Source organism: Neopelma chrysocephalum, unplaced genomic scaffold, assembly GCF_003984885.1.
Source record: "Neopelma chrysocephalum unplaced genomic scaffold, ASM398488v2 Primary Assembly neopelma1_61b, whole genome shotgun sequence".
NCBI lineage: Eukaryota > Metazoa > Chordata > Aves > Passeriformes > Pipridae > Neopelma > Neopelma chrysocephalum.
Genome location: NW_020897717.1, coordinates 4,322,146 through 4,466,324, shown reverse-complemented (window position 1 = coordinate 4,466,324; position 144,179 = coordinate 4,322,146). Strand labels below are relative to the sequence as shown.

At 40.4% G+C, this 144,179-nt stretch overlaps 1 protein-coding gene and 2 long non-coding RNA genes across 5 annotated transcripts in view; 2 read left to right on the top strand and 1 right to left on the bottom strand.

The window, feature by feature from the left end:
• Positions 1 to 48,687, top strand: part of EPAS1 (endothelial PAS domain protein 1) — a 78,480-nt gene extending 29,793 nt beyond the window's left edge. Inside the window, exons 1-16 of one of the 2 annotated variants that reach the window (XM_027682018.1) lie at positions 7,527 to 7,616; positions 12,391 to 12,581; positions 22,924 to 23,075; positions 23,678 to 23,762; positions 24,263 to 24,381; positions 24,477 to 24,679; positions 33,248 to 33,354; positions 38,731 to 38,878; positions 39,640 to 39,848; positions 40,173 to 40,360; positions 41,235 to 41,345; positions 43,085 to 43,572; positions 44,667 to 44,790; positions 44,880 to 44,997; positions 45,488 to 45,667; positions 46,351 to 48,687. In XM_027682018.1, coding sequence (XP_027537819.1) covers positions 7,558 to 7,616; positions 12,391 to 12,581; positions 22,924 to 23,075; positions 23,678 to 23,762; positions 24,263 to 24,381; positions 24,477 to 24,679; positions 33,248 to 33,354; positions 38,731 to 38,878; positions 39,640 to 39,848; positions 40,173 to 40,360; positions 41,235 to 41,345; positions 43,085 to 43,572; positions 44,667 to 44,790; positions 44,880 to 44,997; positions 45,488 to 45,667; positions 46,351 to 46,502 — 2,634 coding nt within the window. In that variant the 5' untranslated portion in view covers positions 7,527 to 7,557 and the 3' untranslated portion in view covers positions 46,503 to 48,687. Of the gene's footprint in view, positions 1 to 7,526; positions 7,617 to 12,390; positions 12,582 to 22,923; positions 23,076 to 23,677; positions 23,763 to 24,262; positions 24,382 to 24,476; positions 24,680 to 33,247; positions 33,355 to 38,730; positions 38,879 to 39,639; positions 39,849 to 40,172; positions 40,361 to 41,234; positions 41,346 to 43,084; positions 43,573 to 44,666; positions 44,791 to 44,879; positions 44,998 to 45,487; positions 45,668 to 46,350 lie in introns of those variants that run through there. The other variant, XM_027682019.1, reaches the window with a different exon arrangement.
• A 39,918-nt stretch (positions 48,688 to 88,605) lies between these two features.
• Positions 88,606 to 130,616, bottom strand: LOC113966884. 2 transcript variants are annotated; one of them, XR_003533996.1, is made up of 4 exons: positions 130,248 to 130,616; positions 91,241 to 91,493; positions 90,413 to 90,734; positions 88,606 to 89,024 (listed from the first exon to the last, which is right to left on the bottom strand). It is a non-coding gene; the product is annotated as an uncharacterized LOC113966884 (long non-coding RNA). The 2 variants fall into 2 exon arrangements; XR_003533995.1 differs by having other exon boundaries at positions 91,241 to 91,474; positions 130,248 to 130,615.
• Positions 118,418 to 143,315, top strand: LOC113966883. The gene is made up of 4 exons (XR_003533994.1): positions 118,418 to 118,935; positions 137,061 to 137,149; positions 139,282 to 139,386; positions 140,408 to 143,315. It is a non-coding gene; the product is annotated as an uncharacterized LOC113966883 (long non-coding RNA).
• Positions 143,316 to 144,179: the final 864 nt, after the last annotated feature.

Below are 144,179 nucleotides of genomic sequence, written 5' to 3'. Positions count from 1 at the left end.
AGTATGTAAGTGAAGTGTATTCCTCTAAGGCTTGTTATTTTTTAAATGTACCATTGACTAAAAGCAAATTTAAATCAAGTTAAGTCATATTTGTACAATTTAGATTGACTCCATTAGGTGTATTATGCCTTGCTCTTTAATCATGACTTGTTTTCCTTGTGCCTTGTATTATACAGGTTTCTTATTCCTAAATGTATTTTACAGTACCATAAGTCTATTCCAGTAGAAGTTAAATATTTATTCATGGTCTGTATTCTGTATGAAAGGAGTTAGGGTTTTTTTCTTGTCTATGAAGGGGTAAAAATATTTTTATAACTACTCTTGGCCACAGCAGCATGTTCTGTACAGACATACCTAGCTATACTGGCATACAAATACAGTTCAAAAGAATAAATTAGTGCAAGAAGTGGTGTTACCTTTTGGATTCAGCTTGTATCAACATGTGTACGTGGTGCTCTCTCTGCGCCTGCCTCATCCCTCCTCTGCGATACTGTTTGGGGTAGAGTTGTGGTATGATTGTTTCTCAGTGTACCTCAGCTTTGACCTCTGTACCATCCCAGTTGTGTTTTCTAATAACAAGATTGTCAGTTTTGGCAGTGAGTGCAGCTTCTTTTCTATTTTCCCTTTATTTCTTTTCCTTTTCTTTCTTTTTTTTTTTTTTACCTTTTCTGACAAAGCAGTTAGTTTATGGAAAAAAGTGCAGTTCAGTTGATTAAGTTATATAATCTAGGGAAAGGACAAGAGGAATAAAACCTGTGTTTTCCAAGAGCTGCTGTAAGAAGGCACAAGGTATGTTTACTAAACAGCATTGGTAGTTATTGAGATGAGAGCACCTTCACCCCTGCCTTGGGAAGTACTGTTTGTTTTGTATAACTTGTGACCACTTACATGTGTACTGGTACAGTTGCATGCATTTTAGCATGTGCATCTTTGGCTTTCTTGTCAGAAGTTTGGTTGCTATATAGTTAGAATCAAAGCAGTGAATATTGAGGTACCACACCCTTGACAGATGCATAGTTCTGAGAGATCTCCAAGGCCTGCCTGGTTGTAATGTGTTTCTTGTTAAGTAAGCTGACATCTGTGGATTGTATCAAATGAAACAAAAAAAGTCTAGTTTCTTTTCTGGAATAATTGATTTTTACCTACCTACCTTTTTCATAGACAGAATTTTTTAAAGTTGACTCCCACCTCCTGACTTCATGGGGTGATGAGACCAAGATGGAGATGAGAATCAGGCCCAATATATGCATATATGCCTTGTTTGCTTACCATTAAGATTAAAAGCTCTAGCAGGAATAATCGCAAGATACTTACCTGTTAATTCATAGTTCTGAAGTAAAAACCAGAAGATATGAAGAAATGTGACCACGTGAATTTACCTTTGTATACATACAGACTTACTTCCTAACTTTGCTGCTTACCATTTTCTTTTTTTTTTTCTTTTTTTTTGCCTAGAGTAACCATCCTTTGATTGTAGTTATTTACTTTGTGTTACAACACAGACTGCCTTTATAGCAGTTGCCTTTGAAAGTTTGTGTTTAGCAAGTAATTATTCAGGGTGATGTGTCAGAAGAACTAGTGCTGTTTCCCGACAGAACCAAGCCTTAAAATTTTTAAAATATTTGAAATACTGCAGTTGAGTGTGGGGAGGCCACAATTGTTTCTTCCTCAAGTACCAGAGTTTCAGTGTCCCTCTGGCTTCTGCCACAGCAGTGGGTGCCAAGAAGCAGGTTAACAGTAAGAAGGCTCCTCAGGTCTTTGCCATGAACTGAAGGTGTGTGTTTTGGGGGTACTGCTTGCCCCTAGATAACATCACTCCAGGCTCTGATTTTAGCTGTAAAGTTAGAGGAATTGCCTCACTTTGCCGAAATGACCGCTGGTTTTCTGGCCAGGTATCTGAAGTAGCCTGACCCCTTGGTACAATCCTTTTCCCTTGCAGTAAGTGAAGAATACAATTTACCCCAGCTCAAGCTACTGAAGTTCAAGTTTTATCGATCTTAAACTAGTGGCAGACTTGAATACTAATGAGAACTTGAAATCACAGCATGCAGAGTTATCACTGTTCCAGTTTACTCAATGACTTAGTTAAGAGGAAACAGACAATTAAAAATCAAATGTATAAAATAACAACCCTCTGAAAAAAAAGCAAGGGTTAAGAATGAGTTGTGTCCCAGGATGTTTGTACAGGCAAAACCCACACCTCAGAGAGCAGAAAATGTAGCCTGGCTCTCAGAATCTGCACTTGATCATTGCTGCAGGAAGTGGAGGAAACTGTGTTACATGGAATAATCAAAATTGAGAGCATTTGTATTGTTATTTTCAAGAATTATTATTCCCTGCTTGCCAGAGAAATGGCTGTTTAATTTTTCTTTCTGGATACCCATCATCATACTGTGGGTGGCTACAAGTCACCAAGAGATAGTGAAGGAGAAACTGTTAACTTCCATCAAAACCAAGGGCATGTTAAAATAATTAAGATCGAAAAAGTAAAGGAGGCTCAATAAATAAAGATTTTATTGCAAGACTTATTTTCTTTATTATTAGAAGATTTGACGCTTTGGAAGGACAAGGTATGACTTATTAATAGGCAACGCTGGAAAGTAATTTTAACAATCATTTTGAATGTTCTCTAAAGGAGACAGAACATTTTAAATTAGAGTTGGTGTGTGCCACCACTGCAGTCTTTAGAGCATCCAGTACAGAGACCTTGTGCTTGAAACAAAGTGATACCAAGTGGCCGAATATCCTTTGTCAATGCTCCACTGTTTTTATATACTGAACCTTCTGAGGGTGCTATCAAGGGCATTGTCAGAGAGAGCCTGAAGCCTTAGAAGAAGGAGCTCTTTTTGTGTCCCCAAGGCTGGGGATTTCACCTGCTCAGTCTTTGCTCTGTTGGTAACCTTGCTGACTGTGATGGAGACAAGCCTCTGTGAGAGCATGGCCTCCATACCTTCAAAGACTGGCCTCCAGTTTTCAACTCTGCTGATTTCAGAGACCCATTTCATTATGGATTGACTTTATTGCCTCTTTTCTGTCTTGCTGTTCTTTTATCTGAAGTATTTTATTAGTTCTAGCTGAAATTGGCAGAAAAAAAAAATCACAGCCGAAATGCATTGTGGTGGACTGTTCTCTTTTATAGCAATTTTTTATATTGAGCCAATATATTTACTTTATGATCCCTCTAAATGCTTGCTATCATTTATTTACTAGTCAATACACTTTTAAATTTTGATTACTCTGAAAATTAAGATGTCTAGCTGAGTCAGCTTATATAGAGATTCTGGAGATGCATGAGAGAAGAAAGGTGGTGCAGGGAGGTTTTGGTGGATGCTCGCAGACCTCTTAAATGGCTGTTTGGTGAAGATGTCTGTGTTTATGGCTTACTGATTTCTTTTCAGGGGTTGGAGAACCTACAAAATATTGAAAGGTGGGCTGTTTATTTTCCCTGTGTTGTTTTTATGTACTGAAATATTGTAGTGAAAATAGCTGGGTGGGGTGTGATGAATGTTTTCAAAGACCGTCCTTTGAAAGAGTTTTTTTCCAGCCCTTGGTGGTCACCACCCATTTTCCTGAGCTGTGCACGCCTCTCTCATTGTTCCTACCCACAAAGGCCCCTTGTGTGTCAGCAAATGTGCCAGCACGGAGAGCTGAAATGTCGTGGCATATTGGTCCAAACCTGCAGAAGCACCAGGGTTTTCACCCACAAATGTTAGTGGGTGTTGCCCAAGGCATAACACAGCATTAGAACGTAAAACTTGAGATTTGTCTACAGTGTTCAGCGTGACCTTCTCAACTGGTTACGTTTGAGTGGGTTTGAAGCTGAAGCATAGGTACACATACCTCTGATAGTAAAGTTGTGCGATGGCAGTGTTTGTCGCTTAGGCTTGAAATAAAGCTTAATTGAAAAATTGTCCTTGTTTACCTGCAGTTGCACCATCTCGAAAAATAACGCTGGGTTGTGGTGTGGTATGGGCTGGGATGTGGTCAGTGCTCCATCTGAAAAATGAGGCTGGTTTTGAATTTAACTTCTGGACACCTCCACTCCCCCCAGCCTGCAAGTTGCACTTCACTCACCTTTAGCTTTAACCCGCTGGTGAAGAGATAAAGCACATCCTTTGGTATGTGTTTTTTAGAGTAGGTAAATAGTTGAGTTATCTGAAAACAGATCTTAGCAATACCTCCTGAGCCTTTGAGCAACAATATGTATGGACCTCTAGATTAGCTGTCAAAACTGACTGATTACTACAAGTAATTCGAGACAAGATAAGGATCTGTGATCTCTCAAACACAAATCATTGATAGACATCTCAGGTTGTGCATTGTCATAACCTTATCCTGGCTGCTGCAGCGCAATTCCAGCGATAGCTGTGTTGCAGGGACCTGTGTTGCAGGGACTCGAGAATGTGTAAGTGGAAACTTCGGAGAAAAGCAGAGTGGTACATTTATCACCCAAACAAAAATGTGGCTGGTTTAAAAGCAAGTTCAGTTTTGGCCAATGTTGAAACAGTCATGTCTGTTGTATTATTTAGTGAGTTTGGTGGTGGGCTTTTTTGAGTCTGCAGGTTATTTCTGAAGCCTACCTTATCTTGGCTGGTATTAGAGCTAATAGCCATAGGGAAAGAATCCATGATCCAGTATCTTGATGGAGCAGAGTACTGCAAAACCCGCTCTGGGGAGGGAAGACTGAGTTGAGATGATTTGCTACTCCTCTGAGATTTGACCATGCACTGGGCTGCTTGTTTCTCCCCAAATTTCCTTAATATTTGAGAAGATGGAGGACATGTTTCACTGATCTGTTCTAAGTGTGGGCTGCAGCAGCTTTTCAAGGGTGATCCAGAGTTATTCTGACTCTTTGTGACCAGCACTGGGGGTTGCTGAGCATGCAGTGACTTGGAGCAGGATACTGCTCTTCCTGAAAACTAAGCCACAAGAAAAGTCATCTGGCCCTAATGCAGGGAATGGATTGAAAAGGCAAAAAAGCAGTGCCTCTGCCTGCTCTAACAGCTGATCAAACAGCAGTCTGGAGGCATCTCTGCATGCCTTGGGCCTTTTGAGGCTGTGCCTTACCCCAGCTGCAATGTGCTTGGCACATCCTTTGAGGTACCAGGATTGTGCTGGCGTGGCAACTGCGGGACAGGCTGCAGTCACAGCATCGTAAAATAATCCAGGAACAGATGAATGGCTGCCGAAATCCTAATACTTATCTCTCAAGTTCAAGGTACTCATAAACTAGAGAAAAAATGGAAGAACATAAATCCTGTAGATGTTGTTTTGCTTACTATGATTAAATTTATCAGACTCTGTTGACATTGTGAACCTAAATGCTTTAAAGAAATGTAAGTGCACCTGCAGCCTCAGTGCGGTTTGCAACATTGAACTCCCCAAGTACTACTTAGTTGCTGTGACAACTTCAGTATTCACAATGATACTTGAAATTGCAGGTGCAAAGTGTTTTTCTTTTAGTAGCTGCATTAAATGTAGCTAGTGGTATAAAAAAAAGATGCTAGTGCTATAAACATTTTAAGACTGTATAAAATGCTTTTTGTCTCAGAACCACGGTTTTGTTTTCTGTTTATTTTTTTCTTTTCAGAAAAAAGTGCCAGAAATGTTAATGAAAATAAATAAAATACAAATCCAGTACAGCTTAATTATTACTACTAAAGGTACCATCAGAACTTCAGACACTGGAGAAGTTATAGTCTTATGTGTAGCTTTAAAGTACATATAGAATTTATCCTGTCTAAACAGCTGATATGTTCCCTGTTCAGGAAACCTATTCCTGGCTGTGTTACTGTCAGCTCTGATGGTCCTAGGGTGATATGGAATTAGTGAATAATAAATATGTTTGAAGACGCCAAAAGTTTGATATTCATTTAGACCTCATCTAGTCTTTGGTTTTAAACTTAGATGAAGGAATTGCATCACATATGGCAGTAGATTTCAAGCTTTGCTGAACTAGCAGTGATTTGTTATTTAATGTACAAAAACACAAGAAATCCCTCAATCAAGCCAGGGAGTTGGTGAGTTACTGTAAGTTAAGGCAGCTTTAAAGGAAGGGTGGAAGATACTTCATTTCCTTATTTTTGTAATAACCCTTTCTGTTAGTAGCCTTTCTAATTACCTTCGAACTCTCATTTCCTTTATTAACGAATTCTCCAATTTGGCATTGTTTATATTTGTTCTGTCTGTGTACTGGGCACCATATCCCAGTGGGCAGCAACACTGCTTTAGCACTTGCCCTCCATGAGCCCTCCACATATTTCAAATTGGTGGGGTGTTTTTTTTTCTCTGTCCAAAAATAACTCTATGTCCTTCCCCTTCCTTTTGCTTTTGCTGTTGTGCTGAACCTGGGCATCTGGTGTCTTCTCAGACTTTAGAAGTAATTATTTTCACTGGAGAGAGGTATAAGGGGGGATCTGCATGGCACTCTATATGGGTTTCCTTCACAGCTTTCATAGTTTGGCCCAAGTTCCTGTTGAGTGAGTAAATTGCTGTTTCTAGCACTTTTTATTTACCAATGGTTACTTTTATTACTTTAACGGAGGGAGCTTTCAAAAGCACAGCATGTCATCCAGAATAAACTGCTTGTCAGGTAGAATGGTTACAAATACTTTTAAAAGGAATTTTAAGGCTAAGTAAGCATGACTGCTGGTTGCTTGGTGTCTGCAAGCTCATCTCTGGGGCAGTCAAGTGATGTGGTTCTGAGATAGCTATGGAGTGCCTCACAGTCAGCAAAACTCATTTTTAGAAATTATCCTGGTTCAAATAATGTAGGGATTTGCCAAGCAGGAGATAATGCAAAATATAAACACAGCAAAAAATGCATTTGCTGGTTTGAAATAAATCTTCATTGTTATCTAAGGTGGTACTGCCTGTTAAAATATTTTATTGAGTTTTTACAGGTTTTAATTGGAAAATATTTTTTATGCTAAGCATCTGATCTTTTTTCATTTATTTGTACTGTATTTTCTTATCTTTGCATCCATAGAATGTATTTTTCTTGTTCTGCAAGTTAGCATTTGAAACTTTACCTTTAAACCATTTGAAATGAGCATTTACTAGAGAAATTTCATGTGACAACTTAATTCTGTGGATTCTTGACCTTTAAAGTGCTGAAGCTAGAAACATTTAATAACCAGCCATTGGATATAAAGTAATATGTGTGTTGTTTTACTAGCTTGCATACATGGCAGTTTGAAGCAAAGTCCAAGGGTCACCAAAATCATGAAGTAAGCTCAAGCGAGTCAATGTGCACTGCGTAATTCAAAGAGCTGTCCGAACGTGTCACGCAGTGTGTATGTACGAGTGAAGGCTACCGGGTTACGTGTAAGGTATTTTTCTGTGAGGTGTGGATTACAATTTCTCTGAAAAACTTCTGTGATCTGGAACCTACAAGGTGGGAGTGTAATTCAGTGCATTGGTGCACTGCTGAATCTTAAGCAAGTGTGTGTGTACACAACCTGAGTATTGACCCATACGGACTTGTGAAGAGCAGTGAAACCCCAAGAAGATTGCTGTCTTGGCAAGTCCCCTTCGTCGGCTTAGAGGAGGCCACCAATGTCCTTGACAGAAGGGAAGATCACTGAAGCTGACGACCTGGCATCGCCATCAGCTGAGTGGGTACCAAGGGCTTTGAGCAGGTAACAGGGAGATGTATGGGTGGAGGTGGTGGGCAGGGGTTACTGGTGGAGGTGAAGTACTGGTAGGATTGAAACTGCAGAGAGCGAGTACAGTCACAGTCAGTGGAAAGAGGACTGAAACCTCGGGTCAGTCCCTGTCTGCTGAGCCAAGGAGGGTTGTGTGGGTGCCTAACCTGACTGCGGATCCTTGAGTGACACTGTATGCCTTTGCCTAAGCTCCCAATGCAGGGGGTGGTCTGTTTGCCCCAATGCTTGTGGGGCTGATCCCTCCTGTCTCTGGGTTGCTGGTGCCTTTTGGAGATGCTGCAGGAGGGCAGTGGCAGCAGCACAGCCCCCAGCCCGGGCTGACTGCCTCAGCATTTTTCCTGGCTGCTGGAGTCTGGAGCTGCCACAGCAGTGGGCAGATTATGATCTTCACCTCAGATGTGCAAGACCTTTGTCTGCAAGCACTTCCACCTATTTCAGTGAAGCTGTGTTGCAAGGACCTGCTGGAGATGAGCAAGGGGATAGGAATCTGGCTCCTGGGATCCATGCAGGGCATTCCTACATCGCTTTGGATGCTTTTAACCTTTGGATTCATGCTCGGTTCCTGTGCATGGGTGTAGCCTTGGGACTGGTTCAGTGTTTGGGTTCTTGGGAGAAGCATGGAGAAGTGCTTCTGAAAATTTGAAAGCTTCACCTGGGAGGGCAAATACTTGCCAGTTGTTTGTCCTCTCTTCTCATACGTGTTGGCCTGTAAATTCTTTTTTCAGAGTGCAGACTAAGAATGCCAGAAGGGAGTGGGAAATCATGTAAACTACTGTCCTGAGGGTACAGTGCCATACTTGTGTTCTGTGGCAGGGAACTGCCTGTGCTGCCTTAACTCTTCCATTCTCTGTGACTTGCATACCTGTAAGCACTGTGGCACCAGAGCATTATCCAGCAGCCCTGAGAGAGTCCTTGCTGGGAAGCAGCACCTCCCCATTTCTTCTCATCGAGTCTCCTGACCACCTTCTACATAGCCGAATCCTGGATAGAGTCCCCAGGCCCATTCCTCAGCTCAGTCTCCCTATTTCCAAAAGAAATTTGAGCTTTTCCATTCCTTTCTTGTTTTTTTATCGGAAACAGTAATGCTGAAGGAGCGAGGGTCGGGGTGCTCCAAGGAGTCTTCCCCTACAGTACCCTTGGGTCCTGGACCAGTGTACGGGTGGCTTGATTCGTGGTGGCTTTCTTCTCTCTCCCCTCTGCACTTCTAAAATTTGTCAAAGGTTTGGGTGAGTGAGGTTTCTGCTTGCGTTGCTTTCTTCAAGCAGTGACGCAGGCATGTGCTCTTTTTCTGCCACGTAAGTGGGTGGTTTATGTGCTAGGAGGGAATGATTCATAAATTAGCTAGAGCTTGGACCTTTTCTCTATTGCCTGAATGATGTGTGAAGAGGGTTTGGTGTCGGCCTTTCCTCCTGGCATTCAGTCGGACAGGTTGTTAGGCAGTCACATTGTCACTCTCCAGCTATAGGTAGTCCGGCCTCACCTAGGATGAATTGCATAACATGGGAATAACTGCAGAGAGAGTTGCCTCTGGTCTGCAAGTGAAAACCATGAAAATACTACTTATTGCAGAATTCTGTTACTGAACTGCAATTTTGGGAGGCACTTGCAACCAGGATGAGTAAGCACAAAAGGACTGCCTCTGAGATAGGCATCCCTGGGAGGGACAGCAAGCAAAATGGATGTCTTGGGGGGAAGTGGGATGGGAATGTTTTGAGTCTCGGTGTGCTTTATCCTGGGTTGTCTACAATAACAAGGAGACTTGCGGGTGTGCTGAGTGAGGGAAGATGTGGGGGAAATTGAGGTGTAGGAAGCCACAGGGGGAAATGCTTAACAAGCAAGTTGTTTGTTTATTTAAAATGACAATGGGCGAGCAAAAAGTCTTTTGAAAGCACAGGCTGATTCCTCCACTTGTTTTCTGATGTGAGAAAGCTCCTGTGACCTGTGTAATGAACTATGATGTCTCTCTGTAGGGAACCTGAGCAAGACAGTCAGAAGCAGTGTTGAGGGAAAGCATCTGGAGCAGAGAGAAAGAAAATCTTCCTCTGCTTGTAGCATAAGTTATTAGAAACCTCGAGCAACCCATGGTTAATGAAACCAGCTTGTTTCATTAGCCACACTTCAAAATTATATTTACAGAGGTTAGCAAAATCAAATATTTTTCTTTGTGGCCAGAGTGATGTCATGAGAGACCGTGTCTTATATAACCTGTTTTTACTGCATAAATTGTGACCTGGCTTTGTCCTTGGTTCCCAAAATTTTGTATTTAAATGAGGAGGGACTGGATTTTGTTTTGACCAAGTTGGTTCTAATGTGAAAATTTTGGCATCTAGATTTAGATGATTCAAGTTAAATTTTTCAAGCGGCAGAATATTCAAAAATATTACCACAAAATTTTTGTTCTGTTTGGTTTTGGTTTGTTTCTACTCTTTTATTTTGGTAGTATAATTAGAAACTGAGATTTGTTCCCAGTCTAGCATCTTTATAGGCATAGTGTAGGCACATTTTTCTTTAGAGAGCATATTTCTGAAAGTAGCATTGGTATAAGTATTTTACATCTCTCCCTTGTACCCAGCACCTGCCCCAGGAGAACATGGGGCATTTTCTATTGTGTCTTTTCGGACAGTTGTATGAAGGGACTTTTTTATTTACATGGATGTAGTATGACTCTTACTTGGCAAGGAGAAAAGTAGTGAATTAGTGTCACTTTGTGAATATCTGATCCTTTAGATTCAAACTCATGTGGGTCAGCGTTCACTTCAGGGATGCCTGTGAAGTAATTATCAAAGTTGGATCCTGCCATTGTGTACTGAAATCTGTACAGACCTTCTCCAGCACATGCCTCCTGTAACAGAGACCACGTTATAAAACAGTCATCTTGGGCAAAACAATTGTGAAAGGTTTGCCGAGGGCTGATTGTGGATCTTGAGAAGGTACTTTAAGAATTTATGAGGCCCCTTGCCCTATTAGCACACCCACTGATGAGCACCTATCTGATTGCACACGTGCCCAGCACGTGTTTTGCAGCACGAGGGCTCTACTGATCTGTTTTGAGCCCACTCCTGCTTTGGATGATGATATCTAGTGCCCAGCCTTGTTGGGCCCCAGCAAGCATGCTATTGTAACTTTACTCTTGGCATTTAGTGTACATCCTGGCTATTTTTCCTTCTTTCTAATTTATGAAACCTCCAGTGGTTTCAGTGCTAGAAGCTGCTGCAGGATCTCTAGGTCTTCAAAAAAGTCATCTTCTTTAGAATACATTACTATGGATTAATACCATTTTTCTACTCTATGCAGTTTTGCATGACTCCGGTCATGATTGGAACAGTTTCTAGGATTAAGTAATGCGATTAATATTTGTTTTCCTCATAATCTTAATGCAACAGAATATATTTATTGAAACTCCTTGTTTTGATAGGGTGGGGTTTTTTGGTTGATCCATTTTTGGTTTATAGGCTCATTATTTTATATTGATGTTGGAAAAAGCAGGTTGTAGGCTGCTTCATTTTTAGGAGTCTTGCAAATGGTGAGATGCTGCTGGTAATTCTAGAAATGAATGTGCAGCCACAACAGCAAAAACAGAGCAACTGATCTACTCCACACCTTGTTCTGTCTGTTTTGTGCTATTCAGTGCTATTTGCTGTTCAGTGCTATTTGCACTGGTGGACTACTGCAAGAGTCTGTTGTAAAGAAATTTATTCCTCAACTTGTGCAAGTGTAGGAACTTGTAGTATAAGCAGAACTACATGGGGCTGAAATAACTGATGGTTTTGAATGGATGCAGGTGCTTCATGTTCTACAATAAGAATTGTACTTTATAAAAGAGCCTTGGAGTCACTGGAATTCCCTCTTAAACTGCCCTATTCCAGAATCCCGATAAATGTATTCCTGTGTTTCTCACATGTTAAATTTAACTTTGTCCCTCGGTGGCTTAATTTTGCATACTTGCTTCATAAAATGTCTTCCCCTTTGTTATTTCCTGCTCTTCTGTTCTCTGTGGACTTTTAAGGCGATTAACTCTATTGGTCTTGTTATTTTACTCAAGAAAGAATCTGTTTTCACAGAAAATGGAGACATGGTGATTTAATTAGAATAGCTTCTAGAAAGGAGGGCTATCTTGCAAGCAACAGTATTTTCTTCCCCATTTTGTATCCTTTATGGTCAAGGAAAGGTGTTTTTCCAGAATAGTGTTGGATTAAGAGCTGAGACAGTTCTACAGACCAACACAGTTTGATATTCTGTTACTACTTTTATTTTAATGTGGTGTATAGCCATTGAAACTCTACAACATTGTAATATCTATGACACAGTCCTATACACTGTTATTGTTCTAGCTTTAAAATGGATTGCCACCTATCCCAGAGTAAGTAAATTTAGATTGAACAAGCAAAAAAAATTATTTTTAATGTTTCTTGAATCTCAGGAGTAATAGTTTGCCATTTCATTTTGAGTCTCTTGCCTAAGGCAGATCTCAGTCCTCACACTCAGCGGGAATTCAGGGCATTCAAAGGCTGTTTGTGTAGAACCAGAGCCCTTTCCAGCTCTGACAGTCCTCTCCTAATTGCCATTTTAAAAGGAGCAAATAGATACTAAATTCTGACCAATTGATTTAAACCACTTGGTTTAAATGGATTCATTGCTGAGAAGATAAACTCTCATAAATGCCTCTCAAGTTGTGAATTGCATTTCAAGGAATGCTTTTTCCTTTCTCTTCTTTACCTATCAGGAGCAGTTCCGAACGGAGGAAGGAGAAATCAAGAGATGCAGCAAGATGCAGAAGAAGCAAAGAGACCGAAGTTTTCTATGAACTGGCACATGAGCTGCCCCTGCCCCACAACATCAGCTCCCACCTGGACAAGGCATCCATAATGCGCCTGGCAATCAGTTTCCTACGGACTCATAAGCTTCTGTCTTCAGGTAACACCTGGCTAAAAGAAGTTAATTTTTAGTGCTAGTTGATGGCACCTTGGTAAGATTGTGCATGCTCTTCTTTAAACACAGGGTTACCAAAACAACAACCAGTGCAGGGTTTTTGCCTCTCTAAAAAACCTCTCAGAACTCCTGAATGTGATTTATTAAGCTCAGTTACAAGAGTTTAAGCTTTTAAGAGTTTAATCAGAATTCAAACATGCACCTTAAGCTTCCATGCTGAAAGAAATAAATTTTGATTTGGCATGGCAAGCATCTTTGTGCCACCACATTCAAAGAGCAGCTGGGAAGTTCTGGGGGTCCAATACTTTGTTTGAAAGGACTAATTGTGCTATCCACTGGCAATAAATAGTACGTAGATTGCTTATGACAAAGTAGACTAAGATAGCTAGAACAACTTTTAAATACTTGATGTGAATGGATTCTATGTAATCAGAGTCTAGCTCATGTTAGACTAGTAGGAAAGGTAAATGAGCATAATTTTTATAGCCTGTGAAAACTGATCAAATTAGCAGCATTCTTATTTTGCCCCTATAATTGAATCATCATTTGATGAAAATCTGTGGCTTGAGTAGCCTGTAACACCAATGAAAACAACTGATGTTCCGGAAGAACTTTCACACAGTGACCTATAAGTGTTAAGAATGCAAAACAACGCCTGCATTGTTTGTGAAAGGTAAACCCAAAATTTTCATCTTTTACTTCATTAATGGCAAAACTCCCAATAAGGTCATGATTGCACTTCCTCTTTTCAGAAAAGTTGAGTCATGCCATAACAATTATTTTAATAAATGTTATTAGGAAGTATCCCATTTTGTAGACGAGTATGCTGTTGGTTTGTTGTTGGTTAGTCTGAAATATATGGCAAATTCAGTTCTACTTCTGTGTGCTCTCTAATTTTTTGTGGCGCTTTTGGCTTCTGCTAAAGACTATTGTATAAAATGTAGGTATTTTCATCTTTGCTTATAGAATGTGGTTTTAACATGTACTTCTGTGAAAAGTAAAGTTTATTTGCTGAACAGTATTTGGAAATCATCTCTGATTTCGTCATGTAACTAATACTTGAAGAAGTTGCGTAGGTAGGTAAATGTTCTTAACTTACCATACGCCAAGCCAATTTGTTAGCAACTTTCTCATAAAAACAAAGCTGCAGTTCTTCAGATATTTATGTGGCATGAACTAGAGACTGACCCAGCACAGGAGAAGCAAACTTTTGAAAGGCTGTAACAGATAAAATAAATAATTTGTATGCTTGTGAAAATTGACGTGAAATAGTTGGATGTTGTCATCATCAGAAAAATATATTTGCTCAACTGTGAAGATTAAAGTGAACTTTTCAAATACGTTTACATTTCTCAGTGAGGAAAAAATCTACAGATGAAACATTTATTTTGATGCTTCTGTAGTCTAAAGGCTTAGACTCATATTATTTGATAGTGATGACAACTCAATATATGTATATAATATTCATACATACATATAAATATAGGATATTTCTGTGACAGTATTTGAAACACAATGTGATTCATGTAGCTTTTCTTGAAGTACCACTAGTACTCAGCAGTTAGAAAAGAATCTGGAAATAAAATGTTACAGTAGCAACAGGCTGTGCTTTAATATTTCATGCTTTCTCTATGCTAGTTATTTGCTTAGCCTGAAGCCTGATGCACTCACTTCTCCAATATTGACTTAAAGTCCTCTCATTAAAATTTGTGTTGTTAGTCAAGTGCAGATTTGCCCATGGCTGCATCTTTAAATAGCAGAGGTGTAGATAACAGTTTCAAAGTCTTTGAAGCTTCTATTCTGAGGAATTGAAATTAAGGTACTTTAAGGGGACTGATTTTCAGGAAATTTTGGGTATTATTTTCTGATAATGAAAATACATCTAAATGAAAGAACTCAAGCCAGAAAACCATGTCTGCTTCTTATCTACTACTAATTTAAGTATAGCTAATACTTAAATTACATTTTATATTTTTGATTGTGGAACTCTGAAAAATGTCAGTCTTTATAAGGACATTGGCTTTCACTAGAAGGCCGTCCAATTTAATTCAGAGTGGTAGGTTTTTAATGCAGCTGTAGGCTCACAGATGAAGAGGTTTGCTGCTTATCATGCTTTGACAAGCATGAAACAAGATGGAAACTGGGCTTGTGTGATGTTTGTGCTTGTTAATTCTTGCTTTTGCTCTAGACACTTTCTGAGCCCCAAGCAAAGCTGCTGCAAAGGTTTCATGTGCATATTTAGCACCCTGGAACTTAGCCACAAATTCATTGTTGCATTTGAGAAGTCTGATTTGACTGATGGGGAGCATGGAGGATACTGTGTCATCTATGACAGGTGAACTGGGAAGTGGGGACATGAAGGTACATGAGAAGCAAATGCCCATCTCAACCTGCAAACCCCCTTTTGTCTTGAAAGTGTTTTTGTTATTTGGGCTAGACACTTAGTGTAAACTGAAGTTAAGTGAGAGTACTTGTTCTGTCATTAATTAGGACATTGAAATACCATTTACTGCGTTTTTAAATGCATACAGTGTCACTAAAAGAAGCTTGCAGTGCAGCTTGAAAAATGCTTCCAACTATGGTAGAGAAAAAAGCTACTGCTTTATTAGCATTTCTCTTATTTATTCTATAAAAACCTTCCAGAACACCAGATTTTATTTTGTATTACTGTTTGTGGGCTTGATTCTCAAACACATCTCTTCATTTCAAGGCACTTTTGCCTGAAGCAGAGAAAGGAAGGCCCTTCCCAGGACTGCAGCCTCATTTTTCTGCAAGCTGATGCTCCAGATGGGATTTCAGAGATGGCCACAGGCAACTTGCCAGCCTCAGTCCACTGGCATTGAGTGTCTCATACCCCTTCCTATTATTCCCTGACTCGGAATAGGGCTTTTCACTTGTGTAACTTGGGCTGTTTTACTAGCTGTGTCTGCATAATGATTATTTATCTGTCGGGAAGCCAAGACCTAGGGAAATCTATGCCCACATTCTTCCAGCAGGTGAATGGCAGAGCCCCTGAATCTGAGCCCTCATTGAGAGCTCTCCTGCTACGTGCCTCCAAAAATCCTGACTTCTGAATTGCAGGGTGCACATCTCCTGCAGGCGTTGCAGGGCCCAAGCTTGGCCCTTGTATCCTATCATAATAGGAAATAGCTGGTTGTATATCTCAGAGTTCAAAAGGGTAAAAAATACCAGGTTTTGCTTTATAAAAGTTGCTGCTTTACTTAGTAACACGTTTCCCTTTGATTTTCACAGTAGGCAATTCTGTGTGGGAATGTTGGAGAGGAAGCCTTTAACATTTAGAAATGCAGGCTGTTCGTCTGACGGCCTGATTGAGATTAGTATCACAGGAAGCAAACTGAAACAATGGCTTTATAATACTGTTTCCATGTTGTGCGCAGAACAGTACACGGCATAATTGGAATGCTAAGTAGAAATATTTAATTATGATAATCTTAAATATTTTTCAAGATGTCTTCTAATTCTCTTGGCATAATACATTTTTGCCATCGTCACATTCAAATGGTTGGGATAAATTTAGAACTAATCTTTGTTCATTTCAAGTAAAGGTTTTGATCCCATAAAGTTGCCGCTGAAAATAGGCATTCTGATGCTTATCCGTAGTGGCGCTTTTAGATTTCAGATCTTGAGTTCTTCAGTTCAGTCAGAAAAACTGTTAGCAGTACCTTTCCCTTATTATTTTTAGTACAACTAGTAAGTTAGGCTAATGCTTTTTAGGGGGGTTAATAGATGACAAAAGAGGAATAAGTGGCTTTTGCTAAAGAATGGCTATCTTGGTTAACAGCTAACATCATGACAGTTGCTAAGGCTGACTCAGATATTCTCTTTTTGTCTGAATATGAAGAAGAGAATCCATTTCAGGAAACCTGTATATGCAGTGCCAATAATTTTAAGTGTTTATTTGAACCATGCTGATGCTAAAGGCATTACAGGAACCAGAACTCTTTGGTACCTGTGAGTTTCTGTGTGGCAGGACTATGGACTTTTTAATCAGGCTGATCAGGCAAACACAATTTTATCAGCTTGCTTTAATCCCATCCCAATTGTGTGGTCACCCAAATGTCTCTTCTGTGCAGAAATCCAGCAAAGGAAACTGGCTGGGAATTGCTCCTGTGCAGGCAGACAGCAGCAGAAATGGGGAGGGAACAGGGAAGCAGACAGGAAGTTGTTTGGGAGAAGGGAGGCCACAAGGAAGCCAGTGTGAAGTCGTTTCAAGGGAGGGAGACAACAGAGCCGGAAAGCCAGCAGGGAGCAGAAGGGGAAAAAATAGCTTTTCTCTAGGCTTTTAAGCAAGAGGACAAACTGTAGGGAGAATTGGTGTGGGCATTGTTTTTGAATGTCTGGACAAGCTGCATCTAATGTCAGAACATTGTGGCATAAAACAGTGCTTTAAAAATAGCATGTCTACTTCGTTGCTTTTATTAAATTGGAAAAATAGTTTTATAGTGATGCTAAGAATGAGAGTGGAGCCAGGTGCTGAGTGCTTCAGCTGCTCGAAGGGGTGTCCTTTTTCAGGGAAAGTGCACCAGAAGGTCCTGGTCCCATGGGGCTCAAAACCTGGTCTGATGGGGTGCTGTATCCTGCCATTCAACACTGATGGCTGTAGGACTTGAAGCAACTTCCTAGGAGCAGCATCTGAATATTTGGCTAGATATAAACTCTGCAATCAAAATGACACTAACATAAGTGTTCTCTTTATCCAAGTTGCTTGTGCACTAGGAGATAAGAGCCCTTCAGGAAGCTTCAAGTTAAAGAGTAGCTTTTTCTTGGTATACCTAAATTGAAAGCTTTTATTGAACACGTTGAGAATATCCCCTTGAACAGGATGTACTGCCCTGTCAAGACAGAAAAAAAGGGGAAAAAAATCAGTCACTTTCCTTTGACGGAAAACAAGAAACCAGGAAGAGACAAGACTGTCTCAAAGCTGCTCTCTCTGATGCAGGATGAAGCTGCTGTTAGATCTTCCCTAACTTTTGGCTGCTGGCGTCAGGCAGTTTTTACAACCCTCTGGAGTGACAGCTATAGCCTGGTATCTGTTATGCACAATATCTAAGTGGCTTTCTGGTACTTATAGGAACCAGAATGAGAGACAAATCCAGGAAAATTCTGTGCGGGTGACTGTGTGATCTCCAGTAGAAACACATGTTATCACTATCTACCTCTGAACTAACCAAAAAGGCCCATTTGAGTCAGATCAAAGGTGTTAAGATGAATATAGGCTGTTTGCTAGGAGGTTGTTTATACCTGGGCAGTTGTTTCTTGTGAGGAGAGCCTGATTTTTGAGCCTTCAGACTCGTTCCAAGAGGTTGGACTGAAGGAAATGAGCAAGCATCTACGGAAAAAGTGTTCTTAAACTTGGGAACAGTGCACATCCTGACAGTGGGAATTAATCAAAGCTTGTTTACAAGTGCTATTTTTAGCATAAAAGGTTATCATAAACATTGCAATAAGCATTTGCTATCACAGTTCAAAGTTTCTTTTCAATAAATAGATACTACTTTGGTCGTTAGAAAATTTATCAAAATAAATACTTATCAAAATTTAATACAGATTGAGACATGGACTGAAAAATACTGTATCAAAATTTGCTGCAGTAATAAATGCTGCCTTAGGGCAATATGAACAGTGGATGACCCTTCAAATTCTGGGACATGAGACATGGTTGATCTCTTTTGGGTTCTCCTGTAGCTCTAACAGTCATCCCAGGGAGGCCACTGCACTTTTCTGAGGCTTTCTGACATGTTTCAGCATCTTCCAATGTCACCTAGACAGGGATTCTCCTCCTGTGTAAGCTTCACAGCGTAACATGAACACAGTCTTGGCCAGTCTCCATCAATGTAGCTATGATATGAACAATATATTACAGCACTTCATTCTGCTAAATGTGCTGTTAATTAATATTTAAAATGACCTACTAGCAATCCAGTCTCCCTGCTATACTGTCATGGTGGCCTACCTGAGGTACTCCCCTTCGTAGAGGGGAGATGAAAAAAGTTGTAGGAAAAAAAAAACAAAAATGTATCCTTATTTCAAAATTCAGTTACCAACTATTTTGAAAAGCAATGCTAAAAAAAAAAAAAAAGGAAAAAAAAAGTCAGTATAAACTGAGTCCCACTGTTACCTTTCTTGAAGACCTGGAAAATCTGGCAAGTCTACGTGAGGTGCTACTATCTCGATAAAGTGACCTCAGACCTACTGGAAACCAAAGGCTGAAGTTCTGCCCTCAACTTCTCATGCTTACTTCCCACTTCCCTTTGGTCCCAGCTTTCTCAAATATTTTCCATCTGAAGCTGAATTTTCTTATGCTAATGCTCCAGTCCAGCCCCAGGGTAAATTAATGAAGAAAATTTAAAGCAAAGTGAAAGACAATAGGGATCCTTCCTGAGGAGGAGCTTGCAGTAGCCATGCCTTTATTTGTTTTTCATCTTCAAAACAGAGTCTTTCTAAAGCCAACCAGGTTTTTGCTAGTGGCAGTGACTGAATTGCTTCTGATGTGTCAGTTCCTAAAGTGTGTATACCCTCTGTGTATTACTAGCTAGTAGTTTTCACAGGAGAAAGGGAGCACGCTATAATGCTGAGACTGCAGACATAGGAGGGACTACTATTTATTATTTATATTACTCTAATTATACCAAGTTACCTGATACAGGGCATGCTAGGGCCACCACAGTGATGCCCAGCATATATCTTTGCTGCAGACTAAGAATCCTCAGGTAGCTGATATGCTTCAGGGGGTTAGTACAGATGACACCTTCTGGGACTCCGTTTGCAACCACCATAAAGAACGTGGAAACAGCAGAAGGCATGAGCACCTTTGGTGTGTCCCCCAGTGCTGGAGCTGCACAGGGTAGGCTGCTGGGGGCTGCTCATGGAGGACAGGCAAGGAATAGATGGGCAGCAGTAGCACAGTGGCTCCTGGAGGTACTTACCTGATAGTGCCTACAGTTTTCCTTGCTACAGCTGCTCTGTCTTTGAAATGTGAGCATCCCCTATTAAGTACTGCAAGAAACCTGTATCTGCCAGCTCCCCTTTTCCTGCCCTGGCCAGGGCTGCTAAGAAAAAAGGATGGGGTGCAGTGGGGTTTATTGAGTTACCAGGGAAGCTGGAAGGTGTCTGCAGAACACTTAGTCGTGCTTTGTGGTTATGTTAGACGGGGTGCACAGCAGCACAAACATCCCTACCTCCTCCCAGTCCACATTGCAGATGACTCCAGCTGGACAAAGATAATTTTAATAAAAACAGTTGAACTCTGATCCCACAAACCCCTTTAACCACGTGCTTTAAAGCTGACTGTATCTTTTAAGTGCTGTGCTCAGCTCTGACATTAAGGGTTTGAACCTGCAGCCCTAATGTGAGTGATCCTATGTCCTCTGTGTGTGTTTGTATAAGTAATATAATTTATATACATGGAAAAGCAAACTTAATCATCTGATAATACAAGTAAAGTGTTTGTCTTTCACTGTTGGAGGCATTTAAGAATACAAATGCTTTGAATAGCCTTCCTGCCTTTGAATGGTCATGTTTTGTTAATGCAAACTTAATGAGCTGGGAAAAAAAAATGGAAAGGAGGGTCTGGGGTTAGAGCTGAAAAGTCATTTTTTCTCTGAACCCACACTTGGCTGATTGTCTTGGGCTATAGCCATGATCCCTGCTGAATAAACCATTTGTTTGCTTCCGGAAAAGTAAAAAAAGACCCTTGACATTCTTTACGCAGCAGAAACAAGCTTGGGAGCAGATGGTCACTTACCTCTTTTTTTTTTTACCCACTTTTTTTTTTCCTTCCCTAAATGTCATTATGGTCAAAGTGCATACTATTCAAATAATATTATTGTGTATTTTCTGTATTTTAAATGCTAGTTCTGATGTAATTTCCTGAAGTCATTTGCTTTGTACTGAGGAGGAACTGGCCCCTGTGTGTGTAGCTAGAATTGCAGAGCAGGGACATGAAATGATAAATCCTCAGCCTGTGCTGGCCATCCCCAGAGAGCATCCTCTTTTCCCTGCTACCCAATAGTCGTTTTGAGAAGCAAAGGGTGATAAAGTGCTCCCCATGGCTCCAGGGCTGAGTCCATTTCTTCCCTTGTTTGCATGATGGGTGATGGGCTGCTGCCAGGGAGGAATGTTGAGGAACAGGAGGATGCAGCAGCAGCAGCAGCCAGCATTGTTTTTGTCACCACTCATCTGTTCCAACAGGGCTTGGTGGGCTCTGCATTGCAAGTGTTCATCCCTCTGCATTTGCTTGCAGTCCATCCTTAGGCACTAGCAGATGCAGTTGCAGGAGCTATATAGATCAAACTTAGCCTTTAATTATAACTCATTAATACTTCAGAGTAAAAACTGCACTAGTTTGGCTCAGCCTCTTCCTTATCCAAAAAAAATCAAACCCAAACCACTTCTAATAATGTTTTACAAAGTAATACTCCATTCCTGCTTCTAGACTTCTCCCCAAAATGAGTATTTCAATAAGAAATAGAAGGGAAATTATCAATGTGCAGTTTCCTGAAAGAAAATAACAAGAATTAAAGACTTTTCTCAAGTGTTAACAGTAGATTTGCTACAGAACAAAAAACTTTATGCTGAAATTGCAACATTAAACCAACAAAGAAGAGCAACTTCTCCAAGAAACTTGTTTAAGAGTGCCACTGTTCTTGCGAGTAAGGCTGATGCAATTACAACTGGAACCTCTGGGCAGCAAAATTGGTGGTGGGACCAGCCTGGAGCACTCTTGTGCCACCAGGAAGGGACACAGAACCGGATTGATGCAGCTCTTCTTATGTCATCCTTACTGCCAAGGGCTATGGAGCACCTTTGATCTAGACAGTACTTAAACCCTTGTTGTCTCACAAGGCCATGTTTTTGTTTTCTTTTTTCCCTTTGTTTGCTGGCTTTCCCCCCCCAAATTCAGAGCTTTACAATGATATATATTTGCAATGACTGATAACAAATGTGCAGGCTAACTGACAAAACTATAAAGATAAGCTCACCATAGCATGTCTGAGGTGCAGAGACCAGATGCAATATCTGTAAATAGTTTTGTAAAAAACTAGTTCCAGAAGTTTCACATAAAACATATAAAGAAATTAATGGGCCAGCTCCTAAACTGGAATTTTTCTATACTAGTCATCTGCAAATCATCCCCTGAAAGCTTCTTATTCATGCAGCTGAAACATGTTTAAAAGCATAGAAGGGAAATGGATGCTTGGGTGACTGGTATTAGGAGAAGCAGTGCCTTCCCTTTTCCTCCCTGCTTGCAGTTTTGCCTACATCTTGCCTCCCATCACAGGAGATGGGCCATGTGAAGCACAGCCGAGGGCATCGCAGTGCCATCAATTGTTGTGACAGTGCAGCCAAAAAGTACCAGGAAAGCTTATAACAAACAAACAAAACAAAAACAACGACAACAAAAACAAAAAAGCACTGTAATAAATATTCTAGCATGGCATTAGATTTCAGCTCAATGGTGGCATGTCTTTCCCAAAAAAAAGTGTAAGATGAGAGTCTGCCTAGGCAAACATCTGAGACATAACCAGAATCTGAGGCTCTCCTCCTTGTGGGACAGGAGAAGTAGAGGGGGGTGATGAAGCTTGTCGGAGTTTGGTGGAGTGGAGCACAGGGACTCCTGATGTCTGCACATGAAAAAGCAGGTATCAGTGGGATGGATCTGTGGTTTTCCGAGGAATACGGAGATTTATGGAATGAAAGATGGATTCACCCAGAACGAGACTTCAAAGGAGAGGTTTTCTAATTTCAAAGGAGAGGTTTTCTAATTTTTCTTCTAGAAGTAGTTAACAGATTATTGAGTGGAGAAGTCTATTTAGACATACTCTGTAGGAACCATATTTTAACTTCTTGGAAAACCTGACCTGATGGAAAAAGTCTTTTGTCAGATGTTTGGAATGCACAAATTTAGATACCTTCTGTAAGACTTGCCCTATACTTTGTGCCTGTTAGGAGGTACAAATGTTGCGTGTGGCCAAGAGAACGTGCACAAAGAAGATGCACTTCAGTGCCTGTGTATGTAGGTGTTATTGACTGAAAACACATCTTGCAGAAACATACTAAAGGTGAACAGAGGGTCTATTGTATTTGCTAGAACGTTTAGAAAAGTATCTCTTGCCCTTCTGCTAATAAGGGCATCATGCCTTTCACATGCTGTTTAGGAGGCCCCACCAGAAGGAATTTGTGGAAATGAAATTTTAACAGCAGAAAAATATTTTGTCACCTTGTAACTGAATGTGCTTGCATTGAAAAAGGCTGGGTAGGGTGCTGAAGGCTTTAAATACTATTTTTTTCTTTTTTTTTTTCTCAGTATGTGCTGACAATGAGAATGAAGTAGAGGCAGACCAGCAGATGGACAACTTGTACCTGAAAGCTTTGGAGGGATTTATTGCCGTGGTGACACAGGATGGAGACATGATCTTTTTGTCAGAGAATGTCAACAAATACATGGGTCTTACCCAGGTAACTTGTTCTCTCATGCTTCCCTCTCTTTGTAACACAGTTCCTAGAAACAAGTCCTATGCCTAAATGCAAAAAACCCAGCTGTGTGTCACTGCAAAAAAAATTGGAAATAAAATGTCTTATTTCTCAGGCAGGTACCCTGCACAGCAGACAGTAGGGGTGGGGAGTTCCCTTTCCCTTCCTATCAAAGTTGTAGTGTCTTTGGTGACTGCAAATTTACCTTCATAGATATTTTCATGGAGAGGAGAAGGCATTTATTTAACTTGTGCCTTAGACTATGGGACAGAAGGGATAGAGCTGCTCTTTTGAGTCCCCCCTTTTCTGCTTTGTGGATTCGGTTTTTTCCTTCTGTGTTGAAAATATCCAGTGGTGTTTACTGTTAACTGCACTGTGCAAATCCAAAGATAAGAGAATTGTTCTGGGGAGAAAATAAGTTATGGATAGGATAAACAAAGGGAGGGTCACAGGATTCATGTTTGTGAGCATCCTGTTGATGCACTTAGTTCTAGTGACCAGTTTCATTAGAATAAATGGTATTTGAAAACAGATAAATACTGTCAGTTGCTTTTACTTGGCTAAGTGTAGCTCTTCCTTCTGCACAGGTGGAACTAACTGGACACAGCATTTTTGACTTCACTCATCCATGTGACCACGAAGAAATTCGAGAGAATCTGAGTCTGAAAAATGGTAAAAATGAAAATAAAAAAGTCACTGTTTGCTTTTAAATAACCAAATGAAGTAATTGGCTAGCAGTAGAGATCTGTTAGTCATGGTAAAGAGAATTCTCATTCCTAGTATAACGGCTAACTGTTATTCAATGCTTTGCAGATTTGTTTTGTTTTGCCAAATATTGCTTAAATATGATAGCACTAAGGACTGCTTATTTAGTGTTTTCCTTTTATCGAGTTAATACGGGCATAATGTTTTCAGTTATAACGCTTTGGAAAGATTTGCGTGCTGCAAGCTAAAATACAGGTTTAAATGCACAGAGTCCTATTTAAATTCCACTTAAAGTTTTAGGTCTGAGCTCTACAGACTGCTCTGCAATGGTCCATGCATCTTTGATGGTCTCTGCAGGTGAATTATCTGAGAATTAGTTTCTTATTTCTGTTGAATCCTTCATGCTTAAAAGTAGAAGAAATGAAGAAGGAAAATGGGAAAGCTCATTTCCCATTTTCCTTATACAGGTCCAGGCTTTGGAAAGAAAAGCAAAGAGATGTCAACTGAGCGTGACTTCTTTATGAGAATGAAATGCACCGTTACCAACAGAGGCAGAACTGTTAACCTCAAGTCTGCAACATGGAAGGTACCATATTTGATCCATAATAAGTGGTTTTGATTTTAAAAAACAATTTGGCATGTAGAGAAAGTGCATTCTAAGTTTGTTTCTCGTTATTTCAGGTTTTGCACTGCACTGGACAAGTTAAAGTGTATAACACTTGCCCTCCTCACAGTCTATGTGGATATAAGGAGCCTCTGCTCACCTGCCTTATAATAATGTGTGAGCCTATTCAGCACCCTTCAAACATTGATATCCCCCTGGACAGCAAGACCTTCCTGAGTCGCCATAGCATGGACATGAAATTTACCTACTGCGATGACAGGTAAGCTCCACTGATTTTTCCTTTCCATAAGTGTTTCTAAGTTCTTGAACAAAACAAGAAGTTCTTCCAAATGCCCTCCTGTGTGGACCTGGTAAGCAAGAACTAGAAGAAAGTACAGTCCATTACCAAAACAGCTATTTAGTGGCTCACTTAAACCACCTCAAATCTCAATTTAGGCAAAGTGGTACTCCTGGTGTATTTCCTCCTCCTGCCAAGTGAGGAATTCAATTTTACTGGCAGATGATGAAGCAACTTGGAGCCACGAGCATTAGCTTCTTGGGGATTAACTGATAAAACTGGAGAGTATGCAGCATCTCTGTTGTCGTGTTTTCGAGAACTCTCAAATGGTGCCGTATGGACCTTAGTCAAGGACTGTTTTACGGTTGTTTTGGCCCAGGATGCAATTATCCGTTAGCTAGCAAGTACTTTATGATCTAAATTAACTAAGAATTGCTAAGGCACCCAGAGTACCTGCAGCTCTGAAATGAGGTTGCAGCCTCTTGCTCAATGAAAAGCAAACAACCTTTGCTGGTTATCTATCTGCTCCTTTTAGTGACGAAATGAAGGGGAAGGGATAATCTTGGGTCAGGCAAGGGGCTGTGTCCTCTGCTCCCCACACTTCCTCTTAAATGGAAAAAATTGAGATCCCCCTACTCTTCACTTGCTTGATTTCTACTGGGATCTCAAAGGCATTTCGTGCCATCTACCTCTTCTCCCTCTCTACATATTGTGATAACCATTTTCAGTGCGTGTGAGTGAGCCAGAGATCCTTTCCCATGAAGTGTCTTTCTGTTCCCCATTTACCCAGAAAGTTCTGTCTTTACTGCTGTGAGTTTGGTGTTTGTTTTGGGGTTTTTGAAGTTTATGAAGTCATTCCTGAATTTAAGATGAACTTTTCTGCCAAAAGAAACTGGTCTCCTGAAATTCAGATGTGCTAGCAACCTCTGAGGCCTGCAGGGTTATCAGTGGGATTATACATATGCTCACATTTTACACAAAAACTCACAGGATTGACATCTTATTTTTTTCAACCTTCAAAGGTTTTTTTAAACTTTGCTAAGTAAGACTGTTGTTTTAAACCATGTAATGAAGCAGCGGTATAAACTAGCAGTGTTAGCAGCTGTGGATGAAAGCAAGATTGCAAGCATGAAACTTGTGACCAACCTTCTGACCTCTCTGAGAACTGAGCAGCAAGTGTAACTAGAAATGGCCTCTCATGTAATCACAATCAGACTTTTTTTTTCTTTGTTAATACTTTCACAATAAAAATATTGAGATATCAATAAGATTTTGCTGCTGCAGGGGAAAGCAACAATTTGGTAATGGTTTCTTATTAAAAATGGTGTACCTCTAAATTACTGGTGCCATTCAGTGGCAGGCTGGAGGAGAGTAGCAGAGGATTTTGCTTTACTGCAGCATTCATGTGTCTCTGCAAGACTTAATGCATAAGCCATTATAAATGAGAATTAGAGGGACTGATGCTATCCCATTAAAGATACACATGCTTATTTTAAAAATAATAACATATTATACCCCATCTTAAATAGTGGGTGTTTGATTTACAGAGAAAATATTTCACATGGCAGTGAAATACAACAGCTTCCTCTGGAGGATTTGACTTGTAGGGATTTTAGTGATTCTTTTTCTTTAGAATCAGACAACAATAAAGTAGCACATCTTATACTACATAGTTTTGGTTGGATGTTTCATTCATGTTTTACTGAGACTTTGATAAAGCTGTAAAAAGCCAGTCAGGCCAGAGAAGGAAGAGACCTCACAAACCTTTCAGGTTCTTCATAGCAGATCTGCCTGGCTCTTGCTTCCCTCCCAGAAGAGATGTTGATTTCTCTCCAACAGGCAACACATCACTAGACACATAAAAATGCAAAACACTCAGCTGTTCTTATCAAATTCGGTGCTGCTAGACAAACTGCATTGAAGGAGCAGCTTATGCCAAGTATGTAAATCCCGGCTGGGGAGTGGGGGAGGGAAGGCAGCATGTGCCAGTCAGATGCCTTTTACACGTACTCTGTCCTTTCTGCAGCATTCCAGCTCATTTCTCCATAAGAGACTATGTCTTTCCAGTTCAGGGCTGATGATATTGAGGGCAGTGTGCCTCCTCTACAAGGCTTCTGCAGCGGTCCTAATATGTTCTGCAGTTCATCTGGTGTGGACAGGTCTGCTTCCAGGGAGCGAAAAGTTTTTATTTTCAAAGCATTCAGTTAAAGAAATGCTAGGATTTCTGAGGATAATCTCATATGAGGAAAGCTTACAGCCTTTGTCTGTCACAAAGCAACATGCAAAATAAAGGCTGGCTACCTCACAACACCTAGTAACAAAGACAAGTTGGCTGACATGAAGTGCCTTGATTCTTTTGGCTTTTCCTTAGGAGGGTACAGAGTAGGTGCAATGTGAAGCAGGCAAGACTGGCCATCCCTCATTTAAAATGTGTGAGACAGTAGCCCATATAATTTGCCCTCCAAAAATAATTATGTATGTGGGCCTATGCCTTGCCAGTAATTAGGTGGAAAATGTTTGTAGTCTTAAAACAGTTTTTGCAAGGTGATGATCCTGCAAAGAAAGGTTTGTGAGATATGAATAATAAATATGGTTGTTCTGTTAAATGCCTGCTTCAGCCATTCCTGGAGAGTAATTTAAAAATGTTCCCTTGCTCCACTTATCTTGGCTAAGTGGTTTACAGGAAGGATTATTTTAGCTGTAATACAGAAATGCTGACCAATGGTGCAATTTAATAATCCAAGTGAGGATTTATTTCAGCTGCACAACGCTTTTGTGTCAGGGAAGATCACCAGTGAGGGTGTTTTAGTCAGAAAAAAAGGTATGTCTTGTACAAAGACAATTTTGTTACTTTGGTGTCAAAGCTAATGCTCAGCATATCTTCCTGTGCAAGGCCACGGGACCAATCAGTAGGTAGAAATAGTGGCAGTATGTTTCTGTGGTGGAGAAATCCACAAAACGAAAGTGAAAACTGTATCTGAATTTGATAGAAAACCCCAAAACTGCTTCAGGTGCCCCAGCACATGCAGTCTGAGCCTTTATGCTTTACGCACAACAAAGGAAAACCATACACTGCAGATTGGAGGAGAATGGGTTTCTGAAAGCATTTGCCTTTCACCTTCATTCTTGTGACTTCTCAGTTGCTGGGGAGGGGAGAGGAAAGCACTCTTTGCCTATAATTGCTGTGGGTAGCATCTGTGAGGGGAGAGAAGGATAGATAAGGAAACAAATCTGTTTTGCACAGGATGAGATGTGCAGGTGGCAACTCTGGAGGCTTCGTCACCAAGAGGTTCCCTGGCACTGGCACACTGAAAAGTGTATGTGCTTTGTTACTTTGAAGCTGTGGCTTGCCATTGGATGTTATGTGTTCCTGATTATAAGAAATACGATTAGTTATACTCTAATGGAAGTCATACTCTAATGGAAGAGTTGAAGAAGAAAAAAGGAGTGATGGAGGATGTATGGTGATTCAGAATAGGATGGTGCAGGAAGAAGCAATGCCATAGTGTTGGTCCCAGCTAGGTTTCTCATGTGCGTAAACATGTGGAATTCAGGCTGTGCCTGACTGAGGAAACTCAGTTGTACTGTGCTTCCAATTATGTCCCAGTAAAACAGCAATATGCAAGCATAGGACCTTGGATGAGGATTTAAGTCAGTTCGCCATTTGACCTGTATTTGGGGAATATTTTTAAATTAGGTGAGAATGCAAATAAGCATTTGAATGGACCTCCTGTCACTCCATCCCTTCTCAGGGGAAAATGCAGTATGGAGATCGCAGTGAAATGATGATATCTGAAGCCAAAGATCCGCAACTGACAAAACTGAATTTTTGTTATATGTCATATTTAAGAATTAAGTGTGACTAACTTCTTTTGCTAATAATGAGACTTTGATTTAGATGGACCCAGTGAGTAGGAGTGACAGAGTCCTGCTGAAGATTTTCAGGTACCTATCTAGTTTTTTTGCCTAGTAGGACAGATACACCTGACCAGGCCAGCCATCCCTCTCAGGAGTGGCCAAGAGTCCCAGGATTTTGCATTTTATTTTTGTTATTGGCCTGGGTTAGAGTAAAAGGAGCCATGAATATTTTTGAGAGGAAATGTGGTTAGTTGGCAAGACTACCCTGCCGCCTGCTGTAGCAGGCTGACAGAGTGCTTTACTCCAGGCAGTGTCTGTGTTGGGCTTTATTATTTTTTGTCTTTTTTTTTTTTTAACTCATTTCGCTTTAAGTATAACTTTTGTTTTGTTTGTTCCCCTTAAGACCAATTTAACTTCAATAATTTGGTAACAGTTTGAATATAAAAAGACTTTGTTAAGAGATCCACACCCTCACACACACAGTCCATACACAGCCCCAAAAATATACACCCAGCTATTTTTTGGGGCAGTAAACATTAGAGCAGTCTTTCACAAGAGTCCGACTTCTCAGTCCTGATGGTTCTTACAATACTATTTTAACTCAAGAAATGGTATACAATAAAAACCTTTGTGCTCCTTTAAAGGGACAGAAAAGCACAATTTTAAGAAAAACCAAAATACTTGAACTAGCTCATCTTGCAGGAGAAGCAGCCTTTAAAGAAGTGAAGTTTGTTGCTTTGCTGTGTCTCAAAGAGATAAAGTAGGGCAAGGTTGTACAGTTCTAGAAATAAAGTTCAGATCATTTCTTTCCTAATTGTGCATCCTAAGCGCAAAACTGTGCCTTTACTCCATGTTCCAAAAATTATATATTAAGGTACTTAAATATATCGTATATTAAGGGAAACTGAAGTAGAACTCAAAAAGCATTTAAGTGGTGGTAGCTGGGACAGATCCCCTAATGCAGATGGCTACTGCACACCTCTTTACTGTGTTTTCTGAGATTTTTACCTCAGTAAATCATGATGACAAGTTTAGCTGAGAAAACTGAAGTGCCAGTCTGGAAAAATTAAGATTCCCCCAAAGGTATTTGTGTTCTCAGAAATGAATGGTTAACAGGAAAATAAACAGTCTCGCAGTCCACCTGTCATTTTCAACAAAAAATTATCATCATCTTCCTAATTAGCATTCCACAGATGCAAAGGAAACACAAAGCCTACCATGGCAGGAATGCCATCCAAAACCACCATACAGTTTGCTTTCTAATTTTGTCATTCCACAGCTTGCACAAAGAGCAATTTTCTGTCTGGTGTCTAAGCAAAAGTAGAAGTCTTGTGTCCTGGACTCAGTTTTGTAAACGACCCTTTGGTCCCATGGGGTATAGACATTTCCCTGAATTTCTTAGTTATGTACTCCTCCTTCTCATAGCTCCATGGAATGCCTTTTCCTTTGCACTTAGTCTTCCGTGTGTTCACTTGGCATTTCATGTTGCTAAGAGGTTCCTGTAGAAAGCATGCAGAGCTTGGAGGGTGCACGTCCCTGGCAAACCTCAAAGTGATGCTCAGGTGAGGTCAGTGCAAAGTCCTGTGCCAAAGTACTCGCTGCCTCCTGGCCCAGGTGCTGTTGGGCTCTTGGCTACGGCCAGTCTTCTTCCATGAATGTCTTGGGAGAGTCAAAGGATGGGTGTGATGGAGATAGCTGTCCACCTAGATCCTAGTGCATTATGTGGCATGAAGTTGTCTAATCTGATTTCCAGCCCTGCATGGCCTGAAGCCTACAAGATCTTTTTTTAAACTTTTCAGGGTCAACAGCACCAGAGAAGGAATAAAGGAGGGTGTGAATTGCCAATTCATGCACGCAAAACTAATCCAGATAACAATTATCGGAGAGAGGGTGTTTGTTTTAAAATAGTGGCATTTAAAAATGTATCTAGGAAACACTTTTCAGCCAGTTTTAGGATTTTTTTGGGGAGTGGGAGAAAGGAACACTATAATTTTTTTAAAAGTCATTTTGATCCCAGGAGTCTTTAAGGAGAAGTGTGATGAGTCTGAATAGTATTAACAGATCAACAGATTGGTCAAGAAGGGCATAGAGGCTGTTTAGCCATTTATTATGATTTTTAAACTAACTATTTTAAAACAATTATTCTTTATTAGTATTTCACTGTTACCGGGCATGGGTTTAGAATTTAGCCAATGTTGTGGGGTAATTCTTTGATCTCTTATCTTTTTGTGTAATATGTAGTTGGTTGTAATAAAAAGATGCTACCTTGCTGAAGTTAACCACTTGCTAACTTTCATCCAAGATTATATTAGATCTAATTAAATTTGACATTGTCACAACAGGATCACACCACAAGTCATTCTGTGCCGTGAAATGACAAGAAGAGAAATTTTATAGTGAGGGTGCTCATTATGAACAGTGAGGAGCAGTTTGAAAGGGGGAATTACAGGATTGTAACTCACAATTTTGCATAGAGATTGCAATTCCTATATGATAAGAGTTAAGAGTCCCTCAGCCTGCTGTAATGTATATTTTTTGCTTGCTATCTCAGTTCCACTGTTGACACCCATGAAGGCTGTAATTTGGTTTTGGATTTGCACTGATGCTGCTGGGTACATGATGCTTCCCCCCCCCCCATTATCTTTATTTCCTTTTCCTTCTCACTGCTCAACCCCCACTTGGCTCTCAGCTCCCAATGGCTGGATTAAGAGTAAATCCTCAACTTCCTGAATTTTAAAATCCTTCTGTGATGAGCTCCAAACTAACTGGGATGTTTTATGATACTGGGCCATGGTTTCTGTTTTTAAAGACCATGTATTTACACTGGTCCTGGCAAAAGCCTCTGGTCACTTATATCAGTGTGTCCCAGCTGGCTGTGTAAAGGCAAGCAGCAACTTTATTTTGTGAACCTTGCTTTTATTAGGGCTTCTTCAGTATTTGTTGTTTTCTCCTGATGGTTCAGCTCTGATGACCAATTCATTATGAGAACTACTTTTCAATAAGAAAGAAAAAGCAGTTGTGGTTTTAGAGAAAAGTTACAGATTTGACTGGGATGCAATTTTAAAGCTCAGAAGCTTGTCAGTGAAGAGAGTAAAAAAACCAACTCTGAAAATTGGTCTCAAGAATTTGCCCTTTCTTGGTCTAACTGTAAATATAAATAAAACTGTAAACATAAAAAGGAGAGTAAGTTTTTGAGGGGAACCCAATACAAGCTATAGCTTTTGCTCAACTAAAGCATTATAAACCCAGGTTTGTTCTATGGAAATCAGGCAGAGTAGTTTTCAGAGTGACAAAACCAAGGTGTCCTGGGGCTATGAGCTATACAGTTCTGTGGAGGCAGGGAAAAGCTGACTCAATGCCTTAGTGTTCAAACCATACACAAAATAGTCCCATCTTATTTGTCTTCCCTTGCTGGAGGGAGATCCAGAAGAGGAATGCCATGCTGTTGCTCAGTTTGTTTTACAGTATTTACATGTCTGTCTTGTAAAGACATGCTTGTGTCTGGAGGGCTGGGCCAAGGCTATCCTTCAGGGAGTACACAAACCTGAAGATGTCTCCCTTAAAAGTAGCAACACCACAAATCAAATGTGGTGATGGCAGATAAAACTTTTCCAAGAGAGTTTAGTAACAAGGCATAAAACCTGGACACTGCCATTGGCAGCAGTCATGTGCTGCAAGATGTGACTATTCCTTGCAAACCTCCCAGCTTTTAAAAGTTTATGACAGCTTTAGTCATTTTGTAGTCCTTTCTGCTACTGCTCTCTGCTATGTTATTAGAGTTTAGAAGCTAAGAAAAGGCAACCAAGAGTGTCACTGTTTTGTAAAACAGAATATAGTATAATCTTTGCTTTTGAATTATTCTTTTACTTACTGTGTTTCCTGTAAGTTGCATGTGATGGCATTTCAAATTGAATTTAGGGAAATAGAACGTTTTTCCTCCACCCCCTCATTAGAGAAAATCATCTGCATAGTTTGATGACCTATTTTCTTTTATTCAGGAACTTGTGAGAAATTCTGCCTTGCCTGAGTACTCAGAAAGACTCTGAAAAAAAGTCTAGTTTTTGAGATCATAGCTTTCTTTGTGTAAAGTCCTACTTAGTTTGTGGATTAGTCACCCAAGTAACCTAATCCATATGCTAAAGTTCTCATATAATTGAGGAAATACTAAGTAGATGAGCTGATATTTTTTAACTGCCCTTAGTTTCTCACCTTGCATTTTTATTAAATGCAGTACCCAAAGTAGTGATTTAACCCTTTTGCATGTGTTTTTTAAATGCCCACATAATTTTAAACCTGTTGGTGCTAACCACTACGCCCCTCACATATGTCTGATTTTGAGTGGTGGTCGTTGGGAGTTTCTGCATGTAGTGGACTGCTTGAGAACTTCGTTATTAATAGAAGTTTAAACCTTCTATTAGTGTGCAATAGGCCTGGGAAAATTTGCAACACACATAATGACATCACTAGGAATTTTTATTCTAATACAAAGCAGTTTATTCTGAACACGGAGATATTTCAGAATGTGATCAGAAGTCCTCTGCAGCTCCTGATTTGTGTTTAGAAGTTCAGAATTTCTCATATTGCTTTTTTAATTCTGTTAATCTAAGGACTAGAGCTGATAGCTGCCTTCCACATGTAAGCATAAGGCTACAGTGACCTGAATTTTAAATATTTGCTTTTTTTTTAACCAAGAATAACGGAGTTGATTGGATACCATCCAGAGGAGTTGCTGGGTCGTTCAGCTTACGAGTTCTACCATGCCTTGGACTCAGAGAGTATGACCAAGAGTCATCAGAACTGTAAGTCGCATTCTTATTTTTCTTCATAGTTTGCATGTAAAGCATAATTTGTGGGTACCTCAATAAGTAGCTGAAAATAAAAATCCTCTTTGTGTGCAGATATTGTCCCCGAACAGTATTTATACTTTGCTAGAAAGCTTACAGGTTACTGTGCTTGCCTACCTGAAATCTTCTGCTGATCTTTCCAGAGGCTCTATTTTTTGGCATAATTAAAACTAAACTTGGATGTTAGAGAGGAGAACCACTGTCTCTCTAAGGTATAATGCAAGGTTCAGCTGAAAATTTGAAAAGCTGAGTTAGGCAGTACTAGCCTGGTGAGAAGTGCATTTACCGATGGCTAGGAGAATGGGGATTGTTCAGCCTGGAAAAGAGAAGGCTTTGGGGTAACCTAATTGTGGCCTTCCAGTACCTAAAGGGAGCCTACAAGATAGAGAGGGAATTTTTGCAAGAGCATATAGTGAGACAGGACAAGGGGGAATGGCTTCAGATTGAAAGAGAGTAGGTTTAGATTAGATCTTAGGAAGAAATTCTTTACTGGGAGGGTGATGAGGCACTGGAACAGGTTTTCCAGAGAAGTTGTGACTGCCCCATCCCTAGAATTGTTCGAGGCCAGGTTGGATGGAGCTCTGAGCAACCTTGTCTAATGGAAAACCCCCATGTCAGGGGACTGGAACTAGTTGATCTTTAAGGCCCTTTCCAACCCAAGCTTTTCTGTGATTATCCTTTTGATGTGCCATTGGACTCAGCAGAAAGAGCAGCTATAAAGGGAAATAGGAAGAGCTTACTGCAGTGTATTTTTGAATGTCTGTCTTTTGCTACCAAATAATAACTGTCTTTCCCATCCAAACCAGATGTGCAAGAAGCCTTTCCAAAAGTGATATTCATTATACAAATAATATCTACAGCTGGGAACAACATCTTCTTGTTATTCTTATGCCTATATGAACTGCCAGTTTTAGCTGTTCTTAATGTAAAGTACCTGATTTACTCTGGGAGCAGAGATCAGATCCAAGATCTGCTTCCTCTCTTCAGCAGGCCATATAGTTATACTTCCCCTCTCTATCACATAAGGTGTCTTAATAATGGATTTAAACCTTCAGTCTCTGTCCAGTTGGTGCTTTGGCTTGAGACAGTGTGGTGCACTAATGTACAAATGACATTTCCTTGGCTGTTACGGCCCTGACCCAGTGTATTGGAGAGTTCTCAGCAACACATCACTAAAACCTCTGCTGCTGCTCTTTTTATAGACACAAAGCAAAGCTGCTAGACTGCAATCTACAAACTCAAACCCAACCCCCCACACACACCTTGTAGTTGCTATGATAAAGGTCTCTGTCCTCAGGAAAAAGCCCATGACTTAGGTCATGTCTGTAGGGAATTGCCCACCAAATAGATCTACAGAAATTATTTCTGTACTTCCCAGAGAAAAGGATCAGCAAAGAATAGCTGTCTGACCATAAGGAGAAAAGGGAATATGTGTTAACTCCAATGGCAAAGATTCAGGACAGTTTTAAGTTGAAATGTTTCTTGAAAGAATGTTTGGCAGTGATAAAAGTTATGTGCTGTAAAACAGTGTTGATACGAATCATCCTGTTTCCAGAGCTGCTTAAAAGAAAAAAATAAATCAACCCATACTTAGTGAAAGTTATCTGGGAATATATTTTTAATTGTTTCTTATGTAATATTTTACTGTTAACAGTGAAAAGGAATTAGTGATAATTATAGATAGGATGTTCATATCCTATGCGGAGCTATCGACAGTCATCCTGTGAAATTAGGGGGTGTGCTGCACTGGTGCTTTTGAATTGTTGAGTTGCATTTCTAAGAATGGACAACTCCACACAGGGAATAAAATGGGAACTGGCAATCCCACTGGCAACAGGAAAGAGGGGGAAAGTGAGCCCTTGTTGGTTATCTCTAGCTAGTCAATGAAATGGGAGCACTGAGTTGGGACTTGTCCATGTAAGGATCTCTGGAGAGTTTCTAGTACCCCCTGTGACCAGGCATTGATTGAGGTTGCTCCTCATGCTGGCAATTCAATTAAAGTCATGTAGTGCAGTGTATGTCTAGATAACATTTGTGCCTACTGAAAAGGGCCATGTCCTACAAACTTTTGCTGTAGGGCATGAGGACTGATCAAGAAGCAGAATGAAGGCAAGAGTAAGTCTTAGAAGGGTGTTAAGTCAGCAGAAGTGCTCAAGGCACTGTGTACTGCACAAGTTACAAATGTTTTAAGGTCAAACTGTTCCATAGTGTTTATGATAGCATAGGATCAGCATGGATTATCTTTTTACTGTTAGAAGCACAGGACCAAAGTCTGTGCTGTGATAAATATTGTTGCTCACAACATAACCATCAGTTTACATCACCAGCAAATTTGGCCCTTTTAGTTTTTCCAACATAAATACTTCCCATGTCTGCTGGGACCATCAGGCTTCTTACCAACTTGGAGAACAATCAAAAAGACTAAGTGACAGCAGACTGTGACTTCAGAAAACACACATAAGCCCTCCAAATAGGAAATGCCTAGGTTTCATTATGTGTGCCGTTGAGATGTTGTCTAACACACAGGGTTACCAAGCAGGTATACAGCTTATACAGACCTTACTTGTTCCTCCTCCAAGCATGTAGCTATGCAGAACTTATTAATTTTCCCTGGCCATATCCTTTTATACATGGAAATATCCACCTCAAAATTCATGTTCAACACACTTGCTTCTATTAAAAAGTAATTTTTATTAGAAGTATGCTATTGTAGATTATATGTATTCATGCAATAAAGCAGTCATCAATTCTGACAGTGCCAGCCAGCTAGTGTTGTAAAGACGCACAGGAAATAGAGGAAGGAGACTGAAGTTTGAAAAGAAAAACCTCAAGTGAGTCTTGCATAGAAGCAGAACTCCTTCCCTTTCCTTCCATCTAATTTAGTGATAAATCATGCTTGTTGCAGCTTTAGGTTAGTTTTTTTCTTGAGGTGAAATAACAACCTCATGTTCAAGCAAGCCACAATAGTGTTTGTGTTCATGGCTGGAAGTATAGTTGCATATACAGTACGAAAGTCTTAATTAGTCACTCTGGAATGGAAGACTAGAGTGCATTTGGCACCATTTAGCATACCCAGTTTTTCATGTTACACAAGCAAGATGAAAATTTCTGTCTTGTTACATAAATCTACACAACAGATTGACTGTAGAACTGTATTTTCCAATTCAGCAATTAATAATCTATAATTGTTTACACTAAGAGCTGGTCTTGTTGCCATTAAAGCCAGTGGGAATTTTGCTGCTGACTTCAGTGTGGAGCTAAGTGTCACCACCTGGGATCTGCGACTTGGTAGTACATAGCAGAAGTTCAACAAGCCTTCCAAATGAATCATGTTTTTGTGTTCTATTAAATTCATCCCTACCTTCCCCCTCTCTCCACACAAAGATAAGGAATATAATTGGAGATGTTGATTCAAATGTTACTAGTTCTGAAAAGATACAGGTAATGTATACTTCATAAAAAAATAAAGAAGTGAGAAGTTCACTCTGAAGGCAGATCCTTAAATGTAGCATTGATAACAAAGTCAGCAGTTACAAGTGTATTAGTAATTTATGAGATTACCCCATGGAGGGATTCTGCTGTACTTTATTATATCAGAACATGACATGCTTTGAATAATAATAATAAAAAAGATTAAAGCAGTAAAAAGCTTCTTTGTAATGTAACAGGCGCCTACACTGTGACTCTTATTGATGAGCTGATGATTAGGAAGCAGTGTAATTATGTTTCACAAGCAGAGCAGAACAGTCCAGTCACTAAAACACTTTGAAATGAAAGCCTTTTGATTTTGTTCCACCAGAAGTATTTAATCAATAAAAGTAATGTTCTACTTTGTCTAAATAAATTAAATGAAGGATGATTAAATACTCCTAGGAAGAAAACAAACAAACCTCAGAAATAGAAGGATAAACACAGCAACAATTATCTGCAAAACAGTTGTTGCATTTCATAGGCCTGAATTTGTACATTTGTATGGTGGTGATGTAGGAGAGACTGACAATAAATAGCTTCTGTTAATGGCCATATTCACAAGGAATTTTTCTGTCCAAAGACTGCGGAATCAACCTGTCCTACTGAGTCAAATTGCATTATTTTTTGGGCATTAGTTTGATGGCATACTGATTTGGGGCATAAAAGCTGTTTAGAAGGAAAGGTTGCCAATGTGTGGTCAAAGGTTTGGTTCAGCCAGTTCCCACTTCTGCTGCTACTCAGCGTGACTATGTCTGCTTACAAGTACAAGCTCTTATTAGTATGAATATTGCTTGTGTATTCCAGCCCTAATTTTATTGCCATTGATTGTCAGTATTTTTCCTGAACTGACTACTTTGAATTACAACAGGCAGGACATCATAAAACTTTACATCTCAGAAGTCCAAAGCTCCATGCTGAAAACTCATTCTCTGCAAGTACTGCAAAATATTGGGAGGCGAGGGCAGCAGGACTGCAGATTTTACCCTTCAAACCTTTAAACAAAGCTTTAAACCTGAGTTGTACTATCATCAAAAAACATGTTGAGTTATATGAACATTATTTGATTTGGTCACATGGGTCTTGGTTCCTTCCAGGCTACTAATTCCAGGCTATTGCAGAGGAACAGCACAGTTCAAGCAGAAGAAGAAATACAGTAGTTTGATGGTTTTTTTCTAGACAAAACAGTCCCATTTAGTATTCTCAGTTTTGATACTTTTTTATGACTGATATTGCTACTTGAGCCTCTTAAGACCAATGCTGTGCTAATGACACCCTAATTTTATTTGTGGATTTGATATCTCCAGCTTCAAACTCTAAGGAATATAAAGAGAAACCATGAGATTTTTTATTTTTGGAGGGGTTTTGCCTTCTTTTTTTTTTTTAGTGAATACAGCTTTTAAATCATCTGACTCTTGTATTTCTCAAACACCTAAATAAGGAAACTATAAATAGTTTATCCTAAATAAATTCACTTTTCTACAGACAAAGTTGGGAGCCCAAACCAAGGCATTTCTAGAACAGGGACTCTCAAGAAACATTGTTAGCAGGCATTATTTTGGGGGAAATTGGGATATTATATTAAATTTTTAAAATCCCATGTTCTGATCTGAAGACTCAGACCATCTCAAGAAGCCAAACGCCAGAACTCAAATTTTCAATCTTCAGTGGAAACCTCAAATGAACGTCCTCTTTTATATTTAAAATGGCTGAGTTTTCCCAAAGTTAAGCAGCCTTGGTTACAAATGTCTCAGTGCAGTTCTGCATAACAAAAACACAGAAGTGGGTTTATTTAAAACAAACGTTACATGTTGTGTGTTCCTGTCCTGCTGCATTATTTATATCTCTGCCCCCTTTTCTCAGTATGTACAAAAGGTCAAGTAGTGACAGGCCAGTACCGTATGCTTGCCAAGCACGGTGGATACGTATGGCTGGAGACACAAGGAACCGTGATTTACAACACGCGGAACCTACAGCCCCAGTGCATCGTCTGCGTCAACTATGTGCTGAGGTAAGTTGTACAGGACAGAAAAAGACACATGTGGATTCATGTGCTGGAAGAAATGCAATATTTGGAGGAACTTTTGAAGGGTCTATTTATTCAGTGTTGTTATTCTGAATCAGTTTAGTCCTGTTTGTTCAGTCTTGTTTACTGATGTTAGACATCGATGAAAAATGTGGCATGCCTGTTCCCATACACACTGTTGAAATACACCACAGTCTTTCTCTTCTGCAGAGTGGCTGCTGTGCTCATACAAAGGAGTATAAAGTCTGCACTGAAGATTTTATTGTGTAACACAACTGCTAGATTGTTTTGTTTTTCTAATGCTGTGATCAAGAGATAAAATTAAGTAGCAGTTGTATCGTATGTTGCTAAGAGATGCTGTTTACTACCCCAAAAATCAGGACCAATCAAGAATTTTGCCTTCATTTGGCAAAACTCAAGTTTTTTTGGTCCCAGTTGTGGCCAAAATAGGAAATACTTATTTGAGTGATAGTCTGGGTCATTATAGCCTCGACTACATCCCTTTAAAAAGCAGAGCAACAAAGCCCTGAGTATTCCCACAGAAGTCCTGACCACACTCTCTGCGTCATCTGAGATGGCAGTGCTCGGCAACGCTGGAACCGTGCCTCGCCTGTCGAGAGCCTGGCATACATCTGAGAGGCCAAAATGGCTTGTAGAGCCCCAGCTTTAGAGAGTCTGTACTGCCTACGGTACCCGTATCTTTTATTTGTAGAGTACAAAGTGCCTAAAACCTATTTTCTTGTTAGTGAAATTGAGAAGAACGATGTTGTGTTCTCCATGGACCAAACAGAATCGCTCTTCAAGCCTCACCTGCTGACGATGAGCACTGCCTACGACAGCGGCATCCCTGGAACAGAGAAGAGTGACTTCTTGTTTACTAAGTTAAAAGAAGAACCAGAGGAACTTGCTCAGCTGGCACCAACACCTGGCGATGCCATTATTTCCCTGGATTTTGGTTAGTATTTGTATAAATTATTTTCGTACAACAAAGAACCACGTGTGAACCTACATTTAGAAACTTAATAGACAAGGTCTGTTTGCTGTTTGTACAAATTGGGAGTAATGGCTAAAAGAGCCCACGTGCTCACACCAGTGGAAAATTTCTGTGAATGAGAGCAGAATCAGGCTTTCTTGCTGACTAAACGACGTGCATTAAGTCTATGCCAAGTTATTGTCATGGCAACTAGGAGCAGTGTTTACTTTTAATGAATAGCTGCAGTTATATCATAACACTGCACAAGCTAAAAGCATTCATTAATATTATTAAAACTCCATCCAGGGACACAGAAGTTTGAGGAAGCCCCTGCCTTCACCAATGCTGTTTTGACACCAAACAAAGCATGGCCAGTGGAAGTGAAAAGCCACCCTGCTCAAGGTGAAACACTGACGATACCGTCCTTTACAATGCCTCAGATTGCACCTGGCAGCAGTACTCCTAGTGCAAGCAGCAACAGTAGCTGTTCCACGGTAAGAAGAGCTTTTAAAAAAAAAAAAGAAAGCATGTTATGTTTTGTATGCAAGTCCCATCTGTATACGCAGACAACATTTTCATGTTAGCAGTCCTGTCTCATTGCTTATTAACAAGGCCCAATGTATCTGTATCCTTCCTGTACTGCATATACCTTAAGGATCAATGACAAAACAATCAAACAGGAATTATATCCTGCCTTTACATTGCAGTCCTCATTGTCTCCCAACTGTCCCTCAGTAATTACTGCTACCTATAAAACAACTAATAGAAGAATATGCTACAACCTCTCAGGAAGTTAACCTTAAATAAGAAGCCAATGTAAAATTGTGTGGTCATGAGGAACATTGCTCCACACCATCCTCTTTCTGTTCGTTAACTAGAAAGTGTGATCTTTAGGGAGCTTACCCAACCCAGGCTTTTGAAAGCAGCTCCATGGAGTTCCCCACTGAAAGAATGAATTATTTCATGGCACTGCCCCCAAGAGCTGGAGCCACTCTTAGATGGCCTTTACAAGAGGGTGTCCAATCTTAAGAAAAGCATGGAGATACTGCTGAGCATCTCTCTCCTTGACAAAAATATTTAATATTGTACATTTCTTGTTCCTGGTCCGAGATGCCAAAAAACATTTAAACTAAGATGACAACTAGGTTCCTGTATTTGGCGCCTCTGTTTTGTACTGACAATCTTGTGTTGGAGAAAAGCATATGATAGAAGTGGACAGTTTGGGGTTTTGAGGATGCTAAACGCATATTCAGCCATTTGCTTTTGATAGGAAAGATCTGTTACTGAATAGTGTGGTATAAATGACGTGATGCTAAACCAATACCGTGGTTGTCTTGCTGCTTAAAACAAATTGTTATTTTCGTGCAGCCCAGCAGCCCAGAAGATTATTACAGTTCCGTGGATGAAGATCTTAAGATTGAGGTGATTGAAAAACTGTTTGCCATGGACACGGAATCAAAAAGTCAGTGCACCTCCCAGGTAAGGAACTATCTCTTCCAAAAGCCACAAAAATCAGTCCCCTGCTAGCAGACAGTACAGGTGCATATTGTATGTGCAGATATTGTGATACAATATGCAAACTGCATTTATACATACACACCAAATCTTTCTTGCACAACACTAACAAAACAATGCACTTTCAAAAACTGGAGTGTCAATTTCTGTCCCTAACTCTCTGAAGCACTAGGTTTGGAGTGTCACTGGTGGCACTGGTAAGAAGACAGGAGCACCAGAGAGCTTTCAGAATTTGGAGGCTTCTGTAGATTGGATGTGTGACATAAGAAGCAGCAATTTTTTTTTTTTAGTCTGTAGATTGGATGTGTGACATAAGAAGCAGCAATTTTTTTTTTAGTCCTGACTAATGACTAATGAGCAAACATCTTTTCTAGAACAAAAAATAAATAAACTAATTCTTGCAAAACAACTAAATGAGAGAGGAATGCCCCTTATAGCACACATCTCCTTTAACTACAAAACAGAAACTAATTTGAGATATATTCCTGTTTTACATCTTGGAGGTTTTCGGAGAGATTTGACAATTACTTGCACATAAAATAACATGGTTTCTATCTCCTGCATCCTAATCAGGGTGTAAGTGTAGAAATTCTCTCTATAAATAAATAAATCCACTATTATAACATTACATCAAGTGAGATAGTGAATAAAAGGTGTGGGCCTGATTCAGCTTATGTAACTTTAATTGAAATGCCTTTGTTAAGAGCTTATGCTTCTTTATAGTCAAGAGAAAGGAACAGGCACTACTAACTGGTAGCACAGACCTTGCACTTGTCTCCATCTATTAATCCTACAGAAGGTTCGAGGTGACTAGAGCCCAAATGGGGTTGTTGCTTCGATTTGCCAACACAATTTGCAGACTTAAATAGGCTGTAGTTCATGTTCTGAAGAAATTTCATCTAAGTCTGGACATAGAAACAGAAATTAAAGAAGAGAAAGAGTGGACAGATAGGAGGCAAGTGTGGATCAGGATCAAACTCAGTGCAAGACTTGACATGTGCAAACTTCAGTATTGTCAGATTCAGCATCTGTTTGCTCAGGTGTGTCCGACCACATCAGCAGCTTTGGTGGGGAAAATGAGTGTTAGAAAAGTGCCACAGGGGTCTTATGAGCTGACTGGTGGGCCAACATTGATTATCCTCTCTGTTCAACTTTGGTCAAATGCCAAGAGAAATGGATCTGGGTATGAGTAGTCCTCCAAAAGAAAAAAGAATACAGATTTAAGTGTGATAGTGTCCTTCCAGCTAAATTTTTTCCACTTTTGCATTTTTAGACACCTTTTTTCATGTGGCTGGATTATGAGAAAGCTGTGTTTTCTATTGTAGCATAAAAAAGCCTGAGGTTGAACTACATGCCACATGTTGTAGAGTCTTGGCAGACAAGTTATTCAAAGCTTAGTGTGATCTACTTCAGATCACACTGATGTTGCAGGCTGTATGCAAGCTGCTTTACTAAATACTGCTCCTCTGGGAGGGTTTTTTCCTTCAGTTTGTTGTCTTAATTTTGCTGAAGATGATATGACGAACATGTACACTAGCATAGAAATAAGACATCTTTAAACAGGAGTTGGCCAGTTTCATGTAGGTAAATTTTGCATATGGTGATTTTTCAGCTTAACATCTATTAGTATTTCATATCACACTAAGTGCCACAACTATTGTTAACTTAGAGTTTCTTTATGAACTTACTTTATCTTTGCACAGACTGACTTCAATGAACTGGACCTTGAAACCTTGGCTCCTTACATTCCTATGGATGGAGAAGATTTCCAGCTCAGTCCAATCTGCCAAGAGGAACGTCCTCTCTCTGAAAGTGCACAAAATACCCAGCAGAGTTTAAGTAGCATGAGTACCATCTTCCAACCCGTTGCACCTACTTCACAGAATCAGTTCCTCCCAGAGAAATATTGCCCACAGATATCAAATGAAAAAATTAACCCTGGTGGTCATGGGTCCCTGTCATCGGTGTTCTTCAACAATATGAGTAGGTCATCACTGCCACCATATCATGACCAAGCCAGCACTCCTCTGTCTTCGATGGGAGGAAGACCGAACACCCAGTGGCCGCCTGATCCCCCATTAGAATATGTTCCTGCTAAATGGAGACTCATGGATAAATACTCAGGACCCCTATCAAATTCCCCCTCAGGGCCACCACTACACTCTCCAAGGGTGCCCATATATAAAAAAAGGTAAGTGCTTTTGTAGTATAACTATGTATTTTACTCAGAAAATATTTTGGGCGATGAAAAGGGTTGTAATCTTGAAAAACTCTTTTTCTCAATTCAGCTGGAACAATTTTGTTGTGATAGGCATCAGACTATATCTCTGGGGAAATTAATGTGGTGCTCTCCTAGTGGCAGTGAGTCTGGTAGAAGCTGAAGTGGGCAAATTTTTCATTGCCTGTAAGGATATGTGAATGGATTTCCTGCTGATCAGTTTAAAATTACACTATTAATTTTGCAAAGCACACTTGACATACTCAAAAGACTTACTGGTGCAGCAATAAGCAGGGACCTGTGCATATTTTCTCACCTTGCATATATTTTCTTCACAACAAAAAATGGGGAAGAGGGAGGGATGAGAGCACATTATTGTTGACATATGTAAATACTACAGCTAAGATTTAAAATTACAGGCTCTTTTTCTACAACGCTTCATCACCTTGTTTGCTTTATTACACATGTAAACAGTATGTGCTGAGATGTAGATCAGAGGCTACAGTCCTAGAAGTTGCCTTTCATAGCTAAACATTTCTCTGTAGCTCTTGGGTCTTCAGTGTTGGTCACACTGAAATGTTCAGAAAGTACATAAAATAGTAATGGTCATTTTAAAATCTGAAGCTGTGCAGTTTGCTTTTTGGGATTTCTTGTGGGCAGAAATACCAGTGTCTGAATATGCATCTGGAAAGAGAGGGTTTGTCCCTAGTTAGCAACTTGTGTGTTCATACTTAGTATGCAAAGCAAGGGGACAGACATGGGTCTCAAATCCTTTTCTTAAAAATCACATGACTTTCTTTTCCACAGCATTTCTGTGTCTGCTTGGAGATCCCTAGAGGCTGTTTATCCTAAACTTTCATTAGTCTTTGATCCGAAGCGTCGAAAGTCTCCAAAGATTGTGGGGTGACTAATAAAAGGAAATAAAAAACATTTTACGTTTGAGATCTGTCTACTGGCAAGTCTCAGACACACCTTAAATGTCTTTAAATGAAAGAAGAATCTGTATAAATGAACCAGATGATTGAGATTTGCTTCCCTGTGCACTCATGGATATCTCCTCTCCACAGGCCCCTGGATGCTTTTGTACAACGAGGTATAGATATAAACCCAGCAAGAATTGCTCTGTCTAACAGTTTGAAACTGAAACGACAACTGGATTATGAAGAACAAGCATTGCAACAGCTGAGTGGGGTAATCATAAGAAATGCACCCCCTTCACAACTTAGGACTCCCCATGGTTATCAGTGTAATTGTTTGGTTTGCTTTCCTTCACATTCTAGGGAGATCCATCTGTCATTAACCCATCTCACCTAATGTGGAAGAGAATGAAATTTCTCAAAGGGGAAAACTGTTCCTTGGTTACAGAAAAGAAATCTCTCAGCACAAGTGTTCTTACTGGTAAGACAAAGTGGTTTTGCAACATTATGTATTGAAGCACAATTTTAAGACAGGTTGAATAGATACAAAAGCTCTTTCAAAAGGAAATGTAAATAAGCTCTGTAAATATTACAGTAAACTAAAATTAAAGATCAGGTTGTATCACTAAGAGCTGAACAATTTAAGGTACGTTTGATAAATACCAGGTAGTTGGTTTCATGTATGTTCACACTCTTGCTTTGGAGATAATGGAAATCAGCGTAATGGAGCTGGGTTTACCTCCTGCTGATACTGTTTTTCTACAACGTTGTGTTTCCTTACACATGCATATCTTGTGTGCAATACTACTGCTAGAGCTAGTGCTCTTTCTGGACTTCCTTTTTGACAAGATGCAGATTTGCTTACGCTGTGACACCATCACTCTGAAGATCATTTTGCTTTGGATTAGTATTGTCTACTGTAATTATTACAATGGCTTCATTTAATTTTTTTACTATTATTTAAATACCAGATGAATTTGTCTGTAACTCAAGAGGTCTGAGCCAACCAATGAATCAACTGCAACTGCAGCAGCGGCATCAACCCACCTGTGGCAGTCCGGGTGAGAATCTGAAAGCAGGAGCATATCCCCCTCTGTTTTACAGTTCCCATTGTCCGGACTACAGTGTCCAGCCAGCTCATAAAGCATCAGGTAAGAGCTGTCAAATACAGAAATTGGAAAGTGTTGGTATTTAGTTCCAATACTGATTCCATGAAAAGAAAACATATTAAAAAATATAGAGGAGGATGATAAACTAAGATCCAAATATGTACTGCTTCATAACATGAAAAATTAGTTCTGTGGTTTAGAGTGATACTTTAATGTTAACATTTGTAATACATAAGGAAAAGTATTTTCACCCTTCCTTTCAATTAAACTTAATACCTTGGAGGTCCTGTCATCCTCCATCCATACTCTTGTCTTGTGATGGAATTGTTTACATCATACTAAACAACTTCACTACAGCATTAACATGGAAGGTTTATAGGTTAGAATCTTAACATGTGCCTTCTAAAAGTTGAAATAAGTAATTAAAGGGGACGTGTATACATTCCTTTTAATACATAAAGTGAGTGGATGTCAATTTAGAAACAGTGTTGTTTTCTACAGCTTTCCTCATGTACACTAATATAATTTTTCTTGGAACAATCTAAATTTGGGGGTAGAGATGTGACACACAGCAGTTTAAGTCAGAATGGTGCATAGGTTTACTCTGACATATTGACATAAAATTGACCAAAATAAAATCATTACTGATATAAACAGAAGGGGAGGAAGGAACAAGTGCTCTTTCTGGTCTCAGCACCATGACTTACTTCACTGATCTGTTCCAGGTATGACCAGTCGTCTGCTGGGGCCCTCCTTTGAACCCTACTTGCTGCCTGAGTTGACAAGATATGACTGTGAGGTGAATGTCCCTGTTTTGGGTAGCTCTACGCTTCTGCAGGGCAGTGAACTGCTCAGAGCACTGGACCAGGCAACCTGAGCGGCCTGCAATATTCTGTGGCCTATACTGTTCAAAACAGCTTCAGTTTTTAAATATATTTTTGCAAGTAGACAATTTCTAATACCAATACACTTTTACAGGATTTTACTTAGATATTGAATCTGTCCACATTACCAAATAGTGGCCTTTTGAAGTTACTCACTTTATTATTCATATTAAAGAAATACATCTACTGTATTTTCTCTATTGCAATTAAAGTTGTGTTTAGAGAATTTGATTACCCTCCCCTTATCTCATTACCTGTAATTTATATTCTGAAATTTTTTTTCAAATTTCATGCTAATAAAAAGCTGTGGTATAAATGCTTCATCATGTGATACTTTGGCTGCAGTACTGCAAAGATTTACTTTTATTGCCAAAGATGAATGAAACAAATTTGATCTCCAACCACAGTTTTTTGTTGATCTGCCAAATTAAAATCCTTTGAGTCTTTTTGTTTTCCAGCATTTATTTTATTGTAACTTTAATAACTTTTGAAAAAGCATACTAAGGAAAAATCCCAGCCTTCTGCTTCCCACCCCTTCCCTTCATTTTTATACACTTTGTTGGAAGAAATGTGAATGGTGAAATGCAATGTTTGTGGGTATCTGTGAAAGTTGCACGTTGTAAGCTTTTTTTCCTCAGAAGCAAACCACATTCTCAGCTGCCTTAACCTGGCTTAGCTCTATAGCCAAGGGAGTCCTACAGCTTTGCCCCAGTGGAGGATTTAGACCTGTGTTTTCATTTGTGTTGAAGTTTCTGGTTTTGTTCTCTGTTTTTGCCTTTATTTTTTACACAAAACAGATTTTTTGTTTAATTATTATTTCTCTCTGGGTCAGTTGTTAATCATCTCTTGGTACTTTTGCTATATCTATGATACAACAACTTTAAGAGCTGTTTCTGCTAGAAACTAGTAGTATTTGTTATGATGTTGCTGATATTTCAGGAATCGGAGCAGCGGCCAGTACTAACACCTCTGATTAATGTTACCCTTTTTCACTTTATAAGCTAGCTAGCAATATAATTGCAATATCAAATCATTAAAACTAAAAGTAGTATTTCCCAGTGTATTAGGCTAACTCAGTTATAAGTAGACAAGAAGAATTAAGGATTTTGTAGTGAGATGAATGGCCAGCAGCGAGGTCTCTTATTTTTACTTGCCTTAGATTAATCAGTAGCTAAAAAGTCATTAAAAGGCAGCCAGACATTTTCAGAGCTCCTTTCCAACTATCATTAATTGTCATGCACATATTTGAAAAATAAGGCTTTGAATGTTTTCAAAGACAAAGGGGTTTGAAAATTGAAATTACAACATATCTAACCGGCAAATTACAGTAAAAGGCAGGTGAGCAGTTCTGACTTTAAAATACATAGACCTAGATCTGTGTTGGTATATATCATCTTCTTTCCTCCACTGGTATGAATCACTGTAGCTTAATTGAAGAAAATGAACAGTGGCAATGTACTATAACTAAAAATCTGGCCCAGAAACTTAGAACAAAAATATATTTTTTGAGATTTCTGATTCTGCTGAAGCTTGGTGTATAAAATTGCTTTATATCATGCACTGACACTTGCAGAGAGAGAGAGCCTTGGGTTCATAGAGCACTTCAGAGTTTGCTGTGTTAAGCGAGTCTTAACCACACACACTTAGAAAAGCTGAAGACCTTTTGTTATTGGTACATAATGTAAAAAAAATATAGTCCCTATTATAGGCAATCTTTCAAGAGTTTATTACCAAAAACAGTCTACTCTTAAAGTGAAGTTATTACTGTGTGGAAAAAACATATTGTAAACTTCAACATCTGATGAAAATCGGCAAGCCAGATTTGACAAATTTGCAGTGGCACCGACTTAAGTCTTCAAGGATTAAAGACACTTGAATACTGCTCTTCTGTTTCTTATTTGTGTAGTTTCAGCATTAAAAATGTTATACCCTAACAGTTTACTAAAACACTCTGAAAAAAATATTCCATGTCTTAATATTAATCATACTTTTTATCATAATTATTTCATAATCTATATTGCTGAATTCTTATTGACAATATTGTAACTGTATGGGAACTTTAACTTGATAAGGAAATGTATTTTGACACTGATACCTTATTAAAGTATACTGATCCTAAATTCTTTGTGACTCATTTGCTATGAATTTGTTATTTGTTGTATCATTGTAAAACAAAAGTATTTATTAAATTATTTATAGAAAATAAAGGTTTGCATTGATCTTTGAAGAATGAAAGAACAATCAAATGTTACCCATATTTGAGAGCTGGGAAGTAGCCTGCTAAAGGTCCATACTGTCAACTGCTTTGTAGCGTTTACCCATCTTTCCTCAAATGAAGAATTAATGCCCTCAGACCACTGCCCTTCTGAAACATGACCTGTGGTTCAGACTGCTGCTTCCATTTAAAAACTGTGTGTTTCTGTTTGAGGAGCTGAGGGTGCCTGTTGTAGTGCTACCCTTAAAAAACAAGTAAGCCAACCAAATGACAGTTTAGAGGCAGAATTGCCCCAGTTCCCCACTTCAGTTTTGGTGGAGTAACAGAAGCCATCATATTCTAGCAGTCCTGACAAGCCCATGAATTTGCTTTCCTCAGCAAAGCCTTCCAAGCCTCTGCTTTACCCACATAGTCCTTTATCCCAGTGCTGCGGTTAAACAGATCACTCCTTTTCCATGTAGGAAATGCCAGTTTTGCCTGTGTAATTACACTGATCCCACTGAAGGAGGACAGACACATTGAGAAATTAATTTCCAAACATGCACTTAAACTTCAGACTGGGTGAGCTGTGTGGAAGCTGATATTGCTTAACCCTTCTGATAACTGCCTTTGAAAGATGCAGTGCCCATACAGGCACCTGTGAGCTTCCCAAATAGCAGCAAATCTTCTAAGAACCTGCGGAAGTGGGCTATCATCAAGTCCTTTTCTAGACTGGACACTCAGCAAGAGTAGAAAGTAAATCGTTGCTTCTAAATCTGTTGTAATTAGCAGTAACCATACAACATCCAGCAGTGAAGAGGGACTGGTGGTGTGACTGCAGCCTTCCCATTTTAAGTATCCCCTGGATCTCGGGGCACTTGGACAAAGACTAACTCAGCATGTCAGATCATAATCCAACTGAGGATTAAAAAAAAAAAAAACAACACCACAACAAACAATCTCTTAAATAGAGATGAATCTATCAGATCCATTTATTTGCAGTCACTAACTGCTAATATAAAATAGTGTTGTCAGGTATTATTATTTGGGTGTCCAAACATAGCTGATTTTTAGCACTCTCAATCTGGAGAAGTTCTGGAATTTACCATTTCCATGTTCAAAGATGCTGAAGGAACATAGTAGTTAAACATTTCTCATGTTAGTGAGTTTTAGTGATTTTTTTTTCCCTTACATATATGAACATCCCAGACAGCTAAGCTCTGACATTACAATTTACATACCCCAAAGAACCCAACCCTGGCCATAAACACAATGGAAACTATGTATTAATATTTCAGTTTTGTTCTGCTGAACAGGGATTTATTACAGCTTTTAGATTTTTTTTTCCTTCCCAGTAGGCCAGCAGAAGTGCTTAAAATTCAGCCGTACGTCATCTTTCATATCCTAGAAGCTCCACTTCTTGACGTCAGATCTTGTATCTCTAACAGCATAGCACTGCTCCCAGTGATGTTGTTCAGCACTCATTACATTCTGCTGAAAAATCAGCCTGTTCCGCCAAGCTGTCATGTCTTGGGCTGGTCTCCATCTCTGGCTGATTATCAATTCTATCATCATCTTAAAATGATCAAGCAAACATTTTTTTTTAGAACATAGATTTCACTCAGATCCATGATGTTTATTGAACAAATATAACAAAATACAATAGGAAATTCTCAATATGTGATTACTAATAAAAAATACAAAAAAGGCCAGAGAACTTGGATAACTGTCTTTTCAGTCAAGACACAAAGTCCTAAACCATATTGAGATCTGTGGACACCAGGTGATTCATCACACTCGCAGCAGTAGGCAAAGCCCAGGAAAACTAACAACTGCTCTGGTACTAGATGGTGAAGGTTTCATCTGTTACTTCTCCCTAAGCTATTCACAGACAGGCCACACACACACACACACACATACACATTTATATTATTTCTTTTGAAGAGCTACAGTGGAGAACTGGAAATATTCATCTACATCTAATAAAACAGCATTTTTTTTTCTTTCCCCCTCCAACTCCTAATTATAGACTTTTCAAGAAAGGAAGCAATAACTTCTAAGATTAAAGCAGGTCCTTAACAATATTTTCTTAGGACAACAAGGTCTATCACGCATCCCTGTCCTGCTCCCTTAGTACAAGCCAACAGCTGCGTCTGAGCCCACCCTTGGCTGCAGAGGATTCAGGAGTGGATTCCAGGCTCAGATCACTGATGCTTTCTTTAGTTAACTGATGCAACAAAAGCACCATCAGAAGGCTCCAATAATCTGCACATATCCCAGTTTTGGGCGTTCATATTAAAAATGCCTTCAAATAAAAATAAAAAAAAAAAAGTGAGAAAAACCTTAGCTACTTGGACATTTTTTTTTTGGTCTGATCAGCCTGCAGTTTTGGCAGCTTGTGCTGTGTCGCAGGTCTCGCATGGAACATTTTCCTTGAAGAAGGCCTAAATTACTGTAACCAAGGAGTTACTTAATTCTCTTCAGTCACACGTCCCAGTTAGTAATGTGGCTAAGATGTCTCATTAGGGATCAGCAGCACATACGTGAGCTTGGCTTGCAAAGACTACCTGCAAGACAACCAGCACCGGCCTTTGACACTGGACAGTAAAAGGCAGCTGGAGGCAGCAGCTGCTGCGTCACCTCTTGTCCACCATCTGCTGTGGAAATTGCTGCATCTTAAACACACTTGGGTTGTGTCTCAAAAAACCCAAACCACTTTAGCTTCATTAAAAAAGAAAAAAAATAAACTGTCCCCCAAACTCCTCACTTGAAAAGTCTGTGTTTACCTCTTGGAACTACAGACAAAGCTGGCAAGCTAGATACTCAAAGGCACCAGCATCAGAAAGACTTCCCCCCACTAGGCATACTTTTAATATTATATATTTTTTAAGCTAATGACTTAGAGTCTAGCTGTTGATCTTTGAAAGACTGCCACTGGCTCTGGTGACTGAAGCTCTGTCTCCCCACAGCACTGGCAAAGGCAAAACAACAGGGAAGTCTTTTATGGCAGAAGAGAACTACCCCAAACACTGTCTCCTCCAGGCATATTGATGTCATCCTCCAGTGCGTAGTTCTAGAAGGACCAAAGTTCCACGATAAACCGCACCAACACAGGAGCAGCATCTTGACGGCTTGTTCATCCATCAAATGTTGAATGTCCTCTAGTCTCTCAACAGCTGAACATGTTTCTTGGCTGCAGCAAGCAATCTTTATTGTTTAGTCTTGATTCCTATTCTTTCCTCTAATCCCAGTGCCATTTGTCCCACTAGCCCTTAGTCTTTACCTAGATCTACGGTTTCATCATTCTGATTTCTACCTCATGCTGCCTTCCTCTTCTGCAGCTCACCTTCCCCTCCTGACAAGCCTGCTTCAGTCTGCCCCAATTCTACACGCACCTCCATGCAGGCAGCAGTTTTTAGCATGAATTTGGGGACTTCCAGTATAGGTTTTTTCTTGTCATGTGTTTGCCTTGGCTGCCTCTTTGATACAACTATCAGGCAGACTCTCAGCCCTTTTTGGCCAAACACTCAGCTTCTCTGATTATTGAATTGAGCTCATGTTGAAAATGTCCAAACCCCATTCCCGCTCTAGCTGCTGGGCATCACAAGCCACAGTCTTTGCCCTGACATGAAAGCAGATTTAATGCTCTGACTCATAAGAAGCTAGTGCAACCCCCTCAAGAGCTGCAACACCACCCCCAAGTCATGTCAGATGTTTTCCTCAGCTCTTAGATGCCTGTTTCCATTTGTTATTCAAGCAAGCAATGGTGGGGTATGAATGAAAAAGATTCTGCTGGCTCACAGATAACATAGTCTCTTTCATCAGCCCCTTGACACTGTGCGTCAAGAAAAATACCAACAAATTTCAGATGTGCATATAATTTATCCTGCAGTTCTGGAAATGAGAGCAGAGTTGAGCAATTCCCCAGATGGCTGAACTCTGGTCTGTAAAGCCAGAACAATTTCTCAGCCATAAGAGGAGCAGGATGGGTTTGCTCTTTTAGTCCTATCACCATAGAGCTAACAATAGTGGGAAGAGAATCCATATTTTTGGTCCCCCAAACCATCTTCCCATACAAATAGTTGCTTGTTCAGGACAAGAATTAAGCCTGAGACACAGAGAGACATGTACACTTGTTACAGTGCTTCCAGATTCTGCTATGTGCTATGTGCTTGACTGACATCAACAAGCTCACTTGGGTATGATTTCCAGCTTATCCCTCAGTGTTTTCAACTCCGGGCAATCACTCCAGAGTTTGGCTGTCCAGAACTTGGGGAACCCTGGGGTGCCACAGAGAACAGTGATCCATGGATCACTCCTCTGTCCAGTCGGAAAAATCAAAGGTTAACATTCCCACAGGCAAACTAAAATCTACTCATATGTCCACTGGAGAGAGTGACAATAAAGTCATTACTATGGCAATTCAACAGAATTTTCCAGAATAAAGCTCTTTCTAAAGACATTGGCAGGAATGCATTTTTCCAGTTACAACTGTTTATGCAACTGAATTTTATTTCATATTCTCTAGTGGGGGGGGGAGACACCAAACAAACCCAGCAGCTTGAAAGTCTTGCTTTCTCTTTCTCAAGATGTTGATAAACACCAAATTTGAGATAGAAAGGGAAAGTACAAATACAAAAAACCCACAGCTGCCAAAAACCCAGACCAAAGCACACAGTTCTCTGGCGTTGTTTTGTAGCAGAAGTTGCACAAACTTCTAAGTGGCAAACTGCAAAAACTGACTCATATAATGAGCCTCGTGATCAATACAAATATATATTAATTTAGTTCAGCCCCTCCTCCACACAGCAGCACCACAACAGTATTACACTGGATCAAATGAAGCATAAAATGGGTGTCGTCACCACCCATTTTTAGATACGTCGCATGACATCTATTGGCTTTTTTCCTGGAAGAGCAGGCAGTACTAATTGTGTCCATCGCTTTACTGCTAACATAGATAGGGCCATCCTTAACTGCAGCCCCCAAAACACACTGGAGTTCACAGAAATCAAACCAATGGAAGTTTACTGGGAAAATAGGTTGCTCTTCATTATTTTAACTTCAGTTGCAAACATCACAATGAGTTTTCCCATGCCTTGCACAACTACAGAGATGCTATTTTTAAACGTATTTATACCTTCTAACACAGTTTGTACACAAGTTCAGTTTTAATCTTTTGTCGGTTTTTGGAGTACATACTGTGGTCTCTTTTGGGGCCATTCTGATCACCACAGAAATCTTAAAGGAGATGCCAACACTGAATAATCTGATCAACTTCCTTCTCTCCTCTCAAAACCTCTCTTCTGTAGAAGAGATTCTGTTTAATGACAGACAACACCTTGAACAACTACGTCCTGTGTTTGCTCTTCTCTGGCACCCCTTTTTGCCTTCCCAAGATCCACGGCAAACAGCCACCCAAGCACTGAGAAGCGGACCTAAACCTGGCTTTTGTAACCATCATCTGTATCTTACTATACCAAATAAACACTAACTTGTGCTTTGATTTTTAGAGGGACTTCTCCAACCCTGGCCACCACCCTCCTTTGCATGTTCTCTCTCGCCTCTTGCAAAACAAAGAAGAAAGCATCTTTAAAAAAAAAAAAAAAGAAAGTCACTAAAATACTTGTCTGGGTAACTAACAGAGGAACCAGGAATCAATGAAATATCCGGAACTCACTGGAAAGATAGGGAACATTCAAGTTAATGGTATTCTTCCTTCTGCAACACAGTCCCTGCTGGGCAGAGTTTCTTTTCACTGAGTTTTTGTATTAGAAACACACACACTTAGCTAAATTACACAAATTCTGCAAACCTACGTTGAAAATAATAAACAGGGTTAAAAGTGCCCATGCTCAGTGCTTAAGAGCCAAAACAGGTGCCTCTGGATGGCAGACTGCCACAGTGGCCATACTCAAAACACTTCTCCTGAAACCTGCTCAAAAAAGTGATCCTCCCCTTCCCTTTTCCCCATATACTGCCTTCTTTCCATGGAAATGTCTCAAAGAATATTTTGATTCTTATAGACAAAATCATGTCCTGACTCATACCTAGGAAATAAATCCCATGTCTCTATAAAATGCACACTACAAAGGAGTTGCTAAGGGGTGAGCATTCAAAAGACCCTGAAAAATGAGTCTTCTGGAGAGCTCATGCTCTCCACAGGCACTCCCAACCCCGGCATGGGAGCACCCAGTGTGTTATATGACAGGCCGTGGCCGTGCCCAGCAGACATTGCAGCTCCTCGAGTCATGGGCCACAAGTGCAGTGGCTGAACAAGCTGCACCTTTCATGTGCTGTCCCCAACACAGGTCACCTCTACAAAATCCATGTACTTAGATTTAGCACAAGTGACACACAGTTCACTTATACAGGGAGCAAGAGAGTAAATAAGCCTGGCAATGCATTTCCATGGTTCATGGAAATACTTTGTGGCTGTGCATCACAGAGCAATATCACGCATGGCAAAAGTTGCTTAACAGGAAATTGCCCCAGGAAGCTTTCCAAACCCCATACATTCCACTTTCACACTAGACCCCCAAGCTTGACTGCCCAAAGAGCAATAGCTTAGCATACCCACTACACCAGTGTACCCACTCTTCCCCAGTGAGCCAAATGGTAATGGCAGCAAGTTGCTAGGGCCAAAAACAGTACTGCACGGTCCCTCAAGCACACTCTTGCTCAGGACTATCACAAACCTCTTCAATTTTCTGGAATCCTCTAGCCATACCTCCCTTTTCTCACTACCAAGATGCCAAATTCTTCTCTTGAGTTGTATTTTCGCAATGTCCAACAGTATTCAGAAATCCTTTTCCAGATGCTCTTATTGGATGCAGACTACACAGTTACAAAAGGAGTTCTGGGGATCTTATCTGTACCAACATGACTAATCTTTAAAAATAGTATTTCAAAATACTACTTTGAAATACAATGAAACATGCATTCAAATTATTTGTTTGGGTTTGGGGTTTTTTTAGAGTGAGTTACAGAAGAAAAAGGAAATGCAGTCACATGCATTAGCACACACACTGCAGTTGGACAGGCCTAGTTTTGACAGTACGAGACATATGTAGAACTACATCATTTTATAGCCAAAGACATATGTGTTTGTGGGACTAAGCTCTGTCAAAAAACTAGGCACTCAAAATCAAATTTTAAAGATAATGTGTTGTAGCTGTACAGCTTATACTAGAAACAGGAGACTGCTGCATCTACACCACACGGTGCCGGTAACCAAACTAATGCTGAAAGAGTAAATTCATCCTCCCTTCAGCATCTCCCATCAAGATCCAACCAAACAGGTATTTTTGCAACAGCCAAGGAAACAGGACAGAGTGTATTTGAAGGCAGAAGTCAGTAGGATACAAAGAGGCCTTTCTGAAAATAATGCCAAGTATTCTCTCAAATTTTAAAATGGAAACAAGTAGCCTGTCATCCATTTCTACCCAATCATAACATGTTCCTGCCCAACATTCTAATTTATTACATCTTCAGTTTTTTCTGCCCTATTTAAAAATAAATAAATAACTAAAAAAATCACCTGACAGACTCATTTCAGCTTCTCGGTGTTTCCCATTAGCAGCTACCGAAATGTAATTTACAGGCTCTAAAAAAATGAGCTACTTTGAAAACGTAACTTTTTAAACAGCTCAGAGAAGATGGCTGTCATCCTCTCATTTCCAAGCAGTAGTTTGTGTAGATTTTAGTACAATCAATTCATGTCTATGTCATGTTTCATTTTCATGCTTCGTTTTACAAGCCCACTAATCAGACTAATGAGTGTGAATGTGAAGAAATCCCTTTGTTTCAAGCTGAACAGCCTCTGAAACCACAGTTATAATGGGCTTTTTTTGCTTATTCATTTCCTGTTTGCAAGTAAGAGCAAAAAAAAAAAAAAGGCATTACAGAATTTTTCTGCTAAACCCTAAAGGCAAAAAGCCATCTTAGTACAGCATCCCCTGTAATTTACAGGAGCTCAGGATGTATATTCATGTAAGGGAGTCACAGTGCTTTCCGCTTTGTGAACATGCTTAAATGAAAGTAAAATCTTATTAACTGCTTTGGTAGGGTCAAAAATATGCTCTATATGTTCCAAAGCGGTGGCTTAAGACGGTCCAGTGAGCAAATGTCTGTCTGCAGGCAGCAGAGAATTTGTGCTGGGCTGACCACACTCCCACATGGAGCTGTCGATTCCCTGTGTGACTGTGTACAACGTGTCTAGGACCTCCACAGAGACTGGAATCTTCCTGGTTCCTTAACCTGCCTAAACCATGAACCACAGGTATAAAGGCAGTCCGTGGCACAAGACAGAAGATAGAGGCAAAAATGGAAATTCTCACTTGGGGATTTGTTACAGAGCTATCCCAGGCTGCAATACAAACCTGCCAGTGCTCCTCAGAGCTTTTTGTCACACGTCAATAGGATACTGAGAGACTCACCAAGAGATTCACCAGGGTATACACTCAATTATGGGACAGTGCCACAAAAGGTGATACTGTCATCCCCCCCCAGCTCTGATAAATTTGAAATCGTAATCTCAAAACTGTCTTGACTTGAATTTGCTCATTCTGTGGTTGGGGGTTTTTTTTGGTTTAACATCACACACAAATCTCCATCCCAATCCTTGCTTTGGAAAGCGAAGCAGTAGTCGCAGCATGTAATAGTAACCGCAGAACACTTGGTTTCTGATCCTCTAAATGCTTAAGGACCTGCCCAGACCACCTGTGGAACAAGTGACAAGTACATTGCAGAGTTAGGAGGTCACAGAGCATTCCATGTTTACCACCAAGGTTACTGTGACTGTCACTAGACCTGCTCAATATGAATATATAAGGTTCAACCATGGTTCAGAGTTCTCCGACTGATTCTGGATATATCTGTAAAAGAGCATGGAGACAGGGAGGGGGCAAGTTTATCTCTTTAGTCTGTAACATGGTGACAGCACAAGCAGCATAGTGCCATGGTTTACACCTAAGGATGGCTCCCATTCAAAGCAGGGTATATCTACAGACAAAATCCAGACAACCCATTTCCTCCTAAAGCTAAAAGCCAAACACAAAAACACACTCCTGCTACAATACATCCTAGGCTATGACAGAAGTTTTAAGTCCTTCACACATCATCTAAAACATTCTGAACTGAGAGTCAGCGGGGCTTTAGGGAATTAGTGGTAGCAATTACTGACCCTCCTGTTCCCAACCAGTCCATAGGGAAGGGAAGAAGATGCCAGATGACAGATTTATCATTGCACAGAACGGGCCAACACTACCTCCGTATAGGCTCTGCCTGGTTAACCTTCAGCACTTCCCTCAGGGAAAGGAGTACCACTGGTGAGAAGACAGAAAAAGGCTTTTCATATCCTGTCCTTTCCCACTCCTGGAACAAAGACAGGAGTCTTTGTTGATATGTGATACCCATCACGTATCAGCACCCTCTGTATTAGGTGGAGCCTGGTTGTGGAAAGAGATGTGGAAGGACTGAGGCAGAGCCCATGGTGGGTTACGATACCAGTCTGATGGCTGCTACCATCACAACATATGTGTGTGACTATTACCTAGAGCCTACATCCACCCAGAGAAACGAGACATTTGAAAGTGGTTTTGTTTTCCTCCTTCACAGGAGACCAACTTGAGCCACTCATCCGCAGTACCTTGGCAGGTAAATAACAGAGATGATAGTTGAAAGCTAAAATGCTTTTTCTACACAGAATTCTTCAGATCTATCTCAAATGATCCTCTGATGTTTAATTAGGAATAATTAAAGAGTAAAAAAAAAAGCCTGAATCCTTTCATGAACACTTCATAGGTATATGCTAGTTATTTCAAACAGGAGCTCAGTTCTAGGGTGGCAGACTCCCTTTGCACAGGAGTCGAAGAAAAACAAACTAATCTGTTAGAGAAAAAGGTGCCAGATTTCTTCCAAAACAATGATTTTTTTTTTGTCAGCAAACTGGTTAATAAGCTGAAACAAGATGACTGACTAATGACAGACAGTGATCCCCCACAACAAGCCTCGAGACACAGGTGTTATTAAAAATCAACATGTAACTTTACATGTGAAATCTTTAAACGCTGTACTGCCTCCCAGACATGGGAAAAGAATAAAACTGCCTGAGCAGCTTGGGTTTGGCATAGAAAAAGAGGGTTAATTAAGGAGTTGGGTTATTCTCAAACTATGCCGTTTAAGAAGCCCCATTATACCTGCTGCACAATAGGTGGGATCCATTTTCTTTCAGCAGTGCTTAGATCAGATGTTAATTCAAGACATTATCACATTTAATAAATACTCCCCTAAGACAAACTACCTTCTGCTGAAAAGAGGTGAGTTATGTCACTGGGAGTACTGCAAGGGAAAGCTCACTGAAAAGGAGACATGACAACCTATTCTCAAGCAGCTTTGAAGATGGAAGATAGAATACTGTTTAGAGCCATCAGGGATACAGGAAGAGCAATGGAAAAGGATGATGGTACTACTCAAAGCAAGGGAGTGCAGCCTTTACCACCCTTCTACACCTCCCAACTTCTCTCTGGTTTTTGGCACAATCCATGTTTTGCCGACCTGAAGAATGTCCCCTCTGTGCTGCTGGATGAAGCTCCCATGCTCAGCAGAGCAGGGGATAGTCACCACCTCGTGAGTGTTGCCCAGGCACGCTCATCCTCCTGCGGGGGGCTTGGGGGGAGGACAGGACAGAGTCCCGTGGCTCCCACGCAGCTGTAAGGGCAGCAAGCCACACGCCATGGGTAAACCGGCAGACACGTCGCCGCTCTGGCAGATGTGGAAACAGCCTGTGGAGACCTTCCTGTGTGAGGGCTCAGCTGGCACGGGAGCTGCCCTCCCATCCTGCCCCCACCACACCAGCTGCACAGCCCAGCTGGGCACTGCTCCGGCCAGGGGGGACTGGCACGCACTGGCACGGGAAGGAGGGCGGGCACAACGGAGAGGGCCAAAAAGCAGCATGGAGATAGTGGAGAAGTGAACAACAGCACCCCCACCACAACATTGCACCTCTTCTTAGAAAGCCGGTGCCCCAGAAAGCCACAGGGCCTCACATTCCCCCTCCATGGCCACAAGAGCCTGCTGGGTACACCAAAAGGCACCGGAGCAAGTGGCAGGAACATCAGTTTTAGCAGGAGGACTGAGAAATGGAGACCAGGCCAGCCAATCCTCTACAGCAGCATTTGCTTCATTTTAGCACCAGGTCTGCAGACCTTCTGAGGGTGCTGAGGAAGGTCCTGAAGGTTAGTCTTGAGGCTACACTTGGAAATTGAGAGGGTATGCTGCATGGGGGACAACAGGTTCCAGAATGCTGACTGGGGGAGGAAAGAAGGCTCTGCAGCCACACAGGAAGGAACCAAAGGTGTGGAAGGAAGATAGGGATAGCAACCCCTTTCTTCATTACCTCACTAGTCCATTCAGATTTGAAGCTCTCTGGTTGCAGGGATTTTTCTATCTGTGCTAATGTTCAAAGAACCTCCAAGAATGGAACCTTGAAGGCATTTGTGGTTCTACAGAAATTTCCTTAGATATAAATAATACTAAACACAACAGAGAAATTTCAGTCATGGGATGACAACATAGAGGAGGTATTTAAATCAGCCTCTGCCTCTAAACACTTACCATTTACCAGTAACACTTTCACCTTACTGGTGTGCACTTCTTTTTGGCTTAATGTTAACGGCATTACATACAAATCTCCTGGGCAATTTTTGGTTACCTCCTCATGCCCAGCCCATCTTTTCTTGCATCAACAAAACTAGAATTTAACACAAAATAATCCACAGGCCAGCTGACTGGAGCACTTCCTAGCTAGAGAGAAAGCATCACAGGTTCATCCTTTTCCCTTGCATTCCCAAGGGCGTAGCACGCTCCCTGTTTGATGGACAACCTTTCTGTCTTCAGCACATATGTCATTATAGCTAAGCAATTATAGCTAACAGCTAAGCTCCCAAATCCTAATCATAGATAGTGGCAGGGGTGACGCTGTGAGCCTCAGTTGGTGTCATCATGGCTGGGCTTCACGAATGAAAATTTGGGAAAGGTCTCTACCCACGTTTGTCACAAGCACGCTGGTGGCTAAAAAGGTCAATATGAGACAGGCATGTCCGGTTGCAAACCTCAGTTAATACATATTAATTTAAACCACACAAATCACAGTCTGATGCACTGACCACCCTGGACACAATGAGGCCCAGGGCAGTCAGCAGACCCCCCCACACACTGCCTCATGCACCCTAACAGACCTGCCCCTGTGAAGTTAAAATGCTGAATTTCATATAGAGTTCCAGTCTTGGAGATGTTCCTACACAATCTCCTGGCCCAGCTGCTGTTCTTGCAGTTTTTTAATACTCTGGAGGAACCACCATATCTTTCTGAAGGAAGTTCAGCTGCACAAAGTTAGCAAAGACAAACAAAACTAAGTAACAGTGTCTCGATTCCATGTCAAAACTAACAACCATACATTGCTTCGACAAGCAAAACCATTTGCAGAACAAATGATAGTCTACAGTCCACCAGCAGAAAAGGCCACATTGTTATGGTTATTTTTCATGCTTAACCCTTACCATCTCATTTGCTTTTTCCTTCCATATCCTCAGACATTGTAGTCTCATCTCAGTGTGGAAACTCCTAAAATTCAGCAGAAACATGTGAAAGAATGGGAGCCTATTTCACTGATTTAAACATAGGACATCAACCTTAAAACTGTCCTGAACTGTTAACCGCCTTAGGAAAGCAAGAAACAATAGATATTGTACTACCAAAAGATTTTCAGTTACAGCTCTTCAATAAATTTTAAAGTTTATTCCACATTTTTTTTCAATATTTTCTGCAGAGAAATTGTCAAGAAATGTTACAGAGTATCACGAAGAGCAGGAACTTGGAAACAAAGGAAAAATAAATACTGAAACTCCCGAATTACCATCTCTCCCCTAAATTGGTTTAGATGTAAAAGAACAGCTTTAAAGGTAGAACGCATATGCAGCAGGAAATACATAGAGTAATACACTTTAATGATTAACTGTGTGTGGGAGGGAAGAGACAGGTTCCTTCTTCCCCCTCATATATATTCAGGCAAGACCTGAAGAAGAATTTACACAGTCCAAAATTAGTTACTTTTCAGGGAACAGAACAACACAAATATGTTATGAAACAGACCAATATAGTTTAACAACAATAACAATAAAGGAACATCATAACATTATGTCATTTATTCTTGGAGCTTTTTGTTACATGTTCTCACCCACCCACCCTTCATACTTATTCCAGGGAACACACAGCAATAACGTGTGTATATTTTACTCTGCAATCTTTCCTCACTATAGAAACATTTTTCTTGAAGTGTTCTTATTCATTCCTCAAGGAAACGTTAGCAGCAGCAGATCTGATAATGAAAAATGGTTAGACAGTGTTTATACTCACAATAAAAAAAACCTCCTAACAGACTAAGCCCTCTGGGATGAGTAAGCAGAAATGAAAATCTAGACCTGTGCAACTATGCCATATCTTTCTTCGTTAAAACAACTGTGCAACACTGAGTTCAAAACACAAACTTTATGCCTCTCCAGTAAGCTGTGGGGAAAATGATCTTATTTTTTTCTACACAGCTTGCCCTTTAGCAATATTCGTTTGAAGGGCAGAAAACCACGGACAAACGAACTCAATCATCCCCCAAGGATTCCTGAAACAGTTTAACCCTGATAAAAAGTTCTTAATGGACTCTTCCCAGAAGCACGCATATTTTTTCATAAGCGTTTACCTAAGAAAAGTGAAGCAATGAAGCACACAAATGCCTGTTTATGTAAGCCCATTCATGTGCAAACATGTGCATAAATACCCAAGGCTGAGACTTGGGATCTCATTCTAAGGTACTTTGAGTGCAAATGTCTCGACTTAGTGCAACAAGATCTTAACACCTGCGGTTCTGGGTACGGGAACTTCCACGGTGAGAAATCGGTCTTGGTCAGGATGACATGCAGCCATAGTCAATATTTGGTTTCTGAAGGCATCAAGTGCTTTGCATATATAAACGCTGACAATTTAGTTAAGTAAATCTCAGACATACATACAGCTAAATTACATTGAATTTAGTTATGGATACACCGCACAATAAGTAAAGCTTGCCCACTTTCGGTTTAATATTTGCAAAAACACTTTAACACTATTTTCCTCTTCTTTGTGCTACTCGGTTTTCCTAGACCACATAGAAAAGATGCATTTCACTGACAGAGTGAATTGTTTACCCTTCTCAGGGGTGACAAAACACAAACGGACTCTGGTCTGGAGACTGAATTATCTATGCAAATGTACGATTAAGACAATATGGCCTTTTGAGCATACATACAGATGCAAACCATCCTATTCAGAACATTTCCAGTCGTGGTATGACATGCAAAGAAAACAAAACCTCATTAATTTTGCTATCCATAAAGGCAAGTTTTTAAAACTGGCTTCTGAATCCATTAGAGTGAGCAGAGGACTAAAGCTCCTTCAAAACCTTTCCCTGCATGGTCTGCTTATCTACGGGAAACTCATAAAGTCCTTATTGTGATAACAAGTGATCATCATTGCAATGGCTCCCACAATCACCGAGATGCCTTCTGGGCTGTTCATGAAGGAGAATCAGAGGAATTACACAAGTACATACGAGTTGAAGAAATTATGCTAGACCCAAGATTATTATACATTTCCTCTTCACTGTGCTGTGACCTTCCACTGTAACCTTGTATTTCCTTTCCTCACAAAACTTGCTAGCAAAGAAACCTCAAGTCTCTGAATTTTGAGTACCTGTGATGGAAGAAAAGCCTCTAGGTCATATTCCCACAATCCAGAGCTAGACTATTTGAATCTGATCCAGATGCCACTCCTAATAGTGATTTTGATGAGCAAAAATCACTGACTAATGATGCCCAGGAGGTATTTTTCCATCCTCTGCAGAGTTATTAGCATCATTCTCCAGATTCTCCATTACTCACTACTGATGTACATTTCTATCACCATGGCATATTGTTGTGACTTATACTCAGTCTAACTTCCTCTCAGTTTTATGCCCTGGCCCCATAGAAGGATGCCAAGAATCACTCCAACATACCATGAAGCAACTAACTTTGCCAACAGGTCGACAGCAGCTGCTCCTGAACATCTGGCTTAACCCGTTGCCAGGAGCATAATTATCACTTAAAATGCTCAACTGCCTGAGATGTTGGCAAGAATCACGATTTCTGGTATGCTCCTTTTTCACCCATATATTGGACAGCAACTACCCGAGACAAACTAGAGTCTAGAAAAATCCTTCCCTTCTAGACCTAAGTGGCAAAAATTGTCATCTCGAGATATGACTTAGCACATATTTTGGGCACAGTATTAAAAAAAAAACAAAAAACAAACCACCAAACATTACTTGCTGAATACTAATCTTTCTCCTGGTTCATTCTATTGGCAATGACAAGAGGTAGGTTATTACACTGGGCTACTGAGAGTCACCTCTGAACTGCCCTGAGAAAGGGTCTGCCTTTAATCTTGGTGGTATGTACAAAGGCCTGATAAAACACACAGTCATAATTAAAAAAGATGAAATATCCTTGGACTAGCTATTTTATTGTTAATATTGCCTATTTGTTTTCACACTCTCATCCTTTGCATACCAGATAAAATCTCTCTGGTGTCTCAAATTTTTCATGCTCCACACAGGATTGACTTTAATCGTCCCATGGGTTTTGAGGGCATACTAGGACCAATATTACCCCCGAAACCAGAATCGGGGTTTCTTCTATCTGGAACACGAGAGTGTGAATTGCTTCCAGTGTAACATTTGATATAGTTTAGATAATTTCCTCAGTTGAAAGCAAATTTGTGATGGAGAAAGAAGACAAGAAGGGAAAGGAGCAAATGAACTTCTAATATTGCTAAGAAACTGCTGGACAGGCAATAATCTTGTGTTACACAGTTTAACATTTATTTGGCAAATAAGCAAGCTAGAAATTATTCCCCTCTTTCGCATGGTTTCCTGTCCATTAGGCAAGTTTCTGTCTGGGATATTGACATCTTTTCTGAACATGAGCTCTTCTTTGCTGAAAGTGATCCTATTACCCAGACTCAAACATCAATCACAGTTCCTGGCCAAAGGCATGCCTGTCTTGAATTCACTGGTACCTTGTCTCCATAAACTGTCTTTGTTTTTATTCATTAGGTCACCTACATAACCTTGTTACTGGGGACAAAAGGATGTAAAACCATTGCCAGAGCTATTCTTCTAGGTCTTTCCCACCTCCCCAGATCAACTCTCTTCTATGTATCCTGTGTAAAGCAACCTCTAGTGCAGAGTTGAGTGCTACTAGCCCAATTTGAAAACTGTATTCTTTCTTATCAAGTATGACCATTAACTTCCTTTCTTAAATTTAGGGGTTTTTGCAAAGTTGAAGTATTCACCTCCTGTGTTTTTCATTATGTTCAAGGTTTTTCAAGCTTGAGTTCACAGACTATAACCATGGCTTGCTAGGAATGGGAAGTTAGCATGGCCAAAAGCAACCTCCTTCATTCCTATACCCACTGGGGATTCTCGTATCTTACAAGGTGTTTCAACACTATAAACTACTTAAATTAGTCTAGCTATTCTTTTGTTTACTGATCCTACAATGTCTTCATGTGCAATGTCTTTTGAAAGTATAAGTGTTGCCAAACCATTGTGGAGACTTTGTTAGTGATCCTGTCTGCTTGGCATAAATGGAAAAATTGAACAAAGAGTTATTCAGTTCTGATCAAAGTAGCATTCAAGCAATTTTTTATTTTATTTAATACACAGCTAAAATATAAGCTAAAATATAAAATGTAGTAATGCAGACTTCTACTTGTGAAAATAAAATTTATCCCTTACACCAGCAAGTAGCTCAGAGAAGAAATTACACCAGCTATTTTTGCTTTAGTTTTTCAGGGAGTAAAGTGAAAATAAGCATTTTTTGTTATTGAATAAGATAAAGTATTTAGAGACAAAAGTGCTCTATGTAATATTCTTCCACCTTCAATATTGACAACAAGCATTTAAAGGCTACGAACTCGAAGAGCACATCGTTAAACTCTTCTCTCAAATGTAGCTGTCAGTGTGGAATAAGAGAAATACTTCTCAAGCTGGTTTTATTGTGCATATCTTCAGGACATAAGTGAATACCTATGTGACCTGCTATTGATTTAAACCTGAAATAAGTGTGGATGTGAGAACCACACTCAGATTTCAGTTTAGAGTCAACTAGTGTAACCTCTTTCTAAGTCAGGTATTTCAGTGTTCTGTCTCTGTTTTTCTCTACTGTTTTTCTAATTATTTCCAAACATAGAGCCCATCTCATGGAAGTTCAGTATTTTAGACAAGAAATAATTTTTTTTCCCCTAGAAGATAAATATTTTACTGGGCCAATCCCAATAAAAGAGCAGCTCAACAGGACCAAGAACATCAGATACTGATCTTGTAAATGTATGGCTTTCAATTCTGCCTCTACTTACGGAATAGCGTGGATTCAGTAGAGCACAAAGGTATTTTCTTGTGTCAACAGGATCATAGCAATGTTCTAGTACTTTTGTACTCTGGCTTTAGTATCTTATGATATATCTGTTGCTTTTAGTAGTCATGTCTCAGTCCTGATTCACCTTCAGTGAACCAGGTGAACTTGATTCACGTCTATTCAGACAGCCACATTCAGGCTCATTGGCAAATCTCACACACGTAAAAGATCACCTGTCCCAGGCCTCTTGGCTCACAAACATTGCTTAACCAAGCTGTATTGTCCACTGTGTAACAAAATATCTTCCCTTTTCCAGGAGGCCAAATACATTATCTACCCTTCACCATTTATATTGACTTCTCTATATTAGCACAGTTCCTTTGTTAGCAAGGAATAACATGGACCTCAGCTCCAGGCCATTCAGACTTCCTACACTGTGTTCAGGCAGGCAAGAGCACAATAGGGTGCTGGTTTTTAACCTCTGATCTATCTCCAGGGTGCTACAGTCACTGCAGGCTGAGAGCTGTACAAATACCCACACACTCTTTCTTTGCATTGCAGGGACAGAACCACAGCTGCATCTGTCTCTTCTCCAAACCTTCAAGGGCTTCCTCTTCTCAAGAACAAAGACTAATTCCGCTGTTGGGACAATCCAAGCTGGGAATAAAAGGAGAAGTATGGAAGCTTTATCTTCAGAAAATGCTGTTCAACGCTTAGTTTCTTGGTGGGAAGAGCAGGAGTGACAAGTTGAGTGATACTAGAGGAGGAGAGAATGAAAAAAGAGAACACAGCAGGTGGAAAGGGTCACTGAGGTCTGCTACATCACTGGGGTGAGCTCCAATCCCACATGAAAAGTGCAATCTTTTTTCCATCACAGTTGAGTCCTGGATTTCTATTATGCTTGCCAGCAACCTGCACGCAAACTTCAGAAGTTTATACTAAGTACTGCATTTGATGGAAATCTGTGATGGAGGGATGGGAATAGACAGGTAAAGGCCTCGACAGGCTATGCAAGTACTTCCAGGAAAACACAGCACAAATACTGACTCAGCAATAACAGCTCTGCACAGGCTTCCTGTGAATCCTCATAAGATGAACATGTATTTAGAAACTAAAGGCTCTAGCTCAGCCCTCTGTGACTGATATAAACATGCTCTTTAATTTCTGTATTTCACATCAACAGGTCTTCTGGTAAAGCTGCCTTGAGATAGGTGCAGCATGATTGCCACAGATAAGTGTTTTTTGGTATGGTCAACCTCAAAGCCTCCTTCAAGCTAGTGACAAGAAATTTGTATCTCTGGGATGTAAGGTTTCCTTGTTTATGCACAGAATAGATGAAGCTACGTAAGATGAGCAACAGGAGAATATGTTTTAAAGCTGACATAGGAACAAAAGACAATGTTGAAATGCAGGCAAAATGAAGTCTTTTTGTTCCATCCAAGATTTGTCATTAACTAAAAAAAGGCTTCCTCCTTTCTCAGGAACAGATTTGATGTCGCTGCATCTGTTGTGGCTTTATTCAATACTAAGCCGAGCAGCAGAGAACTGTGCACCTTTCGTAATGCAAATACCTTTTTTCCCCCCTCTCATCTGCCTGGATCAGCCCTATTTTCAGCTCATGATATAATGTTCCAATAACTTTGTTTCTACTCTTACTTTCTGCTAACAAAAAAAAAAAAATCTACTATTATTGATGTAAATATAACTCAAAATACTGTTTATGTTTCCCTTTTCTAAAATGCAGAGCCTTTCATAATACTATATCCAATCATGCATGGCAATGGATTTGTGACAAGAGAGACCCCCAACAGAATAAGCTGAAATGGTATTAAGTCACCACTTTGCCCCCTTCTCCACAATTTCTCCTACAGCTAAATACACAATTAAAATATATATATAATCAGGAGTGGGCAGATCTGGGTGGGTGCTTTGCAGCTTCAAGCAAAGACACACAAAGTATGGAGAATCCAGAGAAGTAAACATGTTACTCTGATCTCCAAGGAACATTCAGAAGATACTCTACCTTGGACATGTTTTCCATCTTAGATAAGTAACACAAGTATCAGATTGAAAAAGTGCTTAAATATACTAAAATCTTAAAAATAATCAGGTAAGCAAATCAGGTTTATACAAATCAGAATGTTTAAGCAACATAGGGAAGGAATAGTTAAGAGAATAAAACTGATTGCTTACTGAAACAGTAATACAAGAATTTATTCTTGTGAAAGCAGTTGTATAATAAAGGGTTGGGTTATTCAACACACAGGTGAGTTCCTGAAATGTCAGTGGGTGACAAACCAGGTAGGAAGAACAACAGACTTCTTGACTACAAGGAAGGAGTTTCTCATATCATCATCTTTTAAGATATCTTGCCAGACAAGGAGGATGTGCTCTGAAGTCAGTCTAAGCAACATGTTGAAGGCTGAGAAGAAATTTGTAACAGAACAGACTGAACTCAATCCCTTAATCATTGGATCATCACTGCTTACCAACACTTGCAATTTAAAGATCCTTTTATGACAGTTTAAAGAGGAAGATTATTTAGTGGATGAACTCAGGTTAGTTTTATCCTGCAGCATTACCGTGTGGGGAGTTTTACACCAAGGGGAATGATTTATAATGAAAGATTGCAAGAGCTTTGTTGCATTACAGAATGTTACAGAAATGGGATTCACATGCTCCCACCTTGCAAATAAGAAGCATCAAGTAGAAGCACGAAAATCTACAGATTTGTCCCTTAAGTCTAGCTTTCATGTTTTCTAACTAATTTCACCTCACCATTAACTTTCCACCATAAAACTGAAAGAAGTAGGATGGTTACAATCCTGAGGGAAACACCCACCAGCAACTTCTATTTGCTGTAGAGTTTCAAAGGTGTGAACAGCAGCACCAGTTGACTAAGAAAGCAAGACCTTTGAACTGCAAATGCAGATTTTGGTAGGGAGATAGAGGGTACATTGCAGGCCAGTGTAGTCAGTAGCAGGCAGAGGCCAGACAGGAATGAATTTGCCTCACCATGTCATAAGGCATCTTGGAAAATAAAAATCTTGCTTTTCATGTCACCTTGCTCTGCTGGCGATGAGGGCAGATGAGCACAATAAGAAGCCTTCTAATCAGATGAATCACATATTTTTTTCCATTTGTAGGACAGAATCCCCTACACATTATTTGCTGCTGAAAGACTTCCCCTGACACGCAGGCATAGTGCACTTAACCTCTGAGAAGCGCTGCCTTTGCTGTAGACAGGCAGATGTGCTTCTTCCTGCACTGGAAAGGATAGGTGCTGGAGAACTCTGCTTGGGATTTTTCCCTAAACACCCTTAGGAAGTTGATTTCAAACAGAAATGTCGCTATGCTAAGTACCACATGTAGCTACATGGTCCACAGACAGGTTTTGATGATTCAAAATTAGGTATAGCAGTAAGATGGCACCAACTAACTTGAAGGTAATTTATATCATCTAGAAGCCACGATCAGAGGGGAAAAAGTAAGAGTCAGATTGTAATCTGCACATCAAACCAGCAAGGACAACAATATCGAGAGTGCAAAATGCTTTGGATCACAACTAAGGATGAATCGACAGGGTTACCCTGCCTAAAGAAATCTGTGATGCAGAAAGCTAACAGATTTTTCCTCAGCTGCTAGAGAGCTTTGAGATGGGCTATATATACACTTACATGCACAGACTATAGACCTGATAGAACAGGTAGTATAGAAGAGAGCCCCTCCCTACTAAAGTTGAAATCTACTCCAAAGATTATTTTGTGTGTATGTGCTCTCTCCTTACAGTGAGGAAGAGAAGTTCTAGCCGTAGCAACAAAATCCAAATGGTGCCTTATATAAGACCTGTAGAGTCAAAAGCAATCTAAGCAATAATTTAGACAATAGTTTCGTATTTTTCACAATATATTTTCAAGAGCTTTATTTTAGAAATATGCAGAAATTATTTGAAAGCTGTGACCTGAAAGAGCACAGAAGTTCATAATGAATGCTGACATTTGCTTAACCTCACACCTCTATTTCTGTTCCTACTACAGGTATGACTATCACTGACTTTAATCAGTGTCACAACCTTTCATGTTAAATCTAGAACACAGAAACATAGAATATGGGGAGAGGAAAAAAATACAGAAAAAAGTTTACTTTCTGTATTTAATCATCAGCATGACCTGTCTTTAACCCAAACAGTATGGTTAATAGGTTTCCTGTGGCCATCATGTGATTAGGCAGCCCTTGCACCTGTTGGCATATTTAGGCATATATTTTTGTGTTAACAGCCAGTGTCTCTTTCTAAATAAGCCACGACTACATCTTAAATTGCTTAAGTCAACTTCCTCAAGCAACCACAAAGTAAGAGGTTCTCATGGGAAAAAAAAGAAAAGAAAAAAGTGCTAGACATCACTTTTCAGTTCAGAAAACCTCAACTAAACCTGCCAATTATTTTATCAGAAAAACAGAAAAGAAATTAGAAACTACCTGGTCAAAACACAGAGTAATAGAGTGGGATAATAGAGTCACAGGTAGAAAAATATCTTTATCTATGTTTTATCTTTGCTTTGAAGTGCTGTTGCTTTACCCATGTTATCATAGATAACAAGTTCTCTGAGGGTAAATGTTGTAGTATTCCTCAACAACTGCTCAGAAAAATATAACAAATTCCCATTTGGGGAGAGAACAGAAATCTTCTGGCACAGGGCATCTCACAGAGTTGCTCTAACAACTCTCTCATGTGTTTGCACCTGGAAAATAGTATCAGTGAAAAAATACAAGGTTTGGTTTGGTTTTTTGGGTTTTTTGTTTGTTTGTTTGTTTTTTAAGAAACAGCTGAATGGTTTACCCTATTCCTCTTTTCCCTTATGCCTCAAAGCGTTGTTATTAATACAGTTTTCTTCTTCCAGGTTATGTTTTAGGGTCAAATTTTGTGATCATAGTTTACATTACTCCCCAAGTAACCCATTTTGGTCTCATCCTCATCTCCACTCATTCCTTTTTCAGAGTTCCTTGATAAGGCAGAGCTGGATTTCCGCTCCCTATCCAAGCAGCACACCCAGCTCCTGTCCCACCAAAGGTGTAGGGGGATGACTGCATCTGGGGTCTTTGTATGTACTGATGCACACATACGTGCAAAGTGTCATCCTCCCTGGGTATCAGGCAGTCACTGTGACAGTGAGAAAGTGCATTTGCTTGAGACCATTGGTACAGTGACATGGAAACAGCTTTATCTTCTACCAGCATCATTCATGGTTCCGTATACAGGAATGAATGGGAAAGATACTCTAATATAAAATACCATGACACTGGCACTACCACTTCAACTGTATTTGTGGGTTCCGTAAAATGCTGTTCTCTGGAACAGTTAAGGCTGTGCGCTTTTTTTTTTTTTTTTTTTTAGCACAGGCAAGACCAAAAATACTGTGATTATCAGATTCTGGCTTGCAATCAACTAGTCCCTTTGTACGTCCACACCGAGCTTTTGCACAAGCTCTGACCGGGCACAGCCCTCAGCTCAGCTCAGCCTGCTCAAGTTGAAGTAAGCGCCTCTTCATAAAAGGCTGCTCTGTGCTAAACACGCAACCACTGCCCAGCATCACATGGAAGACAAACACTTATGATTGGTTTCTTTCTTCCAGTTTGCTTTTTTTATTTGGAAAAGAAGCCATTTCTGCAAAAGCTGAGGGTGAAAAGCAGACTGGTTATCAGGTCAACAAGAAGGTTGGTAGCTTGTAGAAGAATTTGGTAACTAGATGATACAGGAGTGGGAAAGGGAACCTGCTAGCTTTCACCTTGCTCCAAACAACAGCCTGACAAACAACCAGCAGATAAGCAACTTAACCCACCACAAGAACAAAACTTGCCATCATCATCAGATAAAGCCCTTCAATTTTTGTGCAGAAATTGTGTTAACCTTCATAAATGCCTCCTATCTCATCTCCCCATGAAGCCATACACTTCCGTATATCATTACTGCCTCTGTAACATGCTAGTGACAACCAAGATGTGGTTATGTTGCCTCAGGGTTTATTCCTTGATTTCTGTTTTTGAAGTTGCTGTATCTGCTCTGCGTACTAATTATGGTTTTGTACTTCCAGTTTGAAGAATGATGTTCAAAAAAAATAGCAAGCAAGAGCTGAATTGCTAATGTGAAAAAGTAGTTTTGCCTTAGGTTTCCCTATATGGTTTTGACAAGGGTGATACATATGTTTCTCAGGTGCTAGGCATATTGGTTGGCTATGAATTAGCCAGCTACAGATTTGGGGTTTCCTGCTTGCTCACATTTTTTCCCTTAGCTATTTATGAAGTTGAAAAGAAAATCTCAGGAGTGTTAGGTTATGTGATAAAAATTCATTTGCGTACCCCCAAATGAGCACAGAGAGGTAGTGGCAGGAGGGGAAACCCAAATAATACCGTGCCCTGGCTAGTCACAGGAGCTATCAGCTCACCACAGCCTGATCTTCACAATCCAAGAAGAGTACAGGGGCTCAAGGTCAGGCAGAAACCCAAATTAAGAAGAGATACTCTACCTGGACCCCTCCTGGGGCTGTGCCAGCAGGGCTTCAGCCCCAGTGCCCAAGCATGAAACCCATCAAGACAGGTCAACATTAGAATGCCTTTTGGATGGAGAGGGGTTGCTGCCCAGAGGAATGGGACACATTATAGGATATTGGGGAAGAGCACTTCGGGATTGCACAAGACTTACTACAGGATGTTTAGGAAAGGCACCAGAGGCAGAGATGGATTTAGGTGATTTGGAGGTGGACAGATGTGAGGAAAACAGAGAGAGAAAGGAATATAAAAGATTGGTCACGTAAGCAGCTGGCTCCTTGGTACACTTGTCTGGCTGCACCTGCCATCTCATTAATTTCTAGCTTTTATAATGGTTTAGGGATTCTGGTTTTTATGTGTGTGTGTGTTTGTTTGTATAGGGGTTTGAGTGCAGGTACTGGAGTGAGACCAGAGTGTGAGTATCCGTGTGTCCATGGAGTGAGTACAGATGTGGGAGGGAGCACATCAGCACAAGCAAAGCCTGAACTGAACCAGCCAGTGCAGGGGTGAACCAGCCTGAGAGTCAGGGATGTCTATAGGGGCAAGAATACAAGGGGACTGGCTACTGGAGAACCAAGGCCAAAAATATATATACTTTTCCTGCCATCCCTCGCTAGAAAACCTCTGTCCTGCTCAGCTGGATAAGGGAACAGCGTGCAGTCTTTACTAATGCCTGGGAATACATTACTAGCCTTCTGCTGGCTGGACCTGGGAATGAAGCTGCCTCTCCCATCTCAGGCTGCTGGTGATGTATTTTCCCCCAATTAAATACTCTTTTCTGAATTATTATTACTTGCACAAAAATTGTTGTCCCTACTCCATACCACAAGTATGTTTCATGATGTACTCTAACTGTAAAGAGGGACTCATATGGAACAAAGTATTGCTTCAGCACCTTGTCTTCTAAAGTTCATTCTGACTTTAAAAAAAAATATGCAATGACTACTATATTATTACTTCTCTGGAATTCAGATCAACGTAACTTAACTGGAAAAAAAGCACAACTTAAGAGTCATAACAGAAAAAAACCTATCTGTTTTCCACAGGAAAACACACAGACGAGTTTGCTGTTCATAGGCAACTGCCTGATCAGGATCATGATGGACCTCCACGTCTCTTAGTTTATCCACCATCACACATCCCCTTCAGAGAAGAGGAAAAGTAGACTTTCAATACTGAACACGGAGAAGACTCTGCCTGAAGTGTGTGCAGGCTATATAAACAGGAAAGGAAACACAGGCAGGGAGAGGCTGAGCGCTTTTCCCCAGGTCATGCACCAGGACCCTGACAAAGCCAGAAATAGCACTCTGACTTCCTGAGCCCCCTCTATCCAACAGCACACCTGGTCTCCCACACGGAGTCTCCCACACAGTTACTCTGCAGACATTGGTTTTGTCTAGAGACACCCTTTCAGACATCAGTTGCCCTGGAGAACAGAGCAGCAGCAAGCTCACAGGAGCAGCACCTTTACTCTTTTCAGGAACTAAGGTTTTAGCAGAAAGAACTGGGCCAGGACATATTAGACAACAAGGGTGATATTTTAATATTCTTTGCTCCAAATCAGTTGTCTATCCTTTCCTGGATAGCATTTAAGGGATATGTTTTGCACTATAAACTCATAGTTTCTCCTCCCACGTAAGAGGCTATTTTTAATCACTGGACAACATCACTGCACAGTCTAGTCTGCTAAAAAAAGCTCACATTTTAAGCACTAATAAACCAAAAATCAGAGCACAAAAGAAATCGCTCTACTAGACAAACATCAAATCAAATATACAGCACTTTTGTATGCCCTTTCCTCTGAACAGTGGGGCATTTCACCCTGGAAGTCATTCTCAGTGAAGTGAATTGAATGCTGGGGTCCGAAGCCTGTTTACCCACAAGCAAAATTCATCCAGTGAGAATCAGACCCAGATTTGTTCTTCTTGGCCCTTTTCTACCAGATGCAGGGCAGCGCTTGGGTTCATTAAGTAACTCAGAAAAGCAGAGTTCCAGCCAGTGGCGTCTCATTCAAGAGCAGCATCTGCGTCACTCCCACCCAGTAGCGTCTGTACTCAGTACTCTACTTCATACCCCCAGGACTGTTTGGCTGTGTTAACACAATAAGGAAGTAGGTGGTTTGGTTTCAGTTTTCTTATTCTTACTGTAGCAGAAGGATTTGAGGGAAGGTTTGAATTGTAATCTAAGAAAATTATATATAAAGTTTGTTCTTAAGCCTCTGGGCTGCTTTCTCTTCCAGAGTGAGCACACCTCAGCTTAAATAAAATGCCTCCTCCCTCTCTCCCAGGTTTGAGCTAATTACACATATGTTATTCAGTACTCACATGTTGTTACCTCTCTTTACAGTAACAACAGTCATTCAAGTACCAAAAAGCATAACATTTGTGAATGCACACTGCCTCAGTGCACAGAGACACACACCACCACCACATCAGTGATACTGGGAGCATGTCCTGCCTCATGCCAGCCCGTGCTACTCTGCTTCTGCCCCTGCCTTCACCCTGCTCATTCCAACCCCATGGCTGAAGTTAATCCATCTGAAAAGCCTCTGAACCCTAGGAGCAGACTGCTCTTGCCTGCTTCCCATGGCCTTTCAGCCCCTTCATGCTCGAGGTTTAATTGTCAAAGCCGAACCCTCTGCAAGGCGTGTAGCACAAGTGGCACATCCCAGGCTGTCTCCTCCTGAGGAGAGCGCGGCAGGGGGAGAGGCCAGCAAAGCACAGCTCTGCACCCAGCTGCAGCCTGGCATCAGGCAAGGGAGCAAGGCACCAGGCGTGTCGGGCAGGCTGCGGCCAGCGGACGAGGAGGGGGGAAGGCTCCTCTCACCCCTGTCTCTCTTTTGAGATACATTATTTGTATTTGGCAAAATCTTGCCATTCTCCTCAAACATCAGGCTACTCTGGGGCTGAAGAACGAAGGGGCAAGTGTTTCAATGATACACATACAGCCTGGAGTAAACCAAAGTGAATTAATAACACTCCACCTGGGCAATGAGTGCACACGCTGCCTATTACTAAAAGGCTCCAGCCAAATGCCATTAACCTCCAAGGCAGATCATTATTAGACCATAACACCCAACCTGTCATGTATCATTGTTTCATTAACACAGTTCTGGAAAGCGTCTAATAAAGTCAGGGAAACTGTTGCCTCAAAATTAACAGAGATTACAAGATTTTCCACGTGGATACCGAAGAGAAGAAAAGGAAGTTTATTACAATAATTCTAAGGGCATTAGAGATAACTGTGATAATTTTGCTTCTGATCTAAAGCCCACTGAAGGCAGTAAACAGGCTCCTACTCTTTTCTTCTGAAACAGTGATTTTATTATTATAAATATGATTCTCCCCGACTCATTTCTTAAATTAAATTAGAGGTTGCCCAACCCAGAAGAAACCTGTAATGCATGTACCAAAATATTTGCATGGCTGACAAGCTCTGTCTTTGAATCTTTATGAAAGGCATATAATTGTGTTTAATGCAATTTATTTGTCATTAAAGAAATAAGCTTTGATCCAAACATCTTTGCAACAGAGATCCAAAGAAACTAAAACTCCAGGTCTATTTTAAAGCAACGTGTGTTTAACATTCATTCTTTTCCTTATCTGATTAGGAAATTATTCCCTGGTAGATTATACAAATGTAAGAAAAAAAATTATACTTACGTAACTTTATTAATGCCTTATAATTTGTGGCTGTGCTAGTTTGTTGTTGGACTATTTTTTATTTGTTTTAAGAAGGGTTATTCTCATCTAACTTAAACCAAAAAAATCTTCAGGACAAAGATTATTGACCATTCCACTACCCTGGGAAGTTTTAGTCAGCACCTAACCAAGTATGTTTCCAGTGTTTCAATGGGTCTCAAATGTCAGCTGACAAAAGCAAACAAAAATTTAACTTGGAAAGAAGTTAAAATGAGAGTTTTGAAAAACTTTAATGGAAACACTCTTATGAATAATGACAGCAGCAGCTTGTCTGCATCTAAGTACGTCTTCAGTGTGTGCAGGGTCAATGTGTGGACATTGTTCTTCTGTCCACAGGGGAGGAACAACCTACTAGATTTTTTTGCTATTGTTGTTGTCTGGTTGTTTATTTTTTTTTTTTAATCAACATGAGCAAAATAAATGCTCCAGAATGTGATCAATTGGGGAAAAAAAAAGGGGGGGGGAGAAAATGAAAACAAAGGAAAACCCTTCTCTAATAGAAAAAACTGGGGGTTTTTCCTCTGTCAAATGCCTCCAGGAAACTTTCTGTGGGAGTTAGGATATTCATCTCCCAGAATCTGACCCCTAGTGAGAAACTGCAGTGTGCCAAGCCAAGAAAAGGGGGAAGGGTAAAAAAAAATTCTCCATCGATTATGAAATAATCATCTAATTTCCTATTACAAATATGAAATACTTCTTTAAAAGGAGAGAAGTTACATAGAAGTCATGATTGCTTAAAGAAAAAGACAACCTTTAAAGACTGTACTAATTTGACTTTCAAACTAGTTCTATCTAGATGAAAATTAGTTAGTAGGGCATTTAAAAATCACTAACACTCATAGTAGATGGGATCATCTTTTGGACGCATCAGTCTCTGCAGCCTAGGTTGGTCTATTTCCAACACTGGCCAATACCAGATGATCGGGGGAAAAACAAAAGCAAGACTAGTGCAAGCACGTGTTAACACCTCACCAGATTACTCTGCCAAGATCAGCACAATTCACAGGTCTCCTCTGAGACTCCTTAAACACAGACTCCTGAACCCATGTGAAGTTCTAGCACCACTAGCCTCTGCTCAACAGCTTAGATGACATTACAAACCACCTCCCATTTAAATCCCAAACCCACTAATATTTTACACATCTCCCTGGACCTCCTATTATAAGTAGCAAAAAATGATTTTCTTTTCATCCTCTCCTTCCCTGTGGCATCAAAAGGGTTTGTCTATCTTTTGTCAGTAGCTTCTTTCCCAAGAAAGAAAGTCCCAAGTCTATGTGCCACCGGACAGAAGCTGTTTGGTGCCTTTGACAATTACCGCTTCTGTGATCTGAACCTTCTCCAGCTCTGATCTACTTTCTCTGATGTGGCAATGCCCCAAGACCTTTTCTGTGCTGTTGGCTTTTGACTACTTATCCCATTGTGTAAAGACTCAATGCAGGCAACAGTGGAACCTTCCAAAAATCAGTAGTGAGGCAAGCATCTGGATTTTACACTCAACACTTCCTCAGGGTGTGGAAAACAAATGCATTCTTCAAAACAAACACTGTACCCCCAACCTTTACCCCCCACCAAAAACAAACAAACAAACAAACAAACAAAAAACCAAAAAAAACCCACCAGATTTTCATTCTAAGTCATATAATTTTTGAGCGAGGGTGAGTCAGATTTGTTAACCAATGACTTTTTTTCTTTTAAAGAACAGAAGATGATCTTAGAACAGACTCAATTATATAAACAGATTAGTTAAATGAAATTTCTCATAGTACCATGCTAGTTTGAATTATTATTAATATGAAGATCCTTTTATTCCAACAAGACTGACATGGAAATTGTTATAGTGCAAAAGCAAAGCTACTTTAGAGTGCCTGCACAGTAGAAACAGCTCAGTCCCAGTGAACTTGTCTCTAGAATACCCTTATTAGTTTAACTCTGCCTCAAAAAAGACCTGAAATATAATGTCAGGCTCCTAACTGCAAAATATCCATTCTGAAAAGTCTGGTTTTGCATTTGTTTTTAAGGAATAACCAACACATGCTTTTGAATATCCCAAGAGGTAAACTTGAGTTTCTGTCCCCAAATGAAAGGACAGAATTATCTGCTTCTATAGACATTTTCCACTCCTTTCCTTAGCTTCATTGAGCTCTTAATTGAGAAGACTACAGAACTAGATGAGGAAATCGTGTATGAGGATGTAATGGGGGTGGGGAATGGAAACATCAGGATATGATCTGCATTCCGCCTTGTCCCATAATAACCACTGGCTGGATCTTGCAGGAGGATCGGATCGACAGGCTTGTTACTGCCTTCGGACCCAGCAGTGGTTTGGGAAAAATTATGTTTGTGGATATGTGGAGTCCAGGCTGGCATGTAAATACAACTCCACCAGAAAAACATCAGTAAGCAGAGTCCCAGCTCCAAGGAGTGTGAATTACAACATAGGGACAGTTTCAGGTCCTTCAGATCTCACCCCAAATCAAGCAAACACTGAATAAGTCAGTGTTATTCTCCTTATAACTGGAGAATACAGGTCCAGACCTTTGGCATGGTTTTTAGGGAATGGTTGTAGCTGTGATGACATTTTAAAAAGCTGTGGAAGCCTAGCCACAGATGCAGAGATGAAGCATTCATAGCGTGCATTCTAATAATTTCTGTTTACACAGCTTAGGAAAAAAACCCAACTAAAACTAATTCCTTTTTGTGTGGGAATCTGCTCTGGTTTAACTCAAAGGTCATTTTTAAGTCTGTGTGCATTTTCAGTGCTAGACAAATATTTGTCAAATATACAGGCTGCTGGTCTCGTTTAAAAGATAAAGGTTATGCGGGGAGGAGGGGAGGGGAAAAAACGCAACCCATACAGAACATTGAACTGAATGAACCCCAAGGAATAGCATCCATCTGCCAGCGAGAGGCACATTCCTGCTAGCAGAGACTGCCACCTTTTGGGGAACAACTTCAGAGGCTGAGCGAAGAGGTTGCTCCACCTTTCCCATAAATTTCGAAGCTTGGTTCTGTATTCATATGTATGTCAGAGTCAAATGGATTTAATTTCTCAACTAACTTCCAGGATAACTAAAGAACAATTACAGGAGGATTCCTGAGCTCTGCTAGGTTTTTCCTTTTTTCCTAAAGAAAGTATATTTTGTACAGTCTGTTAATCTCTGCTGCTGCTAGCATTTTTGAATCTCAAAAATCTCACTAATGATTCTATACTGATGATTAATACTAATGAGTCATACCATTTGAGTTAGCAAATCTCAGTCAAATTTCACAGAAATACCTCAGATACCAAAATCCCAGCTTGTTTCCTGAGAATTAGCAGCTGAGGGAAAGAGGTACATTCAAATTCATGCCTCAGCTGGGGAGAGCAAAGGAGAAACTTAACTAGGACTCTTCTTGGCTGGCAGCTGTCAGTATGGATGTGGCTTTCAACCAGCCACTGCAAATACTCTCTTACCCCGGACACTCAAGCATGGGGGTCATTACAGTAGGTAAGCAGGTAGCAAAATAGATGACAGGTCAATTGGATTAAAACATCATTGACTCTACTACTCTTTTGGTGGCTTGTCTTCTTATAAACAGGGATAATGCCCACATGGAGAAAACTAAATATTTTCCACTCTTCATATGTGTTTTCTTATGGATGATTTTATATCATGTGTGAAACATTATTGTTAAGATAGTGGCTTAGGATTTCCAGATATATTTTACCTGCAGTCTGGCATCAAAATATGTTGTTTGGCTTAAAAAAAAAAACCAAAATGCAGAAAAAGTAGCTGCCATTAACAAAAAAAATATCTTACCACATCTGTTGAAGTAGAAACAGAAATTCAGTAATTTCGGCTGTCCTTGCCTCTCTTGACAAAGGGGTTTGGATTTTTTCCCCCCTTTTTAAATATAGTTGCCTAATTTCAATTTTGACAAAGACTTCAGGGGTGTTAGATTCTTGTAAGAGTCCTGGCAACAGGTAGGAAAACAAAGAGCCTCAATACCTCATGGAAGGACAGGCTGCAGCCAGAACTAAGCCACACCATTAGACGCAAGGGGCTGTGCAGGAAACCAGGCTTCACCTTTTATCTCACACCACAATCTGTAGCTGCACCCCATTGAAATCCCTCTCCTAACCTGCCTTTTTATGTTTGTATAAAAAAGAGTCTCTGCACTGACACTGGATCTCCCTCACTTGCGCTCTCAAACAGAGAACCGTGCAGTTTCAAATCACAGCAGAAATCTGTACAGCTCCTGGGGGCAGTGATGGCAAGGGACACGTTTCACAGGAGCCTGATCATTCAACTAAACTAACTTCCAACCCTGTAAGATTCTCTCTTCTGTCACTGTAAAGGAGACTGCAAGGACATTGCTCTGGGAGACACAATGGATGACTCTCGTGCCTTATTCCCTTTTGTAGTGTAAGGGCAGCACGTAGCTGCTTTTGACCTTCTGAAAGGCAATCTGTCCCAGCTGCTGTCCCTACTAGGCTGCTGCCTCCTTGTCCTCTCCCATCTTACTTCTTGTCCCCAGGCTGCAGTGGGCATTGGAGGAAAAAAAGTATTCAGCTGCAGCTGTGCCAGATCCAGCAGCTCAGTGGAACTGAAGCTAAAAGGCACCCTGGTCTTCCTGTGCTGATGATTTTCCTCTATAGCAAGAAAGGGGAGACAAGAGAATAAGTTTAGCCTCCTGTTTCACTTGTAGCATGCTGAGAACTCACTGGTTAGAAGCCACAACCCTCAGATCTGGAAACATCAGAAGAACACCACATATCTCTGTATAAATCACTACAAGGTGTCCTACTCTTTAAAATGCAGTGAGATGCATTAAACACTACAGAAAACTGACTAGCTAGTTATTTCCCTTTACTATGCTAAAATACTATGGTGGCTACAAGCAACTGAAGCCCACATAAATGCAAAGCCTCAGCTAAATTTAGTACCAGCTATTCTAGATTGGATCCAATCAGAATGGCACTTGTTACAATTCTGATGGTAGCCAGGGGTCAGGAGAATAACAGAACTTAAGATATTTTTTCCACCATATCTAAAAGTCTAAAGTATCTTAGGGAAGGATGTTCTTAAAACCACTATTAGAATGGCTACATATTCAGCATCTCTGAATTAAGGTTTGAGGCCAAAATAATTTTTCACCCCCTACAGGCTCTGGAAGGAATGTGCTCCCACCACCATGGGAGAAAGTTCTCAGACATCAGCTTGTGCAAAATAGCTCCAGAAGTCAGGCATTTTCTTGTCTTAATAGACAGAGGGATTTTTCATTGCACAGGAAGAACACAGAAGATAACTTATTTCACCCTTGAAAAGCTAGTCTTGTGAGAGACAGAAATTTAGAATACTCTTTTTTAAGTTGGACAACTTTGAAGGCTGCTACAATTTTTGTGAGCTAACAAGAGTTAATCATTTATTTTCCTTGTTCTCCTGGGAAAAGATAAAGCATTTTCTCTATTGGAATTGCTGTAGCAAAAACAGCAATAGATGCCAATTCAGTGAGCTGAAGAACACTGTTGGGAATATGTGACAGCTAAGGGCTTGTTCAGCACAGACACAAGCTCTGAGGTGATCCTATGTTTCCAGTATTCTATTAAGAGATGCCAAATAATGTGTTCACAGACAAATCAAAAAGTAATTTAGCCCTTTGCAGTTCCCAACCCGAAGGCAGGTAGGCTCACTTTGAGAAGACACCCCTGAAAACATGTGAAATGAAACCAGTTGAAGCTGTTGTGGTCTCACGGAGCTGCCTTCAGCACTGCTCTGGATTGCCTCCCTTCTGCAACTATGACTGTCTTCTGCCTGTCGGTTTACTCTCAATGTCAAGGGCATATTTGGTTTGGCCAGGAACACAGATCAGGGCAAGAATCTCTCCTCTGGCCTCAGGATATCCCATGAAATGGGACAAAAACCAGGCTCCAGGGGAGTGTTGTAGTAAAGTAAAATGGATAAGCTCCTAGGCCAGGAGAAACATTAAAATTTGTTTTCTCCTTAAAACAAATAATAAGCTACTCACCAAAATATATCAAGACAGACTTTAACAGTAAGATAGGAGAGTGTTCTCTGTACCAACCACACCAGGTTTATATCAAATGAAATCACCTGGGAGAATTATTTTTTTTAAACCTGGAGAGGTGAAAAAAGTAAATATTTTCTAGCCACCAGAATGAGGCTGGATAAACAGGCCTACCAGCCTACCTTGCCAGTCTAGTTAAATTTAAACAAATATTTCAGCATTATTTTAGCCAAAGAAAACTTTTAGTCCATACAACTACTTGTTACCCTGATCATATTACTAAAGAGATGTTTAAGCAGAATGCAATTCAAAAGCATGTATGATCAGCTAGATTTAGGACACTCATAGTATCACAAGAAGATTTCCTATGGTGTTGGTGTACTTTGATGTTGAAATCCCTCAAATAATTCAGCAATGCTTGGTCACCTACATCCCTTTGGCTTCTTGGAACTCTACCCCTGCTAGATTCAAAACAAATGCTTTGAAAATTTGGTCTCTCTCTAATCTTCCATCAATTTCCCTTGTTTCTAAAGGAAAAGAAAAAATAAAATAATTAAAAAAATCACCTAGAAGATGATTCACCCTGGGGTGAACATAGCAGGAGATATCTCAAATTATTTTGAAACTTTCTAGTGATTTCTCCAGAAGAACCAACATAAAAAGGAAAAGAAACTGATGGCCTCCAAGAGAGGGCAGTCTCAGACCAGGGATGATTCAAAGAGGATGTTACTGTTACACCTATTTTCTTCCACATTTTACATATGTATTTATGTATTTTAATGTATGTATTTAAGAATCTTCATGTTTACATAGCACAATCCATCAAAAAATCTTGAATACAAGTCAAAACTTACAAGTTGGCCTCCTGCAAAATTCAAAAGGGAGGGAAATATTATTTCCTTTTTATGGATGCTATAACATAAGGAACAGTGCTCCACACATGGATTTAGACCAACAAAAAAAGTATACCGTTAAGCACATACTCATCTTTAAACACACCATCAATTTTACAGAGGTCAACTCACTTTGCTTCCAAGTTCACGAGCAACAAGGTCATGGTGAGATGCAATCACATAGAGTCTGCAAGATCAAATACCAGCATAGCAAAAACATTTATTTAAAAAGTTGCAATTTATGTAGCATTTCCCCTCAAAGACAACAGTTCTTTCAGGATTTTTTTTTTTAAGTCACTATGAGCCAGATAAACTATGCCAGCCCTACTGTCCGCTTTTCCTTCTGAGCACAGGCTTGACTACCTAAGCAATTAGGGAGAAAAAAAATTACACCTTCTCTACTTTTCCTCAAAGCTTTAATGAAGGAAAAGGGGGCTAGAGAAGTATCTTCTTTCTTGCCAGTGAGCAGACTGGCTTCCAGAAAGATGCAAACCTTTCCACTAATTCTCACTGCTTTCAACTCTTCCAAGCTTTAGATCCATCCCTTTAATACTGATACTTCCAGCCTAAGCACCAGCTGACTGATGGTGGTCGCCAGACCCCGGAGAGACATCACATTTCAGGGGACAACCTGGTTGGAAATAACGCAAGCCCTACAAGCCATTTATGTCTACTTACACCAATGCTGAAGGCAGAGGCACCAGCTGACATGCAGGAAGCAGCACCCAGAGCTCTGGGAACCAAGGGCAGTGGTGGTATTGGAGCCAGGTGGTGCAGCAGTGCGCTGCGGACAGACACAGGCTGTCCTGCAGGAGCACTGGAGAAACACTTACCAAACTAGGAATGGAGGAACAACTACAATCATGGTACTACTTCAAGTTATTTAGGTAACAAGATCCTAATTTGTGCTCATGAACCTCCTGCTAAGGCCCTTAGTACAGTTGCACAACATCACACTTAATACCTGTGAGATTCATCTGCCCTTGCCGTACAGATGGCAAAGCCCACAGAAAGGTTCACTCCAGTCAGAGAAACTGGAGTCCAGCAAATTTTGTTCCTTCAACCAGAATCACCCTCATCATCTCAGAAATGCACCTCATACTTTTTTCCCCATCCCTTTCCCGCAAGCATTCACATGAAGTCATCTTTGTTCATGCTGGTGACCAATTTCATTGAAGTTCGATTTCATTAATTTCACTAAGATGGTGAAAAAAATCATATGCTCATTTTTTTTGTCCAGTAAGTTTAACCCACTTAGATATCAGGAGTTGCAAACAGCAGTGAAACCTGCAGAGGCAGAACGTAAAAAAAAAAAGAATGCAGGAGAGAGATTTCTTAATGAAAATTGAACTTCTTTACTGTGATTTCAAGGCTGCATAAGAAAGCAATCAAGGACCTATTTTCTTGCTTCCCTTACTGAGGTACTCAAAAATCTCCCTAACAAACAAACGCTCCACCAGGTCCTGCTGTAACAGAACACCACTATGGGAAACACCAAACAACTTTGATGTAAGTTGCTGCTCATCGTACATACCTGCAAAGTTTTGTGGCTGTAATGAGATTTTACAGCTACAGGATGCCATTGGTCTCTAGAGTGGTAATCCTCTCAAGTACTTTTGCAAGCCAGAACAGCTAACCCAGCTACCACTGAGGTTAACAGAATCATTTTCACTGGTTTCAGGGAAAGTTAGCCTCAATGCTACAACCTGATCCGTCTACATGGGAAGGTCCTTGGACAAAAGGACCAAGGCAGGATTTTAAAATTCTCTTTGCAACAATAAAGTAACAACATATCTCAAGAGATCATGGCTTTTAAGAAGTCAAATCGCTATTTCAATAAAATACCCAACTTTGGATGGATGTTAAGTAGTTTGAAAGGAGTTGAGTGTATGAAATGCTAAGTAATTAGAGCTCCTAGGCTTCAAATAAGAAAGGAATCCCAGAAGTGCAGAGTTAATTAACCTAACCACAGCGCTACAAACACCTTATTTTTTAGAGAAAAGCCAAGAAAACAAGTGTTTGTGCAGATATAGTGCATCTCCGCAAAGAGGTGAAGTGTCTTGCTTTTAAACATGCAACACGTGTCAAAACCAGAGGATATATTTTACACCTAGAAGCTGGCTACTCATGACTGGTAACAAGTGTAGTACTGGCCTTTAAGCCAGTCCCAAAAGGTCTTGGAGGAAAAGTATTCAATCTAGAGCAACAGCAACCCCTTATTTGACTAGCAGAATTGCACCTGACACTTTGCTACAGACAAATTTTTCCATAAAACTGGTGAGACAGGAGTCCCACCATCTGCCTTTACTAACACCCTCGCCTGTGCCTGCCATACTCAGGGTGGCAAGCAGCACACCTGAGCACCCAGGCACTGCCAAGCAGCTGTGACACTGCTGCAGTTTGGTAAAAAAACAATTTTTTTCTCCTCCTATCCCACCTCACCCCTCATAACTGCAACTTGCAAATCATTCTTCACAAATTATTACTGTTGTGGGTTTGGGGTTTTTTTCTGAGCAACACTTCTGGGATTGCACTAGTGAAAATAAGTAAAGTTAGCATTACACTCGAGAGCATGAAAACCCACTCATAGCATCCTCCTTCCTCTTACAGCAGGGTTCGAATCACTCACCCTTGCTCGTATTGAAGGTCTCCAAAGTTTCTTCGTGTCTCGCTCCCAGGGCCAGCCAGCGCTTTCCCTCCGGCTGTCATTCCCGCTGCTCTCAGCCTGCCCCTAAGAGCAGCTTGCCCTGCCCTGCCCTCTCTGCTCTGCCTGCGGGGCCGGGGCGGGGCTCCCGCCGCCTCTGTCCTGGGGCAATCCCGGGGCATCTCGGGTTCTCCGGCAAGGCAAGGCAAGGGAGCTGCTGGATCGGCCGAATCGGCGTGCTGTCCCGCGTTCCCGCAAAGCCAACAGGCGCCCAGCTCCCTCTGGATGAGTTTTGCTGGGCGGGCACGGCGGGAGCCAAGGCTCCGACTGATGCTCTGGGCGCCTTCAGCCGGGGCTCGCCTGGCCGGCTGAGCTCTGCCGCGCTGGGACCGAAAACTGTGGGCGACCTTCTGGCAAGAGCTTCCTTTCTGCTGCACTGCCTTTTTCCTCATCCCCTCTCCTTAGCCTTCCACGCAGAATTTGGGGGGGGGGGGGGGGGGAGAGGGGAGGTTTTGATCACTTTGGTTAAGCCTGTGTAGAGGTAGGAACTCACCTTGGGCTCCAAACGTCCATCCGAGATCTGAAGCCGCCAATTCACTGGGAAGAGTCTGCGCAAACTTTTTGCAACAAAGCTGACCTTACAGCCTTCTAAAGCCCAGCCCCACCCCCAGGTTTGAGTTTAGAGAAATTTCTGGCTTCAGAATGAAGTTGCTTAGCACAGAATAAGTTTCAGTTAACTAGTAAGTCAGTGCCTTCCTTTCACTTCCAAGTAAGTTTACCCTTTGATTTGGCACAGCCTATGGGAGAATGACAAATGAAAGCTATGAAATGTAGCTTTGATTATCAGGTGAATTAGCAAACTTTTTGTTTTGCCAAGGTCATCAATTCCCAACTCAGGTACTAATAAATCACAAACCAGCTGCAAAACCCATGGGAATTAATATTATTTTTAATAATTAATTTGAGGCTTTTCATAGTGGCTGCTGAAATTTTAGCTGTATGTTATTACAGCTCTGAGGGTTAAAAGGTTTTTTTTTTTTACCTTTTGTGGTTCTCTTGAAATCAAACCAGCTGTAAAATACTGCCTACTTTTAGGCTTAAAATAGCTGAAACCACCATTTCCTGTGGTTTCACATAAAACCATACACTTCGTGATGAGTGTGCCTACTGTTGTAAAATAAGGGTATAGGGCATGGCCAGGCAACTCAAAGGGGTGTTTGTCAGCCCAGTGAAGGGCAAGAGCTGGTGAAAGCCCAGAAGTACCTGAAGCAGTTAGAGAGGAGCTTGGATTTTTCTGTTCTATGCTGTACTGCTACTTCTCATGACTTTATCAACAATTTTTGAGCTGCAGCTCCCAGAAGCTAGACAGCTACACAGACTTTAAAAAAAAAAAAAAGAATCTGGCTCTCATCAATATGGGAATAACATTAAGTATAACATGGGTACCCACAACAGCTCAGAGTGCATCTATCAGGGAAAGGCTAACCTATTTTCCTCCTTGGTTTTATGATTTTGGAGTATGTTTAAGACTATTTAGTATTACTTCCCGTGTGTAGAAACTAAAATGCAAGAGGTTCCTTCTTCCCATCCCCAAAAATTAGCATTGAATGAGTAATAAAAATAATGCTTCAGTGCAAACTCTATTGTGGAACTTCCAGTGGTCTCACATCTGTGACCAATTCTAGCCGTCATTTGAATTACTCTCCTCCTGATGGAAACCCAAGAGTTACAAATTGTGAAGAGAAGTATTTGAAGTCACTTGTGGTATTGCAAATCATATTTCTATACAGGTTATCCACAGGAAGTGTTGTCAGATTCAGCAGAAAACAAAGCACAGACTTTGTCACCCAGTTTCTGGGTGACATTCTTATTATTTCATTGAGAGAAAAACACAGATTTGAAATCAGCTTATTTACAGGTCTTACTCCTAAGAAATTTTAAAAAATAAAGTCAAATCACTACCTCCCACAGAAATATTGAAGTGGTGAGGGGGCTTAAAGTGATTTTCCTGTTAAGAACACAATGCAAAAAGAATGCAGACTAGGACAAGACTTATTTAAATAAAACACAGTAAGGCATGTGCATGAGGATATATGGATGAATTATGCTCTGATCCTAACCACAAAGGAAGGTTGACAAGATTGTACTTACTCTAACCTGACATACCATATGGTAGATGACTCTTTACCTTTTCTCAGCTGGAAATATCCTCTACTGCATGACTAAAGTTGTATGAAAAAGGTCTAGTCATATTCCCACTAGACAAAATACCTTTTACTGGGGCTATATTTGATATCTTTCCTTATTAGTGTGGAAACTTCAGGAATCACAATACCTCTATTATAAAGAACGTATATATGCACTCACCAGTGCTTGCTGGCCTATTGCTCATAGAGACTGTGTGTAATTGCAGCACAGAGGAGAATGATTCTGTTCTGCCCAGCTTACAGTAGTGAGCACATAGCAGAATATTAAATTCTCCTCAGCACCTCCATCCAGGATAATAAACCCAGCTCTGAAACCCCTCTGTGATAATTTTGTTAAAGGTAAGCCCAAGTCACCATGTTAATCTAAGGAGATAAAATAGAACACATTCCAAAATTATTTTTTTATTGTGCATAACTTTATTTGGATAGATGAATGATCTTGCATGATGTCAAACGTTGTTGAGAGAGCATGAAGTCAAATGATGTCATTAAGTTGCAGTTTTCTTGAGACAATCAGTTAGTTTTCCGTAATTAGGCTACTGTACATATAAAAGCTGAAATCCTATATGCATGATTGGTGTAGCGAGGAAAAAATAATTAAAAAGTAGAAAAAAAAGGGGCTACCTTTTTAAAAAACTTTTTTTTTTTTTGTGATTCTGGAAAATCTTTTTGAGAATGTCAAAGAGCACAATAGCAAAACAGGTAATGGGTTTGTAAAATGTAGAAGGCCAGCTCCTTTGCTGTGTAAATAACATGAATACAGATGAAGCAGTTGTAGGAACAAGGCATACTGTTTTGGGGACTGGAGTAGACTCTGGTCTTAGAATCCTTGACTTAACTGTGGGAAAAGGAAAAAATACACATTATGTCACACAACAATGTTCCACTCCTGTCCCATCCATGTGTTTCTCTGAGTGCACCTGGCCCTATGGCACACCTAGTTCATCAAAAATTGCTGTGAGAGAAGTCAGCATGTGAACTGAGTGAAAATCAGCTACGCTGTGTTAAATGATAGGTATCACATTCCCACCCATATCCATAACATGAGCTAGGTTTTCTCTCTCAGGAATAAAGGAATTGACCTCATGTTTACTGCAAGGAAGAGCATGCGGGTACACGAAGCAGTTCATATGAAGTCAGTGCATACCAATGGTAAGGCTTTTTTGTGTATCCATCTCTACATCTGTTGCACAAACTGTTGAGTACATTCATATCTTTATACATGTTCTTCAGCAAACTTTCAGCTCTTAATTTAATAAAAAATTTCAGTAGTTAATTTGTTTAGTCCAGATGCATGTCAGTAATTTAGCCAAATATGTATTGGACCTGACTCTCATGAGTTTTTCTGTAATATAGCTTCATTGATTTTATTGGAACTGCATTTAATTCACCTAACTGTGAGATCCTATCCAGGACTATGGATTAGTTATATGGAAAAAAACCTCACATATGAAAAACTTTAGGTATTCTACAGTGTTTAGCTGAGTGCTATTCTTGTGAATGATCTGAGCTCCTGTGTACAACCCCAGCACAAATGCTAGAAATACTGTGTAAAACACATCCTTCTATCCTGTCCTGATTTAGAGCACAGAACATGGAGGAGAAGACCCACATGCAAGTAAGTCTAACACAATAGTCAAATAGAATAGTCTCCTCTGGGCTGGAATATTGTTAACAACAGATTCATATGTCTGAACATACAATGACTTCACCTACTTCATCTACATCTACTTTTGCAGGCTTGAAAAATCTGATTCATTGTCTAGAAAATCTGTATTACTTTGGTAGGTTCTTTCATCCCCTCATTTTTTCGTGCATTTATTATCTGAGCCATCTAACTGCAACCCAAGAAATTGATCCCACTATAGAAGCAGAAAACTGATCAAAGTTTGCATTGCATTCAGAGCAATTCCTCTGATGTTCAGGGGGAAAAATAAGGAAAAAAAAAGTTCACGAATCCTTACATCATAAACTTAGTTTGTGAGAAAACTGTTCTTTTATATATTTTATAGCAATGAAGGTTACCATAGTTCATATTTTAGGGAGTGAAACAACTCCATTCTCATTAAGTATATGTACAAGCTGTAGAGATCACCTAGTCAAGGCTAACTTTAAAAGTCACAGTACTACTCGACACAAAAGAATAGAACCTTACAAATTGCTTAACATAGAATGTGAATGTTTCAGTCTCTCTTGCATCCAACCCTTTATCCTTTCTCTGCTTACCAATGTTTTTACTGCCTGTTGATGAATCTGTGCCATTCTCTCTTCATGAAGCCTTTGCTTTTTGTCATCTTCAGGTTCATATTTCAGTTTAGCCAGCACAAAATCCCGCCTCATCCTCTCAAGCTCACATATCAGTATCTGCTTCTGTGACCCACTTGCCACAGAGTTGTTCCAGCTCCTCTGCACTGGTGGACACTTCTGACTGCAAAGTGCTGGTGCCTCTCTTCATGTACGAATGTGCCATGTGACACTTGGCATCCATGCTCTCTGTTTTACTGTCTGAGATGACAGGTGATGTTGACATGTCTCTGACAACTCCCTGCTATAAATTGGAGAGAGAGATGATAAATTTTTGTATGTAAGCTGATAGACAGAAATGGAATATGTTCATCTAAGTCAACCTGGATACTTGTTTAAGTGATTATTCACACATTTGTATAACAACTTACTAGTTCTTTACTATACATTATTTCCCTTTAAAAAGTTTGCTCCTAGGTCTCCAAAACAAATCTTCCATTGAATGTTGTCTTACAACATATGAAACATCCACCATATAAATTTTTTCTGATTTGAAAATGTAAAGAAATATTTTAAAATATTTAATTAGGGCCTGGTTGATCTAGAATAAACATGATGGCTCTTTTGACCACATGGAAGGATTTCGCGTCTTGTGATTTTGATGTTAACCCACTGAGGTCCTTTACCTCTAAGAAGTAACTCAAATGTCTCATGAACCTTGTTTCCCTCTGCAGACAGTTTCCTGGCTGATCCACAGCTTCCATGATGCACTATAGTTTGACATCTGGAAGAACAGTATTTTCCACTTACCATCTTTTCATGCTGCTGCCTCTTGTTATCATTATTCTAGGCTTCCTATAAAGCAAGTTTAATAACTTTCTGATTTCTCTCAAGTTCATTCATAGTTGTTCAGAATGAGTATTCTGATCCCTCTAGATTGCTGAGTTCTTCCAAATCTCTTTGTATTTTCTCATCTTTAGTGAACAGAGTTTCTCTCTCTACATGGGAGCTCTTCACTGATACGAGAGCATCTCCAGGGATGTTCTGGAATGAATGGGGATATCTATGTGTTGACAAAGAAGTAGGTATAAGAAAAGGAGTGGCTGAGAATAAGGTAGGTATATACACATAGGGCAAAGTGGTGCCTATAGGAAAGTGGCCAGGAGCTTAACCCTCATTTGTATTCCATCACGTCCCTTGCCTAGATATGAATAAAAAAATAAATCACTGGATATTGACCTGTAGGTAGATGTTCCAGAAATCTCACCTGTAGGCTTTTTAAGAGATAATTTGTAAACAATTCCTTTTACAGTAACCTGCAGATTTGGCTAGAGGCCCCCAGGAACTAAGAACGGTATATCACACTTTGAAATGTAATATAATCAATATCCTTCTGCAGCTCAAAGAGGGATGGCTTTTCTTTCATGGAAATCTACCTTAGACTGGGGTGTTTCTTACTACCTCCAGTACAGTAAGATCACAACTTACACAGTATGTCTAGAGATTAGCTAGAAGTAAACACTACCCTTTTAGCTGACTAGAACTGACATTTCAGCATGTAATCTAAAAGTTTAACCTCTTGTTTCCAGGTTTATAGAACTTGCTGCGTTTTATAAAACTAGGTATAAAGCATAGATTTCACATCTGAGAAAATATTTAGACAAGAGAGACAAATAAATTGTTTGTTGAGTTTGAGGAAGAGGAGCAGAAGAGGAAGAAAATAAAGAAAACTCATTATCATGAGTAACTGATATCCGAAGACAGGGTAGGCAGCAGGATAAACACAAGGCAACAGTCTCCTCTTCGCAGCTTTTCCATACAGAAAATGTCAAACCAGCTGTCCCAGTTCAAGGGCCAGGACACAACCACCACAGAGATTCCGACCTTGTCTGACTTCATAACTGTTACGTTGCTACAACAAGCTGATGCTCATTGTTGGCAAGGTCACATTCTGTCACGTTTCTTTTTGACCCCTGGGGCAGTATCCAGGCTCTTCAAGGGGGATTGAGCTTACCACCTCCTCTGTCACAGACACCCTACTCGGTTACTGTTTTCACCTTTGTAAATACATCTATATTTTGCAGTGAAACTTTCTGCCAAATTTGTGTATTCCCAGAATGTCCTTGTGTGAAAGCAAATTAGCTTTTTCTGGGAGCCAGGTTTATTGGATCAGATAAAGCACCATGAATATGGCTGTCCCCTTTTGGTGTTCCTGGATAGTTTCTCTTCAAGGCGTTGCACTGAATCTCATGGATGTAATTAGCCCAACAAGCTCTGCACTGTTCTCTATTCCTTACTGTAGATGTGCCATAATTTTAGTTCCCAGCTATAAACTGAAATTCCTTGAAGGGACTGGTCACAAGTTTACAATGACTTTGTGATACAGTAAGAGGTAACGTGAGCCCTTTAAGAATCTTACAGAGAACTGTCTCTGATATTCAGGCATAGGGAGACAAAGTTTTTCTACTGTTATTAGTCTATATAAAGCACCTTTCAGAAAAGGATTTATCAGTTACAGATTATATCATATAAATAAACACAGGACCTCAATTGCTTTTTGCCCTCTTCTATGTATCATATACACCAACGCAAAGTCAGTATATTTGCTCAGTAGGTGATATGTGGAGAGGTGGATGACAGCCAGTGAGGATAAGAAAGACTAATGAAGTTACTGAGACCACTTCCTTTTGCATCATTTATCAAGTGTTTTGTCAGTTTACAGATTTTCAAATCCCAAGGCACACTGAAGACAGAATGACACACAGTGCTCTAGAAGTCCATCATTAGTTTTGACTGAATATATTAGGGAGTTTTTAATTGCTTTTGGTGCCAATGATCCAATTACTGAGTTAAACATAGGTTCTTGTTATTGAATAATCAGAAAATGAGTGAGAAGGGTTGTAGGGTACATGTGTATTTGCACATTTGCCTTATGATTTCCAAAGGTAATGTGTATTTTCTAAGAAGACACTGAAATGAAGCTGTGGCAGTTTTTTTGCTTTTATTGTAGTTAACTTTCCTGAATTCCTTATGGAGAATGCAAATATCATAATGCCTTAAATGCTTTCTCATTATGTATTTCTTCAGACAGTCTCAAGACATCCACATTAATTTCTTTCCCCACAAATCTTAAAGAACTGCAAAAAGGATTTTCATCTCTGTCCAGGGACAAAACCTGGTAGTGCAGTCAGGAAATCAATTTGGTTTTGCTGAATGACTTAGTTGGCAAGTGGGAGGCATAGGATACTGTTTGGCAGACATTAAACATACAGTAAACCTCCTACAGTAAATAAGTACTTGCAAAATCATTCATTCTCCATGTACACAACACAGTAAGGTATATAACAGCTGGGATAACTGCTTATGTTTAGAGAGTGAGAGATATTCATGCTTGAGTATGAAGTCTCACTTCATAACACATTTCAGTACCTGAAGATCATTTCTCTAAAAAGCCTAGTGCATGTCATACAAGCAGCTATGCTGAAGGCCAGATTTAGAGCAGGATGTTAGTAATAAGAGACTGTGAGCAGGTAAAAAGAATTACAAAGAAATTTCAGAGGTTGAATTTCTGGTAGTCAGGCACTGCAAGTTCCTATATAATATTAAGTAGATGGGAAAGTCAGCAAATGGAGTTGTGTGTAGACACCAGCTGTTTCAAACCACTCAGGTTAGGCAACTTTCCAATACACTGGATCAAAGTGCTGTTGTTTGAAAAAATGGAATAGGGCTGGCAAAATATTTCCTTAGACTGCAGCTTTTAGGCTGTTAAAGTTGTTAGGTAATCTTCCTTAGAGGCCTCTTAGGAAATAAATGAGTACCTGCTTTGCAGGACACACGGTATTGCTATAGATTTTTATGCACTTGGGTTAATTTGTGGTTAACGAATTAATCAGTAACCATTAATTAATGGTATGGCAAGAGGAGTTATCTCCTCTTTACGTATGGGGAATTGTGTCACTGGCTAAAACAAATGACATACCCAAGCCTGATCCTTAGTCTTATGCGCTATCTGTGCAACCATCCTTCTTTGTTCATGTTTTCTCCTTTCCAAAAGTGCAGCAGTAGTCAAAATAAAATTCTTAGAAAGGAAACAAGTATCACAATTCTCCTACATGCATTGCTTTTTGAAAGCAGACAAAAAGTTACTGATGCACAGAGGCATCAAAACCAGAGGGAACTGCATACACATGCAAACGCTGAGTGGATGCAATAACTAACACATGCACAATCATTCTTATGTTGGAATCACGCCGCAGGTCTTGTGCATGCACTGGACAGTCAATCTGTGTATATAGGCAACATCACTAGGACTTCCAGGATGCTAAACATTTAGAAAATTCAGACAAGTGGCCAAGTTCTTCTTTTTTTTGCTCTGACAAAACTTACATCCAAGAAAAGTGTACACATTTCAGTGAAATTAAAATACACCTAATCTAATAAAATATAAAGGCCAAAAAACTATGGTCACCAACATTCCCAAACTTTTTAAAGGCTAAGCTTCCTCCTCTATGTAGTTTTTGATCAATTCCCATTAAACATTTTAAATTATCCAAGCCAACTGTGCTTCACTGTTACTTTTAGTGAATTTTGATATACATTTTAATTTCCTTAAGATAATCACAAAACACTCTGGGTGTACATGCTGGATAAAAAGGACAATACTATTTAAGGTCTACTGACAGCTAGTAATCTAATTTTACAATAAACCCCATTATTTTGATTTTTCTACAACTTGCCTAATGAACTCAGGATCTGTTCTTTTGTCAGCACTGGGATACTTCATTTTCATGAGCTGATTTATCATAGTTTCTGTTCTTTGTGCACCAAGAAAAGAGCTCTTCCATTTTGTTAAAACAGTGCAAAACTATTCACCTGTAATATCCAACTACCACATACAAACATACATGCATATATACATACATGATTATTTCAAGATGTTTCTATATCATGGAGCATAGAAGAGGAAATAAGAATATTCATGTGACCCATCAGGGCAAAATAATTTTATGAGTGATGGTTTGGTTGAATGATACTGGTGTTTCAGTAATTTATAAATATATGAAAACCCTCCAGGGATCAGATTATCATTTAGACTAGTTTACCAAACCTCATTTCCTTCCATAACATTCTTCTATTTTTCATCACCTGAGAATTTCACCTAGAATATTTCACAACTATTCTGAGGCACTATAGGTAAAGTAGTCTTCTTTTACCTGACAAATAATATTAGCATACACAAATCCAGGTAGTTTCTTATACCAGTCTTTTATGGAATGACAGATCTGTTTCATTAGGCGTACATTTTGGAACTTCCTTAATTTCAGACTTTACTCTGTACTCATTAAAACTCTAACTACGCTCTAGAAAACATAATTTCTTGAAGCCTGGATCCAACTCCACTCACTCTGGTGAAAAGGTGCAGCTTAGCTTCTACCAGTGCAGGTATTAGAACAATGCTGTCAAGCTGTCTAAGCTTGAAAGAGAGTGAAAAGATGAGAGCAGAAGGCTGTGTGTTGTGTCTGACTCCTCTGAATAAGCAGAGAAAGCCAACAAGTGTCAACAGCCAGCGCAAAAGCAGCACTAGTTTGGTTTTCTTGAAATTCTGGACTAATTTCGGCAGCTATCCCAGGTAATATTAGAAATGAGCTCTGAATAAACATAAAATTATTTACAAAACCTGAGCTACTTTTGCTGCTGGTTTCACTGCAGCCAGCATATCAATTACCGAAGCCTGCAGCTCTGTTGAAATATCGGATTCCTTCGGAGAGTGACAACTGACAAAATGTCATTTCTTCCTCTGTAGATGTTGGTTGGGTGGTGTCTCATGTTTGAGGTAGTTCTACTTTTCTCTTTAGAGCCACAGCTTACTGCATTCATTATAGGAATAGGAGCACTTTCACCAGCTGGCAAATCTCATTTTTTTGAATATTCAGGATATCTGTGTTCAAATGAGACAATTCACTAAAATTAGAGTGTACCATATCTCTCTTTAGAAAACTTAGCATATACACTGAGAAAGGAGGGAGAAGGAAACATAGCTGCTTGAGAAGCCATCCCCAGTGTTCTGAGAACAGAGAGGTACCACACATGCTGTTAGCAACCAGACCTCTGCTCAAGCCTGAGACACCACCAAAGAGCTGACACCATGATTTATTTGGATACCTGCTCTTATCCTCCTCCTACCCTGGGAGTTGCCTCATCATGATGGCTGTACTTAGAGGCACCCCCACACTAATACGACTCACATTAAATGTCATCCTAGTTACTCAGCCTGCTCCATCTCATACTAGATGGTCAGAACTGCCTCAGTATGACATTAACATTTGAAATGTGTTTCTCACTTATCAGCGATCCTTCTCCAAAAAAAGATAGTTATTACTTTAGAGAGAGAAAAATCAGTTCTCAAGCTATCAAGACTACAGCATCCCTTTATATTTGGATATGAAACACTGTGAATATTCTACATTTCTTCTTTTTTTGATACATATTTACATACACATCTGACATTTCTATAAGTTTTTTTTGGACGATGCTTTCCTCTTTATGACTAACTTTACTGAACACTAATAATATGTCTATTTTGTACGCATATGTAGATGAGTCCCTTTTCCCAGGACATTATCATATAAACCAAGGTCAGATGATTCAGTTAAAATCCAAATTGTTCCTGGCACAGCTCTGCTTCTGTAAAAGGAGCACATTACTTATTTATCCTACTTGACCTTTTTTCCTCAAAAAAAAAAGCAGAATTACAGTAAGAGCAAAGGAAGAACAACAGTACTTCTTAGTCCAGTGGGTGGAAGTTGATCATTCAGAACATATATATAAAGAGCAATTTGGGAGATGACCTTGGCATTTTAGAGAAGTAAGGCAAAAAAGAAAGGCATGAAAATCTATGCAGGACAAAGATATAACGGAAGAAACAAGTCAATTACTTGTACTGAATAAAGAAAGGAAGCTAACAAATAGCTTTAAACAGCTACTGCTCCCAAAAAACAAAGCAGACTAATATCACCAAGACTGGACTCCCTCATGGAGAAGCTCTAGAAACAAAGGACAATAGATGACTCAGAGAGGAGCAAAAGAGCAATGAAATATTAACTGAACATAGACACTCTTGATGTGAAAGGCAGTCTCTGTCTTCAATCTGCATTTCTGTGTATTGCATGGGGAGGAAGCCAGCATTGCACCATCCCAGGGCACACATCCCCTTGGCAGAGTGTAACCCTGCAAACATTGTGTGTCTCAGCTCCCTTCACATTCTCCCAGCAAGTTAAACAAGTCCTAGAGAACATTTGCCTTTTGGGGATTTGCATTTACTGAAAAACTTAACAAGCAACACAAGAATATCCATGCAGCCTTTCCAGCTTGCTGTAAGTCTTCATACTTAGTCTTTAATATAATTCTGAGGTTTTCTATCATCACAACTCCTCTTCATTATTCAGGCTATCAACCTCCTGTTTCCTGAAGGCAAATACTTACAGATTCTCTGTCAGCTAAAATCTCTAGAGAAACTTCCTAAGCACACAATTTTTTAAAGAAGCAAATCCCAGAGTTTCTCCTTCAGTTCTTCTCTGAGGCATCTACCAGCTGTTCATCTGATGTTAATTGGGAGGTCTCTAGCTGGTAAGCACTTGACCCCATTCCCCAGCTTCTCTGCTGCTGCTCCAAGCAGCCATCTCTTCAAATGGCAACATCATGCAACTGTGGGATAGCAAAGAGTGAAAGCTCATACCAAAAAGCCTATGCAGCATATGCCAGGAACAGTGCTGACCATCACAACACAGTCAAGCCTCCTTTACCCCCCAGTTTTAAAGACAATACCTAGAAGCAAGGACAGTCTTACATAACGAAGAAGAAGAATGTATGACTCTAAAGTGACCTGCTGCAGTTGCCAGTCTTGCTGCCAGATAAACTACTGTGGCAACATAATAACAGCAAAGAAAACATATCAGTCTGTAAGACTTGGCAAACCATTCTGGAGTGAGTCCAGGAATGACAGATGGGCTTGGACAGCCAGATGTAGCACCATGAAGTGACTAGGCTGCATAGACAAAGACAGAACAAACTTCAGGGAAGTGTCCATCACCAGTGCAGTTACAAATATTTGTAGTATTGGGAGATGGAACACACACAATGCTGAATAGCGTCATGCTCTATGTCTGCAGTTAAATAGCAATTAGACCGCTCTGGAGTGGATGTGGATATTAACTGGACAGGAACAGCCTATAGGAGAGTTTTCTCCATTACTGAGCTTTCTGTAAAAGTGCTCTACATTCACCAGTAGAGTCTGGTGCTCTGTATGTGTGCATGTGAATCATATGCCTAAATTTAGCCTACATTGTCTAGGTAGTCACATAATAATTATCAGTATCCAAACCAAGAAACAGCATCACTATATGTGGGAAGTTCATGAACTTAATCTTAGACACAATTTACCCTCCTCTTCCCGCTCCCTCCCAAGTGGGGAAGGTAAAAGAACAGCATTTCACCTAGATCATAAAAAGGAAATTCAGAAAAACCAGTCTTGTTGAGAAAGCAGAGAACATCTGCTGCAGTGCTACATTGCACAGCTGCCAGTTCATGAAGTAGACAGGATATTTGGTGTTTGCAGACAAGTCGAAAATGAGTCAGCAATATGCCTTAATGGGGGAGGAGGGTCAATGGCATACTAGGCTGTACTAGTGAAAGTGCAGACAGCAGGTCAAGGGAAGTGCTTATTCTGTTCAGCACTTCTGAGATGACATCTTGAGTACTGTATTCAGTCTGAGCTTCTCAGTATACAAAAGACATGGTAAAACTGGAGGAAGCCCAACAGAGGTATCATATCCTAAGATGACTAGAGAACTGCAACACTGTCTGAATGCAACACTCTGAATGAGAGACATGGGTTTGTTCAGCCTACAGAAGAAAAGGCCATGGGGGTATCTACCTGCTGTATTAACTACATAATGGGGAAGGGTAAAAAAGACCAAGCCAGATCCTTCTCAGAAGCACACTTGGAAAGGCTGAGAGGCAAGGAGAACAGATCACAGCCAGGGAAATTCTGGTCAATACCAGGAAAACTTCTTCACAGTGAGAATGGTCCAGGACTGAAGCTGTGCCCAGAAAGGCCAAATGGTGCGTGCGATCATGGGCTCAGAGTCAATTTTAGGTGGGAAAAGCAATTTCCAGCTCCATTTGTGGGGAAGCATTGAGCTGATCTGAGCTTTAACCATCACTGTGTGAAGGGAGTTACATCCAGCCCCCCAATTAATAACAGCTTGTTTCTGTGTGTGCCAGTGGCTCCATGCTGACTGGCTGCTTCACTTGCAGTGCTTGTGGAGGAGCTCAGCCTGTGCTGGGAGCTGCACTTCTGGTTCAGGATGTGGGAGGATGTGGGTTGCTGGTGTGTGAATGAGAGGGAAAGAGGTGTGAGATATGAGGATGGTGGAGGTCCACATCCTGAGCTGAGATGCCAATTTGTAGGAGTAAAGAAATACAGCAGACTATAAAAGAGGGCTTTCTTTTTCTATGTATATGCATTTTCTCTCATGGAAGGAGTAAAAAATACCCAGAAGTGTTTCATAAGTCAGATTTGAAAGTCTTATGTTTTTTCAATCACCTACTCTGAAGAAAGAGGAAGAAGAAAATACATGTATGTTATTATGAAAACCAAAGAACATAAAGGCTATTTTGTAGATATTAAAAAAACATCTTTATCAATAGTATTGTGGCCATCATCTGATATACACCTTTTGTGTAAACCATGGTATTCCCTAGAAATCAATCAACTAGGAATGAGAATATATTTTTTGCACCCATAACAGCTCTCGATTTTAGTGCCACTTTGGTGATAAATGCCTGTTCAGATCATAGACATATGATGTGCTAGCATTGGGCTTTCAGAAAGTAGAGGTGAGGTTGCAGGTTCTATGCTGGCAGTTGTAAGAGGAGATAAAAAATTAAAATAGAAGGGAAGAGATTTTGAAGGAGAGTTACAGCTGTTTCACACTCAATATCTGATGGAAGATTGAAAGAGAAAAGAAATTATACTTAGAAGGAAATACCTACAAAAGGGAAAGGAACCTGTGCCAGCTCTTAAAAATGGGTGATGGACTCTATTAGCTCAGATAAGCCTGTTGCTATGAACAATGTCAGAGGCCTTTCAGTCTTTACATGTATAGTCTGATATTTTCTAAAAAGGGGAAAAGCAAGGTAAATAGGTCATTTGATTTACCTGTAGGTATCCTGTTAGGATAATATACAGAAAAATACGTCTAAATGAACATTTGGCAAAGCTGATTAAAGTGCTTTTGCTGCCAAAAAATCTGAAAGACTTAGAACATCTTTGAAGCATGAAGAGCACAGAATATGATATAGATCTGGCAAGGATGTGGTGGGATTCAGAAACAAACAAATGAACAAAAAAAACCCCTAATTGTAAAAGTGTTTGAGGAGGAAATGGAGAAGACGTGTCAATAGTCAGCCCACAAATCAGTAAGCAAGGATGGGAAAAGGAAGGTTGGGCAGGACACAGAAGGAACACACACCCGGCTCAGTTGTTGAATAGTTCTGCATTTTGCTAACATCTCCTTCCTTCAATAAATACTTTTCAGAATTCCTCTTAGGCTGTTTTAAATTAGATCAGGAAATAGGCCAATAGTGCAAACATATTCATAGACAAAGCCAAAACACTCCTTGACAAGTTCAAGTAGATGAGGTAGATAATTAAAGTATGAGTTCTGCCCTGAAGAAGGAAGATTAAAAGTTCAAAAGAAAAGAAATTAAAACAGAAAAATTATATTCAGACTGCTGAGATAATTCCCTTGATGAATGACTTCAGTTTTTTACCTATCTCCTAAGGAAAGTGATCACCTGACATGGATTGTTCAAGGCCTTATACCATCAGGTCCTCAGGTCCTCATTCCCCCTTGCTTGACAAAGCATTAGAACTCTAACTTCTGTTGACATGGGCCTATTATGTATTTTGTCTATTTTGCACAGAATAGAACCATGAAAGCTGCCTCCTTCTTTGACAATCCTAATATCTACTAATCCAGTGATTAGACCGTTCACTTGGACAGGTGTGGAGATCTAAATTCATATCTGCACTTCAAATCAGATGAAGGATTCGAATAAACCCAAATTCTATATTTCAATTTTCTGAAAAATGTCACAGTTGGAAACCTGCAGCTCTAGCAAATGTGAATCCTAAGGAGAGAGTGATAATCTGTCTCTGAAGAAACAAAACAAAGTCTATTCCTCCCCTTAGCATATCCAGATGGTTATCTTCAAGTGTCAGGATACTGATTAGCAACTTTTAAATCCCATTGAGTTACTGTTGAATGCTATAGTTCCTAAGTCCCTTTCCAGGTTTTGGCCTTCTTATATCTGTCTCAAAAATTAGGAGGCAGGTTTCTAAAAGTATCAGGACACCTAATGACATTTCCATGATCATGTGAAGGCTTAGTCAATATAATTTTTCAAGAGCAAATAACCAGCGTAGGTATTTGTTTCTCATTAGCTAAAAAAACAGAGATGCCAAATCATTAACTGGATATTTGTAAGTGTACAGTTAAAGATGACCAAAAAACATGTATACTGTAGAGCTAATGGACAAGACTAAGAAGAAATACTATAACTCAGTATATAGTATGGCCAGTCTTCGCGAACGAAGATTTGGGGAAAGGTCTTTTACCTTTCAAGCCTGCGCAATGGATTTTTTAGGTGAGACACAGCATGCACTGAACTGAGCCCACCCTTTAATCCTAAGGTTCACCTGCCGGGGCCAAGCGAGCTTGGACAATGGCAGTGAGGTCCTCAGGACGTAGGTTTGTTTAGAGTGACCTTCTCTTAGATGGATGGCCTTACAGGGCTTGACGAGCTCCATCTGCCCGGGGGAGTATCCCTGACCAGGAATCGAACCCGGGCCGTGGCGGTAAGAGCGCCGCATCCTAACCACTAGACCACCAGGGATCCCCAACTCAGTATATAAAAGATGAAGAACTGACACAAAGCTCTCAGAATTCAATTGATATTTGTGGATTCTTGATGTTAACCTTAGGTCCTCCAAGCTGAAGAGAAAGTCTTCGGGGGTCTGGACAATGAAACCAAAACATCTGAGTCTATTGTAGTTTTTAATCCATATGATCATCTAACGAGATCCACAAATGAGCTGACACTTGCTTCAGTTTTTAAAAAATAAAATAAAAAAAAATAACAAAATCCCAGACAATGCCACTGCTGTCTTTAGCAGCTCTATGTAATTTACTGTCAGTCAAAAATGTAACACATGGGGGAGAGGCAAATAAGATTTATTTTTAAATCTCTTGAGAATGATTCAGTTACAGTAGGTCATTTCCCCCACAAAAGTGTACATTATTCTTCCTCCACAGCGAATTCTGTAGAAACTTTTCTGACATGCTTTCAAGAAATTTATCAGGTTCTCTTCATGTAGTTAAGGTTAGTGTGCATTTTCTTGCTCCTCCAACACAGTATTGCATGACTTTCATATATATATAGTTTGGAAATTTTATCTAGGTTTTCTTTTATTATTGCTCATCACAATTTCATACAAATAGTTCTTAGTACCTTTGTTAAAAATAGGAGAAATCTCCAATCCCTTGTTTTCTTTTGTGTTTGTCACACAAAGTCAATTGAAACTATCTCTTTCCAGTTGATATTTTCCTTGCAGGACTCAATCTACTCCTGAAGCTTTTCAACATTCTAAAAAACATTGCCAATGTTTTTGAATACTGAGGTATTTTTCCACAAAGACTGATACACACTACTTTGAAGAGAAGAAATCAGTAGGTCACAGTCTGATGCAGTGTCCACTGAAATAAAGAGAAAGATTTCCACCAAAAGCAGTGTATTTTGGCAGAGATTCACTTCAGTAATTGTCCTAATGTTACCCATATTATATGAGCTCTGTCCTACTAGTTCAGGAGATGTCTACAAGGATGTCATCAGCTGTGCTAAGATTTCAAATTTTCATTCCATCATAGCTCTAATGTAGGTCATAGATCAATAAGACTTTCCCTGGAAACACTGGTTTCCATCTGAGTCCTGGAAACAGACCTTTGTGCAGCTTGGGCAGAAGTCATCCTCACTGAGCATCTAGACCTGCTCTGTACAGTGTGCAAACCAAAGTCACCCAAACTGAGTGGGTAGCAGCAACCCCACATGGTGTTTCTGTTTGCTATTTTGGACACCTCCTACGTACAGGCTTTTCTAGTACCTGCTTATAACTGAGAGTATAAACAATTTTTTTTTAAATTTCATTTGATTCCATTAAGTCTGGCCTACAGCCTTCAACTATGGATAAAAGGGTTGGCTTATTTTGCCCTGTAATGGATCCTCCACTTTTTCTTTCATTCTCAAATACACCAGATGCTGTAAATTGTACTTCCTTAGGTTGCTTTCTCAACAGTGATTACTTCAATGCACACATGGCAGACTCTGCATTTAGAGATTTCAGTGATGCAATGTCACAGGAGATACACTTCCAGAAACGTTAAGGGAATGTTCCAAAACTATCTTCCACTGTGCAATTCTCCAAAGGATTCTGCTGTCATTGGGACCTAACGAGCTTTATAATCTCAAAGCCTTTCAGTACCATTCTTTTTGCTAGCACATATTCATTACACAGGAACCTAAGTTTTGGTTGCACACTTCAGCTACATGGAATAGATATATTCTGCATCCTGTGAGTCTTGCTGATATTGGTAATGCCAGTGTTTTAGAATGGGCCATGCTTCTTTAGATGCTATCTCACTTTATTTCCATATAAATGGAACTTAATATGGTACTCAATATGGTGCTTCTTCCACATCCCTTAAAAAAATCCACATACTTCGTCACTGCTTGATAAAAATATGACAGTATCACCATTGTTGATTGTATCTCTTGAACTCTTCTCTAGTTGGATACACTATATTTTTCTGCATGATGTGTATTTGTGAAACAGTGAAAACCATTTTCCACTCCATATATATTTTCCATATTTTCTCATGTGTATGACATTCCTGTTTGCTGTACATGAGGCAGCTCACAACTATTGTTAACCTTCTGTCACTATGTCCTTACATGATTTTTATTTTATAAAGAGGGGTATGGCTGGCACCTACCAGTAGTTTCCTTATCCCTTTCTTCATGGTAAGTCTGATTGCTGGTTATTTTCACATTTCTATTATATGTACATTGTGATGGTGCTACTGAGTATTTTCATCTGCTCTTCTGAAACAGCTTTGACACTGATTTTTTGTTCCTCATTTAATGCTGAGTTTTTCTCTGTATTTCTTTTGGACGTCCATGAAGTTATCCAATGAATACATCTGTAAAAGACCAAGCTTTTACAGTTTTCCCTGTGGAAAACAAGAGGCTTTGAGTAGTATGAGCATCCTCATCAGTTCTATCTGCTTCTGTACATGATCATCTGGGATTTCTTTTCGCACAATGTCTATTACAAAAGAAAATTGCCTGCCCATCAGACTTTTTCTTGTCTCAGTTCCTTTGAAGAACAGTTCTCATAATTACTTCCTCTTTGTTCAGTTCTTAAAGTCTGTTTCACTTTATATTCTGCAAAAGAGAACACTGCTTGTCTTTTCTTTTTTTGATGTTCTCTGTTCTCTTGATTAAAACTGTTCATACGAAATGGAGAATCTAGGATGGTGCAAAATAATCAGATATTTTAAAAGGACATTTGTGCTTAGCTCTTCAGTTCACAAGGAGGAGAGAAATGACATGAAGGAATCCATACCTTAGAAACACATTGTGAAACCCACTTAAAAGCATAGATAGACAGTGATTGTCTATCCAATGATCAGAACACTTCAGAGTTTGCTGCAGGTCTGTTATTACGGTCTGACTAAGATTCTTCCCATTTTCCTTTCTCTCTCCTTCTCTCATCAGGGATGACAGCATCATCTTCCTACTCATTAAGCATAAGGAGGGCACCATCTTTCATCATCCCCCCTCCCAGATTCCCTTATATCTCAGTTCTGTTTAAATTATTACTCCTTCCTCTACAGCTCTGCAAAGACCATTATGTCTTGTCTGAGAGTCTGCCAAAGTGTTAGTCAATGGGCTTGTTGCTTGACTATGGTCACCTCCACTTTTCCACCTCTGTTGCCTCTGGTCCATTTGCCACTTTGTCTATGCCAAAGTGTCTATACTATTTTCTACTTTGCCTTTTGCTTATGTCACCAGTTCCACTTTGCTTTCTATTTACCATCTGGCTACTTCAAACATGAGCTTCTTTCTTAAGGCTTTAAAGACTGCTACAAGGTAACAGCATAGATCCCCTTTGATACAGAAATGGCAACAGCTGGTTCATATTCTGCTGACAAACACCTCTGTGAATAACTTTCCTGATTTGTCCTGATTGATATGGGACACGATATGAAATCCCTTCCAGAACTCAGGAAAACTTCACCAGTGCATTCTTCAGTTTCCTTCTTAAGTCTGTTCTTCTCCAGGTCTTCTGGTTAATCATGAGTATTTTGGAGGGTGAATTAAGACCACTTGTGGCACACAGAAGCACATGGACGAAACTGCACCTCCTCCACTACAGAAGACAAGAAACAGGAGACAAGCGGGAGAGAAAATAGTAAAGATGGCTTAGTAATCACAGCATCCTGACCTGGCTGTACTTCAGGCTGCATATATCGAGAAAACTCAGCGTCATCCAATTTTCCAAGCTGGGGATATGAAGGACAAAGGGCTCTGCAACCCCATGGGGACAATCATGGTGGAGTGGGCAGGCAGCACAATGGCCAGTGAGGTCAGCATGGCCACTTCCCACACCTGGCACTAGTCTTGGATCCAGAGTGCAGGCTGACCTTAGACAGGCTTCACAGAGTCCTCCGTGGGGAGAATGAAAGGCTTGAAAGACAGAGGCTACTATTTCTCTGATCTTGTATCTAACTGCTCAGTGGTAAGAGTAATACTGTCTAGTTTCATGTTTACTCACACTTTTTTTATGTCAACTTTGAACTATGACAGAATTTAACACCTGTGACAAGCAGAGTTCACTTTTTCTGCTTGATCTTTTTCAGTGAAAGTTCTTGTTCAGGTTTCCTGCACCTGCTAAATAAACAGATCTTCAGACAACATCCATCATCTTACTTCAACTGACATCACTTTGAAAGACCACAGAATTATGCAACCTTGCACATGATGATAATACCTAATAGTCCTTCCTTTAAAACTTTATATACTGTTCTAACTAGATATCTACATTCTGAAAACAATGAGAAATAGTTTTAAGGTTTAGTCATGATGATACAGGACCTGGAAGACAGAAGAGGATCCAAAGCAGAAGACTCCATCTGATATAGCAGGACTCAGAAGTGAGATAAGCTTCAAAAAGCCAGGTGGGATAGAAAATAGTATAGTTTTCTCTAGGTTTTTTTTCTGCTTATAAGCACAACTGACCTTTGATTTGAGAAAAGGAAGGTAAGTGTTCCATAGTTATCCTGCCAGATGTTTCTACCATCACGTAGAGCTCAGTCCCACATTTGATGTTTGGCAGAGATGACAGGGAAAGACATTCCAAGCAATGGAAGGGACAAGAGCCTCTAAAACAAGTAATTAAATTTGTGAAAATGACAGTCAATAAACTAGTTAACATTGAAAATCTCTACTCCATGCACTTTAGAGAGGATAAAATATCAAGAAAAATGCAAAAACCCACAATGTAAGAATATAAAATACAGGATAATTCCAGTTAAAAAAATGCTGTAGCATTAATAAACTAAAACTTTCTTATATTGAGAGGGTAGACATATTAATGACACTGGATTCTGTATGTCTGGTTCCTGCTGTACCAGGATTGTAAAGGGAAGGCCTTGGGTTAAATCTGCACCCTGCATAACATCATTCACTAGATTTGTACTGATGAGAAATTTGACTTCTATCTCATTATCAGTTTCCTTCATTGTGACATCTCTGCCTTTTCCACCCTGATGTTAGGTGTCTGGGTCTTCTTATCCTGAACAATAACAAAATGGATAAAGGAAAAAGTGGCAGAGAAACCAGCAGAAGTTCCTCTCTCAATCCTCAGCATGGTTTCCTCCTGACAAGCAGAGACTCCCTTTTCCCTCTAGCCCAACAGAGCTGGAGGAAGCTTCCTGTTACTTGTCACGATCTAGATCAGCTTAAAGAAAGACAGGCCCTTTTCCCTTCCTTTCTCAAAACTATCTCTCTTCCCAGATGCCTGCTGACTCATCAGCATCCTCCAACAGGCAACTTCTTCTGTATTTTCCTTTTCAGCTAACTTGCTGTGATACCTTGAATATACTGCCATACCCTCTGCAAGGAGAAGAGGCCCACAGCCCATTCACTCATCTTTCCAGGATTCCTTGCTGTAACTGCCTGCCTGGAGTGTATAGGGCAAAATTTCTTTGGTTAGAGAGGTATATAAACAAGGCATGGCAGAGGTTGGAACCTACGTTACAGAGGCCACATTTTTTTCCGAGGCAAGGGAATACTCATTCAGTCAGCTCAAAAATACCCTGTTACTGAATAAATTCTGAAGAAACTGAAGAGGAGATTAGAGAAACAAATCCCAGGCAAGGGAAAACAAGCAGTTGTGATGGTTAATAGACACAAGGGCAGCTCATAGGAAAAGAATAATGAGACATGGAGCATGATGTAACAGAAACAGGCCAGATGGTAGTACAGCTGTGGGGAATCTCTGCTAGCTCTGAAATGAGTCTTCAGTTATTCAGACTGCTGACTGCAGATCCAAGCCACTGACTGCAAAACAAGCTCTGGTTGTCTCAAGCAAGTGGCAGTTTGTTAACAATTACCCAATTGAAAGCAAAGTGGAGCAGGTGATACTAAGAAGTCTATTATGGCACGTCTGATGAGGAGCCATACCAGAATGTCCATGGCCTCTCTTTCTTCCAATGACAGAGATTTAGAGATACTTTAGAAAGTAGAAATATAACTTGAACCGTAAGTAACACAACACCTCTGTACTGGATTATACAGTTGACATTGGTTCCAGGAAGTCTTTTGAGATCATGCAATATCTGCATGGATGGCTCTGTGAAAATAGGAAAATTAATCCATAAAGCAGTGTTGTGAAATAGTTTCAAAATGTAGTAGTATATAATTTCTGTGATATCTGTGAATGTTTATAGTATAGCAGTGACAAAAATGACAAAGGAAAAACTTAATGCTAATCTAAGTAAATTGTCATCCAAAACAGAGCAATTCTTCAGGGACATCAGTGCTCTCATGTTAGATTACTAACTTTTATGCTAGAAATTAGCAGCTACTAGCTATCCAATATACAGCATGATACTGTTCTCACAGTAACAAGAATTATGTGGAACAGTGTTTCAGTTTTAGAACAGTGTGCTGAATGTATGTCCCAGAAGTCTCATCTGGCAGGGTGGGCTACGTAACCAAAAACCCATCTCCAAAGGAGCGAAAAATGAGTAGCAGTAATGACCTCAAGTGACTTCACATAAAAGTTCCTAGAAACTGTGTAAACCCCTCAACTATCTGAAAGAAGGTTGTAGTGAGGTGGGAGTCAGTTTCTCAAGTAAAAAGTGATATGACATGCTGGGATCAACAGAGCATAGCATAGTTATTTGGGAGGCTGAACCAGTTCACTGAGACAATCTTCATTATTTTTATACTGATTAGAGCCAACTGAAGGGTATAAAAGGGATTACAAGGCATGGCTGCATACAATATCTGAGAACAAAACTGAAGAAATTAGTTCTACTCCCATCTTTGTAATTCAGCCTGCATTACACAAAATCCCTACTGTGAGCCTAGAAACCATTTAGAAAGAGAATATTCATATCTGTCCCCAGTCATAAATCATATTGTTCATTTTTAAAAGTTCTCTATGAGCCTCAGCTTGGCATCACTGTAAACCTATTTAGATTATGCAAGCTTAGACTTTTGTAAGAAAAAGAAGAACGTATATCAAAACCTCATTCCCTACTCCTAAACTCAGTTTGGTAAATAGAACCATCCATAAATCCTGAAAATGTTCTTGATTGGTTCTTTAACTTTATCACCCATACACATCTGAGTTATCAGCTAACACACAGACACCAGTAAAGAGGAAGGACTCTTACAGCAGCCAGAATGTGAATTAGGAATGTTATGCTTGATTTAGAGTTTCAGGCAGAACAAACAGATTTTACATCTGTATTACTGGCTGGATGCTTTTGCTTTGAAGCTAGGTTGCCACTCTTCACTTCAGGAAAGTTACTGACATATTGCAGTTTCAGTCCACTAATTTGCCTCTGCAAGGGGAAATCTAGATACCCACTGTTCAACCATATCATCCCTTTGCACTTTTGAGTGTCTCTCTCATTTCCCCTTGTGGGAGTCTTTATGGCTTATAAGATCTCTACAATCTTCTTCTCTTTCCAACTCCTCCAGAACTTTCTGGTCCATCCAATTGTTCACTGTCTACTAAGACTTCTCTCCTGAGGATAAATATAAATATTTCACAATCTGTCAATCTCTAAAAAAAAAAAATAGAAGAGGAATGCTAGGCATGGTTTCCTGGTCAGACTCTGGTCTCCATATACACATTTCATTTTGAAAAAAATAAACCAAATCAAGCCCAAACAGATTATTTGATTTATTGAGAGAATAACCTCAATTTCAATAGAGGGCCTTAAAGAAGATTGTGTTGAAGATCTAGGCCATTCAGGATCTGAAATCCTGAAGAACTTCTTACCATGTGTAAAAAACAACTCTAGCTGATCTAGAGGACCATAAATGGCAGTGAGAGAGCTTTACCTTTAGTTAAAGAGTGAAGAGATATGCTGCCGGTTTTAGATATGGCCTGTGGTCTTATCTCCATCTTAGTCCCTTTTATGAAGGTATTGTGATACAGACTTTTCTTAGAACAATCCCATTGATGAGGGTTTTTTTTATCATCTCACTGAAAAAAATTATGTTCTTACAGAGAAACTATGATCAGAGCTATCCCACAGAAAGCTTTATGGCTGCATATGCTTTTCAGTGTAGACAATAACCACCTTATTATCTACAATTATAAACAGCTACCAGTCCTATGACTTCTAAGTTACAGCTGAAACACAACTTATGGGGGACTAAAGGATAGGCATCTTGCCCTGAGCACAATGAAACAGCAAGAATTCTCAGCTATATTAAAGAGCACAAACTTTTGGGGACACAGTAAAGACACTGACAAAAGCCTAAACATCTTGCCATAACAGAAAGCCAAAATTGTTTCTGGGCAAACACCTGCCTGTTATCAAACACCTTGTCTATTAGAAGACCTTGTTTGGTGAGATACGTGGAGACTACTTCCTCTTTCTTTGCAGGGTAAAAGACTGAGAGGTCCTGACCAGCCTTAAACCAAGGGATTTCTGTAAGCACCTTTGCAATACAGAGGAAGAACGTTAAGTATTTGAAAGCTGAAGTCAGAACATGAGGTAGGATTGCCACTGCAGAAAAACAGAAACTAAGCAATATGGTCTCTCTAGGCAGGTCTTCCTGGAGTCCATTATCAACAAGTTCTAAAGCATTGGTGAACTGTGACAGTTTTGTAATTATTTCCGAAACACAGAACATTGTCCAGCTGTTCAGGCTGAGCTCTGAGATGACTATTTGCACAATATCCATTCCCATTAAAGTCTAAACTTAGATGCTTCAATAAACAGCAGGAACAGAACCAGGGTCAGGCACAAGTCATTCTACGCCTTCCTATTTTCTTTAAATCTGGGGGCAGAAAGGATCCAGTCTGGTCTCTGGCAGGATTCAGAGCAACCTCCTATCTTCTTACAATTAGAACCTGCTTCACTGAGCCAGTGGCCTTTGTGGAATTGGCTCTTGTCCTACTTCCTTACTCTAAGGGATGTCACCTTTGTGGATGAATAAGGTTGATTATCTTCTTGCAATAGAGCAGTTCAGTTTTTTTCCTCTTAGGGAACCCTGTTAATTATCTGTGCAGAGTGATGGCAGCTGAAGTAGGCCCAAGAGTCAGGTCCTACACACATTATTAAGGATTCCTTTCAGGACAGGAAACCAGCTTGTTACTCCTCCATTGTTTATTCACTTTCCTGGGCGATGAGATGAGCTAAATGGCAGGTGCTGGCAAGTGTAGTGGAAGTGTGTATAGGAACAGGAAAAGGGGATGAAAGCTGCTATAATAAAGAAGAAATTAAAATAAGCAGCAGCTCCAGGAGGACAGGAAAGAATTAAGCAGTAGATTTAGGGTGACAGGCATGATGATGCTATAAGAAAAGAGGAAATGGCATGCTGTTCAGCATACATAAGTTATACATAACCATAAAATGAGGATTGAAACAGCCTTCATTAGAATGCCCATGAGGTGAAGCATTTCCTCTGGGATGTAAGGGTAATAAAGCAGGAAAAATAAGTTGCCAGCATTTTAAAATACTTTTCATCATTTCAAGCCAAATGATTTTGTATTTTCCAGATGCCACTTTATTTTGAGAGCTTACTTGGTATATGGAGAGACAGGTATATGTATAAAGCCCATGTAATAGCTAGCTACTAAATCTGTCTTGATATAAAATCCATTTTGGAACCTGTTTTATATATTAATACACACTATAACGGCCTTATTCTGCTCAAGATGCCTCCCTGAGCTCAGTGGAATACAGGATCTCATGGGTGAAAAAACAGCTGTGCCGATGTGAAAATTCGGTGTGTTTCCAAAGAATTTTGTAATAGTAAGCATGGTCTTTTGAGCCGCGACTCCGCTTTCCCGGCGAAACGCGAAGACCCGTTTTTCCGCTCCCAGGGACAGCCTGGGGCGGGGGCGGGGGGGGTGTCGTTGGACGGAGCATCCAAGCCCCGGGCTGGGGCACCTCACACGTGCAGGCGCCGCACCGGGAGCAGGCGCGGAGGGCAGGAGATGCCGGAGGCCAGAGCCAGAGAGAGGGCAGCCGGCGGCGCGCACACACAACACACACACGGGATTTGCTGCCCGCCGAGGCGCCGCCGCGGGCGGGGGGCCCGGCCCGGCCCTGCCGACGTGACCGGCGCGGCGCGGTGGCGGCCCCGCTACGTGCGGCCGCGGCCGCCGCTTCCCGGGGCCGCCCCCCCCGGCTACGTGAGCGCCGGCAGCGCCCGCGGCGGGGGAGCCCAGAGCCGGCCGCAGGGGCCCCTCCTCCGCGGCCCTGGCACGCGCAGCCGGACCCCACCGAGGGAATCCGGGCACGGGGCAGCGCCGCGATGTGCAATCCGTAAGCGAGGAGATGGGCATGGCGCAGGAAGAAGTGCGGACCTGCCGAGGCTGAGATCATAGAACTGGGATGAGTGCCAAGTCTGTACTGTTTTAGGGATGAATAATTACAGTTTGTACTAGAAAGTGGGGAAACATCAGTTTGGAAGCGACCCGAGAAGGAAGGATCCAGGCTATAAGCTGCCATGGTTGCAGGTGTGAAAAAAAGGATACTGTGTCCATTCTGGACTCCTCAGTTCAAGAAAGACAAGGAGCTACTGGAGAATGTCCAGTGGAGGGCAACAAAGAGGGCTGGGGTCTGGAGCATCTCTCTTATGAGGAGAGACTGCGGAGCTGGGCCTGTTTAGTCCAGAGAAGAGAAGGCTGAGAGGGGATCTCATTAATGCATATAGATATCTCAAAGGTGGGTGGCAAGAGGATGGTGCCAGACTCTTTTCAGTGGTGCCCAGTGACAGGATGAGGAGCAATGGCCATAAACTATAACACAAGAAGTTTCATTTCAGCATGCAGAAGAACTTTCCATTGAGGGTGGCACAGCACTGAACAGGCTGCTCAGGGAGGTCATGAATTCTCCCTCTCTGGAGACTTTCAAAACCCACCTGGATGTGTTCCTGTGTAACCTGCTCTAGGTGACCCTTCCTTGGCAGGGGGGTTGGACTGGATGATCTCCAGAGGTCACTTCCAACCCAACAATTCTGTGATTCTGTGAAATGTGATCCTAGGTATTCCCAGTATGAAATGCCATAGCAGAAGTACAGATATTCAGTAGGCCATAGCTGAGATGCTACCTGCAACTCTGGTTCAGTCATGCAATTCTGGTCACTCACATTCAAATACAAGTGAACTGTGACTTTCATGCCTGCTGAGAAGATTTAAAAGCCAGATAAAGAGAAGGGAAGCTTTTCCAAAATGAAGACTGAGAGCAGACATGATCACTGTTGCATAAATATCTTGAGTGACTTGAGCCTGAAAAGGGACAAGAATTATGTAAGCTAAAGGTGAAGCGTTTGCACAAAAACAATCAAGGTGTAAATGTGTTGCAAATGTTTTAGTTGGAAATCAGTAGATACTTTTTTCCTTAAAAGAGTCATATCCTGCAACAGCCTTTCTATGTAAGTAGGAGGAAGAATACTAAATACTTGGCTAGCTAGAGCTCTATCAGTTAATGACCAAAATTACATATATATTTGCAGTAGCAGGGGAACTGGACTTGAGCAGGGTGTCCTTTCCAATCTTCTCATAGGTGGGCTGGTAGTGTCTAGATACTGCAGTGATAAATCATGCCAGAAAGTAAATACATAAACAGTAATGAGATTTCTAATGTGGTTAGGCGAGGATCTCCAACAGCTGTGCAAACATGAATGCCAGACACATATCTATCACTCAGGAAAAAGCTAAGCAGGTATTATTGGCTTTATGTTGAGCTAGGCAGACTGACATATAGAGAGGTTGAGTATCTGGTATGAATCTTTACCAAAGGTTTTCTTTTCAGTAACCACAAAGCTCCACTGGGCTTAACTAGTAACACGTAGAAGCTCTGAAGTGCAAACACCCATGTAAAAAGCTTTCCTAGAGCAACAAGTAAGAGGTTTATACCTGCCTGCTTTAAGAACTGTTCACTGCCTAAGACAGGATGAGGGCCCTGTCAGTTTCTCGGGGGTGGCCTATGTTGTACTGTAATACAGTATTCTTTATATCCTGGAGATAATGCAAAATAATCAGAAGCCGCTATGTCAATTAAAGCAGCCTTTTGTTTGAGAACATCAGAATAATGGAAGAGTTTTCCCCCTGAGTGAAAGAAGAGTGTAACTGAAAAACAGCCCATGTGAATAAGTGGCAGAACTGAAAGAAAACCACAGTAACCCTAAATTCTCTTCTTACCACAGTGAATGCAAGTTCTTCATTTACATACAATCAAAAAGTCTTAATTTACATTCAAAAGAAAATGAAAAAGTCTATTACTTTGCCCTCGTTCACTGGCCATGCTTTCCAGATATTTGTCCATACTGTTAGCATAAACCTGTAAATGCAAGCAGTCTAACGAAAAAGCAGGCACTTTCCTTTGCTAAGCTTGGCCCATAAAAAAAACCCAAAACCTGGCAAAACACAGTGACAGGCTTTTAAGAATTCATCAAAGGAAATGTGTTAGTCTACCTCAGATGAAGTCTGTCCCTGCTGTCTCGCAATCCTTCATGTTCCACACCCCAACCCTTTGGTCTCAGGCAAACCTAAGACACTTACAAATCTTCTCACCTAGAAACCATCACTCTCGCATTATGTCTGAGCTCTGGGTTGAAAAAAAAAATGTGTAGAACAAATAACACATCAGTCTTTTATGGGTTCTCTGTTCTTTTCACTTTCCCCCTGCAGGTTATGTTTCTGTTCCTTGAATACCCAACTTCTTCCTTGAAGTGTTACAAGAGCCCAGCAGAGCCCCAGTACTTTCTAGCACTTCTGATACCCGCAGCATTTTATTTAGTGATAAGCTGAATCTGACCTTCTTCTATGGTGCTGGGTAAACCCTGGGAGTCTATCGCAGTTCTTCCATTGATTTGCTACGGGGTTAGTACAAGAGAGTTCCTTTTTGTCAGTTTTCTCCATTGGAAAAATAGTAGTCCATTTTAGTCTCATGGTGTTTGAGTACTTCCTGAGCCATGAAAGGCTGTCAGGCAACTGGAAAGAAGACATTTCCCATGGAATGGCATCTGTTTACATGCAGTTTTGTTACAGGTTAGTTATGGGAGAGCCTTACCTCATAATTTTTGATACTATGTTTCTACAAACAAATCTTCACACCTCAATCCTTTGCCTGGGAAATGAAATTAAAGAACTGAAAAAAAATGTCTTTAAGCAACCTGTTTCCTACAGAAGACATCATCTTTCCTTTCTGTGAGGCATTCCTCATGTTGACACAGCACATACAGCAGAAAAAAACTCTAGTCTGGACTGTATTTTTGACGTTGCATCACTTACACCATTGCTACCACCACCAAGTGAAATGGTAGTGTAAACCTTCTGGATCTTTATAAATGATGTCAAATGCAAAGCACTGCAGCATGGTATATTTTATCCTTTCTCACGCATTCTAGGCTTCATATTTTGGCACATACAGTACAATTTCCCCATATTTCTAGGCAGTAATCACATTTGTATTTAGGCCTGCATCAAACAATTCTATAAATTCATGTGAGGCCAAAGCTTGTCTTAAATAATTAAGAATGACAGGTCAGAAAACCCATTTATTTGGAATTGATGAATTTATGAATGCTGGATAAGGTTAAAAAAATTCCTGTATCATGGAAAGGTTAAAATTATAGGGAATCAGCAATTTGCTACCACAGCTGGTGTCATATAACTCCCTGAAAAGGGAAAAAAATCTAAGTGAGTCATTTCCATTAATAGTCTTCCATTTAAAAGGGACTGTCTTAGAAGAAATGTATGACTGCTCTTGCACCCAGTGGTCTGTAAGAGCTGGGGATATGTCATGGAAAAATCCCAGAAAAAAAAGAAGGAACAAAGAGCAGGAAGTGGCTTTTGAAAATACGGATGTTCAAGGGACTCAAAGGAGCACACTTTGACCAAGGGAAGTCTTTTGACAATTGTACTAGGAAAAGGAAAAGGTACCTTGTTCTGGGAGAAGGACATGGGATTTAGAACATACATAGAGAGTCTGTGGCAGCCTCTCTCTTTGGAGGGAAGAGGTAGGAGAGAAAAACATGAAGCTAAGCAGATTCAAAGGAAGAACATGTGTGAAAAAGATGAGGCACGTGAATATGGCTCTTATGGAGAAATGCAAGAACTCTGAATGTCTGCAGTGAAATCTTTCTACAGAAACTAAAAGACGTGTCTCCCTTATAGGTAGAAATGGTTTTTTTACCCAAGAAATCTGAAAAGTTGTGTATCTTTGGTTTGCTGTTATTTCAAGAGCTTGCTTTCTTCCACCTTCCAGTTTCCCGTATCTTCTGTCTTATTGTATTAAGACGACTGTTCTAAATTACCTGGTCTTGGCCAACAACCCCTCTTGCAAAGTACTCTCCAGGGAGAGTAGCCCTAGGGACAAGTACAGTCATCACAATTTGTCTGTTAATAACCACTTACTCTGGCTGCATCACCCTACAGAAAGCAGAATAAGTGCTGAGCTGTGATACGAACCCAGACAGCAAGGTAAAATGGTAATAGGGAAAGGAGCATCTTCACATTAACCTTTCAGCTGGTGATTTCCTGGTGTCATGAGAGTGCACTGAAGCAAAACAGAGCACAGTTTAGGGAGCTGTTTCTTCAGTGTCGCCACGGGGCTGGAATGACCATATCTACACCCTTTAGCAGTGGAAACCTCAGTTTTATCTTCCCCTTGCGAGGAAAACTGAGCCCTGGTGCAGCCAGGACCAGTGACTGGGGAATGCAGCTGTGTTTGCAGAGAGGAAGCAGAAGGTGCAGACGGCCCTGTTCTGGCTCCCCTGTGCAACCCTCAACCCCAGTGAAGACTTGCCAAGCACCATCTCAGGTTTTCAGTGCTAACACACTGGGTACTGGCAGACAGTTCAGCACCCTGTTCTTTAACTAATGGCAACAGGAAGGAAGGAGAGGCACTGCTGGAGTGGTTAGCTACTGAGTTTTTAAGGACTGGAAGAGCTTTGTTAGTCAGAGGGATAAAAGCAGCTCAAAGCTTTAGGAGAAAGATGGTATCAGAGATTTATACAAATGGCGGGCAGGGGGAGGCAGGGAAGAAAAAAACCCAATAAAAATTGCAAAAAAGTGGTGCTGCTGCACTTGGTTTTTCATTATCTCCGGACTGGGCATTAGATGTAAAGAGAAACCATGGGAACTGAGCCACCAAATAAAAATGCTCATAAATATAAATTAAAGTACATTTAATCACAGGTGCAAATTGTGCTTTTTAACTGTTCAGAGTATAGCTTAGGTTGCACTGATGACTAAGCACTTCTTGTATAAGAGCAATAAGGTCCCTAGATGTCTGATTAAATAAGGCATAGTTGTCAATAACAACAGACAAAAAAATTGAAGCCACAAGTTTTAAATGATCACACAATGTTTTCAGACATGAGGACCATGCTAAACCATGATTTAAAATAGGCAACAGGTAGTTTTTAAGGACCCTATCTCTTGGTCGTTCACTCAGCTTTGCACTGTTGACTCATTCAGACTCCATCTACAGGGAGAAGCTTATGTGCTTTCTATTTTCAGCTATGAAATGTAAACATTTTTATAAAGGCAGAAATCATGGTTAGCATGCAACTTACTTGAAAATACGTTAAGAGTCTCATGGCTTAGCTGAAAGTCGCTGACAGGAAGCAGAGGAAAACAGGAGCTCCCTAAAAGACATTAAATACCTATCTCTATACCAAAGACATGTTTCTCTATACAAGTTATTCAGGTATGAGGTCTCAGAAGTAAAAGCTGTGAGAAATAAATAAACTGGTTTTATTATAAGCAAATGAATTTAGTGGAAAAACAGAAGGGGGTGAGGTTTTCTTTTTCATTTAGTTCCAAGGGTTTTTTTAGGTGTATCGTGAAAGCTGTAAGGTGGAGGGTCCTGGCTGGGTCTGACGCCAGGGAACCTTTGCGGCCGGGAATAGGGAAAAGTATGAAAATAAAAATGTATCCTCTGCCACATGGCCATCCATTGTGTACGGAGAGACCCCTCTGTACCATACAGAGGGGTACCTCACAAATCAATCAAGAGGGAAGGTAGCACCCCCTCCTGAGTCCGAGAAATTACCTTTTAAGATAAAAAACCAGTGGTCACTGAATATTTAACAGCTTATGTAACGAGAGAATACAAAAGGCGCGATTTTCAAATGGTTGGTGTGCCTTTAGGTCCATGTGACTTGGAGTGCACCCAGCTGCAATAAAGAACTTCTCGCCACACTTTCCTTGTCCTACAGGTATATTTTTTTCTGTTTTTAAATTTAAAGGAAGGATTTTTCCTACAAAGCCAAGTAATGCCTCTTCACAAATAAGCAGAAAGCCTGTAGTCTGGTAACAGGGACCTCATTTGAGAGATAAGAAAATAGCCTGATTTAGAGAAGGGACAAGTTGTGTCTTCTACCTTTTAGGTGAGTGTCCTAATCCATAGGCAATAGGTGATTCTAGGATGGGAGCTTCTCCTTCTGGGGCAACTTCTGTTGTGAAACAAAAAGAAAATAAGGCATTGAAAAAGGCAGCAAGAGTCTGGCCTTACAGCTAGTTGACAAGAGCAGCCTTCTAGGATGTCTGAGACTCATGAGGCTCTGGCCTTCTGGACTCAGGATGTAATCTTGAACAAAGCTCTCTTGTAAGTCAGGTAAGTACTTTAGCTACCATGCTTGGACTTACCAGATCCATCTGGAACATACTTGTCCAGTTCAATTAAGACTGCAACGGGGAACTTGGTTCATCTGCACCTGCATCATCTTTAATGCTCTGTTTTCCCTCTGACCCAGTTACTAGATCTAAAACTTGCTTTCTGGAAAGTTCATGGCATCATCTCATATGAAATGGAGAAATACCTTCAGTCTTCTGAAATTTTAATGGCCTGGAAAAATGATTTCTTTACGGTTGTAGTGCTGTGTGGAGAACTGTAACAGAAATGCTAAGACTGATATGAATGTGAACTGTCTGAGTGTGGAAGTTCTGGAAGGGACAGAAGGTCAGAAACTATAGAGGGCAGGAATGCCCTGTTTTGATGGCACCTAAATTAGCCAGTCGTCAGGGCCCTGGCACACTACCTGTGCAACTTCTCAGAACACCCATGTTGAGAGACAAAGGATAGTAAATCCTGGTTACTCAGAGAGGTGGGACAGAATGGACAGGTGGATATCCATCAGTTCCAAAATATAAAAAGGCATACGCAAAAACAGCACATGGTTGCCAACTGGTAATGGACACAGATGTGAGGAGGACTCAGTAGCTGATGCCCCTGTCCCCTGCATCACTGCAAGGAGTCCTAGCCAGACTGTCTGAATACACATGGCTTGGTGCTAGTGTGCTGGACAGACTGCTCGAACACTTGCATGCACATCCCCAGTGCCTGACTGCTCAGCAGGTTGCTTGGATGCACATATCCTGGTGCTTTTACATGGTTAGGAGAGCACATATTTGAATGAATGACACCTGTTTTGTTTCAGGTTTTGATTTTACAACAAAATTACCTTCCTCACCTATGGGGTTCCGCATTGAGATTTGCTACACTGTTAATACAAAATAGTCTTGCAAAATTTCCTACACTGAGTATTTCTGAAAATTTAGACTACATGGCTTTATGGTCTTAAGTGATGCACAGAATTTAATTTTTGTGGTTTTGTTTGAGTTGAGTGATTTATATTTAAATAGTTTAAAAAGTAATATTACATCATTAGTTTCATTTACAGCCACCGATTTAGACAACTCTTAAGCAATTCCCATGGGCGATGCTGAGTACTGTAGCTATCCAATCAGATAATAACAATGAATGCAAATTGAGTCATTGAGCCGGTGTGGTTTTAATTAAGCAGAGAAAGATCTGTGCAGAATGCAGTTTGCTGAGCAAATAGAGAGACGTTGACTGCAAAACAAAATTGAGCGGTGCTGTGTGGATCATTGTGACTTAAAGTAATGATAGAAACTCTCTTACTCAAACATGGATCATCAGTGCGGGTTTTTCGCTGTAAACATTGGAGTGAGTGCTGAGGGCAGTGCCCACCAAGTGGAAAAACAGATTTGTGATTTTTATTAGCATGGCATTGGAGTTGTATAGATTAAGAGGAAAACAAAAAGCCTGATCTCAGGATAAAAAGGGATTATGTATGTGTATACACCCCATATGTGTAGACATCTACAAATATGACTTTTACTCATTAGAGTTACAAAGTCATTTTTTTGGATAAAAGGGGATAAATTTACATATATATGTTGTGTGTGTATAAAAATATATATATATGTATATGTATATCCCCCCATATGTACAGACATCAACAAATATGATTTTTACTAATTAGAGGTACAAAGTTATGCCAGCAAGCATAATTATGACTTAGCACATACTTCTCAGTCTGTGTTTGAAAGGATATTAACAGGACAATGAATAACGGATTGATTTGAACAGTCTAAAATCTATGGCCTTTTTAATCCTTCATAAAATGGGGTTGGTTATTACACTATTGTCTTCTTCTGACCTTAAAATGAGGTTTAAAAAGAGAACTGACATACATCATTGCAACCTTTCCATTTGCCCTCTATCATAACTGATGGATGTCAGATTTGTTAAGGTGGGTAGTAGGCAGGCCTCAACAACTACAATACCGGAGCTTGGATTTTGCTTATTCCACTGGCTCCTTTACTTGTCTCCAGACAAGTTATCTAAGCCAAAGTTTCAAAATCATCAGCCTAACAGTGGTATTGCACCATCATTAGTGCTCAGACATCCCTTTGGGACCTTTGATCCACAATCACAAACTCAAACACAGCTTTACCTAAGTAGGGCTCTGATGCTTTCAGGGAGCTCATTTTTGTGCTGCAGGAAGGCTTAGTGGCATTATTCAGTGGTGTGCTCTCCTATCAGAGAGTGTATGTATAAGACTGAGAACATGTATAGGAATAAAGATCAGAAAAGCTAAAATTAGCCATCACCATTAAAGTAATTATTTTTCTGAGGCTCTTTTATCAGTTACCACTGTTAATGGCACCCCTACCTGGATGGCAAGACATAACCTTCCCAGGAGAAGCACTCTTCCAGGCAGCTTCAAAAGTTTGGGGGCTAATCTGTGCCTTAGATGCTGCTGCCCTACATTGCTGCTCTTGAACCAGACCAAAATGACTTAGGACCTCCTGTTGCTTTAGAACAGCAAATCCAAACCTTGTGTGGACACCAGAGGTGGTATATTTTTCTCCAGTTGCCTCACAGCAGCAGCCAATGGTGAAGACTTCAGTGTAAGAAAGGTAACAGGCAGGGGAGGCTTCACTCCTTAAAGTACGTGGGCTCCTTCTATAAACCCTCATCAAATCATTTAAATGCAGTGTCCACATCTGTTCATTTCTAAAACAGGACCTGATTCAAAGCTCATTTGTCTCAAAATACAATAAGGCAACAGTATGTTTTGGATTCACTATATTTTTTTAACAAAAGGTAAAGTCACTTTAACAATAGACTTTGTGTCTCTGTGTGTCTGTGTGTGTGCATGTGTGTGTGAAATGTGTATATGGGCTAAAAAATCTGAGCTCTTGTATGCAAAATTTAAAACAAAGTGTTTTTTAATAAAATGGTTTTTCACTTTTATCATAACATTCTGGCTTTCAGGAAATTTACTATTTCTACTTCCATTTCAAAAAGAAACCTGTATTGGAAAATATATAAAAAAAGAAAATGCAAAATAATTGGCATATTTCAGCCAGCTCATCTAAGAACACTGCAGATTTTACTTAGGCATTTCCTTCCTTGAAATTTTTTCTGGCATTATCACACAGAGATAAGTAATCTGCGAAGAGTACCCTCTGCTCCAAGGGCCCTTCTGGGCTATGAAGAACTAGTTTAGGAATGACACATTGGCTCTTCTCCCAGCTCCAGCACACAGGGAAGATCAGGAGCCCACCTGGTAGTCACTAAGCCCTGGGTAGTCTCTGCTTCACAGGACCTAAGAGGCACAACACAAATTACACTGGCTCTGGGGAGGCTCTGGCTCACATTAAGAGTTGTTGCGGCCCCTGCAGGACTCCAGAGTGTGACTCCAAAGGTAACCAGATAATTTTCCTCCCCTGACTGCAATCATTCCTCTCTTGCCTGAAGTGCACAAACTGAGTAACTGAGTGTAAAATCCTTTAGGTCTCTCTTCAGCACTAGGCTGTAGAAGCCCAATTTCTTCAATTTCTTTTTTTCACTGTGAAAACTGGATATACAAATCAAAACCAGTACTGCTGGCTCTTAAAGATTTTACTGTAAATCAGTAAAATACAGCCACCAGTCAGGCAATCACACATTACACAATAAACACTTTCTTTTCAAGTTTCCAGCTCTCATAGTTATGAAAACTCCAGAACAAGAAGCCCAGAAACCAGATGACTATTTTAAAAGCTCTAAGACACTTACTTGCTTAAAGAGAAAACTCAGGTTTTAAGCCAATCATGATTTTGAACTCTGAGTCTTGATTTTTGAATACTTAGGCTTAGCAAAGGTAGGGAAACCACTGATTTTGTAGCATTAAAAATTTTGTGGGTGCAGTCCTGAATACAGTTTTGGGCATACACTGTTCTTTGAGAAGCACTCTGCATAAGAGAGAGGAAGAAGAAACAAATTTTGTGCAGTGGTTTTTATGGCAGCTGCCCATTTTTAAACTATTTTGTGGAATGTGTTAGAACAATAACACTTCTCACTGTAAAAGTTGTAACTGTCTCAGGGAGGCACTAAGTCTGAAATGCTGTCTTTGAATGAGAGTTTGTCAAAGTCTATTATTTTCTTTCATTTTAACAGATTTTCTTTATGGCTCAGTTTTTGTTTGTCTCCCTTCTTTTGTCTTACTACCTCTGCAGCCCTGCAGAGCCTCAGGATCACAACAGCGAGGAGATCACTTCCATATCAAATAAGGTGGTTCCATAAATCTTGAGTCATAGTGGACCAAAAATATTCAGTTTCCCTTCTCTGGGTATATCCACCAACTGCACATAACTTCTAAACCTTATGCTCTTTACCTCAGCCTTCTTCAAACTTTAGTGTAAGGGACATCTCTGTGCTGGTTTAAAAGTTAACCAGCAAGGGAAAATGAACTCAACTCAAAAGAGAGATTTATAAGTCAGAATAACAATTTATTAAAATAATGCAATAAGTACAATTATACAGACAGACAATTGGTTTTAACCCACAAAACCCAAATGTATAACCTAGCACCCTGGGGTATGAACAAGAGTGGTGTACCTTGGCCCACCCCCGGGTCCAAAGCAAAGGGAGGGGGATAAACCTGCTGGTGGGAGAGCTGCTGCAGTCTGGTCAGAAGTGGTGATTGCAGTCCAGTCGAGGGTGGTGGTCTCAGTCTGGTTGAACGCAGTGGTCTGCAGTCTAGTTGAAGGCAGTGGTCTGCAGTATTCCTCTGGATCCCACGAGAGGTGGCAAGGTTCCCCAAACTCCCAGTTATATACTCTCCAGTTCAGGCGGGAGTGCTCAGTCCCTCCCTCAGAGTAGGGAATTGATGCTCAGTCCCTCCTCCATAAAAGGGTATCAGAGCGGGGAATTCCATATAAGGGTATCAGAGCAGGGAATTCCATAAAAGGGTATCAGAGCGGGGAATTCCATAGAAGGGTACAGGAACATCTTCCCACCTTGCAGGCCTCTACTGACAACAGTTTTTGGGAAATGGCATGGAGGCTATAGAATACACAGTTTTGGGTTACACCCATCCAGTGATGAATTGGTCCCAGCCGTTCTAACCAGGACAATCTCTTAGCTATCACAGAAGTGCTCACTGGACTGTGGTTTTTTTGACAAAGATGGAACTGGAGAAATTCCATAAATGTTGCCAAACAGACTGTTGCTACCAAAGGCACACATCATGGTTAAAGCCACTGTTTTCTCTCTAGTTCTGTGTTATACTGAGAAACACAGGCTTGGGTTTTTTCTTAGTAATAACTGTTCAATCAGAAGGGCCTTAACAGTGACAATGCTGGATCGGAAGACTTGATAGTTGGGACAATTTCAGCAAGTTCTAAAGAGCCAAATGGTCAAATACTGCAGCCAAGATATATATGCTTGGAGAGAAAACTTAAGATAACAAAACTTGAAAGAGTGAGTGCTCCATTTGCTTTCACACTTCTCTGTGACCATCATAAAAATTCTGTGCTGCAGAGACTATTTACACATGGAATATCTGGTGTTAGTATTTTTTTGTCAGGTTAACTGGATCAAATAATCAGTTAATAACAAGCAGAAGTAAATCTCACATGAGATTTACTTATTATTGAACCAGAAATTCCTGAGGACCAGAAGTATAGAGATCAGTCACTTTCCCCTTTAGATATAGGTATTCGCTGGACATATAATCAGCTAATATATCCCAAGAAATAAAGCCACTCTTGGAATTGACACAGTAACAGACTGTCTTTGATTTTCATGTATTTTGTTTTCTAACATATAGCTTTTCAAATGTTACAAATGCTACAGTTTTAGCAAGGAAAGAAATTTGGTTACTTTGAGGCTCTCAATCACTGTCAGCCACTAACCCTCTCCTCTCTCACAAGATTGTAATTTTCTCTAAACGTGCTTTGTTTTGAATTGAAAAGGAAAAATCTTTGAATTTCAAACAGAACAAATGAAAGTTGCCAAAAGAGCCTTTGGAAAAATCATGCATCTTTCTTCTCAAGAAAGTATCTACACCTCAATCTAAGAATAATTGCAACAGCTTTTGAAATTCCGGGATCATCTCCTTCCTCTTGTGACAAAGCATGGAATAGGGAATAAATAGGACACAATCTCCCACATAGTTAACATTTCTTTTCCAGTGACTAAACAATGCAGGGCTGAAGCCTACTGTGACATCCAGAAGGAGCTAAATACTTTGAGCACTGCCTGGCTGAGGAACTCCTGATCTTGACAATGAGCAGTCACATAATCTTGGTACCAGCTCATTTCTTTGTGAACCCCAGTCCTTGACCTTTGGTGTCATCCCTTCATTAGCTTCAGCTCTGTCCTCTTTCTCACTGGTTGACTCCAGTGGAGTTCACTTGTGAGGCCTATAAAGCATGGACTTCATGTCGTGAATGCCTTTGCCAGCACCAGTTTTCAGTGCTGAGCCTTGGCAGTCACAAACAACTTCCAAGTCCCAGCATAGCGGCTCTGGCTCTGTTCAGCATTCACCCTGTACCCAGAGCAGCATAGAAGGCAAAGCTTAGTTTGGTCATTTACACTCAAAAAGAGCAGCAGCATCTTAAGCAGTACCTCTGCACTTTCAGGGACACAAGGAGATAGAAGTTGGTGGCTTATTTATGTAACATAATGTGCACAGTACATCAAGGAAGTGACATTGCTGAAGTTATCAGTACAGGAGTATTGTCCTGATAAATTACCATCACATATATATTAATAAGAAACAGAACAATGGATGCTTTATCATTTACTAATATTTCTTTTTGGTCAAGCTTGATGACTGCATTAGGATCAGGGCCTAGGAATCCCTATGTTTCTGTCAGGGAGAAAATCCGCTCACGTACAAGTGAAGCCACCTGCCTTTTGTGAAAGTTCAGTGCAAACTCCAGTTTGTAAGTTGTGTAGCTGAATTTATGCAAGATGCAACACAGCCTTGATGTGTCACTCTGTGACATTTACCTTGCTCATCATGTTTTCTCGAGTCACAGTGGGGAACAATGCAAACACTGCATCAAAAGGAAATAATGTGAGGAAAACTGCCTGGGTTTTTGAAGGAACCCAATGCAGTATTAAGGAAACACTGCGAGGATAATGACTTCTCTGTCCTTTGGTGTGATTAAGCGCATAAATGCTCTGGGTTTAAGGTCACATTGGTAACTCAAATGTTCTGGTATTTGAAGCTGTAGGATATATGTCAGTTTAAATCCAGATAGCCAGGGATTAGTATCAAGGCTTATTTTAATACAGAAGCCACACAGGATTAAAGGAACTACTTGCTTTTCTTCTCATACAGAGAGGGTGAAAATAACTCCTGAAGAACTCAAGATTTATGCATCATTTGTTCTGATGCTGCTAAGTAGAGCATTGTGATGTCTCTCCGTGTAAAGGTGACCTTAATGCAGCAAGAGTACCCCAAGATGTTTATCTGGCCCCTGTCAAGACATGTGAGAGATCTGAAACTGTATTTAAGGGCAGATTTATAGCACCAGCAAGAACCTGATTAAACCAAGAATTCTTCAAGGGTTTTCTGGCAAAACCCTCAACACAAGTATTTTATTTAAATATTTATTGAATTCTGTACTCATAAAAGGCATTTGTATTATTTAAATGTCTTCCACATGACTATTTATGAGTTCTGCTTCTAATCTAACCCTTTTGATCAAGTTCTCTTTATTTTAAATTAAACCTCTACATTGGGATTATACTGTTTATTGCTAATTTATATCCTAAATCATTGGCTTTCTACAGTTTTCCAAAATAAGACTCAGGCTGCCAAAGACTGGTATGATGGGGTTTCTGCTGGAGCCTTCCCACCAGCAGATGAATAGCAGTATTCCATGGACACATGCAGATTAAAATCCCAGTAAGGTCAATAGCACCACTCCCCTGTTGTCATTAGGGATACAAAATCTCAGATTCAAGGAGTTTAAATTCAGCTATATCAATTATGATCCTCTAGTCTGACTTCTTCCAAAGGACTGACCAAAGAAAATAAACCATGAATTCCTATTTAAAGCCCATGGCTCTCCTCTGGAAAGTAGTCGGACGTCTAGGAAGACATCCTTTCTTGTCACAGAGCCTATGAACAACTGGGAATTCAGTGCACCCAGTAGTCAACTATCCTTCACTGTTAAAAACATGCAGCTACAGCCTGAACTGTAGTAAGCCTTTCAGATACTCATAACAGGCATCACACTTCTTCAGTTCAACCAGTGCAGCTGTGTGTGTATGTGCATGCTCTGTACTAGTTTGGTGGAAACTTCACCAGGATAAGCAAGGCTTAAAGAGACACCGAGGTAAACTGGTGCAACATCATCTTTTTAATGAAACTGATACAATTCCTCTGTGTAATGAACTGGTTTTGAGACCCCACTGCCTTGTCTGCATCATCATTTATACCTACAAGAAAAGGGTACCTTACCAAATCAGCAGAGGGGATACTTATCATCAGATCAAAAGTTCTCAAGGCAACTGCAAAATCAAGGCTAATCTAATAATGACTTAATGCCCTTCCTTCTAGGTTTCCCATTTTCAAAGCAATTCAGGAAATAGCAGGGACTATAGGTCAGTATGATTGATCCCCACAGGCCTCTGAGTATGATGGGAAATTGGTTATTTGACATGTGTCTGTTTCCATCCGAGTTTCTTAGCTAAGCAAATTCCTCTGTGTAAATAATCTCATCAAGTGACAAAGGACAGATACTGTCCAGCCTGTACTCTGTATGCAAGGTGCCAGAAGTTCTAGGACATTGTATCAGTGGATCTCAGTGAAATGAAATCCTGTCCAAGAGTCCACATGACTACAACTATCTTACTAAGCACAGTGAAAGTCCTTGCTACATCCTCCAGTACAACACCACTGGAGTAACTCCATACATTGCAGTACCCAGGTGTCCTTCCTACTGGAACAGTTGATTCCTACCCAGTTCTGTAAGCTACAGTCCGCAAAGGCTGTCAGCTTGCAACAGAGAGAGAGAGCACTCAGAAGATGCAGTATTTCACAGATTCATCCCTGGAACATGGCAGGGATCAAGCTCCAGCTGTGACACACATACAGTGTGCCAGCTCTGCAACTGCTCCGCAGTTCACTGTTAGGGAAGGTGTCAGGCTATGGAAAACAAAAGGCAGGAGGAGGTGAAAATTGATTGAAGGTCTATTTAATGTCTTCTGCTAGATCACCTGGCAAACATACTATGCCAGAAAGGTCTAGTTCATGTTCTTTGCTCCTTCAAGATCTCCCATCTGCAACATGGGCTGCGGGGAGGAGTGTATGCTCCACAGCTAGCTAGCTAGCTGCAAATAAGCAGAGATTGTATTTGTCTAAGAACTCCCCTTCCTCAGTAGCTCAAATGGCCTATGAACAATGGAGTGCAAATTCTTGCCTTGCTGTCTCTCTTTATCCTCAGGAACAGGGAGTGTGACACATCTGTATGTTTTGAGGTAATCAGAGGCCACAATGCCACACACAGACACATGAGAGGAACTAGGACCTGTCACAGTCCATTTGGTTGTCAACTATATTCTGATACCTACAAGAAATATTATCCCTTGCTTTGTAAGAATAAGCTTATTTACTCAAACTTTTTATATGAGGCATGACTCTAATGCTGTCTGCCTCAGTTACTCTGCAGGAAATCTGCAGTCTCTCACTGAAATTATAGCAAGTCCCATATTTGCTGTGTATATGTTATGTAAGAGTTACTATTCTGGGCTATGCTAAATTTAAAAGAGAAATCTATCAGGGACTCCTACCAGCAACTCGGGCATTGAAATGTTCAGAAGGATCTCCTTCTTTGATTAGGCAGATTGTGAGCAGAAAAGCAGAGTTTAGAAGCTTAATTTAAGTCTCAGTTCAAGTCAAAAGAGAAAATTGTAAAGCCCTAGACAAATTGTCAATGATACTATCATTTAATCTACTCCCAGAATAAAATTTTGGTTACAGTGACATGTAACATTTATAAGGGGGCATATCCTGAGGCCATTCACCAATAGATTAAGTTTCTTACCTACACTGGCTAGGGAGGGCCTGTTGTGTAAGTGATATAAACCATGGGTGGTCTACATTCAAGCCACATAGGCTTACTGTAAACTTATGAAAATAAGCTTTCTTCACTCGTGAATGTTCATAGCTTAGGTGGGGTTCACACAGAGACCTTGTACTGCTTTACCTCCTAAAAGTGATTTTTAACTACTTTTGGTGGTAGTTAAAAATGTCAAGTGAATGCCACAGAGTATGTGATAGATTGTTTGTTGCTTTCACCCTATCAGCATTTTACTAAATAACAACAATAATTTGATAACAACTTGATTTACCAGTGCTAAGAAAATTAAGAAAAAAAAAGAGCTAAACAATAAAAGCTAGATTTTCAAATGTTTACTGGCACCTAAGTGTACGGCATAAACCTGTAGAAACCTATATGTTTTGATCAATGTTTGTAACACAGTGAATACGAACTGTCTCTGAAAACTTTTCATTCAATGACATAGGACAGCAGACTGCAAAAAGGCTTAAATAACTCTTTTTGGAAAGCTTTAGCAAGAAGGTGGATAAAGTGAGACTCCCCAAAGGATGATGCTGTGACAAACAGGTCAATACCTGAAACTGTGACTGATCCCACTTCGCTATCTACCCTATTCCAGGGCAGTCTCATTCAAATCAAATCCAGCTCCAAAGGCTATGTAAGCCCTCAGAAGGCACAGGAGCTTTCTCTCCCATGTTTCCCAAGCCTCTCTGTGCCTGCTGAGTGTTGGTGTAGCCTGGCACAGGGGAAAGCCCATTGAAAACAGGGGTAAATCACCTTTCTCCACCAGCCTGGGGGTGACACCACCGACCGCCACCAGCATTTGAGGAATGATGGAGCTGGTCACCAGATTGTTTTTTCCCACATAATCACTTACAATTCAACATTTTATCAGAAAACATTCTCACAGACTAGGCTAGGTCAAATAAGGTGCCTGAGGATTTTAAATCTTGGTGAAACGCTGGGAGCTCTGTCTTTCATGTGCAAGGAGTTGGGTGCAGGCCCAGCCTGAACACTAGTAGTGTGTATTTATTACCCTGCTTTTTTACATGTTCGGCAACTGGTGCGTTATAGTATAAGCAGCAGTTCTTTGCTGCCGATGTGGTTCCCAGGGGGAAGGTGGAAACCTTCTGATACGCTGGGAAGGAGCTGAGGCTGATTGAGACACTCCAAAATCCCCATTTCCACCCAGCACTGGGAAGTATCACAGCGGGGCTAGGGAAGCTGCTGCTGCTCCCTCACTGTGCGGAGAAGCAGGCGGCCCTACAACACTTTGAAATGCTTTTATTTCTCTCCATGACAAGAAAGACACCGGCGTCCTCAGCCGGCCCCGCTCCAGGGCTGGCGGTGCCTCGTCTGTCCTTCTCCTGCCAACAGCCCTCAGGAACCACAAGATGGCGCTGTGGGGGGGGGGCAAGGAACATGGCCACTGCGCGAGGAGGGAGCTGCGGGAGCTGGGCTGGTATCCCTGCGGCACCGCGGGGCGAGCTCCTTTTCCTGCGGGAAAGCTGCTGGTTGAATGCAACCCAGAGCCTCGGGTGTGACAGCCTGTGCCTTTGGCGGGGCTGGGCCAGCACCTGGAGCTGGTCTCAAGTGCCATGGGGGAGAGTCACTGCACTTGCTGGGACGCAGGCTCAGCCACTCAAGCATGCTCCGAAGGACTAGAAGACTCTTGCTTATGGTCAAGCAATAATAGCTAACACACGTGTAACACACACACACACAGAGCTCCTCTTGTCACTCAATTTTCAGTTTTTGTTTTCTTTCATTAAAGAAAATCATATGAAGCTGTTCAGCCAAGTTCTGTTACAGGTCAGCAACAAAGCAGGGCACAAGCAGCAGGCCACTGAGCTACTGGCCCTTCTGGAAGTGCTCATGCTTCAGCTGGGATAATCAAAATAATCACTGCTGCATGTAGCCAGAACTATTCAAACAAAAGCTGTCATGGAGCTGAAACCCAAATGTGATTGAGACTCTATGTATCAAAAGCAGAGAAATCCCAGCCAGTTCTGATATGCTGTCAACATTAACAAGGCTAACTGGGATCTTACACCTCCAAAGCATTACCACTGCAACTGGTAGATGACAATAACTGTGCCACGTTTCAATCCAAAGAGAAGATAAACATCAGACTAAAGAAAAGAAGGTTTAGAGACAAGTAGTTGTACAGAAAATTCTTACTTTTTATCTTTTAAACAACAATGAAGCTGTATTGAAAAGTTGCAGCTCTGTAGTCCATAAGTAGCTGCAAACTGCAGATGCATTAGTGAGAAAACTCTAAAATATACAAAAATCTCTGCACTTTTAGAACTCTGGCGTCATTGGTGTAACTTGTGATGGGGGTCAGTGCCATAGCTGGGATTTTAATTTAGGTCTTTTGCCTCTCAGCCAGCCTTAGCTTTGGTAACACTGTTATGATAGAAAATTATCCCCATGGGGCCAGCTACACCTTTGGAAATTTCCAAGGTGGGATTCCCCTTCATGCTGAAGTGGTGTTCAACTGTTTAGAGAGCATCATACCATATCTTCTTCCCAGGACCCTTCTGGGAATTGCATGATCCAAAATCAACACAAAAAGGAGTGGATGGGCTTAGGAGGACACTTAGTACCCCTGGAAAATCTCTATAAAATTATATATTCTTCCTGGCCGTTCCGTTTTCCTGCAAAATCACCCTGCCAGAGCATCCAGAGTGGTTTTTGGGGCAGTGGTGGGGCAGTGGTGGGGCAGTGGTAGAGCAGAGAACCTTGTGGCTACATCATCTCTCACAGATCCCTGGAGGATATCCGAGCTTGCAGCAGCTCCACTGTCTTCAGGGTAATCCTGTGATTGATCATGGAGGCATTTCTTCCCTCTACTGTCCCTCCAGCAGGTTTTTCCTTGTGAAGGGATGATCTAAGCTCATGTGATTTGGAATTCAATATTTTTACCCTAATAGCAACTGCAGTGCACTTCCCAAGGGGAGATAAAGAGTTTTGCTTCACTGCCACTGTTGAGCAGATGCTTAATAGTCTGTACAAAGTATATCTCTGTGCCAAAATTCAGGCTTCTCCTTTAAGTAACTTACAAACTAGCCTTCTGGAAATGCCTTCTGCTTATTTAAGTGCCAGCGCTGCCCTCATCACTGGGGGAGGAGGGGAGAGAGCCTAAATATGAGGTCATGTTCTAGTCAGGTGACTGCTGCAGCATCTGTCAACTGTGATACAATTACTAAGCCATAACTGTGCATTTATGACATTCAAACCTGCTCAGCAAAGCCTCTCCTCCTCTCTGGTGCCTTTGCCCTTTCTCTATTTAGGGATCATCTTAAAAGTTCCCTAAGCAAACCTGCACCACGAATCACAAAGCGTATATTTTGGCGTTCCTGTTGTACCAAATATTGCATTGTACCATGAAAATCACATTCTAATTAAATCCTTTCCCTGTAAAAATCCTCAGGGCAGTCTCTTGGGTGGGACTGTTTGGAGTGGCAAATTTAACCTCTGTGTTTCAGGAAAGCTCTGAGCCTGCTAGGCTGAGCAGGAGTGAATGCTCTTTCCTGCCTGGAGGAGCATGGGTTTGAGACCTTTTTCCAAACTATCTGCATGATTCTCACCTCAGCTGCAGTGTGGCTGCATAGGCTATGCAATCACTGGATAAAGTAGTTTGGGGTTTTTTTCGGCGACTGTTTCATGATAGCTACAAGGATAGCCAGATCCGTTGTGAGTTACGTCAGGAGGTGCAGCAGCACACCAGTGTTTTCTCTCTCTCTGCAGCCTGCCTTCTGTATTGCAGACTCAGAAGCATTGCCAGCACAGCGTGGACACATTCCCATTGTTTACAAGTTTCCATTTTTATCTGGTGAGCCGTGGCGGAGAAGAATGCATACAGACTGTGTACTGGGTAAACCCTGAATTATTAGAACCATAGGTATATTTAAATGCTAGGATCCAGCAATATCCAGCAATATTGGTTGCAAGTAGTGAATTCATTGGAACTGTAAAAGTCCTTGTAGATTAGCTCCCGTAGGATACAGATTAATCACTATATTAGTGATATTCAGATTTTTTAGGAAAAATATAAGAACATTCATGTCATACAACATCTCATCAACAACAGAGACCATGGTCGATGCTTAGGGAATGTTTCTCTCGAAAGAGTGTTTTTTCTTCTAGAACATTGCGGCATTTCTTGGCAAAGTTGAACAGTTTCCTGAGTCTGAAGTTGCATTTGGATCATCATATTTAATAGCCAAGGGTGGAATCATCCTCCACAAATCTTTCCAATCTTTTTAAAGTACATTTATCCATTTTTGCTGCTACAACTGATGGCTATGAGTCACAACAGTATTAAGTACCACGTTAAAGCAATTGTTTTCTGATGGTTTGAAACGTGCTGCCTGGCAATTTCCTCACTTTTCAGTTCACATCAGTTCACATTTATCTCATATGTTAAGCACCATAAAACTATTAGTCACATTTGATGAGTTATAAGCTGATGCAGTACTCTCTCCCCACTCAGCAGAGAACCAGAGAGAAAAGGAAGCAAGCTATTGAACTGGTGGGAAGAAGAACTAAGACCTTTGCTGGCAGCATTTGACACTGGTACTGGTGATGTGGGAGATGAACTGTACTCTGCAGCTACCCTACAATACCCATCATATACCCCTAAAAAAATCTGGTAGAGGAGGAATGCAGAACATCTAAGACTGTTCATTGGTAAAGGTGAACAGAGGAGAAAAAAGTTCACCAACTATTCTCCTTAAAGCTTTGAATCCCTTCTGCTTCTACAGGCCCATTAGAGGGAAACTAGATACTCAGGTCTAAGTTCCTTCCCATATTTGCTAGCTTGAAGAAGGACATCTACTCAGGTGGCAGTGAGCAGAATGATAAGGCAAGCTAAAGATCACAAGATGAACATACTAAAGTATGTTAAGGTTGTGTTGGCCAATAATGCATCAGGATAGAAATTGCAATCACTGGGAAATTTGTGATCCACAAATAATTTTTACAGAGCCTACAAAAATTAGCAGAGGCTAGTTGATTAAGATAATATATATGGGAGAGATTTCTGTGAATGCTGGCAAGGGAGAAGTTACTTGGACCTTTAATTCAATTTGCTAGCAAAATCCTTAGTGACTAACCCAGCTCTGTATCAGTAACGGTGAGAATGAGACCATCCTTTACATACTCAAATTTGAATCGGCCTCATCCAGTGCTTTAGTGTTTTAATTAAAATGTGTGCTATGAATGTGATGTCTACAACCAACTGGGGCCAGAAATTATATCACCTCCTTTGGGAGAAAATGGAATTGTACGTCTGTACATACTTGACATAACAAGAAAATTCAAGAAAAAAGACCAGAAGAAAAGAAGTGTAGGCTTCGTATTCACTCCTAGGTATAGTTGTCTAGTAGGGAGCATGTAAAAAGTAGCATAGAAGCTGAAGTCATCCCCACAGTATTTAATGAATTAAGAAGTGCTATCAGCCCAGCTTCTCACTTTGGACTGTTAAGTGCAGTTCAGGCTGAAGGCTGTGAGTTCTGAGCACCAGCTGTAAGTTTGCACTCTGTTCTTTGCTTGTCTCCTTGTTGCTTCCAACTCTTCCCTTGCATTCCCCATCCCTGCAGAAGCTAGGTTTTTCTCAGACTGAAATCTCCTTGAAGAAGGCAACATCATATTGTAGGCCATAGTAAGATAGCTCCTCCAACTATATCAGGGTCTCCATGAGACATGTTACTATGAATGCCTTCGTTTGTATATGTCATACTTTGCATTTGATAAATAAGCTGTGCTATGAGAGAGATTTCCAGATGCAAGAAATTCTCTGAGAGCTTCCTTAATAGAAAAAGCATTTGATGCTTGAAAGAGCATAGTAACAAGTTGGCACTGCATCTAAGCCTTTTATAACAGTTTAATTCACACCCTCTCTCCAAATGTAAATTAATCCAGATTGGGAAATGTTGGAAATCTGAAGCAGTGTATGTAATTTGGTACTAACATAGGGGTGGGGAAGGAAGAATAAAGGAAAACATCCTGCTCAAACCCTTATATGAGCATTAAGCCAATGTTTTTAAGCCTTCTAGTCTTGAGGCTAATAGTACTGCTAAATCCAACAATCAGAAACTGAGTGTCAAGCCTCAAACTTCCACGACCAGACCTGATGAAAATTTCTCTGGTGTGTGAAAGTTTACAATTCAGCTTTCCACATTTTCTTCAAAATCTGGAGGGCAAAAGTTTCAATGAAACCAAAGTTAGGACTTTGGAAATTACTCCAGAGCACAGATTTTGAGGCAAAATAAACCTCTCTCAGATCTTAATAAAAACAATATGGTACAAAAATATCATTCTTGCAAAAAAGAGCTTGCTGTGCATGTAGAGGAAAAACACACATATACAGACTGAATCACATTTGGAAATGTTTTTCTCCGTTTACGTGGATATTCTGTAACATGGTTGCATCTTTTTAAATAAAATTTTCCCCTCTAATTATGGCTTTTTAAAAACCAGGCCACTTCCCATTAAAATGTTCCTAGGCATACCCTAGCAGAGCAAAGGCTGGCATCCTGCAGTCAGTCACACAGGTGGCAGGGCACTTGCATCAAAGCTGCCATTAGCATAAGCGCTCCTCTGATGGTTCTGATTATTGCACTTAACTCTTTTCTGTCCCCTTTTGAAAGGATGGGGGTATCAAGCTCCTACCCTGGAAGCTGTCAGAGGTGAGCCCATGTTTGTGTAGGTGATGCAAATCAGATGGAAGGTATTTTGGTTACTGCAGATTACCATTTGAAAAAGGCATGACCTAGCAAACAGGACTGATTCATCGTGGCTACAAGAGAAGTAAATTAATGGAGATAGCAGTATTTTGTAGTCCTTGTATTAATGCAGCACCACTGCATGAAAACACACAAAACTGATTTCCACATAACTATACTGCATCCAGCTCTACTGCCAGGAAAGGACTTCAGATGTTTAACTCCATTGATGTTGTCTCTGATTTTGGAGTACTCTGTAAGGTCCTTAATAATTAAGGTCATTCATAAACACAGCATTTTTACTGTGTTGGGGTAAAGCAAACAATATTGCTTTCATCTGATGTCTTTACTATGTGCAATCGTTTCTGCAAATGCTTATGTCCCTATGTCTGTCTCTCTGGATTTCTTGTGATTAGTAAGATACTGGACATCCACACACAGGAAGCAGCAAGGTCTTTTTTGTTTCCAGCTAGAGGACAACACAAAGAATGCAATTCCCCGTCTCAAAATATTAAGTAGACTTTTCTACTGTCTTTTTTTGGTAACATGAAGCAGGATGGCGAGTAAGGGAACTGGGGTTTGTCCGAAGCCAACATACAAATCTAGAACAACTCTCCAAGCTTGAAATTAAAAATATTTAAAACCATTAGTCCCAGCATTTTGACAGTCATTCTAGTGAATGGATGATCATATTACTTATTTCTGGGAGCATAAATTGGAATATGTGAGAAATGAGAAGTCCAGTTTCATTTAAGAATTTGTGAATTCAAAAGCAAGCCCATTTTCATCTGGTAAGAAACAGCTCTCTGAAATATTTTGCATGGCTTCAGTCCCACTTAATCACTGGTTGACACAGAAATCTTCCTCAGGAAGAGTGTTGGAGTTGTCTGTGCCTGAAAACTTTTTGTTTCTCTCCTGCACTGCTCAGCTGCACAAAGGCTATGTAAAATTTATTTCCAAAGCAAGATTTGCTTTGTTTGAATTCATCCACTGACCAAATTCAATCATCACAAGAGCTGATGCAACTGGCATGACATGCCACTGCTGAATTCTTTTCAAAATCTATTACTATAAGCCAAAGTCTACATCAGTTCGATCTTCTTGAGCTCTTGTTGTTGTCCGGCATCAACTGCCACTTTCTGATGATGGTTTAAGGGGTGGAAGGAGCAGTGAGTTTGGTAGCAGTGCACTCATGCGTATTCACAAATATGTGAACTGCTCAGGTGTTTCATCATCCCTAAGCTGGTATACCAGTTGTCCAATGGAAAGCATTTATTCATGCTATTCTTTAAAAAATTCATTTGAAATGCTTGAATTGACCCTTAAAACATTTTTTCTTTGCCTTTGTCACCAGAGAATTTCCCATCCATCCTGGAAGGAGACTTTTCAGGTTATGGAAATGGAAGGTCAAGAAGTTGCAGTCACCTTTAAGAGACAACTCTGGTATGTAGTTTACATCACAAGATGGAGGGGGTGAGAGGTGTGCATCCCCTGTTTCCACTGACATCACTGATCCTTCAAGCTCTAATGTCCTGCCAACATTGCTGTCATGCTACATCCTATTACAGAGCTGTAGAACTGAAAAATTAAGCAACGAGTTCATGGCTGAGTTTTGACAGAACTTGAACTAAAGGAATAGATTACCTGTAGTCCTAGGTCAAAACTTCAGCTTCAGTCTGTCTTTCATCCATGTGCAGCTTGAATCCAAGTTTTAAAAGGTATTCATGTACCACACAAAGAGCCCACTCAGGTACTTTTGAAAATCCAGCTGTAAAATGTGACAGTGAGATCCACTGAGTATTTTGTGGTAACTTTTTTCCTCTTTTTTCCCCAAAGAGATAGGAGCTGAGCTCAGTTGAAAACTGGTGCAGTGTTTGCAGCTTCAAACAGTTATACATACATTTTAAAAAGTTGGTTCCTTTGCACATATCTGCTAAAGAAGCCAGCTTATCCTTAGCTCAGCATTTTCTGAGTGTCATTAAAAACAGAACCCATGAGAGCAATAAAGAAAATAGCAAAATGGTGGTGAACACTACCACTGGTATAAAAGAGCCAGTCAGCAGGAAAATGTTCAAAACCAACCAACCCCTTACATACAGGAAAAAACCCAACCCAGTCTACCAGTGCATCTTGCCTTTACTAGAAACTTCAGGACTCCTGTATCTTCAGAATTTTTTTCTCATTGTGAATCACAGATCGACACATTGCAAAGATGCTCTCTCAATTATATTTTAAGGACCAAGGAAAGAGTGAATTTCAGGTCTTTAAAGCATCTTTCCTTCTTACTAACTGACAAACCCCCTTAATTAATGCAGAGTTAGTTTTCCTGGCAGTAGTGGGAGCTCTTATAAAATATCAGCCTCAGCAAAATTCTGACTTTTTGAAGCCAGGAAATAGAGAGTTTAGGTCAACGTTCAGGCAACCTTTATTTTTCCCTCCTGGGAGCTGGCAGTGGAAAGAGGGAACTGGCAGTATTTGCTGAGCTGATTATTGCTGTGTCAAATGGTGGAAGACTTAGTAAACTATAATAGCAGGAAAGATGGGAGGCCACACCTTCAGATGGGGCCTCAGGCCCACAGTGCTCATCACTCCTGTGAGTAACATCAAAAGAATATACATACATATATATGTATACCCTGAGATAGCTGCATGCCTCTTTTCATGACCAAGTTCTGTACCCTGAATCAGTACTGGGAAACAGAGTTGTTTTAGCCACTGGCACTTGTGCAAAGTAAAGTAGGGAAAATATTCTGTGGGCTTAATAATATATGTGTGACTAAATATTGTTATCTGGTGAGTAGGGGGAAAGATAAAATTTAATTATTATGGTTGTTTCTAGGAAATTGGGTCAGAGCATGCATGTAAAAGGAAGTGTCACTTTGAATACAGTCCACTTTTCCAAAGAGAAGGTGTGCTTGTGCAAGAGTTAGTTACATACTATGTTCTCTGAAAGTCACTCACTGAAAAGGTGAATTATTTCCATTAAATGTGTATTGAGCATTGCCATAAAGGTTGAAGTGACTATTGCTTTATTATTGTCTGCATTTCCTGCTTTCTCAGAGGTTTGAATTACGCTGAGATCGACCTTATGGAAGCAAGTGAACAGTCTTAACCATATGTTAGCAAAGCTTTCCAGCAAAGTAATGTTTTTAATAAGGACATATTTTTGTAGATCTTAGAGGTTCTTCAGGTGCTTGTAGTTACTATTGCAACAACGGCACTACCTAAATGAAATAAACAGAGCACTGTGACTCTGAAGCCCTGTTCTCTCTATTGTTATATGGAAGGAGGTTGTCACCACCCACTAAAATCTTTGGCATGAGAAGTTATCTGGTTCCACGTTGATTACAATAAACACCTAAGAAGAAAGTGATGGGTCTCTTCTCCCTTCCGTCCATTTCCCAACAGGATATACATAACCACATCTGAGAAAATTGCCAGCACACTCTTCTCTTCCAGCCCTATTAAACCATTAGCTTTTTAGAAGCTGTTAGCATTTAAGGAGTTTCTCATCCAGCACAGTGAGCTGCTTACAGCCCATGCTGGATTCTCCAAGTCTGGATTTCTGTCCTGAGGTCTGTTTTTGAATCTCCTCCAGCATTCTCCACATGCCAGATGACATGACAAGTTGCTGAAAAAAACAACCAAAGAAGGACCTATACTTTCCATCCCAATGCAAGGTGAGTTCAGGTCCTAGAGCAGGACTGAGGGGGGGTATTGAGGAGTTACCCACCTCCTCATTCACTTCTCTCGTTCTTCACCCCCATTTCCTGGTATCCCATCCACTACCATTCCTCCATATGATGCTAGACTTTTTTTCACTAGGAAGCAGATAACTGTCATGGGTTAAAATGTGGTTACATATTTCTTTGTGAAACATTCTTAAATCAAAAAAGATGCTTGTTTCAGCATTTGGCTTTACCATTGAATCTTACTGGTGTACAGAAGATTAACTAGTTTAGGGGCTTGCTTCTGTATAACAAGCAGATCAAGAATCAGATTCAAAGAAACTGATGAAAGGATTCCAGACTTAATGAAAATTCAAACCTAAATCCAGACTTCATCAAAGGTTGGGGAAAATCCAGAGGTCAGTTTTAGGCACGGATTCATTTGTAATAAATGGAATTTAAAAAGGTATTTTTTCATGCATATAAATCTAGAGCTGGAGGATTCGTTGGTTGTTTAGTTGCTTTTTGCACAGAGGAAAATATTACCAGATTTACCAGAATTAATTATTAATAAATACTAAAAAGAACCAAGAAAAATAAGTTCTATTTGACTTAGTGCAGCTCAATAAAAATGATATTTGGAACAGATAGACCTTGCAGTGATGACATCTATCTTAGTAAATTAAACAAAGCCAGGGTATGTTGTTGAATACTAAGACTCAGCACTGTGACATCCCTAGACCATTTTTGGGCGTAGTTTTGGGTGGAGCAACACTGTTACTCTCCCAAGGAAACTCTTCCAATGCCAGGCCGGAGTCAGTTTTAACAAGGCACCGCTCTTAAAAGGTATGCGACATCAGTGTCAAGTTCAAGGCCAGGTTGTGCCTGCTGGTCCCAGCGTCATGAGATAGGCTCAGGCACAATTTAGTTTAGTTGAAGGGTTATAGCTTTTGGCCTTTTTTTGGTCCTCAAAGATCGCTTTAATTTATCTGAAATGAAAGACTGCTAAAGCTTTAATTTTGCCCTCCAACAGTTACATCTGGGATAATCACAAGCAGCAATCTGAGGCACAACATGGCAGTGACCCTGGTGCCCTCTGGAAGTCTGGAGTGCAGCAAAGAACAAAATGGGAAACCTGTTACCTTACAGATTCATCATGCAATGCCATTAAGTTTCAGAAGGCCAGTAGAACTGGAAGATGACTTGTAAGGTACAAAGAGGCTCAATTTTAACTTTCCAGAACTAGATATTTCTGGGGATTAGTTTCCTTCCAAAGTACAGGAAGGAGCCAGTATTCCCTCTGCAAATCCTGCCCCATTCACGTAACAATACCTCTTCTGGTTGCTGGCAGTGAGTCAAGGTTTAAGATTTTATTTCATTCTCCTTTTGGTACAGTGTGGTATGTAACAGCCACAGCAGACTATACAGTCTTGAGCGCTGGCACAAGTCAGAGGTGTACATATCTTAGCACCCAGAAGGGGCTGTTCTGATGCTGTGGTAACATATAGAGCCATAGAGGTGACATCAACTGGGGATGTTAAGTGCTTAGTCCTCTCTTCTGTGCCTGGGAATGGTGGTGACTCTAGCTGTACAAAAAGCCTCACCATGATACAGATTTTATTTCCAAGAAAATGTCTGGTGAACTGCAAGGAATTGTCACCAAGTTGGCCTTAGAAAAAGAATTGCTTCTTCTTGACACTTAGCCCAGTGCTAAATAGCTGAGTAGAAATTTAATTCTGTCAGGTTCCTTCACTGAATATGAAATAATACTAAAAGAGCTCTGATGTAATTTCTTTTATATTTTAATATTATATCTTGGAATCCGAGATTTGTCAAGAAACCTGTGGGAGGCAGGTGCCCTAATCTCACCAAGTTTCCAGTGGATTCCCTCTGGTGCTTTAAATCCTTGTGTAGAAAATTGAATGTTATGTTGGCCTGAATAAAACACAAGCTTAATTTTAGGCATGGGCCTGGGTCTGTGGACTTCTCATATTTGAAATTAAGTACCCTCTCAGAGGTTAACTGAGCCAGACATTTCTGTTCCTTTTCTGGTTGGCTGTTTCTTTTTTTTCTTTTTCTTATTATCTCTTCTACCTCTACTTTTCTATTCATAATTTCCTCATTCTTCCATCTGCCTCCATTTCCTGCAGCATCCTCCACCCTGCTCTAGCTTTCCCTCTCTTTTTTCCTTCCTTTCTTCCTAAGGAATCTTCTTTTCCAACTGTAGTGAAGTAGTCCTAAGAGGAACTGGCAAACAGCATGCTAATGAATTTGGCAGCAAACACTAATTTGGGAGATATTACAAGTGTCAGCATGGGATAAATAACCCTAGAGAAAAAGAAAAAGATTAAGTTACATCTTAAGAAATGTATTTGGGGGAAATCAATCAAATTCACAGCTATTTCTTAGGACAGAGAAACCTGGAAAGAAGGGTATGACCCCGTGGTTTGTATCAGCTTGATCCTGTCAATTTGAACCCCGACTTCAGTAACTTGCTCTCTTTTTTATGTGTTGTACAGTCTTTGAATTTCTTCGGAGATGGAACCATAAAATTTGCAGAAGACAAACTGTTTCCCCCTCTATATTTGAGCAGTTCCTATTCAAATCAAATATTCACCTTAATTGAGGACACAAGACTATTGTGATACAGTAGAAAGAATATTAATAATTGTGCAGTGATACAGCATTGCAAAATCATACGTATTCTTGGAATGTATATCTAAAAGAATCACAACTCTGAAGTGGATGGCACTTATTAAGCAGTTGTACTTGGAGGATGATGTTGAATCCTGGCTTGTATCAGAAATAGTGTGGCCAGCAGGACTAGGGCAGTGAATCATCCCTCTGTACTGGTGCACTGGTGAGGCCACACCTCGAGTACTGTGACCAGTTTTGGGTCCCTCACTACAAGAAAGATATGGAGATGCTGGAGCATGTCCAGAGAAAGGCAATGGAGCTGGTGAAGGGTCTGAAGCACAGGTTGTACGACCATCAGCTGAGGGATGTGGGGTTGTTTAGTGCAGAGAAAAGGAGACTCAGAGGGTACCCTAATGCTCTCTACAACTACCCAAAACGAAGTTGTAGAGAGGTGGGTGTGAATCTCCTCACCCAGGTAACAAGTGATAGGACAAGAGGAAATGGCCTCAGGTCACACTAGGGGAGGTTTAGATTGGATATTAGGAAAAATTACTTCACCGAAAGGGTTGCCGAGCACTGGAACAGGATGCCCAGGTAAGTGGTGGAGTCACCATCCCTAGAAGTATTTAAAAGGCATGTAGATGGGGCACTCAGGGACATGATTTATGGTGGACTTGGCAGTTCTAGATTAACAATTGGTCTTGATCCTAGAGTTCTTTTCCAACCTAAATTATTCTATGATTCTATGCTATGCTATCTTACCATAATTTAGCCATGAGTATGAGGGAGGACATATACTATGAAGAGGATAAAATTTCACTTTTACGAATATTTTTGAGATTTATCTTTGTTCTAATTAGGAATTCAATCTGGAAAATCTTGAAACCCTTAAAAATTCCTTAAAAATCCCCCAAACTTCTGGAAGAAAAATGAAGCTGATTGAAATGTTTAACGATGGCACCTTTTCATTTATGCTACACTGTATTTGAACGCTATGCTAATTTAAATTAAAACCATAGTGATTTAGAAATTAAAATGTTTTGCTCTGAAAAAAATAAAAAATGTATACTTTGAAGCTGCCAGAACATTTTTATGCCGTTCTTAAAACACTTTCATGGAAATGACATGATTTCAAAAGGTATTCTTCTCGAAGGAGCTGCCTTTTCAGAGAAAAGGTTTCCACTGATGTATTTTCTTTGACCATTTTAAAGCTCCTGCACTACAGTTATTTAGAAAAAGCACATGGAGTAGTGATTGTGACACTTTCCAGTGGCTAGTGCAAATTCATTTTTAAAACATTGTATCTTTTTTTCAGCAATGGGCTCTTGTTTTGGTCCTGATGCCACTATTTTGCTTTAGTCAACTGAAAACTCCCACCTCAGTTACATCCATGCAAAAAGGAAGGAAATGTTAATAAAGGATCACAAGCTGCAACAGCATAACAGAATGAGACAGTTAAAGAGACTTGTGTAGGAACTTTCCATGTAGTGGACTCTTCAGGTTGATCCCTGAAGAGAATAAGTGATATTTCCCCTGTTTGCAACATTCACCCCCATTCAGAGAAGAGAACTGCTACAGGGATAGTAAAGAGACAGTGCGCTCTAACATTCAAATGACTGCAGCAGATGACCTGAAATGTGTCATCCTGTGTTATTCTGATGTCATATAGTGCATGCCTTTGCTCAGAGGTATCACCATGTTCTTGAAACACATGAGGAAAGCAAGCACACAGCCGTGACCCGTTGACTTGAGAGAAAATTAGTACCAGTGCTCTTGTAAATGATTATAAAATTTTGGGGAATAGAGTGGAAACTGACATTCAGAAGGAATTGGATCTACAGCTATCAAATTGCCTATCCATTTCTGGCACATTAGAAATATGTGATTTGTTTCCTCTGTATTAGCTGGGATAGAGACACATTCTCTGCGTTACCCATAATCTTGAGTAGGGAAGCAAAACTGTAATGATTGGATTCATAAGCTGTAAATTTCTCATCATTTATGACAACAGTAAATCATTCAGACTAAAAACCAGACTTGTGCTATGTCCACTCGGGTGTAACCTTCTGCTGCTTAGGGACAGCTCTGCTCGAGGATGAGAGATTGATTGGTCTGAAAGACGATATGCTGCAAACAGGGCATTCAGATGACATCGCCCTTTTCATTGA